Source organism: Anser cygnoides, chromosome 2 (genome assembly GCF_040182565.1).
Source record: "Anser cygnoides isolate HZ-2024a breed goose chromosome 2, Taihu_goose_T2T_genome, whole genome shotgun sequence".
In the NCBI taxonomy this organism is placed as follows: domain Eukaryota; kingdom Metazoa; phylum Chordata; class Aves; order Anseriformes; family Anatidae; genus Anser; species Anser cygnoides.
In genome coordinates, this window is record NC_089874.1 from 12,836,701 (window position 1) to 12,980,879 (window position 144,179).

General features: G+C 36.8%; 2 protein-coding genes and 1 long non-coding RNA gene across 5 annotated transcripts; 1 reads left to right on the forward strand and 2 right to left on the reverse strand.

The window, feature by feature from the left end:
- Positions 1-30,731: 30,731 nt before the first annotated feature.
- Positions 30,732-39,235, reverse strand: LOC106038899 (uncharacterized). Its single transcript, XR_007158088.2, has 4 exons — positions 38,655-39,235; positions 36,805-36,880; positions 35,348-35,412; positions 30,732-32,897 (listed from the first exon to the last, which is right to left on the reverse strand). It is a non-coding gene; the product is annotated as an uncharacterized lncRNA (long non-coding RNA).
- Positions 39,236-40,321: 1,086 nt separating this feature from the next.
- Positions 40,322-85,133, forward strand: PFKP (phosphofructokinase, platelet). 3 transcript variants are annotated; one of them, XM_048047587.2, is made up of 23 exons: positions 40,322-40,734; positions 48,612-48,685; positions 54,558-54,635; positions 55,685-55,874; positions 58,386-58,551; positions 59,253-59,297; positions 59,398-59,506; positions 59,812-59,907; positions 60,492-60,584; positions 60,966-61,091; positions 61,656-61,720; positions 63,244-63,313; positions 66,503-66,649; positions 67,494-67,564; positions 67,996-68,083; positions 68,934-69,086; positions 74,585-74,737; positions 79,277-79,441; positions 80,609-80,670; positions 81,683-81,794; positions 83,205-83,304; positions 83,932-84,037; positions 84,597-85,133. In XM_048047587.2, the coding sequence occupies exons 1-23, from the start codon at positions 40,650-40,652 to the stop codon at positions 84,748-84,750; spliced, it is 2,508 nt and encodes an 835-aa protein (XP_047903544.1). In that variant the 5' UTR covers positions 40,322-40,649; the 3' UTR covers positions 84,751-85,133. The 3 variants fall into 3 exon arrangements, with proteins under 3 accessions (XP_047903544.1, XP_047903543.1, XP_047903542.1); XM_048047586.2 differs by lacking the exon at positions 74,585-74,737 and having other exon boundaries at positions 40,323-40,734; XM_048047585.2 differs by lacking the exon at positions 68,934-69,086 and having other exon boundaries at positions 40,323-40,734.
- A 512-nt stretch (positions 85,134-85,645) lies between these two features.
- PITRM1 (pitrilysin metallopeptidase 1) lies at positions 85,646-114,889 on the reverse strand. The gene is made up of 27 exons (XM_048047582.2): positions 114,733-114,889; positions 114,439-114,541; positions 113,479-113,585; positions 109,828-109,979; positions 109,285-109,399; positions 109,090-109,186; positions 108,534-108,694; positions 107,094-107,220; positions 106,328-106,416; positions 105,599-105,727; positions 103,753-103,866; positions 103,215-103,311; positions 101,234-101,368; positions 99,249-99,387; positions 98,006-98,122; positions 96,360-96,492; positions 95,512-95,632; positions 94,672-94,748; positions 94,059-94,224; positions 93,837-93,937; positions 92,796-92,916; positions 91,939-92,010; positions 90,488-90,600; positions 89,833-89,958; positions 88,457-88,602; positions 86,698-86,800; positions 85,646-86,097 (listed from the first exon to the last, which is right to left on the reverse strand). Exons 1-27 carry the CDS (start codon positions 114,777-114,779, stop codon positions 86,004-86,006), a joined length of 3,102 nt encoding a protein of 1,033 aa, XP_047903539.2. The 5' UTR covers positions 114,780-114,889; the 3' UTR covers positions 85,646-86,003.
- Positions 114,890-144,179: the final 29,290 nt, after the last annotated feature.

Here is a 144,179-nt window from a genome sequence, read left to right on the forward strand (position 1 = left end):
AATAAAGAAGGGTAACATGGTTAAAGCCAATGTGTTTGCAACAAATAATTTATCTGAGCAGAACTGTAGAAGAGATTCTCTGGGAATAGTGCTACACACGGAAGATTGCATATAAATACAAAGATACAGTGCAAGGCCCTGCACCTGGGTCAGGGCAATCCCAAACATTAATACACACTCGGCAATGAGTGGATTGAGAGCAGCCCTGTGGAGGAGGACTTGTAGTTATTGGTGGATGAAAAACTGAACATGAGATGGCAATGTGTGTTTGCAGCCCAGAAAGCCAACTGTATCCTGGGTTGCATCAAAAGAAGTATGACCAGTTGAGAGAGATGATTCTCCCCCTCTGCTCCACCCTTGTGAGATCCCACCTGGAGAGCTATGTTCAGCTCTGGGGCCCCCAGTACAAAAGAGACATGGGCCATGGAGATGATTAGAGGGCTGGAGCATCTGTCCTGTGAACAGGGAGCTGGGGTTGTTCAGATTGGGGAAGAATAGGCTCCAGGGAGACCTTATAGTGGCCTTTCAGTACATAAAGTTGGACTATGGGAACAATGAGGAGGGATTCTTTAACAGGGAGTGTAGTGATAGGAGAAGGAGTAACAGTTTTAAACTAAAAGAGGGTAGATTTAGATTAGATATAGGGACTAAATTCTTTCCTGAGAGTGGAGAGGCACTGGAAGAGGTTGCCCAGAGAAGCTGCGGATGTCCCATCCCTGGAAGTGTTCAAGGCCAGGTTGTATGGGGCTTTGAGCAACCTGGACTGGTGGAAGCTGTCCTTGCCCGTGGCAGAAGGTTGGAACTGGATATCTTTTAGGTCCCTTCCAACCCAAAACATTCTGATTCTATGATTCTACACAACCTGTCCATAATGCTACAAAACAGAGTAAGTCTACTGGGAATAGTATCATGATTGGACACAGGAAGACAAAACACAAAGAACAAAGAGAAATAGTCTAGTAAATAAGTTTATTTATTTCAGAAGAGAGTTTATGGAATTAGCCACAGTATGGAGTTAAGAGGCCTGGAGGTGGAGTTAGTTATCTTGCATTTTCTGTAACCGTCAGGAATACACTAGTAAAAAATCCAGAAGAGCTGGATCTACCAACTGCTACAGCATATGCTATCCAAAGCCTAAGAGTAACGCTGAGCACAGTGCTGAGTGACTCCCTGCAAGGGTCCATTGCTAGCACTGACAATTAACTGAAAGAACACATTTAACATAAAAATTGAAAAGTATGTATTTGAAGTAAAAAATTAAGATGAATACTTTAAACTGTTCTATGTATATCTGAGTTCTTCCAGATAGTTCCTGAAAGGCTTCTCCAGAAAAACCTACTGATCTAATGTAGGTCATATTCTCTCAATTAATTTTCACTGTAAAAGGATTGTCAAATTTCATCTGCATGTTTCAAAATACTAGGCTGAGGTTTTCACTTTCTATGTATGGCTCATTCCATATATGCACAGCAGTTTAAGTTTCATTTTCCTCACTTTATCCTGTCATTTCAGGGATAACCTGTTCTCCTTCAAAAACAATTTGTGGTTTTCTACATACTGTAATGAACGTAGGTGTGATGAAATATCTTACAAGTTCTCATTTCCTCTTGGACATTGAATGTTTTATTAATTTCAGTTTGCACATTTTATGAAAGAGAGAAAAAGTGGACAGAAGAGATGAACAAAAAGTTTGCTGGAGGCAAATGAAAAGTCCTCATTTAAGATCTGGATTTAATACCATAATTCAGCAGCACTTTGATATTCTTTCAGGAGTTGTTAACTTCACATCAACTTGTTACCAATATGTGCTTGTTTCTAGGAGTTAGGGTGCATGTGGGGAATAGCTATATTCTGCCACTGATGGCAAAGTTCATGAGCAAATGTAATTTAAGAACAGCCTGTTGTTCCAGAAAGTATTTTACCTCATTCCTATTGGGCACGAAAATGTCTTATTTTCCATTTTTTCTTTTCAGTCTAGGACAGCTAGAGAAAAGATTTATATTTAAGTTAGATACTTTGGGGGGGAAAAAATAGCTTGAAGAAGTATTAGGTCACTAAATATTATATCTAGGATGTACAATACAGGGCTAGTTTAGATAATAAGAAACCTTATTTCCTGGAGAATTTCACAAGAAATGAAAAGGAATATATTGTAGAACAGTCTTGGCTATTTGCTGGGAAGTTCTTATCTGGACTTTTATCAGTGTGCCTGCTGAATTTTACTGAGAGTTGTTTTTCCCCCATACATATAATGCAAGTTTTATAATATTCAGAAAGACTGTCTCATATTACCCTCCGCTCCAACTCATTAGACAAAATATATTCTTTATCAGACCCACTTGGATAGGGGAAGGTAAGTTTTAAGTACCAGTTCAGGGAAAAACATTTCTGATCATTCTTAATAGGTTAGAGATTACATATGTGAATTTACAGCTGTCTAGGGCAGGGTTGACATGTCTCCCTAAGCAGAAAAAGGAAATTTTAAAATCTTGTTCTTCTAGGGTTAAAAATGTCATGTAACAGAAGGAGACATGCTCTGCCACAATAAACCTTCACTCACATGGGGCCTTTTAACGACCCTGCTCCAACAGGGCAAATCAAATGAAGTTTTCAGGCATGCTAGATCCAGAGCTGGCCTTTAAGTTTTGGCTTCTGTGAATGCAATTTCTTCTAATAGAAACACAAGAACAAAAACAGGAAAGGAAATGGAGTTGCCTCATCCCCGTACAGATTCACTTTCTTGTTCCAACATGGTTAGGGCATGCACTAAGAGGTAATAGCAAGTAATTGCTCTGAAATGTCTGAACACATCCTAAGAGATACAAGAACACAAGTTCTGTGGAATATTTGTTAACTTAAAGAATGGAATAGGTCTTGTAAATACTAAATCTTTTGCTAGTAAATTCAGTCCTGAAGTCCTAATTAATCTGAGGACCTCTACTGAAACACATATGACATTATTATGTTTTTAATTAATTAAATATAATAAGAATATCCCCACGTGGTGAGATTCAAGCCCTAATTAATTAGGTCCAAGTATAAAAGAATATGATTTCCTGACTGAAACTACTGTGCACTTGCCTGGAATGCATATTTTACTCTGAACGTATTCAGAGAAGGGAAAAACAGTTGCTATACAAAAGGGTATAACATTCAGAGTAAATATTGGGAGCTGCAAGATAAGACAAGTCTGAAGATGAATCATCAGGAATATTACGCAGTTGTATTCTCATTTATCTAGAGCACTCATGGCAAAAAGCACTATGATATGACAACTTCAGAATATGGCCACTTGCATTCAAAGTTAAACATTTGACCTCTGAGTCCATAGCTCTCTCTGATTACACTCTTGGGCTTGTAGCTGCCCAAGTCTTTGACTAAAAACTGTTTCTACATGCATTCATAACACATTCAACTAATTTTAACATGAAACTATACAGAAAAAAAAAAAAGAAAAAAAAAAAACAGTGATCAATGATAATCATCACATTTTCACTCTACTGTTTACTGTAGCTAGCCAGGCACCAAACTATTTGTGGCTATTGTCTTGGCCCATTACAATTGGAATTTACACAGTTACTAAAGAGTTATGAAATTTAATGTGCTACATCATCTTTAGCTTAAGAGAAAAAATGCTAAGCTCTTACTTGAATCCAAATCCAAATCTTTCTTGAATCCAAATCTTACTTGAATCCAAATTCACGATCAAGGTGATCTTGATCAATATATCATTTCTCTCATGTTTAAAATGCTTATTTTTTTTTCTTTTATTTCTTTTTATCATTTCTTTTTCCCAAAGTATTCTAATAGTCAAATTGGTGAAATACAGTTTGGATATATGGGCTATAAAATGAGTGGGAAACGGGATGGACAGGCTCAAAGGGTTGTGATCAACAGCATAAAGGTCAACTGACAGAAACCTTCCAAAAGTTTTCCTCAGAAGTCAATGCTGGGGGCAGTACTGCTCAACATCTCTTTTAAAGACCCAAACAAAGGAAAGGAATGTAGTCCCCGCAGCTATGTAGAGAGTATTAAATTGGGGATTGGGGTTGGTACACTGGAAGGTGGATCTCCCAGCCAGAAGAATTTCAACAGACTAGAGATATGGAGAGACCTCATGAACTTCAACAGAAGCAAATGCACCAGCAAACAGTTTTGCAAAAGGGACACGTGGTCCTGGTGGGCATGAAAATGAGTCAACATTGTGTCCTTCCAGTGAAGAAGACATACTGGCCTCTATTAGCTCTATTAGAAAGCAGGTCTGGGGAAATGATTATTGTCTTCTATTTGGCAGTTTGGAGAGCTCATCTGGAGCACTGTGTCCACTTTTGAGCTTTCCAACACACACACCTGTCATACTGGAGCAAGTTCAGCAAAAAGGTAAAAGGGAGTAAAAGGAGGGTTATAATGGTGAAAGGTCTGGAGGGGAAGATGTATGGTAAGGTCCCTTGGTTTGTTCAGCCCAGAGCAGAGCAGGCCGAGGGCTCATGGCGGCCTGCAGCTCCTTCACGAGGGGAGCAGAGGGGCAGGTGCTGAGCTCTGCTCTCTGGGGACAGCGACAGGACCTGAGGGAACAGCATGGAGCTGGGAGAGGGAAGGGTCAGGCTGGGTGTTAGGAAAAGGCTCTTCACCGAGAAGGTGGTCGGGCACTGGGACAGGCTCCCCAGGGCTGGGGTCACAGCACCAGAGTTTAAGAAGTGTTTGGACAGTGCTCTCAGACACATGGTTTGGTTTTTGGGTGGTGCTTTGGGGATTCAGGAGTTGGATTCAATGATCCTTATGGGTCCTTTCCAACTCAGGATATTTTATGATTTACTGAAAATGTACTTAATTTTGTCAGGTAGCATTATCATTTTAGCCTCACATGACATAATTTTAAATTACTTTTAGAATCCAGTGGAAAGCACACCTAGCCATGGCTCTAGCTGTTGTAAGAGTTCCTCTGTCAAACTACACAGGTCAGTGAGAAGGCTATGAAAAGTCCCGTGCTATAAAAAAGTAAAACCTAAGTGATTTAATTTTTCAGCTCAATTATATATCAGGAATACAAAGGATAGCCATCAATTGAATTTGCAGTTGAATACCACAAGGCCACCAACTGACAAACACACCAGTCTTTCTTGAAAGATAACCTTTTGAAATTCAGCTTTGAAACCAAATTTTAGATGATGAGTAGAAATTCTAAAAATAACCTTGTAACACCTTGTAAAACTTCTAAATATGTAATTTCTGCTAAATTACTCTGAAGTTATTCTCCAGAGTCTTGGATCTCTCACAGTTAAAATCAGGCAGCTGGCCTAAGAGAACAAAGGCTTCCTTCCAGGATACAAAGCCCAGTCTTTCCTTTTGAACTCAGCATAGCAAGGAAATGCCCTTGGTACTGTGGAAGGAAAGAAAAGAAAAGATGTCAGAGTTTATCTCAATGTGCACTCATGAAGTGTGGGGTAGCTGTGAAATTCCTCAAGTCTCATGACCAAGAAAAGTCATGGTTAGAGAAGTTCCATTTATTGCCAGGAAACCCACTAATGGAATTTAACATAAATAAAATAAAATAAAATAAAATTAAAATAAAATAAAATAAAATAAAATAAAATCTGGAACTGGCAGGAATTGTCTGTTTCATGAAATGGTACTAAGAAACAAAACAAAAAATAAGCTGGACACTAAAGAGCTGCTGTAAGTTATTGTGAAGTAAGGTGTCTAATTTGTAGGAAGGGTGGAGAGTGTCTCCCAGCTACTGGTTAGAGTAAAATGAAACCATTTAGTGCTAGTCTGAGCAAGAAAATGAAAGTTAGGAAAGGAATTGCTGTATGATTTTGCACAATGAAACAGTCTGTTAGCTAACTGGAATAACCAAAAGCATACGATATTAGAAATCATATAATACGTTTTCGCTATAAATATATATACAGGCAGACTGTATACAACTATCTATGTCATAGTAGTGCTGCTGCTTTCAAAGCCTACAGTAAAGCTGGCTGAACATTTATTACACAGAAATGAATTTTTCTACTCAGAATTATGATTTTTAAAAAGGCAGATTTTTAACCATTTTTGTTAGCCTTCTTATCAGCTTCAGACTGTAATTATTAAAGTTATGACAATTTTTAAATATAATTTTCTTCTATAGTGAAAAAATGAATTCACTATAAAAGTTACATTTCAAAAATTATAACAAATGCTATTTCCAAATTTTCTTATGAATTACTTATTTTTATTTATAGTAAATTAGTGGAACTAATATTTGTATATATTTGTACATATAGGTATATGTTTATATAACTATATTTCTATACACACTAATTTAGAATGTCTTGCAGTTATCTATTTACCATTTAAAATATCTTCCTGAATTCTGAGAAATGCAGGAACGAATATAAATAAGCATGTCTCATTTTATCTCCAATTAGGAGCAATGTAAATCTGCTCCTTCATGCTGCTTTGAAAGATTCTGGAATTTGGGGAAAATTGTATTTGTAGTACACTGTGAACACTGCAGAAAATCATATTTAAAAATCATTTAAAATACCTAATAATAAAGTGCTATTTCAGCTACCTTCTCTAGGAAATATAAACAACTTTGTTCTAAAAATTTGAACTCATAGAAGGTACATCTGTTTTATCATGTTATTTATTCAGATTTGAAAGTTTCATACTTCTAAGTTTCTAAGTTTTTGAAAGGTCAGGTACAGATTTCTAAGGTCAGTCTTTATGCAATACCTTTGTAATGATGGTGCATTTTCCCATAAATGCTAAGTATCCTGTGTTAACTAACTAACTAAATAAATAAATTGTGATTGTTATTGCAAGTCAAGACAGATCTTCTTAGCAATGACAATCTACAGTATTAAGTAGACTACATATATCTTCTAAATGTCTGTTTCTGGGAACTGAAAAATTAACTGGCTTTATTCTCACCATATTTGTTACCTCAGTTTCCCATTCATTTTGCAGCTAACAAGCTTTCCCAAAGTACAATGGCTGCACAGAAACAGAAATTGCTGAGTGCTTAATATGTGTCAATTTAAAAATTATCTTCCATAATTTTGCCATCTGCAAATGGTTAATACCATTAATGTTTATGAAAATCACATTAATTTTTGTTCAGTCTTATTATAATCAATGGGTGGAGGTAGTCCAAAACCCCATATTAACAGTTCCCACACTACCTTGGTTCACCTACCACGTTGTGAAAAATTTGTTTTAAATACCATAGTAATATACTTGAATTGGTGTGAATCACTCCCTAATTTAAGCATACCTGCACAAGTGCCATAAACCTAAAATATTTTATTATAAATTTGGTTGCCACTGTTTGGATTATGAGGTTGCACTTTGCTAAGCAGAAGAAAGCATTGTCCTTAGGTCTCTAAATTCAGGTTACAGCTCTATTTGCTGGGCATTACATAAAGATAGGTGAATTAGTACAAATTTTTAAAGAAATGAACCCTCCTAAGTTTTCCTCTGGGGAAGAAAAAAAAAAAATGTTTTTGTTTTCCAGGCAACTCTTCTATATTTCCATACATGCAAAAGAATCAATTCTGGAGATGTGCTTGAGAACTGAGTACATTACATTTTCACTGGAAAAATGTTTTGTTTTATATCATATTGATTTTTTCTTTTTCTGGCTTCCCCTTTTTTAATCTTTGATCATTTCAGCATAATAACTGATAATTAGCTAGAAAATTCTAAAAGGCTGAAAATCTACTGTACATTTCTAGTTTCATCCACTGTTAAAATGTCAGAAGTCTTGTCATAAAATTTACCTGCAGGTAGATGGAATCTTATGAATGTCAGTTTTTTTAAGTTATAGGTTAATGCATATTGACCAGCTATTCCAATGTAAATTATATATATATATGGGGGGAAAAAAAAGAAAGAAAAAAAAAAGTAGTTTTAACAGTAAACAATAATGTCTGCTTCTATAAGTAGGATTAATCGGGAACAATTCCAAAAAGGATTGAATTAATATTGAATTCATGTAATTATACACTGAGGTTCAAAACTTCAGTTCTGGAAGCCCTAGAAATGCATGTATTTAACAGAACTTCAGCTTTTTGACATTCATTTATTCTAGCCATTTAATGTTCCTCTCCTGTTCTCTGCTGAGCCTGTCCAGCATCTCTCTCTTGGTTAAGCATGGCACGGATCCCATGTCTGAAACTCTCCAGGGAGTTGATCTAATAGATGCGCTTTGGGAAAACAAAGTGGATATGAAGTCAATGATGTTTATTTTTAAAGCATATCTGGGGAAGAACAGAGGTGTCTTTTACCCTTTGGATGATAAAAAAGGAAACATTTATTCTCAAACTGGGAGGCTATACATCTCTCACATTACCAGTAACTGCCTTAGTAAGCAGTCAAGACAAGCACAAGGCTTACCCAAATGTACCAGCTAACACAAACTATATTATTGTTATGTTGTTCTCTAGTCCCTATACCCTGCCCTAATCACTAGGTTATAGTTTATTGTAAACTGAGGGACATCTCCCATACTTCTGGCTATTCCTCTGCACATATACATTTGTTTGGAATAGAGATATAATGTTACAGCTTATACTCCTGCTTAGAATTTGGAACAAAGTTCTGTTATAGCACCTCCAACAGCTTATTCAATGCCAAATGGTCTGGAATCTCTACTGTACAACCTTCACAGGTTCTGGGTTGATCTACTATAGTGGAATGTTTAGGAGTACTGAGCCTTTCTAGTATTCAGCAAAGGGAACCCATAACCAATGCTGACGACCCATTCTGCTGAGGACTTTACCTTAAGATTCCAAAATCCACCAACTCACATCCCATATGTAATGACTTAACACACCACACAACTTGCCAAAACCCATTGCCCTGTGCCCTGCACATGGTATGCTTCTGCATGGCCTTCACTGCATAGGTACACACATTATTTACAATAATGCAACCACAATGAGTGAGAGGTACCAATGTGAGCATGTCAGCCAGCAGACAACACAGAGCAAATAATTCTTCACTCTGTGAATGTAGCATTCCTGTGAGATATCTGAGATCAGCATCAGCATGCACCAACAAAATACACATGTATTGAAAATGAGTGAAAAGAGAAGATGATGCATGTCCATGTAGGTCCCTCTATGTTTGTAACCTATTAGGTAAAGAAAAATAATTGTTCTTTCCCAAAAATTTGTTCTTGTATTAAATCACTGAATTACAGAAACACGGAAAGGTTGATGTTGGAAGGGACCTCTGGAGGTCATCTTGTACAATACCCTGCTCAGGCAGAGATACTCAGAGCAGGTTGCCCAGGACCTCGTCTAGATGGTCCTTGAAGATATCCAAGGAGGGAGACTCCACAACCTCTCTGGGCAACCTGTGTCAGTACTCAGTCACCCGCACAATAAAAAAGTGCTTCCTGATGTTCAGAAGAAACCTCCTTCGTTTCCAATTTGTGCTCGTTGCCTCTTGTCCTGTCACTGGATAACACTGAAAAGAGCCTGGCTCCATCTTCTTTGCACCCTCTCTTCAGGTATTTATAGACATTGATATTATCTCCCCTGAAACTTCCCTTCTCCAGGCTGAACAGTCCCAGCTCTCTCAGCCTCTCCCCATAGGAGAGTATTTTTATTTTTAAATTGCATTTACCTTTCAGTATGTGAGAAAACCTATCGAAGCTGATGAAAACTAAACAGTTAATTGAACTGGATCTTAATTTAAATTTTGAATTATGAACAGTGTCACAATCTACTGAGCAGCTGAACTATGACGCTTATCAACAGATTTTCCAAAAACATTTTTGTATTATTTCCAGACAGAATTGACTTAATTAGCAAAAATTAAGTGTTAGCAGGACTTACATTCATACATGTTTTCATACAAACAGGGTGAGTACTAGCTAAATTTTAAGAAAAGGGGTAAGGTTAGATATGGCCATCATTTTCAAAGTCACTGAAAATTTGTATTATTTTAATTATGAAAAGCACAATTTTCAGGGACTGGGTGATCAGCACTTGCAGGAAGCTAGGTCTGTTGAAAGTGTCTTAGTCTGGATGCCAAAGTAATCATGACCAGAACGCTTCATATTTCAATACTGTTAAATAGATTATATAAACCACAAAGTTCTTCCAAACATTAACTCAGGAATGTCTGTGACATAGAGTTGGGTTGTTGCATGAAAACCTGTACACAGAAATGAGTGAGAATTCTAAAGCAAATACATAAACTTCAGGAATAGAAAGCAATGAGCATTAAAAGATATAGAAGGAAATGATACCAAAAGTGGTAAGGATTAATTATTCTCAGATGAAGTTCAGGCTTAACTCAGAATATTTAACTATTACAATAGTTCGTACAGTTGTTTTATTTGGAGTAGATATGGTTGTGAGAACATCTGAAAAAGAGGCAGCTTTTATTTTACTACTGTTTTCTGTATCTCAGATCACAATTCAATCTGGCTTAGCTAAGATATTCTGAGGATGTTTACTCTAACCCACATTTTACAAAAAAAAAAAAATTAAAAAAAACTTCTAAATTCACCAAATCTAGCCTCAAGCTCTGATATACACTGCTTGACATTATCCTTTTCATCAACTTCTCAAGCTTGTATGTTAATACAAATTATTCTATATCACTGCTGTGAACTTTCAAAATGATAATTAAATATCTTTTTGTGTCAAATTGTTCCTCTATAGTTTCTCTTAAAAGAACTGTACTAAGTACCCTGAAAAATCTAGCCCTAGTGACATCAGGAAGCCATTGATCTTCTCCCCTATTTCTAAATTTGCATTGTATTGCTAAATACATGGAAGTCCATTCAGCTTAATACAAAGACACCTGAGTTGAGAAAATACCCTTACTTGATAAGATCTGATGAGTTGCATCTTCAGGCCATGTCCATAATTGCCATTATTAAATTACCATCAATATTCAGTATTAACCCTCTGTATTGTTATATATCTAATGTCCCGATAGTCACAAAAATATTACAGCCTGTTACAAAACTTCATTTAAATTAAATTGAAATAATTTAATAATTACTTTTAAACAACCTATGATAAATTTGCAGGGATTCTGGTGGAAACAAAATAGTACTGCATATACTTTAAACCTGTGTATTTTAATTTATTTTAATTTATTTTATTATATTTTTAACATCCTGCTGCAGCAGCTTCCACTAAGAATGGCACAAGTGGTTAAATTTTGATAGGAAGGATTCTTTCCATTCCACATTTCTGAATCTTCTGAGTGCTGTGCTTATCAATACAGGTTCTAAGTTATGTTTTTCTGCTTTACTTTGTAACAACTTTCAGCAGATAGCAAACCTTCTGTTAAATTCCTCCAAGTCAATACAATCCTAGCTTTCCCTATGGCTAGTCTTTTAGAGATGAGAGTTAAAGAACTGAAGGAAAGTCATCGCACAAAGGTCACCAAAAAAAAAAAAAAAAGCCTGGATATTCAGATTTTCCAAGATCTTCCAAGTTTCACTCTAGTGCCCTAAAGATGATTTAAAACCTACATTTATGCCAGAACAAACATTTAAAGTGGATAGTAATGTCAAGAGTTAGTAATTTCCTCAATATGCAGCTTCTCAAACAAGTGAAAGTAAAATTTTCAAGAGCTATGACAATATCATTTCATTTACAGGACCCTAGTTTGAAATTCTAAGAAACGTGGTGAGCTGTTTAACTTCCAGATTTTTCAGAATACTTTCCCTGAGCAGCAGGTGTGGCTTTCACTTTCTGCGGACATGCTTGATACAGTAAGGTAAGCTTCCCCTCTCCCTCCCCCCCCCAAAAAATATACAGTTCACACCCACACTTAAAAAAAAAGGGGGGGGGGAGGGGGGAGAGAGGTGGGAGGGGCAGGAAACACCTATCCCATGCACATCGGTCCCAGAGAGAATGTAATCTTCTAGCATAATTTTTTTATTCTTACATAGTGATATTGGCCATATTTAAATACCTGACTTTGAGAAAAATAGCTGCTTTCTCCCCTGGGAAAAAAAAAAAAAAAGGGCCAAAACACAACAAAGATTGTGGCTGTTATGCTTATGCTTATTAAAGATTCTGTGAATTTTTTCCCTTTATTTTTTTTTCAAATATTTTGATTAGAAACATAACAGAACAAAAGTTTTACGACTTTTTTTTTTTTTTATGAAAACCATAGTAGAGGGAGAAAAAAAAACATTAAAAGAAGCTAAAGCATTTCAGATGTCTTGCTGTCATCACTCAAGTAGTTCTAATGCACAAAATGAAATTATAAAATTATCCTGAAGTATGAAACCTAATGTTGAAAGCCAAGCAGAATGGAAAAAATGAAGTGCTGAATTTTCAGAGACATCTGTCAGTCATCTTTCAGACCATTCATAAGAAAAGTCTGTCATTTGCACAGCAACAAGTAGTGTTTATGTTTACCTGACTAAGATTGCTTGATTTAATTTTCTGGAGAAAAATATCAGAAAAACACTTGGTTTTGAAAGATTTTAAAAGCTGACCCATTTTAGCTCCATTATGACTGTACTCCTTCCTTGAATATTCTCACTTCTCCAATATGGTCCAACTGAATTTTATTGTAGGTACAATAAAGTTAAAGGAAGAAGAATTATGACTTAGTCACAAGATATTACATAGCTATCATTGTGCATCTTCTCTTCCATAGTCTTAATCTCTCAAGAAGTTGTAAATAGTAAAAGAAGAAAGGGGAGGAGAAAGACAAAGAGCACAGGAAATTTTCATGAAACCATCCAACTCCCCCAAGGCACATCTCTAAACTTCTCCTATTGAAGGAAGTCCACTGAAGATGTCCTATACAATGTATATTTTCCAGTCTGTACTAATGTTGAATCAAAAGTTCATCTGAAACAAATATCAACTGTAAAATTTATGGTGACACTGTTTAATGGTATTTGTATTAACATAAACCTGGTGCAAAATGCTGTCTATCTGCAAGTAACAGTGCTTAACAAACTCTATCACAGAGAAACTTGAGGCAATTGGATGAAGGGGCTCAGACGGGTATGAAATTACAAGGACAATACGTTTAGATGCTACAGTGCTTTGAGTTTCGAAAGGATTTAAAAGCCTAAGGGAGAAAATGTAATGAAAATATTATTATTAGGACATTTTCTAATTCGGTAAGGATTAGCTCTCTGAGACATCAATTATCTTTAGTACCTTTGAATACTCCAACCTACAGTCAATGAAAAACTTCTGTAGATTACTTCATAGTTCTTGGTGTAATGTGGGGAAGTAATGTATATATACATGCACAGGCACATAGGCATGTACATGTGTGACATGTACGTACATGTGTGTGCACGTGTTTGTACTTTGTATTTAAAAGTTCTTACAGAACTATAACATTGGATGTTCACACAGATTTTTTTATTGTTAAGCTTAATATTACTTACATAAGCATAAATTAAAACCAGAAGTTATATAAATTTACACATTCATAATATAAATACAGAAAATAATAGTTCATCATGTAGAACTGTAATTGTTATATTTTATTAACTGTATGTGAATACTTACGAACTGTTAATTATTGATGTAGAATCTTGTAAAATAAAGATTTTGTTCTACAGACTCTATCTAGTTTTTATCTGTTTAATTGAAAATGTTAAAATGTAGCCTCTATGCCACCCACATATAAATTCCCTATTGCCTGGAAATCAATGTACCTGAAGAAAAGGAATACTGAAAGAAGGAAGTTTCACTCTGTATCACCTACTAAAAGGAGGCGGTCAGAGATTTCTAGAAGTGGAAGAAGAGCATTTAAAAGGGACTGAGATAGCTGACAGAATGGTACCCCAGGAGCCCTCCAGCAGTGCACAATCAGGAGCAGAATATTATCCACAAGGTAGGTTTCTTTGATCTTACTGCTGATTTTTGTTTTACTCATTTCCTTTTTCCTTTACTAATGCAGTGTCAAACGAGTTTCATGTCTTACTAAAAATTATCTTATTTAGAAGCAATTGCTTTAAATTATGCTACAAGTGACAGGTATTACTATACAGCAAACGGATGGAAAAAAAATCTATTTTTTAATTCACTACTTTGTAGAATTGGCAGTTTACATTTAGTCAAATTTATTATAGAAAGAAATTTTCTATATATTGTATGTGCTTATCTATATAGAAATAGTGGTAAAACAAAAGTTTTAGAAAATCAGAATATGAATTAAAAAAAAAACATTCTAATGTTTACACATTTTATGAATTATATATCAACATGTCAAGTCATGTTTTCTAATATGTTTTATTTTTCTGCTTATACATTGTATAATATAACTTTCAAATGGTATGCCATAAAAATTTAACTCATTAGGCTTACCACAGAACATCCGTAATCGGTGCTATCTTCCCATTGACTTCTACCCTAGGAAACATTATGGTTGCCCTGGAGTGCTGGGCCAAATTCCTATTAGTTTAAAGTGGATACAATTGCACTGATTAAAGCTAAGTCCATGTACAGGTATAGTTATAGCCTTCATATTTATTAGAAATATTACAGTGTAAAAGTGAACATGCAGGGGTAAATGATATCAGCTGTGCTTGTATGACTTTACAGAATTGTAAAACCATCTTAATTCGGTTAGCTTCCTGTCCACTTCTTCATTGTTCCAGAACTAGACAATGTATTGCCCTGGGAGCTTCCTGATCCTCTTGTCTGTCTGCCTTATTGCTACATCCCTTGGTAATCACCAAAGTAACAGCCACCAATGCTTTGAAAGCGTGCAGTGGAGTGAGCTTTTAAAGGAGATTGAGAAACTGGTAAGTAAATGTTTAAGATATCACCATAATCAATAAACAATAATGTTGTTTGCAAATTTTCCTTTCTTCAGTGTAGATGTAAGGAGTTGTTAAATGCATAATAATTTCCCAATAGACTTTTTTTCTTTTTTTACATTATAAAAATATGTTATGAAACAGATGCCCCTTTTTCTACAAAGCCAAAAATCTTATTTTTTATTTTTTCATTCAAACTCATCTGGCTGAATATATGACATTTGTGTGTCTTATGAAGAGCTCCACGTCCTCCACAGAGGATTGACAGAAGTCGTATATTTTAGAGTACACAGTCACCAGGGATTTCTCCAAATTAGCATCAGCTGAAACCATAACACCATAATTTACCAGGATGTAATCCCACCCAAAGAAAAGTGCTTCCACAGTTATGACATAATTGGCACAAATACTCCATGAAGTTTTTTTTGGTTTTTTTTGAAATCATCTGTATGGAAAGCATGTTTCCTTTCCCAATTTAGTTTTTTTTTTTTTTTTTTTCTCCTCATGGCCTGCCTTTTCCTCACTAACATACAGATGAAGATACCTGGAACATTTGAGAAAATGTAATAGGCAAAGAGTCCTACTATAAAAGCATAGAAGTATCTATTTCTTCCATAGCTTGGAAGTTTCCCAGGCTTGGGAACATATAACCCAAATGAATGTTTTTCACACAACCTCATGAGATACGTAATGTCCTCTGTGGATGCAGTTGTTCATACATTTCATTGTTAAGAGACCAAATGATTATTTAGTTAACTATTCTATGAATTGTTTCTATAATAAACCTAGTTTTGTACATATTTAAAATAACTACACTGATATTTTCTTTAAGAACAAAAGAGGCTTTTCTTTGGAATGTGAGGAAGTGAGCAGCGAAGATTTGTGTTTCCCTGAGAAGATGCTAAAAGCAGTAAGTAGGAAAAGATATGATACTTGATATTATAGATACTATAAATACTTGATAGTATTTCGCTGTAACAGCTCTGCTTCACACAGATTATGCACCTTGTCATGAGACTTTCACATTGGAATTATGACATAATACTTTGCAGGTTTAAATGACAAATCTGACTTTTGGCTTTTCACTCCGGACTCTTTTCACCGAGAGTTTACTGGCTAGGTAAAAACATACCTAGTCATATACACTGGAATCCACAGTAACCACGGCTACCTGCTAGTTGGCATCAGCCAAACCCAAAAAACCAAAACCACAGTTTACTTTGCAAGAACATAATCCTACTGGAAGGAAAGTACTTCCACAGTCACAAAGTATTTTTTTTGGCACAAATAATCTCAGAATGTATTTTTGGAAGTTAGCTATATGAAAAGCACATTTCCTTGCCCAATTTTTCTCCTTTTGTGGTTTGCCCTTTGCTCAAGTCTGCAGAGATCATACAGACTAAGCTAAGTAACAACTTAGCCAGTAACTGGTCAAATTCATCCTTTTGAATTTCAAACTCTGCAGTCCTATCAGTATTGTTGCAATGACTTCTCAAATGTTTTCATAAACCATTCCTGAAAATGTAGGGGATATTTGGAAGTATGAGGTGAACAAAAATGAAGAGCAAGAAGTTCTTGGTGGTTTTTGCTTTTGTTTGTTTGTTTTTCCTATTATTTATGTTACTACATTTACCAGAAAAGGGTTAGATGCTTTTTTGTTAGTCCTGCCTGCTGTTTAAACCAGAAAGTTAGTTAGAATTAGTCTGGTGTTCTGAAATCTACCAAAATGGCATGACAGCTTTGGCTTCAGCCAGAAGCAGATCCTATAAAAGAAGCACAGAAGTAATTTTACATATTACTCAACACATGCATGTACTTTATATGCACAGTCCACATTCAGTCCACAAAATAAGAAGGTGCTTGTCTGAGGGTGTGCCACTGCATGAAAGCAATTCTTCCAGCCCATTTCCAGCTCATCCTTAATGGAGTTTCTAAAACAACCAGGGAACAAAAAGGAGAGAAAGCATTATCAGCCACTTTTGTATTTCCATCTTCTCCAAGAAAGAGAGAGCTCCCCTTAATCAGGCATGTGCTTGTGAGGAAAGAGCTGCACATTACTAGTGTATTGCCTTGGGTCTGAATCCAAGAGAAGCAATATATAAAATAGATATGAAAATGCAATATATATTTACATTACAAAATAGGGGTCCAGCTTATGAAGCAAAATTTGCAACTAGAAATTGCATATACAATTCCTGGCTTCCAAATAAATACTATCTTTGCAATACACATTACTTTATATATATTTTTTTGCACTTAAACTTTTAAAAGAGCACAAGAAACTGCTGAAAACTGTGCGAGAACTTACAAGTCAACTCAGACACTTGGAGTAACTGAAACTTAACTGCAAACTACAGAAACCAAGGTAGTCTACATTTCTTTCTTCTTTTTTTTTAATTTTATTTTCTCTTTTTCCTTGCAGGTTAAATATGATAGTGCCGCCATTGTTCATATAGTGCATGAAATTGCTGAGTTTTTCAAGAGAGCAGACACACCTTTTCAAAATAAGAACAATTTTCTAAGAGGAATATATGAAGCTCATGCTCAGCTCAAGACTTGTGTAAGTGTATATATAGATATATATAGATATATATACTCCCCCCCTCCCCGCCCCACCCCCCAGCATGATATTGAAGTCAAATTTGCTAAGAAACTTGCAGGAGAACAAACCCAGGCATACAAACATGCAGCTAACACACCCTTTTGTTCCCAAAGAGGGAACCCCCAGTTCACTTTTCTGCATGAGAGAGAGGGTTCCATGAATGAGCAGTAGCATATAAACACGGAGCTCCAAAATCACATTGCTGCTTCTAATCAGGTCAGATTCTTGGACAACTTGTGTATAACAACAGGTAATAATCAGTCTTTAATTAAACACATTATGTTTTTTTTTTTAATGAATAAACATAAACAGCTACATCCATGACATAGTATATCAAATGACCACCAGTTATTCTGAAGCTAATTTTCTTTAAAATATATATATATAAACACAGTACTGTCACAAAAGAAGGAAAATCCACAGGCCCTTACCTTGTTTTGAGCACTGATGAATTCATTTTCTGATCTCTTCATAGACGTAGCAAATGTGTGCAACATGCTACCTTTAGCATTAACCCCTTCAGTGGGCTTGCATATGACAGAAGCACTACAGTGCTTTCAGCCGTAACAATTTCTATCAGTTTTACTGAGTCATGCTGAACTTCTATTTACTTCTCACTGTTCAGATTAATAGGTTCTTTTCTTTTCCATTAAAAATAACAGCTGAAGTCTGGACTTAACATTATCCATGAATCCATAGTGAAGGACTGCTTCAAAAAAATGGATAAGTTGGTGGCCAAGGTAAGCAGCTGTTTCTCAACTTATATTTTATTTTCCATAGTAATGGATGTTACCTTTTACAAAACAACTAATAAGCTTTTTAATAATATTTTCTTCACAGAAAAATGATCACTGTACTTGGCAAGAGATCCACGCACAATCCAGAGAGTTACTTCAAAGAATTGAAAACTACTCTTTCAAGAGAAGATCAACACAATAAGAATGTCAGTTTCAATCAAATAATTTGAGGATCACATTAAGATAAATTATCCTATGTTTCTAAAAATTAAAGGAAGTAGTATATACATAGTTCCTATTTAAGGTTTTATATTGCTTAACTTATTTTTGTCAAGATATTTTTGTCAAAGTATTTTTCTAAACTACTTATAATAACATTAGTCTTAATAAAAAAGATGGAAATGAACATGTAAATATGTCAATATTTATTGGTTTTAGTAAACATATATATATATATTTTTTTTTCTCCATAAAATAGATGTCATAGATATGGCCCTCAAAACCTTGTATTCAGGCTAAACAGTGAGCATATCAGTTACACTGCTTGATTTGATAGTTCATCCATTAAATGATGGAAATATGAACTTACGTCAGCCTAATGTTTTCCCAATACTACAGATTTACACTGTTGCACTTTTAATCACTGCAATTACAAGGATACGTAATTGTTCACACGTGGAAAGATATGCATGTTTCCACAGTGTCATGCCTCCAGGTTTCCAGAACTGTTCGTGGAGAATTCTTACATTTCATTTTGATCATCCACATGTGAATTTTGTATCTTAAAAAATATATATATATATATATATATTACGTAGACAAGGTCTTAAATAGCAGAAACCTTTAAATGTATCATATCAGTATCTGATATGTGTTGGCAGCACTGTATATACATTTGTCCAAAAAGCTCACTGATCATGTGAAAGCTTGTAGAAGTGAATGAACAATGAATGAATGAACAGTTCAGACAATGTTCTTACCATCTTCTGACAGTGAGGTAAGCCTTGGTAAGCCAGGGAGGTAAGATTTCTGAGTACTGGATTAGAATTTACATTTCTCTAAAGAAATGTAGATGGTAAAGCAGATCAGGATGGTAAGGCAGATCAGAAGAACACTTTGCAAAACTTTGTAATATTTATACCTAGTCTAGACTGCAGAAAGGACAAAAAGGCTGAAAATATTTGTAATACCATATCTGTCCTATTTCCTCATGACTCTTTAATATTTTTGTTTTATTTATTTTTTTAACCTGGTTCAAGTCTACATGGGCAGCCTAGTACCTCACTTAAAAATTACTTTCCTAAACTACAAAGATTCCATCAATTCTTGATTTCAAAAATAGTTTGGAAAAGCAATAACAGCAATAACTTATCTTTTACAAATGAAAATGAGAGATCTCACATGATTAACATTTTCGAGATTATCTAAGGATCTACTATTTTGTCATCAGGTTCATCTTTTGGTCACCTTTTATAGCATATTCATATGCCACTTAATTTGGAAATTATTCCCTCAGCTGAGACCTCCGTCACAGATCAGCGTGCAAAGAGCGTGCACAGTATTCCAGCAGAAAATTAATACCTTGAAGTCACACAGTTATCAATACAAAAATCCAACTTTTTAAATGAATTAATTAAATTGAGACAAATAACAAATTACAATAATGAAAAATAGAAAAAAAATCACACATTTTTGAACTGAAGAAGTGCTTTTGTCTCTAGCAACATTCTAAGTAAAATATTAATATATGTTACAGTAGTTTGAATATGGATCCAAACTTTCTATGATGGAAGGTGCATTGCCAGTGTAACCACATTATATATACTGATGGCATTAAATAGTTAAATAAATAAATAAAATAACAAAAAAGTCTTTTCATTACCTTCTGAATGAGTTTCTTGAAAAAAATATATATAAATATATATAGTTTTATTACTTAAGATTATCAATTTGTAAACTGAGGTCAGGTAGGAGGGTAGGATTATTATGCTAATACATCTGTCTGAGTATTTATTTTAATAACAGCCACAATCTATTTTAATCAGATTAGAAAGGACAACATTTACTTAAAATATGCGATGCAGAAAATGTAAGTACAGAAAAACAACTTCGCAAAAATAAAGGAGTTAATAGATGCACTGTACTTTATAGCTTCGGCTAATGAATCATTTGATGAATGCAACATTTTACAATATCTACCCAAATATCCTAGCACAGAGGAAGACTTACTGTGATTAGGAAATCTTTAGGAATCCGGCAGCTCTAGTATGAGTTCCAAGCAGCAGCCAAAGACACTTTAACTCCTGACAGAAAAATTGGCAAATTCTAAACTTCTTAGCTGTTAGAATGAATAGAACAACTTGTATTCTTTCCCCAGGAACATAATTTTCTGTGTATTCACAGATATGCTATCAAATTAAAGCAACATATGAAATGAAGACATCTATCTTCTATTTACAGGAAAACAATCACAAGTCATAGCTGCAATACACTGTCTGTGACAGATGGCGACTGGTGACAAAAAGTTTGGACTAGAAGATATAAGGGCTTGAATAAGGACAATTTCAAAGATATCTCTATGCAGCACAAGGTAGTACAGAACTACCTGAGCTAGCTTTTAAACTTTTGGTAATAATATGATAAAAACTCGGGGTAGAGGTAACGCTACTAGTTCTTCACTTAGGCAGTGAAGAGCTGATCAACAACAATCCCAATTTTATATAGCACAAATACAAAACAAGTCAAAAAAAAAAATACATATCAATGTATAACTCACTATCATGAGGATTTTTTTTGTTATTTTTTTTTCCCCTGGAAAACAGCATTAGAAATGCTAAAGCCTTTTATGTCTTGGCAAAAGAGAAAAATTACTCAGCATCTTCTAACACATTGTGTATTAACATAAAAACAGGGAGAGGTAGGAGAAAGATTTTTGAAGGGAAGTTTATATATAAAGGTATGAAAGAATGACCATGTTAAACAGTCTACACTTCGTCTCATGAAGTTAAAGGATTAAATGTATGCTGTTTTATTTAGTGCATTTTTTCAAAATATTTCAATATGAATGCATTTATGAGGTAAATATAGAAAGCAGAATGTATACAGTATGGAAAAAGAATCAGATAGCCAGACATTACAATTCTAGCAGTCCCCTCTTCATAGCCTGAACTAATTAATTTAATGAAGCACTTTACATCACTGGGTTTGTCAGTCAGATTCAGTGTGCATACTTCAGTGTATCCAGTACGTTAACAGTTTGTAGTTGTCCTTGACCCAGCTATTACACAATAGAAAGGAACCTGGTGGTATATGGTAACGGCAAGAATAGCAGGCACAAGTGAAAATCAAGGCACTTATGTCATCATCAAAATATGACAAACAAAATATACACTAGTTATTTAAAGTTTGAAGTTTTCAAACATTTGCTTTGCTCAGAGGCATTTTAAGAGTGGCATGGAAGAACAGCATGAGACAAAGTCATGTAGAGGGTACTTTTTGCCTGCTGGTGACTTTATCAAGCCACAGTAATCAAGGTGTTCAGGCAACATTAGGAAAACATTAGTAGTTTTATATCATGAACTTACAGCTGAAAACAAGGAGAAATGAGCACTACACACCAGTTTCTATAATTTAATGAGAATGCACGGCTTTTAGTTCAAAGACCCGAGTGCTGTGAGCATTCTGAGCTAACCACAGCATAAGCAAAAAAAAGGAGGCTTGCACTGTCATTTTAAATAAGCTTCACTCTAAGGCATACAAGAGAAAAAATATGGTATAGCAAGGACTACCACATACGAGGGAAGCTATCTGTAGTTAGTCGGGAAAAAAAAAAAAAAAAAAAGTAGTTGCTCCAAATCACACTCTGGAGAAACTTCTTTCTTTCTCTCCAATGATCATGATGGAGAATTTGCCATTTAGCCTAAGGAGCTTAAGCATGAACTAGATTCTACATTATATATCAAAACTCTAATATTCTATGGTGCTTTGATGAAGAGCTAATTTTGTATTGGTTTATTGGAATTTAACAATATACACAAGTGACAACATTATTACCATGACCATCCTAAATCAAAGTGTTTGGTTTAGAAAATTCTAAGACAGAGAAAAAGATCTTTAGGATTTTATGACAAATACATTGCTCTTTCCAATTTAGTTCTACTACTTCACTCACAACAATACTGCAACTTTTCTACATTTCTACTTCTTGAGAAAACATACAAGCTACAGTTAATAGCCTTGCTGTCACTGGTTTGGAATATCACACTTTTTCCTTCTAACGGAAACTGTTTTTAGGTAATGATGTTTCTGACAAACTGAAAAGTAATCCTGCAACATTAAGGCTTCACTTCATGGTAAAAGCTCTTTCCTGTCTGGTTATGTCTGCCAATGACACCAAGCTGAGTGGTGGAGTCAACACACCGGAGGGAAGGGATGCCATTCAGAGGGGCCTGGACAGGCTTGAGATGGGCCTGTGTGAACCTCAGGAGGTTCGATAAGGTCAATTGCAAGGTTGTGTATCTGGGCCAAAGCAATCCCAAGCACAAATACAGACTGGGTGGAGAATGGACTGAGAGCAGCCCTGAGGAGAGGGACCTGGGGGTGTTGGTGGATGAGAAGTTGAACATGAGCCGGCAATGTGCACTTGCAGCACAGAAAGCCAACCGTACCCTGGGCTGCATCAAAAGCAGTGTGGCCAGCAGGGCAAGGGAGGTGGTTCTCCCCCTCTGCTCTGATCTTATGAGACCCCACTTGGAGTGCTGCATTCAGCTCTGGGGCCACCAGCACAAGAATGATATGGACATGTTAGAACAAGTCCACAGGAGGGCCACGAAGATGATCAGAGGGCTGGAGCACCTCTCCCATGAAGACAGGCTGAGGGAGTTGGGGTTTGGCCTGGGGAAGAGAAGGCACTGGGGAGACCTTATGGAGGAGACCTTCCAGTACTAAAGGGGGCATACAGGGCAGCTGGGGAGGGATTCTGTCAGGGAATGTAGTGATAGGACAAGGGCGAATGGCTTTAAACTAAAAGAGGGGAGATTTAGATAAGGAAGAAATTATTTCCTGTGAGGGTGGTGAGGCACTGGAACAGGTGCCCAGAGACGTTGTGGATGCCCTATCCCTGGAAGTGTTTAAGGCCAGGTTGGATGGGGGCTTTGAGCAACCTGATCTAGTTGGAGTTGTCTTTACCCATGGCAGGGAGTTGGAATTAGATGATCTTTAAGGTCCCTTCCATCCCAAACCATTCTATAACTCTATGATTTTCACACCATCTTTCTTCCTGCTTCACATGCATTTTCCCCATATGTACAACTGCATATCAAGGAAAAAAACAAAACGAAACAAAACAAAACTAGAAAAGTCAGGATTACATAGTCTGTTTATTGCAGCTCTGAGTCTTGAAAAAGTTTCTGTCGTCAGCAATCTGAGTTCATAAGACAGCCTCACGGGAAATGTCAAGCTTACCTGGAACTCCACCTTTCTCCCCTAGACTGGAGAGTCTAATGCAAAAGAGTACTTTTAACTTTTGTCTGGCAGAGCAGATTATCAGATTCTTTCTAGACTCAGATGTGAAGCTGGCATGGCTCTCAGTATCTATACAAAAATATGAGACTTTCCTCTTTTGTCATGGAATTGTTAATGTTGTTAGCTAGAATGAAAATATTACTTCAGCCAGTCCTCCTCATATTTAACCATTGTTCAAGTTTTTCTTTTGTGGATCACAACTTACCTTTAAGAAACTATACAGACAACACTGGTCAAATTGCTAGAGAATATTACACAAGAGATAGATAATGGAAACACTAATTATTTATACTCTCAATCTAAGCAACAGCCTGCTCTAGATTTATAGTAGTTTAAAAAAACCCTGTGAATGGGAACAGTTTTCATTTATGCCAAGAAAAGGTTTAATTGTTTGATTTTTATTTTTTTTTAATCAGTGAGCTTAGCCCTCAAATGTGAATTATTGATAAAAACACAACACTATATTAATTTAATTTTTACTTGACCATTATGTGGTATTTTCTCACATCTGAATTCTTGTTTTCTGGTAGAAGAAAGTTTATTCCTAGACTCCCAAGTCCTTGAAAAAAAACCATATGTCACTTTTATATTTTTAAGAATGATATCTACATGAAAACCATACTTATTTTACGTTCATTTGGAAACTATTTCAAGCAAGTCCATTGAAACATAAAGCTGTGGTATACAGAAATTTTTGAACATGTATGTACATGCCATAGATTATTACTGGAAAGGACATTCACAATCAGAACACAGGAGGCAAAGCAAATAAAGCTTGACAATATGATACTATCATCTTATTTCCATGTTTACATTTATATCTTATAAAGGAAGTGGTGCAATTCTTGTCACATTTTATATATAATCAGTGCTACAAATGAACAAGGTGACCTGAAGATGAACCTACCTTGGAGTGATTCCAGAGGGTCAAGAACATGGATGGTGGTCCAGGTCATTGACACCAAAATTAGTAAAAAGCAGTGGCCAAGTGTACTAGAAATACTGCTTAAAACATTTAAGTAGTCTTCAGTGAAAGGAATAAGGACTGAATACAGCAGAATCTTTTAGATTTAGATCAGAACATAATGTATTTTATAGAGTTAGATACAAGAAGAAATAAAACAGTTATCAATAACATAGGGCCTAAATTTATGTATTTATGTCACTGACAAAAACAGCCTTTCTTACAAAAAAAAAAAGCAAAGGAGAAAAAAAAAAAAAGGTATCCTTAACTTATCATTAGTAATAAATCTGTTGCTATTCACACACAAAAGGAACAATGTCAAATGAAAACAGAAGAGACGGGGTTCTTAGAAAAAAACATTTTCAATCAGATGCAATACTCACCATAATTAATGCTACTTGGTAGTGTTAAACTCCTCTGAAGATTAACGTTTTCCTCTGATAATTAACATGCTTTTAAGCTGAAACCAACTTCATACAATTCTTATCATTCTCTGGTCCATAACTAAGGCAGTTCCCTTGTACCTATCAGAGGAACTTTACAAACTATTTAATTCTATGACATTTCCATATAAATAGAGGTATATAAAGGCTATACATATGAAAGTTACACAGATTAATATATTTCATAGACTTTTAACCCTTCTTCATCCTCTCGAATACAAATTTAATCTTTTCAGTAATCAGGAAAACAATCAATAGTTCCTTACTGAGGTAAAGCTCATTCTGATTTCATGCAAGTGCTGTCTTATAGCTGGACTTCATCTAAGAACAAGAGAGCCCACACTCAATTCAAGGGCAATGAAGCTGGTGTAGGGTCTAGAGAACAAGTCTTATGAGGAGCAGTTGAGAGAGCTGGGGTTGTTGAGCTTGTAGAAAAGAAGGCTCAGGGGAGACCTTATTGTACTTTACAATCACCTTAAAGGAGGTTGTAGCGAAGTGGGGATCGGGCTGTTCTCCCGAGCACCAAGTGATAAGATGAAGGGAAATGGCCTCAAGTTGTGTCAGGGGAGGTTTTAGGTTGGATATTAAGAGAAATTTCTTTACTGATGCGGTGATTTTACTCAGCTGGGCAGCAGAGCTCCACCATAACTGCTCTCACACTCTCCTTCCTCAAAAGGAAAGTGGGAGAAAATGCAATGGAAAGTGCTCAAAGCTTGAAATAAAGACAGGGAGATCACTCAGCAATTATCATCATGGGCAAAAGACTCAACACAAGCAGATTAATAAAATTTATTACCTATTACTAACAAGCTAAAGCACTGAGAAACAAAGAAAACAAACTAAAACCACCTTCCTCCCATCCACACTCTTCCACCTCCTCCCCCTGAGTGGCACAGGGCAACAGGGAACAGGGGCTGCAGTCAGTTCCTGATGCTTTTTCTCCGCAGCTCCTTCCTGGTCCCTCTCTGCCCCTGCTCCACACGGGGTCCCTCCCACGGGATGCCGTCCTTCCCGAACTGAGCCTGATGGGGCTGCCCACAGGCAGCAGCTCTTCAAGACCTGCTCCCACACAGCTCCGTACCACGGGGTCCATCGCCCAGGAGCAAACTGCTCCAGCACGGGTCCCCCACGGGCGGCAGCTCCCCCCAGACCCCCTGCTCCTGCGGGGGCTCCTCTCCACGGGCTGCAGCTCCGGCCCGGGGCCTGCTCCTGCGGGGGCTCTCCATGGGCCGCAGCCTCCTCCAGGCCACATCCACCTGCTCCACCGGGGGCTCCTCCACGGGCTGCAGCGTGGAGATCTGCTCCGTGTGGGACCCGTGGGCTGCAGGGGGACAGCCTGCTCCACCAGGGGCCTCTCCACAGGCCGCAGGGGAACTTGTGCTGCGTGCCTGGAGCACCTCCTGCCCTCCTGCTGCACTCACCTTGGGGGCTGCAGGGCTGGGTCTCACTCCTCACTCTCCCAGCTGCTGTTGTGTAGCAGTTTTTATTTTATTTCCCGTTTCTTAAATCTGCTCTCACAGAGGCACAAACAGCACTGCTTATTGGCTTGTCTCTGGCCAGCAGCAGGTCCCTTTGGAGCCAGCTGGAGCTGGCCCTTGTATAACATGGGGCAGCTGCTGGATTCTTCTCACAGAGGCCACTCCTGCAGCCCCCTGCTACCAAAATCTTGCCACATAAACCCAACTCAACTGAAAGTATTGTGCAGCATTGGAATAGGAAAGTGGTTGAGTCACCATCCCTGGAGGTCTTCAAGAAACATGTAGATTTAGAACTTAGCATGGTTTAGTGGTGGATGTTGATTTAGAATTTAGTAGCATGGTTTAGTGGTAGACTTTAGTACTGGGTAAAATGATGATCTTAGAGGTCTTTTACAACCTGAAAAATTCTATGATTCAAATATAAAGAAAGGGAAATAAGACCATGGCAGCTACTAGATCTGATCAAGATGTATTCATAATTTACATATTGCTGTTCATAATACAGCAATAGAAACAAAAAGTGTCACCCAACACAATATCCCAAGTAAGTGCATCACAGTGCCCTCATTCTATCTCAATACATTAGCACTTTGCAATACTACCCGCTTCTCTCAAGCAATTAATACATTAGGGTATTTTTCAAGTGATGTGTAAGGATTTCCCATCCTTATGAAAGTTGGCTGGTACATAGTCTTTGGATATAAAAGTCTCTGTGCTTTCAATAATATATAACACCATCTTTGTGATATATAGCTTGATTGGTATTGGCTAAAAAACAGTCCTAAATGTATTTCTGAAATGCATCTTGATTTATGTTGGTGAATTATTCAGATGTAACTGAAGGGAAAAAAAAACCTTATCTGATAAATCCAAGTTTAATTTAATTGATAACTTGCAAATAAATAAAGAATTAAGATGTTCTACATATTTCTGTCTTTACAAATAAGATAGCAAAATGATGCATATAGTGTATATGGTAGAGAAGTTAGCAGCTTTATACACTAAAGTATGTTACACTAATTTGAAAAGCTCTTTCAAAATTGCCTTTCCTATCCTTGCATTTCATTAAATCACAATTAATACTTTTTCATGCCTTTGTACTCTTAGATTTCGTTTTAAGCCATAAGTCCAGAAGCTTTTTATTTCACAATTTATGAATATTTCATATAAAATGGCTTAAAATGCAAAATATAATACGATTTGTTTCTCTTATTCACTGGCTTCGTTACATATCTGACCATACACTGCTTAATTCTTTATGCTTGAGAGATTTTTTTTTTTTCAGGAGCTGCTAATGCTGTTAAAAATATGGTGAACCAAATCACTGAATTTTTTGAACTCTAAGGGTCTAGCAAAATCACTTACCATTCAATGCAAAAAAGATACGAAGCACATCAGCACTAACCAATAAACAGTATTTTGGCTGAATAACAACTCAAAGTAATAGTAAACATGGGGATGAAAGATATCAGTCAGTTTTAACAGTTGTGCTGGCTAATGAAATAGCAAGTTACTAGAAAATAAAGTTTGCAAAATAATTTGGTATTGTGTTATCAGATAGGTGGCTTATCCAACTATTTCTGTCTCCAACTACTATGATCGTATTGAATTGCACTTGTATTGCAGATGCCAAAGGGAAAAAGGAACAGTAAAAAATATTTTATAGCTTTCAGGTAAGTGCCTGTTATCATATGCAAATGACGTTTCACTTGAAGTCCTAACCCGCATCAGAGCACTCCCTATACTGCAGACATTACAATGCTATCTCATTACAAGGGTGGAATGGTTGTAAAAGTGAATTAGCTCCATCATAAATTAACAGAGGACAAATCTCTCCCATATGCCCTCTTACTGCTATCCTTGTGCTGGACACGTGCTCAGCTGTCTCTGACTCCAACAGATCATGTCTTTCCTGTTAAGCTTTGTCCACATATTTGCTGACTCACTGGTGCCATGCAATGCATCGCTGCTCCAGACTTGGCTGCAGCGCTGTCAGACCTACCCTTCAAGTTATCCTCGGTTTCATTTTCACTGCTGCCCTGACTGTAGCAAGATGATATTGCTTGTTCATCCACAGCAGCACAGACAGTGGCCTCTTGCATGGAAAGGAATAGTGTCAACTACAGGATGAGAGCCTCTGAAGGAGTTAACACACAACCCCTGCAGAAAGGGATCTGGGATTCTGGTCAATGGCAAGCTGAATATGTGAACTCTGACAGCCATGAGAGCTAACCATACCCTGGCACTGCGTGGCTAGCCGGTCAAGGGAAGCAATGGTCCTGCTCTGCTCTGTGCTGGTGCTGCCTCACCTCAAGTGCTGAAGGTAGCTGTACCATTCTGCTTATGAAAGTAATATTGTGAGACCTGCGCCATCAGGTATTCCTCATCCAAATGAATGAATAAAGAAACAGAGCTTCACTACCCTTAATTTGTGACGTTGGTAGAGGTACAACCTCCCTCTGTTTGTTCTAGAGAAGGTTTCTCCATACTTCAGGGATTGTGGCACAGGATATTACTGTTAAGGAAAGCTACTAGAACTAGGTTTCCAAGTTCTGCAGACAAAGCAGTACTTAATTATCTTGTGTATAGGACTGGGGGCTGTATTTGTTTCTGATGATAAGTTTATGTTTAAATTTTGCTGTGAAATCACTGGTGTCAGTCGCAGCTAAAGACTGAAGTGCAATGAAATAATAAAAGAAATCTATTCTCAGAAGGAAATTATAAATCACAAGAAGCATAAAGAACAAGACTCTGAGCAATAGTTTTTTGGTTGTCTAGGAAATAGTTTTCTGCACCACTGTTTTTTGTTTGTTTGTTTGTTTGTTTTCCAGAGTTATTTCTTCAGAAACCATGAATTTTGGAAACAAGAAGAAAACAATACTTTCTGAATGCTTTTAGTAACTAAAGCTTGTATCTTTTCCAAAACAGAACTGTTCAGAAATTTGTCTTCAATCATTTGCTTATTTGTAAATGCACTTAAAGATAAAGGAATGTTTACCTTGTTATCCAGACATTACATAGATTGATCCTCTTAGTACTTTACAAAATTGAGTAAAATTTGGAATTATGGACTCATAGAATAATTTGGGTTGGAAGGGCCCTCACAAGATCTAAATTCAACCTCTTCCTCTAAGCAGGGTTAACACCGAATTCCAGACTTTGTACAAACAGGTCTTGAAAACATCCAACATATAAGTGAACGTTCCTCTTAGCAGCTCTCATTCTATCGTGATTCTTGATTAATTATTTTTATTGATGTCAATATGATAGTCAAGAAGACATTAAAACATTTTTGCTAATGGATATTATATTTGCTCTCTCCCTTCCTGTCTTATTTACCCTTATGTAATTAATTTTGTCCTCTGTTCTCCTTATTTAACTTTCAGTAACCCATCCTAGTCTGGCCCTAGGTACTGTAAGGCATCAGGGCTTCATAAGGCAGACACCTGCTTGATTTATTTAGTAAATGTGTGATCCACAAGCACTTGTGGATCCCAAGATAAGGACAATGACATTGCAGCAGAAGTATTTCAGGGGTAGAATGGAAATTTTTATCCCTCTCGGTCACCCAGCAAAATGGAATCACTTTGCCAGAGGTGTCTGATTAATGTTTGGTGAACATCACCATGTGCTACTGAAATGGAATGATGCTTCACTGGAGCAGATCCTGAACTCAAATTACGCTGGCTACAGGCAATGTTTCTTAGAAATACCTAAAATACTACTAAGTTTGTAGGGCACATCCTTCCCTGGGAGTCAGTTGATCGCCTTCTAGACTACCACTCATTAATTCCCAAATTCCCACTGATCTCTCTTACTCCTGTTTACTCCTTTAGAAGCTATTCCAGCGTGTCACAAAACTGAGATAGCTGCTGCTGTGAGCTAACCTAATATTTTGTTCTTCATGATTTGATAGTGAAATTTAATTTGATTAAGTTCTAAATTCATGAAAGCAGTAATGAAAACCAAATACCATGAGATGTAATATCTTATATGGTGTTGATTAACAAGAGTTAATTTTGCATCTGTGTAGAAAATTCATTTTTCTTCTTGATAAGAAGGATATTCATTTGAAAAGAAAAATCTCTCCAGCAGGCTGTTATGGCACCTGTTTTTCAGCAGTATACTTTTTTTTAAAAAAAAAAAAAAAAAGAAGCTATTTGATACACACCATTCATATTTTAAAGACAAGAGATTGTGGGAGGCATTCAATCTCAGCAGCAAATAGTGGCATTTGAAATCAAGGAAATTGTGCTTTTCTGGAAGAGAATATATGATCCTAGGATAATTCACAGTAAACATTAAATATGCTCCACGTCTCATCACAACAGTCACCATTCAATTTATTAAAAACATGCCGATTATTTTGACGTAATGTTCCTAATGGTATTACTCAAACATATCATAAAAGGACTTTGGTCACTTGCATAAACAGCCAAAGAGCACTTTATCGCATTGCTAAGACATTCCAAAGAATTATAACCAATTACAGGAAAAATAAAAATATGTAAAAAGACAGATATTAAAATGTGCGTAACATGAGCACATCTAACACATACTTTTAAATACTACATACCATGTAAGTTTACAACATTATAATAAAAGCAAATACATTTTTTTTTAACCTGTCCCTCCACCGCCCCAACTCTGCTCCACAACTTAAACATGTTACTTAATTTCTCAAAGATGCCAAAATATTTCTATCTGTAGGTTCTGGCATATGACACTGTGTTTATGGAGTTGTTTTGCTTGATTGTTTGTTTGTTTATTTTGTTCTGTGGTGCAGAATGTGGGATAAAACTCCCAGTATTGCTTTGAGCAAAGGATGCATATAAATGCATTTTTACAAGGAATTACTATTAAATACATGTCATCTAACTATTTAAATTTTGCAGAAAAGGAGAAAGGAGATGTTACTAATTCCTTTCATAAGAAGAAAAGAGACCACATTGCATAAGGCATCCAGATTGGCATCTGATAAATGAAATTACTCTGCTAGTCATTAAAGGCTAATTCGTTCTTCCACAAATTGAAACATTACATAGTTTTCATCATCAATTATGATCTCCAATCAGTGTCATAAAAAATATTTAACATATTAATAGCATATTAGAAATATGCTATTTGTACCAGTTAACTTCTACACTAATACTATCCAAAGACTGAAAAAGCTGAGTTTCTTCCCATCTTCAGAGTAAGGAAGAAAAGAAACAAAGAAGATAACAAGAAAAGTAAAAAGAAAAAAGAAAAATAGATGGTAGGGAAAAAGAAAAAAAAAAAAGTAAGCTGGAGCAAGGAGGAAAAGGAGTAAGAAAAAAAGTGCACAGTTGAGAACAAGAAATATTGACCGATCAAGAAACAGCATAAGTATGAACTATGATGCTCTCTCGAAGAAACAATCTTTGCTGTTATACATTATTCATGACACCATAGCAAAACAACAACAAAAAATCAAAGGTAAAGTCTGCTTCTTGAAGTGTAAATTATTTGGAGCAAATAGCTAACTTTATTGATTTTTTTAAGTACTTCCAATCTCTCTCTCAGAAATTGCTGGCTGCTAATACACAAACTGTAATGCAGATCCCCACTGTCTGCTTTACTGCCAAAATTCCTTTTCTAGTCTCCTCAGTCCTGCAGAAAGACAACTTTGTGGTGCTCTGCTCCACAGAGAGTTTGTGGAGGAGACAAAGATGGCCTGTAAACTCTGGAACGCATTCCATTGTGACCATTTATGCTCTCTCCCCGCCTCTCAAACCCCAGAATTAATGTTTCCATTAAGTTCAGACATTTTGAGCTTAGAATTCTCTTTCAATCCAGCAGTAAGAAACCACAATGAATAAGAAGAGCCTTTGAAGGATGAAGGTTACTGCAGCTATGATAAAAAGTGCAGTCATATCACTTTATTTGAACAATCTATCACTAATGGCTGTCTGAAGTCAAGGCAAGGATGTCAAAACCTTACTTTGTCTGCTCAAGGAAGTCTTGGGCCAACAAAACCTAGTCCTCGTGGGTGACTTCAAATGGACATTTGTTGGGAAAACAACAAGGTACTGCACAAATTGTCCATCAGTTTTCTGGAATGCACTGAGGACTACTTCCTGCTGCAGACACTGAACCTGCTGAGTAGGAACAGCATATTGCCAGATTTACTGCTCACAAACTGAGAGGATATACTCGACAGCATGACTACCAATGGTAGTCTTGGAAACAGCAATCATATCATTGTGAAGTTTATAGTTCTGCTGAGCACACCAAAGGCCAGTACGTAGAAGAGCCAGCTTCAACATGCTCAGAGTCCAGTGGTGAGGGATTCTGTGGGGAGCATCCATAGAGGGCAAAGGAGCTTACAGGTGCTAGGAGTTATGGAAGAACAGCCTCCTGGAAGTAGGCTGAGGGAAAGGAAGAAAGCAGAACTAGAGACCATCTTGGTTTAACAATGAGTTTTTGGGTGTGCTTAAAAGCAATATATATATATATATATGAATGCTAAGGCTCATAGAATTATAGAATAGTTTGGGTTGGAAGGGACCTTAAAGATCATCTAACTCCAATCCCCCTGCCATAGACAGGGTTACCACCCTTTAGATCAGGTTGGCTAAGGCTCCATCCAGCCTGGTATTGAACACCTCCAGGGATGGGGCATCCACAACTTCTCTGGGCAACCTGTTCCTGTGCCTCACTATACTTTCAGTGAAGAATTTCCTCCTAATATCTGATCTAAATCTATCCTCTTTTAGTTTAAGACCGTTCCCCCTTGTCCTAGCATTCTCTACCCAAGTAAAGAGTCCTTCTCTATCTTTTTTATAAGAGTCCTTTAAGTACTGAAAGGCCACAGTAAGGTTTCCCCAGAGCTCTCTCCCCAACTCCCTCAGCTTTTCTTCATAGGAGGGGGGCTCCAGCCCTCTGATCAGCCTCATCTAGAAGAACTGGCTAAAGATGTCAAAAACAACAAAAAAGGTTCTTCAAATATGTGAGCAGTAAGCAGAAGCAAATGGAAGACGTAGGCCTACTGCTAAATAGGGCAGGGAAATTAGTTACAGCTGGTGCTGTCAAGGCAGAGGTTCTCAATACCTGCTTTACCTCTGTCATTACTGGCATAGCTGGACCCCAGGCAGCAGGTGAAGCAGCTATGGCAACTCATGTGCCAATCCACCAGTAGTGGAGGAAGGGCTGGTCTGCGGCCTCTTACAAGGGCTCATCCCAAATAAATCTATGGGCCCAAGTGAAATCCACCCAAGGATGTTAAGAGAATTGGCTGACATTGTTGCAAAGCCACTGTCTAAAATCTCAGAAAAGTAATGGAGATCGGGTGATATTCCTGATGACTGAAAGAGGGCAAACGTCACATTCATCTACAACAAGTCCCCAAAAAGGACTCAGGAAACTACAGGAACATTTGTCTTGCTTCAGTCCCTGGGAAAGTAATGGAGTGAGTCCTAGAAATTAGGAATCTGCCCAGGGATATGGTGGAGTCCCCAACACTGGAAGTGTTCAAGATGCACCTGGACAGAGCACTAGATAATCTCATCTAAGTCCCCTTTTCCACAAAAGGTTGGACCAGATGATCTTGTCAGGTACCTTCCAACCTGCATTATTCTATAAATCACAGTTTCAAATAGTTTAATTTTAGATAAACTGAAATTATCTAGTAACATGGAAACTGCTGCATGTAGCCTGCAAATATTTGGGAGAACTACATTTTTTAATTCATCTGATTGGTAATTGTATAATCAAATTTATATTACACTAATTACATTGTCTTGTTAATTTAGGAGAATAAAATATAAAATTCAAGTCTTTGAGGAAGGTAACAACAATTTTGATGTTTGTAGGACATCAGATATTATATTAAGGAAGAAACGAAGATACACTTATCAAATGAATTGAATTAAATCAGATCATTACTTACTGTAGTCTATTTCTTGAAGTATAAAAACGGTACATAATTTTAAAGGAGCATAACATATCTATTTTTGTTTTTAATGATCCCCAGTGTTATAAAATGGGGAAGTGGTTACTCTTTCCTTAAGCAACCCTGATTTATACCTACTTTTCCAGATTTTTTTTCCCCTTGCAGTTATTTCCATGAGGTCTGCTGAGGGAAAAAAATCAGAAAGAGCTTCAGGCTAAATTAGCCATTTGGCTCCAATCCACATAAGCAGTTAGCTGATGTCTCCTGTATTCATGCCTTGTTGAAAACAAAAGCTAAAGCATTATTCCAGCCAAACTTGTCTGAGGAATATGATAGAACAAATTTTCAGAAAACTCTTAAATATCATCTACTCTGCATCAGAAGTGACCTCCACATAAAATTCCACAGTACTCACCTCTCATATAATATAGCCTAACAATTACAGCACATGACCAGAAACTGACACTCCTAAGATCAACTTCCTCTTTTACCCAAGTACATTGAAGCCTTTCTCCACAGTCTGAACTGTCAGTCAGGAGGACATTTTTTTTTTTCTTTTTTGGATGAGGACATTAACTCTCCTTCTGAAGCTGTTACAAAGATTCACTAATCCAGAAATACTGTACAAAGGATAATACCATATAATAACCAAGTAATTAGGACACTCACTTATAAGAAGTCCTGTGTACCAGACAATATTTTAAGGATTGTTTATATTTTTATATTGAGCAATAAAATACATAAGCATGTCATTCACATCACATAAACCGTAAGATTTCTCCTCAATATCTTGAGATAATCCATGCTGCTTGAAAGAAAACTGTAGCCACACCATATTCTGAGAATAGCATAATTAGTCTACGTACTTTTCACGTGAACTATGAACATGTATACATGACCCTAGTCATTTCCCAACCAGACACGTACCTTTTGTGGCTCATAGCTTACAAATTATCCTGTGGCACCAAATGATGTCTCAATGTGGAAGTTCTCTAGGTGAGAAAGACAAACTTACGTATTCTTCTTCCCCAAAAGACGAGAAATAATTTAGTCAATTTTATGATTCATCAACCATTTAATTAGCACAGTGTTTTCTTTTAAAGAAGCTACTTAGGCAGTTTTTTCTGTTTCTGAGGTTTTGTTTTTTTTTTAAACTGAGCAATTATGATACATATATGACTAGCATGGCTCAATCATTCCAAGCCTTGTATATCTGACACAACACATCTTTCATAACACAAATCCTCTTTGATCTGCAATATTGTGGGTGGTGCTTAGCATAGTCTTGAATTTTCCTCCCCAATAAAACAATAAAAACATAGTTTTAGTTTAAGAAGTGGACTCCACAGTTACATGGATCATGTTAAAATGCTGGAAAATATATGTCTAGGGTCTTAAAACATGTCTTTCAAGGATCAAAGTTTGAAGGTCAGATAACCTAGAAATATATATCATGTTAATAGTATTTGTTTGATGGTGGCACTGAACAGTGAGTTTAGCAGCTGAAGCAGGAGGAAAAAAAAAAAAAACAATGAAAAACAGTACCACATAATGAACCAACTGAGCATGGATTACAAACTCTAGTATGTGTTATTTAAGAAAACATGATTTTACAATGGAAGAAATAACTCTCTGGTGTAAAGACCAAACTGACGCATTTTCCATATAGCCATTTGTACAATATCTTCTATAAAAAACTACCACTTGAAAGCTAATAAGAGTTGAACAATACCTCCTGGTTTTGAAGTGATATAGCAACATTCCTATTAAAGATATTTCTTCTAGGAATTAACTTGCTATTGCTTTATCAGATTATTAGCTTTTTAAAATAAGCTATTTTTTAATTAAGAACATTTATATTTAAGCAAATTTAGGGATTAGATTTGTGTTTTTCTTTATACAGGGATTGATTCAAGTACCATCAAAATGTCTTGTTGCTTGATTTTACTGGGACTTTCATTAATGCTTTAGATTAGTATCAGAACTCTGAAGTGAATAGTCAGGTACAAGAAATTCAAAGCAACAGCCATTTGACATTAAAAAAAAAAAAGTTGTAGCTGACATTCAGTGATTTTCCTTCATGATGAGTACAGTGACTATATTATTATCCCTCACTGCAAATAAGATAACATCCTTTTATAGTTGACACTTGTTCCCACTCCCACTTCCTCAGCGGACTTGGTCAGTTTAAATAAATTACACTTAGTATGTTATAAGGGTTTTATTTGTCCTTGCGTAAAATGGCCATATTCACAGACCAGCGATACCACTCTTTATCTCTGCTAAAAGCTGATATTACAGTGACTCAGGACATTATCTATCTTCAGAATGAAAATTATTTTGCTGCATTTTCCTGGGAAGTAACAGATTAATATTTTGATTACCTTTTCTATAATGTCTATATACGTCATAGTTTTAAGTACATTCCCCTCCATGGCTCTGTCAATTGCTACTCTCCACCTAGCAAAATCAGTACCAGCAAGAGATGAAAAACACACAAAAAAATACATTACAAAATCTTATGAATATTTACTATAAGACTTAACTATTCCGGATACAATCACATCCCCTTCTCAAATCTGTGTTAGTTTCCATTGCCCTCATCTCGCTTTCATCCTCACCTATTCCTAACAGCAAGACCCTTCTTCAAATCTCTTGAAGATTTTCTTATACCTCTTGGCCCGTGCTAGTTTCAGATTTTTTTTTTCATTTACACCTTTTATTTCTAGCATAAAGGAAGATTTATGGACATCAGCATCACTAGTACTGTCATTATAAAAGAGAAAAATAAAAAAACAAACAAAAAAATACCAGAATACAGCTGCTGTACTACAACATTTACACTATTAGAATGATGCAAAGGAAGGGTGAAAACAAATAGGAAAAAGGCAGACTAAGAAGCACAAGAGTTCATATGCAAGATGTAGGGCCAGGGAATATCGCAGTATTAAAAAAATAATTTGTTCTCTAACAGAAATCCCTGTCTCCCTCTTCCCAGAAATGACAAACCTTTCCTTCTTTTTTCACATCAGTCTGTGCATTCTGTGACTATCCTGATTCATTTTTAAGTGCCGTAATTTCTATAAATCTTTCCATCCCATTCTCTGTTTTCTGCCTGTTTTTAATAATATTATTATTTTATAAAAAATATTTTAATAACAATCAATAATTGACTTTATGATCCAAAAGTCTCATGGTAGCTGGGCAGAAGAGACAGCTTCTATAAGCTCAGTAGAAAAACTTGAAGTGTGGGCTCAAATACTACTAGATGGCAGAGAATCCACCTATGAAAGAAAGATCTAGCAGTAGAAAATGATTTCAATTGGATCTTCAGTTTTCATGTACTAAAAGCTGAAAATTTATTAAAAATGAATTATACTCTGCTAGACTACTTATGCAGTAATCTTTGTGGACGCGCTTTTTCTTCTTAATTTATCTTAATTTCCATGGAAGTTAAATGAAGTGCTGGATGCATCTATGATACTACACCCACAATATGAATGGCTTTGTAATTCAAAGGCACGATATTGTTTAATAATATTTGCACAGTAAGTTGAGGCAGGCAGAAACTGAAAGTATTTTTAAAGGATCCATCAGGATTTCTTAGGTAGTGACGGGATTTAAAGAAGCTTTAATCTAGATGGCCTGGGGAACATACAGTCTAACTGCATTCTTCTCCTCTTGCCTACCCGCAACAGTCGGTATCAGGGAATAGTCAAAACCCACCTGTGCTGTCCCTATCCTGTGTAAACTGATTGTATTAAGTGTTACAGTAAGAGGACAATTAGAGCACCTAATGTAGTGTGCAGCATAACTGCTGAGATTTTACTCAGATATGCAGTTTCTTCATTATCAGTTTGCATATCTCACAAAAGCCTATTCTCTCCATGTCAGTAAGATTTATGTGCCTGTACCTAACTGCATTGCAACTATACCCCACAAGGTTAAACCAGATTGTTTTCCCTAACAATCTTCAATATTCAAGCCAAGAATTCAGTCCTTTTAAGATTATTGGCAACTGTAGTACCGGAATATATTTAAGTACATCAAGACAGCCTCGAGAACAAACAGTTCCACATCCTTTCCTCTCCTCCCACCTCTGTTATTAGACTTTACACAGACAAAATACAACTCTCTCCTGAGAGCTCTCCTAAAGAACAATGAGTAGCTATAATAAATGATGAAGTGAAATCACAGGCCCCTCCACAAGGGAGGGGAGAATTACATCACTTACAAGGATTGAATTCTTTATGTACCATAAGGCAATTGGAGAAAAAAGTGTTTTCAGAAAATCATAACTCCGCAGCATCAAGGATATGTCTGGAAGCAAAGGGGACAAGTCTCCTTCAAGACAAAGTGTGAGTGCTTTAATTATAAAGAATAAAGCAAAATAAACCAATTCCAAAGATAGGCTAAGTAGCTGCACCAAAGCAAACAGAATCAATGCAAAACTTCCTCAGACTATTGCTCAGATGACAAATTATCACTGGTTCATTATCTTGAAGTTGTTGCAATACTTTATATTAGCCTAAGACCTTCCTATTGATTTTACAGGCTTTGTATTAAGCCCTGAATTTTAAAATGTTAACTTAGCTTTTGCAGAGCTACTCTTCAAGAAACTGATGCAACTCCAGTTCAAAACAGAAATGATCAAAGCAGGACTTTATGGGGCTTATATATTTCTATAATAAAAGTTTATCTTTGTTACAATGTATGACTCAGAACTCTCCTCAGATATAATACAGTAAATTCCCTATTGAATAATTGTTGCAGCTACTTGCACAGAAAAGATGTTCGTGGTATGCAAACTACTTGGAAATGTGTCTTTTCCATTGTCAAATTATGCACTCATTTTAGCCTCTGAGAAGATTTGCAAATACGTGTTGTGCATATAGTACGTGCAGATATCTCTTTGCAGGTACAATTTCTTGAAACATTTACCTATGAGTAATATTGACTGAAGTACTCAAATGACTGTGCTTCTGCCTGTGACTGTGTGAAAGTTGACAGGATGAGAACGTGTATTTTTAGACTGAGAATTAAGTCTAAGATGTGATGTAGATGTTGAATAAAAACAATAATTATTACAGCTATTAAGGTATAAAACTTGAGTCAGCATTTTGTTTCTGTTCCTGACTCTCTCCCTGACTTCCTTTATAATTTTGGGCGAGTAACTTGGTCCCTGATTCTGCAAATAGTTTTACTCATGCTAAGTTCCAGAAAGAACTGTTTATGGGATAACACATTAATATCTCCTTAAATTAACAAAATCAGGGGCTTAAGCTGTTTCTGCTGCAATCATGGGCATGTTACAGCGATGAACATAATCATACTGGTTTGGTCCAATGAGATATTATAATAAAGTGAGTTTAAGAGAGCGCTTTATCAGTGTGGAACAAATGGCAGGGCAGAAAGATAAGGGCTTCCCATCTAACTTCTGCCATCTGCTTGGCCTCCGCTGCTCCCTCTGACTCAAAACTTGTCTGCGAGCTGTGCACACTCACAGGCAACAACTCCACTTCCCTACATGTGCCCGAATGCCTGCAGTGCAGCAATAAATACCTGAGGAGGGATGGGGAGGGCAAAAAGAGGGACAAAGACCTGTCAAAGCAGACACCGAGCAGGCCCTGGGACACACGAGCCCTGCCACAGGTGCTGCCACAGGGAAGAAAGGGAAGGGAAGGGAAGGGAAGGGAAGGGAAGGGAAGGGAAGGGAAGGGAAGGGAAGGGAAGGCGCCTCCCCCCCCCACCTGCAGCCCCTCCCCCGCCTCAGCCTCCACCCCAGCCCCCCTCACGCCCCCACCCCTCCCGGCCCCTGCTGGCTGCGCCACCTCGGCCTCCCATTGGCTCCCCGGCCCGCCCGTCACCCGCCCCTGGCGGCGGGGCGTTGGGGGCGTTGCCGAGCCGCGCCGGGCCGCGCTGTCAGCCGGAGCCGGGGGAGGCAGCGCGGGGAGGCTGCGGTGTGCGCTGCGCCTCCTCTGGTCTCGTTCGCGCTCTCTTCGCCTCTTTTTCTCTCTCCCTGCCCTCTGGCACCCAACTACCCCTTATTTTTTATACACCCATCTGTGAATCCACACCAGCACCGCTTTATATTTTTCTCCTCTTTTATTTTTGTTTTCCGCGGAGGCCGAGCGCGTGGCGGAGTCGAGGCGCCGGGCAGCAGGGCAGAGCCCCGAGGCCAAGGGGCTCCCTCAGCGACCTCGCCCGGTCCCCCCCCCCGGCCGGCGCCATGGATCACCAGCCCAAGTTCTTCGAGAACCTCTCGGGCACCGGGAAAGCCATCGGCGTGCTCACCAGCGGCGGCGATGCCCAGGGTGAGCCCGGACGGAGGATGAGGAGGGTGGGAGGAAGGCTGTGGGGGCGAGGAGGGGGGAATTCCCCCCCCCGGGGGGCGGATGGAGGCACGGGGTGGCTGGGGGAGGCCGCTCCGGCTGGGGCATGGCGGGGGAGAGGCTCCGCAGGCGGCCTCGAGGGAGCCTGGAGGGGGTGTGGGGGTCCTGCGCCTCCTGTTGCTGTCTCTTACTGAGATCATTTAAAAGATAAACCCTTTTTTTTTTTCTTTTTTTTTTTTTTTTTTTTTCCGCGGCCTGGCCGCAAACGGCCTCTCAAACCTCCTTGCCTCCCTTCCTTTTCTCACCCTCGCTTCCTAACGCGTGGCCTCCCCTCAGCCTGCCCCGGGCGGGGAAGAGGAGGGAAAGAAACGCTGCGGTGTTGTTAACTCCTGCCGCCGAGACGGCTTCGCCCCCGGGGAGATGGGGGGGGGAAGGAGGTCGTGCCGCCTCACGGCGGGGGGAGGCTGCCCCGGCGACACGCTCGTGTGCCCGGCCGTGCTGTAGGAAGCTCAGGCGGTGGCTCGCTCTCGGGAGGAGCGTGCTGGCAGCGTGTTCCACCTCCCTGAATGCCTGAAGTGCGGAGGGAGCCCGAGCCGCACGAGCAGGGGGAACAAAAGACCCACGGACATCGGGGGGAAAGAGAAAGGCTCGATCTCAACGTGCTTAGTCGTGAACTAGTTTTTTTTCCTGCACTTTCGTTTCCCCTTTTCTGCTAGAAAACCTCACGTATGCTAGCAGTTTGAAGTTGCAGTTAATTAAGATTTCAGACCTCCAGCTTTTCATGCTGCTTCACAGGACTCTCCACGCTTGCCGGGAGAGTTTCGTGATGATTGCTTTTAGCTCCTTTGCTTAATTTACTTTTTTTTTTTTCCTTCCCCGGAGAGTGCCTCGGAAGTACTTTAACTTCGAGAAGAAACGTTACTCGCGTTTGTGGATTGAAGAGAGAGGAGGAAGAGAAAAGCCTCCCTCTCTTTCCCTTATGCTCGGCAGCTCAGTGACCACTGCTCGCTGCTTTGCACATGGAAACGTGCGGGGACCGCTCTGCATCCATGGTGGAGCCTCTCCTGGCTCTCCCAATGGGCAAGCGGGTGTGGGCAGAGCCGTGCCTGCTGCTCGCCCTCCTGGCAGCCCATCGCGTGGACCAGCGTCTGCCCGCTCCCCCCCTCTGGTGTGTACGTGATCCGCTGCGAGTCGCTGCAGATTCCGCCTCCCTGCGTCATCTGGGCTGGGAGAAGCATCCTCCCGCCCTCACTCCGCAGGAATAACGGGGAGTCCCCGGTCTTACCTGGGATTCTCGGGAATCTTTCTGGTCAGGGTGGAACTGGTGCCAGCCGGGGAGCAAAACAGTTCCAGAGAAAAAGCAAGCTGATGACCTTAAATGGCTTCTCTTTTCCTCCCCAGTCAGGTTACATTTGTTCAAGTTTTATCCACTGTTTGCTCTCATTACTTCCACTGACAAGTGATTCTAGAAGGGACTGTGAATCGAGGCTTTTCTGCTGTAGTGGTCAGGTCACCAAATCGCCATTTTAACTTTAAGTGTGACAGGGCATTGCCTCAAGCAGCAGTAGCGTGTTCAGCAAGAGGCTGAACCCTGCTGCTCGCTTCCGCGTGTCTGGAGATTATATAATGCAGCGGCAGATGCATCTCCTTTTATAAAATATTAATCCTGACTTGCCACTATGTGAATTAAGGCATTCTGCAAATCGCAGAATGTGTGGATAGCATCTAGGCATTATCTGGCAGATTGCAACTGCAGCATATTTCCACAGAAAGGTGAAGATGAACAGCCTGTGAAAGTTGCTGTCTGAGGAGAGAGGTTGTCACAAAGACTAAACAAAGCAAACTGGATGTCTTCCAAGACATTTTGTAGGCAGCTTTGTTGACCTAACTTAGAACAAGAAAAAAGCAGTTTTAGGACCTGATCATTTGGACCGAATGACACGAGGCAGTTGAGGTTCATAAGCCTTACTATCTTGAATGTCAGAGATGTGTAAGATACACAACCTGTAGTCTGTTTGCATGCTGGGTTAGGCGTAGAACAAGGGACAGAATGAGTCATGCCCTGTCAAGGTCATTTGCTCTGTGTAGGGCAAATGTTCTAGAGAAACTGTGAAGGATACGCAGAAGGAAATATGCTGCCATTGCTGCAGAACTTGTTGCAAATAAATGTTAAGGCAAAATGGTAGGGCAGGTAAAACTACAAACTCTGATGTAGACAAAAAAGTGAAAATATAAAAAAAGTTCCAGTCTGTGGTTTTCTTTAAAATGTCTTAGGTAGACATAGAAAAGGTCAGATTATCTGTAATGCAAACCAGCCTGAGCAGGAAATGCAGTGCAAAGAGCACCCGTTAGTGTTGCAATAAACACGTATCTTCATCCCAATAGATGCTTTGATTTAGACAGGTGGGCTGTAAATCTTATCCTAGAACAAAATATGCTTGATACTGTTTTGGAATACAAGTCACTGCCTTTGCTGCTGTTGTACTTGTGAATAATTTAGAAGTAGCATTATGTAAAACAAACAAGCCTTTCTATTTATAGGATGTGTTAAGGTGTAAGTTACTTTCCCACCTTTGTGGTACTTCCTTGCAAGGTTTTTTGTTTATCTTTTTTTGCCAACTGTGGAATATTAAGCACTATATAATGTGTACATGCCATGCTGGGATTATTATGATTTAGTCACCACACTTTAAACACTGAAGTATTGTTTTTGGTGGGGTTAAAGGATGTATTGCTGGTTTATTTTATGTCAAAAAGGTGTAGCTTGTACACTAATGTGTGCAAGCATTAAACTTGGCAGTCCATCACTTTAGCTAGCCAGCTATATAGTAAACTAGAGTAAGTACTTTCTACCTTAATCACAGTTGCTTTGAGAGGCAAAATTTCTGACAATTCTCATAATTTAGGAGTTAGTTCAGTTCTTGGACTATTTACAAATGGTAGTGGTGCAGCTCAGAAAAATGGACTAAAAATGGGTTTTATTCCTGCTTCCATCATTACTCAGTGGGACTCACTGTGGTCTGCTTCAGGTACGTGGTTGTATTTTATGGTGGTTGGCAATGGCTACCACAGACGATTTGGGCAGCTGTAGGTCACTTTCATGTTTGTATAACCTCCAGTCAGGGTGCTTATTCTAGAACCACGAAAGGTGTGTCTCAGCAGCGGGAGCAATATCATCTGAAAGCATCTGACAGAAGGCAATTGCGTGCTGTTGAAAAAGGATGAGCCTGTGGTTCCTTCGAGCTGTTCCCATTTACTTGCTCAGGATTATTGTCCTTAAAAGGTGATCACGTTATTTCTGAGATTAACTCAAAGATTTAGTGTTGTGGAAGATAGCAAGTGAGGGAGCTAGAAATATGGATTGCCTGGTAATATTCTAGAATATCCTAGACCAAGGCTGCTGAAGTAAAGATTTATATTTCTCTGGTTGAAGCATTACAGGCTTGCCAATGACATTTCAAGGCATATTTAATATAGTAGTGTAGATGTACTGTTCTTGTCCTGGTCACTTCTTTTGGAAAAATGAATTTTGGCCACGGAACAAATAATAAAATATGCGCTTTTTTATGACATCCAAAATGTGGAGTTTGTTTATTAACACTTACGTAATTTGAAGATAATCACATGGAATAAAGGCATCTTTTCCAGCAAATATGATTCTGTGTGTGTAGAGACATGTGCAAAATACATGTGTCCGCTTTTTAATATATATTAAAAAAAATAAGGCATGTAGTTACTAATGGATGAGTGTAACTGTTTCAAGACATTTAATATTTTGGAGGAAGCTCATCTATAATTAGCAGAATCTGTGATTGAAAGTAGTCTCTTCAGATGCCTTTTAAATGGTGAAGGAGATATTTTTGTAGTCTAGATGTTATGTAAATATTTGTGTAGTACAGGGCTCTGATCTGATACAGTTTTTCTAAGCACTTACACTGTATAGTATTTCTCCTCAGGTAATTAGAATCATTAATGTGCAATAAAATGTTATGTAATTAACAAAACAATTTGAATTTTCTCAGTTTACCTTTAATGATTTGTTCAGTGTTTTGTATTTGACTACTGCTTCTTATCTTTCCATTTGGCGATTATAGCCTCCTACTTTATTACAGGCATATCCATTTATGTCCTTGAATAAATTCTTTCTGTTTGACACTGTTAAGACATTTCCGTAGTGCATGCGTTAAGGCATTAAGCATGCATTTAAGCCAATACCTGTAATTAAAATAGTTGGTACTTAAGGATTTCTTGATATGTGAGCAAGATGCATAGTTTTGCATTTTCTTTTACTTGGTTAGTATTATAGTTACTTATTTAAAGGCCTGTTTGAGCTGACTAACATGAAGAAAATATCTAAACACAAAACAGTGTTTTAATTTTACTCAAACTCCATTGTTGTAATTGTGCGTATGCACGTGAAACAGGGTGTAGGCACAAGAGAGGAATATTCTTCTGGGGGAAGGGAGTGTCTATGAAATAATTTAAAGAGTTTTGCAGTACTGTTTCTAACTCTGCTATGAAAAATCAGTTTCTTCAAAGACAACTGAATAGAGAATATCAAGAAGGACAGTAAATCATCCACTCTGAAATTAGTTTTACACATTACGTAAAGCTATCGAAGTAGTTGCAGGTAGCGTAATCTGTGCTGAGTCCAAAAGAACAAAATGAATCTTTTCCTCCTTCAAAGGCTTCTATGCAAAAGTGTTTGCATTAAACCAAAAAAATATTGGTTTTATCTGTGGCTTACTTTTAAAGCTGCTATTCTAATCCTACGTTTATCGGCACAGTATTTATTATTCAGGATTAAATCCATAGCTAACTGGATAAATCTGTTTTTCAGTAATAAGTGTGTAATTACATTTCATAGATATTATGGTAATTCACAAATGCTATTGTAAGTCTCCACAGATAATGAAATAGAACAGTGCTTTGTTAGACAAGTTATGCAGAGACTTTGTGAAATCCTCTGTATTTACATACTTGAATCACTGCAAGCAATGCAATCTATTCAGATTTAGAAAGCCAACATAAAATCTAAAGCTTCAGTGTTTTACCTGTATTTTGCAGATACCAAATTATAATATGCTTCAGCCCTTCTGAAATGCCAGCCACTTCTTTAGGAGTTTGCCAGTAGATGCCCAAATTCTCTTCCTATATAAAGAAATAAAGTATACATCGCCAAGCAATAATAATGCCTGTTACATGAACTTACAAAGTTTTAGTGGTGGTGCAGAGAAAATGCTTTTTGTCTGTAGTTCCTGCTTTTTCTTGAGCTTTTACCATCTTTTTGGACAGGTGAATTATGAGTCTCACCAGTTTTTCATGTCAGACAGGGAAACTGGGAAGTATTCACAAAAAAAATATTCAACTGTTATGAATATATTCATGGGGAAAGAGTTAATGGATTTGCCATTTTAAGAAATAAATGCTTAAATTTTCTGTTTTAGAAGTGTGAAAGGTAAGCCTAATCAACATTTGTAGGCTAATTTTTAGGTTTTAAAAAAAAGTTCTGGCAGATCTGGAGAATTTGGAATAGGAACAGAGGAACCCTTCTTTAAAGTACACAGAGTAAGAGATTTATGCTAAAGATATAAAGATATGGTACGGGACCAATAAAGCAAAAACATAAGAAAAAGATAAAAGACAAGTTCATGTCTTTAGACATGGATGTTTATATTTAATGTCTTCTTATTTTATTAAATACTCTTTTTTTTTTTGCTGACAAAACAATTCTGCCTCAGCTGGCTGGAATCACAGACACCTTTTTTATTTTATTTTACTTAGATTCATGGAGTACAGAGACAGCTAATGAGTGAGACACCAGAGTCTTTGAAGCTGAACATTTGTTAGATACCAGAGATGTCTTACTGTGTCCCCTCAGGTGCCAGACAGGAGAGGTGACAGAGTTGAACCTCAAGAACAGAAGGATCTTAAAAGGGCAGTTCTGAGTCTCTGAGTGATGATGAACGTCTTCCCTTCAGAAAATGAGCTTGCCGGCTCTCTTCTAGAACTGTGCAGTGATAGGGATAGTACAAAAAGTTGTCCTCATCTCTTAAACAAACTGTTGTGCACAGAATGAGCTGAAGTATGCGGTGGACTTTGATGAAAGGAGTAGCTTGTGCCTGTGTCGTCTTGGTTTGCAGAAAATGGCAGTGCTGTGAAGAATGGTTGATTTTATACAGTTAAAGGTCTTTGCTTTCCAGGGTACTTTGGAAGGGGGGATGTTATTCTTTTATTTGTCTTTTCTTTTTGAACTGTTTAATTGAGGAGATACCTTCACTCTGTGTAATAGATTAGTTTTAATCTGAAATTTAGCATGCTAACTTTCTTTTCAGTACAGCGTGTCAAAAGAAGTTCTCAGTTTTTCCTTGGCATTAGCCAGCTTTTGTTCCAGAGCTGTGCTTTTAGCTCTCTTGGCACCTGAACTTTTCCATGCTCTGCCATAAGACAGAGGGGCAACGAGAGAATTCTTGCTTTTATTTCCTAATGCAGAATTTGGGGGAAAGCATGGGGTTACTTAAGATTTTAGTCTTAAGGTGAAGTGACACTATGCAAATTATATTATTATTTGTTAATTATACACAAACAAAGCTGTCTCCATGATTTTGGCAGACTTTTTTTTGACTTTTTTTAATGTTAGCCAACTTCAGGAACGTTCTGGTATGGTCCTCATTAGTCAATCTTTGAGAACACCTCAGCCTCATTCTTTATTTAGACAGGTAAGCATTTATAGCTTTTTTTTTTTTTCTCCAATAGTGGTAGGCATTGTAGATATAGGTCTTTATGGCTTACTGTGTTGTGAGTTTACATACTCTAGCCATCATGTTCTCAAATCTCCAGAGTGGTGAGCATGTAACACCTACGTTAACAGCAGAGATGACCTTTGGCTTTGCTATTTCGATATTACTGAATGCAGCAGATTTGGAGAATTTGTTATGTTTCTGGCATCCCTTTTCATCTGATGTGCAGAGGCTAATCTTTCCGTGTAGCCTAACTGCTGCTTCTGTCCTCAGGCTTTGGATAATCTCATGTGCCTTTTTAAGTGGTATAGAAGCAATTAGCATATTACCTTTGTGAACTTCCTAATTAGTGAGGAAGGTAACACGATATCTGAAGTGATGGATTATGATAGGAATTCATTTAACAAATGTAGGGGGACCAGTGGAACTTCCACTGTTGCTGAGGAGATCAAGCGTTTGATCATTACACTTGCATGTAATACTTTATATTAATATAGTTTGTTAGATGTGTGAGCAGAGAATTCCAGTGTGAATTTGCATTTCAGGGAAGCAAAGTGGTATATAGGCATTTTTCTTTTATGTGAAATGGGTCTAAAAAACATTTCTTGTGTTAATTTCTTGCTATTTCTTTCTTTCCTTTTAAGTGGCACCTGTCAGTGTCAGGAGCTTTGGCTGTGCTCCTGACAGAATACTCTGTATATACTCATGTTGTTTGGAGAGCTCAGGAAAAAGAGCTGTTGTAGCATAATTTCCCCTTTGAAGAACGTAAATTGGTTGAATGTTCATTGTGAAATGAATTTCCTTTCTCTTTCTGGTTTAGTAGCTGTTACTTTAACAATGCTGTTTTACAATAGGCAGCAATTTAATCACGGACCGAGGTGCATACTGGCATATTATTATATTAAAGTAAATACTACTGCACCCTTCATATTCATGGACTGATTGCACTATCATTAAGCAGATTCCTGGTTTAATAGATGATGATCATTGTCTTTTCTCAGAAATGAACTAATTGTTGTTCTTATTTTTATTTATTTTTAAAGACACTGAAAGTTTGTAGTATACACACACAAAAAAGGTAACCTATAACAATGTGATTTTGCTTTTTTTTCTTACCAGGTATGAATGCTGCTGTGCGTGCAGTAGTACGCATGGGAATCTATGTAAAAGCCAAAGTCTATTTTGTTTATGAGGTTAGTGTTTTTTTATTCATTCATTCTCTATTTATCTTTTGATTGTGTTTGAGCAATTTTCTGACTGTTTGTGGAAACTTCATAGAGTGAGTAATATAAAATAGAAAAAAATGCTGTAGATATCATTCCCTTTAATCATATCAACTTTTTTTTTTTGTGGAAAGTACTTTTGACATGGTATGTGATAAAGCTATTTCATTTAAAAGTCATTTTTAAGTATATGGAATTCTTTATATACCAACACAAGCCTGAAAGTATTACGAATACAAAGGTGGTTGACACTCAACAGTGAGATACGTATTTGTGTACTTGTTAGATGTTTGTCCCCAATTATTATTATTGGATTTGGTCCCAATTACTGTAATTTATAAATACCTCCATAAACCTAGTTAAACTACTAATTCTTATTTCCCCCAGGGTATGATAAGAATGTGCCATTGTCACCATTTCACAAATAACACTTTTTTTTTTTTTTTTTTTAGCAAGAGTTAGTGTTTATCAAGTGTTAGGCTGGTGCCATCTTTCCTGGTTTAAAGATTGGATTTTATTTTTTTTTAAACAAACAAAAAAAGTAGCATATCCAGACATTAGAATTTTGTGGTTGAAGATTATAACTGCATGCGCATGAAGACTATTATTAACTTATATAACAATCATAACAATCCTTTGACATGAAAAATGCAAAAGACAAGTTTAAAATAAATGACAAAATAAATACTACTATCTGAGCATGTCTTATTGGAAGACTTAAATTCAGGTTAGACTTCAGCTTGAAAGACACCGTCAGTTATAAAATGTGCAGATTGCTCAATACAGTAAATGTTTTTTTCAGCAAAAAGTCATTCTGTTTACACTTGAATTCCTTTACAACTACTTAGAAGTACGGGTGTGATTACAAATCATAGAAAACATTTGCTGTGGGGCAAAACTCAGTAGTCAATGCTCCTATCAAAATTGTTTTTTGGTTTTTAATGTTATTTAACAAAAGGAGTACTCGAATTCATAGAGGTGTTATGAAAGTATTTTGTTTTCTGTTTTGTGCATGTAAAATACACAATTCAGTTTTAAAAGGCAGCTATTTATCCATCTTCTTTCTTGGTCTGCTTATTCCTACAGCTCATTTACTAAAGAGAGGTGAAGTGCATTGAAATGCAAATAAGTGGAGCACTGTGCTCCGGAATTCTTTTGTGCTACACTGCTACAGCAAGGAGCTCTGAATACTTTGTGTGTGCTAATTACATGACCAATCTCTAGAATTCTTTCAATGTTCAGCTGTTCTGAGAGATTGCTGAAATGGGTCAAATATTTTTGTGAAAGTAAGGAGGTCTTTTGGCTGTTTTTAAAGACCAGAACTTTTTTTTTATTATATATAAATTGAAAATTATAATCTTTTAACTTATCTTAGAGTATGTTTACTTTTGTTGCTTTTTAAAGGCTGTTTTCTATCATGCAGTGTATCCAATGATAAATTTCCATAGAATTGCTGTTGTTTTTCTGAATTTGCCAAAATCCCATTGAAAGTTATCATGCTTCTCTATCAATTGCTAAAATTTGATAAGGTGAAGTCACAGAATTTTTGGAATGAAAGTCAGTTGTAGAAACCAAGTTATTGTTGGAGTTTTGCTTCTTGAAAACGTACAGGCTTGGGGCTGTAACCACTTCTCCAGTGCTTGACCACCCTCTCAGTGAAGGACTTTCTCCTGATATTCAGTCTGGACTTGCCCTGACACAACCTTAAGTCATTCCCTTTCATCCTATCACCAGAGAGAAGTGATCAACACCCCCCTTCCTACTCCCCCCCATGGAAGTTGTAGACAGCAGCAAAATCACCCTTCAGATCCTCTTAAGTTGAACAAACCATGTATCCTCAACTGTTCCTCATAAGTCATGCCCTCTAGTCTTTTCAACATCTTTGTTACCCTACTTTGGCAATGTTTTCTTATTTGGAGCCAAAAATGGAGTTAAAGGTCTCAGCCTTCTGAAGCCTACTTTGCTGCAGTTGTACACTCTTTTTTTCCCATGTAACTATTGCCTTCCCTCATCAGAACTTTTGCATTGTAAAATCACTGTCTTCTACAACTGTGTCCAAAGCTAGGTCAATATTCTACATAAAACAACATAAAACATAATTCTACATAAAACAACAGCTCAATTTTTCTGTCCTTCTTTTAGAGGTAAAAGAGACTAACAAGATAAATAAGAAAAAAATGGCAGCGAAGTAAGACTTAGCTAATTTTATAGAGTTTAAGTTGATCAAAGTCCAAAGAAAGAAAACATTAGATACTGGAATTCTTATGCTATTTGGACATACCTTAATTCCCAAAAGGAGGAAGAAAACAAACAAACAAGAAAATTAAAATTTATTGTAAAATAAAAATGTAAAAAAAAACCCAACCAAACAACAACAACAAAAAACCAAAAGCCTGACACATGTATCTCATTTCATTGAAATGAGCACATTTGAGAATTCTGCTGTTCTTTTGTGGAAATAACGCTTACTCTACACAGTTGCCCTAGTTTCACATTTTATTAGTGTTAGCATCTTTTAGCACTTAATATTAGGATTTAAACAGTTTGTAGCTACCCTCACAGAAAACCATCACATTATTTCCCAAAGTCTACCCCAATCTGAATTAAAATTTTAACACTCGTGGACTTACTTCACTCATGCTGTGAAAATGTGGTAAGTGTAGGAAGTATGTGTAAAAGTACCAGGCTGCTCTAGGAAGCTACTATATTTTTATTTATTTTTACTAATCAGAAGTGATTTTTTTCATATAGAAGTTGTGTCAGCTGTCATATATGGCTATCAATTTTAGAAACTGAAATCCTAAATATTTATATAAATAACTTTCCTTTTTTCCTCAATTGAAACAGGCCACATAGTTCCCAGTGGCTGTGTGCTCTTACCACTAAGCTGTGGAACCTTTAGGTTCTTCGCCTTGCTTAAGAGACCTTTTCTCAAGAGGCCAGCATTGGAAATGCAGTGGTACAGCAGTCATGGATTTCTGTGAGGAAATCTTCATGTCTTTTATGCGGTGGCTTGTGCACGCGGTGATATTTGTATTTTATGTTATTGAGCAATAACCAGAAAAACTCAGTAATTAAACTTAAATAACTGTTGAAGCCTAGAATGCCTAACATGAATCATATCAGAAGGTAGCTTGTTCTTTTGCCAAAGCTTTTGTTTGTAGACATAAGATCAGAAGCAAGGTTTGCTGTCCCTGCTGCTCTCTCCTGGAGTTATGCTATATGCATATCTGCCCTGTGAACATGTGACCCACAGATTTCCTCTAGTTTGTCTTTAAATTCTCAGATCTTAGAAGAAGGAAGCATGAAAAGGGGTTGACCTTTGAATATGTATTGTTGTATTTTTTACAGTTTGCTTTTTTCCATGCTTGCCTTATAGTTCTAGTGTGTTGGTACTAAAGCTGCTATTTTATAAACTGTGTAAAAATTTTTGGGGGTAAATTGGCAAGTTCCTCTTTTTATTAAGGTCTATATGCATGCCAGGCAGTAATTTTCAGTAATCAGACAATTATGACAGTGTTAAATTTAACAGGTTTAGTTTGAAATATTTGATTAAATATTTAATGTTGAATTCCACTTTTAAAATTAATTGCCCAATCCCCAAGGTTAACACCAGCATTTAAATAGGTAAAGTGATAAATGGAAATCATTTTTATTATTAATACTTGAATTCTACTTGATCCTTTTTTTTCCTCTGTAGCTTTTCTAGGAGATTTTTTTTTTAAGTTCTATGTTTTTTATACCTGTTAATGGCAGGGAAGAACAGAGTTGAAATTATAGTTACGTTGTTCCAAGCTAGCTTGCATACACCACTTGGCAAGCAGAACTGAGTTAGTAAAAGCTAATGTAAACAAAGCTAATATGGATCTGGCCTGTTCCAAAAGCTACCTTTCAGTGTGAGGAATTATTAATTGTTATTGCTTGTCAACACAGAGAAGCTCACAGTCACGCGGAATTGCAGAATGGTTGGTTGAGGCTGGACCTGGCTCTGCGTGGCCCTGTTTGAGCAGGAGGTTGGACCAAATGACCTCCAGAGGCCCCTTCCAAACTCAACCATCCTGTGAGTCAGTCAGAGCTCATTTTAGCCTTGCTGTAAAGTGTTTCAAATCACAGAGCCAACTTCGAGTAGTAGTTTATTCCTTTGCTCTTTTTATGCTTTAGATCTGTTAATAAAATATGAATTGGCAATTTTCATCCATTGAGTCTCATGATATGCATTTAATGTAATACCTACAATACTTTCTTGGATCCAGTTTGGATCCAGTTTTTTATTTTTCCTTTCAAGTAAAAACAGGAGGTGAATGATTGGAGCAAATATGTGGACTCTATGCATTTTTTTGTCAGCTTGTCGTGCAGCTTGCTCTGGTCTATGTTACAAGTGGAGTTAGGGTACAGCATCATGCTATTTGTTCAGCATGTATTGGCTATGTATTTCAGTGTTGTTGTAGCCAATAGGAATGTGGATAGGAGAAGCTTTCTGTCCAGTACTTATTGGTATGAGGAACACTCCGGTTTCTTTTTTTTTTTTTGTTTTTCTTTTAATAGTTGTATGATAATTGAACTTAGTAATTTGTTCCTCAAGCTCAGTTGGATATAGTGGAATGTTTCTGTCTGGGGCTCTGCACTTTCTCAGAAAGAAAGACATAGATAAATTAAGTAGGTTAAGGATTTTTTGTTTCCCGGCTTGATCTTCAATTTTGAAAGAGTTATGCAAATAACATCTGATCTTTAAGATGTCTTATTTTGGATGTGTGTATGTTACCTATTAAAAGTATCTAGAGAGTATACAAAATAATGAAAAGATTTGTTAAAGACAGAAATTAGAGACAGATTATCTTCTACCTGTTTCTTTACTATTGATTATCTTACATGTAACTCGTACTTTTGCTGAGTCCAGGTTTTCTTTATATTCACATTCTATCAAGTTAGTGAGTGACTCAAGTTTTATAGAATATTCCTATCATATCCTATTCCAACGTTACCTTTTTAAGCCAGTGCAAGCTTGCAACATGGAAATGCACGTTCTTACTGGCCAAAACCTTTGTTTCCTCTGGATCATCCCAAATTAAGTGTTTCCAGTTTTGCTGTCTTATAAGCTTTCTATTGTAGCTTCCAATTGACTTATTACAGAGAACCCTAAAAATAAATATGTACTGCCTTGCAGTAACTGGATATGGAAGAATGGTTAATTAGTTCCTCGTATACACGTTTCTTTTAAATTTGGTGCATTGTTTCCCTTAGGATTTAGAGAAATGTCAAAAAATTTGAATACTAACTCCAGTTTTATTCTTCTCTATGTATATATCAATTCGTTTTTTCCAGGTTCAAAATTTGCTGTATTTTCTTTTTCTTATCAGTATTCACAATGTCACCTAATGGAAAACAGTCTGTAATTATCATCTTTCTGCTAATATTTATGCAGGGAATTAATAAAACCAAGCATAACAATTTTCTGTAGCTGCTAACTACATAATTTTCTTTCTTTCAGCTCAGTGTAGTTCTTTCTGTATTAGAGTATGCACTGGTTTTTGAAGACAAATTGAGTTAAGGCATTAAGATTGAATAACCTGATTTTTTCTTCCTTTATGAAAACTTTTTGCTTGTTGCTGTTTATTTTGTTTTGCTTATCCATACCTTGGGGGAAAAGCATACAAAGTGTTACAGAGGTAGATTTTTCTACTTGAACATTATTTCATTTGAATTAAGTATCTTTTAATTCAATGTTTTTCATTACTTAGAGTTGCATTTAATGTATACATGGTGGAAATTACTACTGTATTACTACAGTGGAAATGCTACAGCTTTTCAAATCAGCCTTCTTGAAATATTTTTCTTTTTTTAGGGTTACCAAGGAATGGTTGATGGAGGTGATAATATTGTTGAAGTTTCATGGGAAAGCGTTTCAAGTATCCTGCAAGTAGTAAGTGTTAGGGGATAGGGGTGGGACCCAAAGCATCCCTCTTTGGACAACAAACCAAAATCTTAGATCCAGGCTAACAACTGCAATTATGAAATTTTATTTCTGTGATGACTGAAGTGATCACATACCGCTTCTAACAGAGCCTAATTTCTGTGATATGGTTGCTTGACATTTTCTAAAGAAGATCTCTGTGGGATCTCATTTTTGGTGCACAAAAATAATCTTGAAAACCTTTGTTCTAGATTTTCAATATCACATGTCATTAGCTTCCTGAAGTTGTATTGGCAAAGACGTTATAGGGCCTAAATATGGAATAACTGTATTTCGTAAGGCAAGTGCTTTCTTACAAAACCCTGTTGGCTTCCTGTCTAAGTGAATTTAGAATTATAGTAATGGGTGTAATTACAGTACAGTTCTCCAGAGCTCAGATAATACCAGTGATTTTGTGCATTTGTATTACAATGTCCTGCAAGGTGGCCATTTGGATCTCCTTATGCTTTTCCTTGGCATGGTAACACTGTTACTTCTTCCAGAGCAGATGCTATGTTTGGCAAAGAGGCCTTGCTGCTTGCTAGGCTTTCTGAAAACTCCCTCCAGGTGAACTGACTGTTTCTTTGAAATTATCTGTAATATAAATATAATAAACATAAATCAGTTAGCATAGGAAAACATAGATTTTTTTTAAACAAAAGAACAACAACAAAAACCTGAAATGAGATATCTTATCCATGTACATTTATTTTATCCACTTGTCTTTGTTTTATCCATTGTCTATCTTGTAGCATCTATAACCAAGAGAAAATTGAGGTGTTATGGCCAAGGACAGAGAAGAAGTCAAATTTTTTAGTGTTACCCTTTTTTCTGTTGTATGTATTGGCTCCTGAGAACATAATTTCCCACAAATTCAATAACTGCTTTCATGACTTTTTACTCACTATGGAATTAAAGGTGGAGGTTATACTACAAAATATCATTCATCATTAATCCGTCTTAAAAATACAGTAATATACTACATTACAAATTAAAACCATTGTATTCTCTTTTTCTAGGGAGGTACAGTTATTGGTAGTGCACGGTGCAAATCCTTTCGTACTCGGGAGGGCCGCCTGCAGGCAGCCTACAACTTGGTTCAGAGAGGAATCACTAATCTGTGTGTGATTGGTGGAGATGGTAGTTTAACCGGTGCCAATCTGTTCCGTGAAGAATGGAGTGGACTTCTAGAAGAACTAGCACAGAAAGGTAAGCTTGGATTTAGACCCTCTAGACTTTTAGTCCAATCTCCAGAGTGGCTGTAACTATAAGTTTACAAACTATACTTGGAGGGTATTTATTAACTTTAAAAATCAAATACATGCATTCTGGGAAATTATGCATCTCTTCATAAAGTATTAGTTCATGATTTCTGTACATCCTTTCCTATATATCATAAATGTTCAAAAAGACCTCAAAAAATTACTGGGCAACTGTTTGTGTGGCTTTTTTCCTATTACGAACAGATTTCAGTGTCTGAACTTTGAGCCTTCTGCTTGAAAAGCGTGTTCACTCAAATGCAAACTGAGATGGCAATTACTTTCCTACAATAAGCTAAATATTTGGTTGTTAATAATTTATTGTTACTTTCCTGCCTCCTTGTTTAAGATCAGAACATTATAAAAATGCATCCAGCCCAGTATTCATTTGATAGCATCTAAGAGAATGTTTAAGAAAGAGTAAAAGAACAGAGCAAACCTACACAATGCTATGTTGATCCTCTGTTATTCAGAATATATAAGTATTCACATAGGTTCCATCCATTTCTGTCTTCAAGACTTCCTGAACCAGATGCTGTTAGCAGTCCTTAATGAATTTCTCTTGTATGAATGTATACAGTTTCCTTGAACACATACAAATTTTTGCTGAAAACACTGTAGCAAGCAGTCCTACAGCTTCAACGAATTATGAATATTGTGAAGAATCTTTTCCTCCTGATTATTTTGATCCTATTAGTTTCTAGTTTCATTTGTTGTCCTCCGATTTTTCTGTTAGAACAAACAGTGAATGATCAATCCTGATTTCTTTCTGTGTGCCACTTATGATTTTACAGCTGTCGTATTTTTCCTTCATCTCTCCTCTAGATGGAGGAGTCCTAGTTTGCTTAGTTGTTCCTTATACGTATAAGTTCTGTACCTATGATTATCTTTGTTGCCCTTCTCTGAACCTTTTCCAGTTCTACCATATCCTTTTTGAGGTGGGGAGGACCCGAACTGCACGCAGTATTCAAGATGAGGGCAAACCATGGATCTGCACAGTAGTATAATGATCTTTGTTTTGTTCTCTGATATTTTCCTAATATTTTCTAATATTTTTATTTTATTTTTGACTGCTACTGGGCACTGAAGCTGATTCATTAATGAAAACAGCAATATTATATAATTATGTAGAAAATAATATTTTATTTTTGATGTTAGGATATATTTTCATGTGGATTAGTTTATATTTCTCTACAGTGAATTCCATCTGATACTTCACTGGTGCTCATCATGTCTTGCTAGTCTTCTTTTTCTTCACAGACATTCCACACATCTAGAACCCAAGTAATTCAATATGAACAATGAACTTTGGCACCTTAGTGTTCATTTCCTGTTCTAGGTTATTGCTGAATATGTTGAACAGTCCAGATCCCTTTTAAACTACTTTGGTTACCTTCCTGAAATATAAAAATTTGCATTTACTACAGCCCTGTTCTGTATTTTTCACTCTGTTTTGTGTCATTTATTCCATGCGAAAGCCTTCTCTCTTACGCTGTGGATGCTTAATTTCCTCAAAATCCTTTGGGGATTGACAATCTTTGTCAATTTTTGGAAATCTAAGTAGAACATATCAACCAGATATCCCTTATTTGCATGATTATTATGTCACTTTAGGAACACTAGAAACGGTTTGTAAAGCATTACACACATATATATATATATGTATATATATATTCGTAGAAAACACTTTGACTCTTCTTCAGAATGCTGTAATTATCTGTATGAACATTAGTTATATTTTTCATTATGGTTTATAATATTTTCTTTAATATAGTCATTAAACAAACAGATATGTAGTTCTTGAATCTTGCATGAAAAATTTGGTATTATATTTGCTCCAGTCCCCTCCACAGCTACTAAAGTAGTTTTAAGCACTTAAGCAGCTGATATATTTCATCCTTGAGATCCTTTAAAACTGTTGGGTGACTCAGCATTTTCACTGATGTCTTTGGAGACATGAAAACTTAGAGTAGGAGCTTTTCTATTTTCTTTTTACTTATTAATCATGAAATCAGAGCCTTTCAGTGATGCAGAAGAGAAGTCTTCAGAAGTTTAAATGTGGGGTTTGATTACTTGCACATGCCCCCTTACATCCAGTTTGCATCCTTTTGCTTGTACATTGTGTGTCATACACTCAGCCTACAATTTGGATGCTATTATGTCCCAACCATCAATTTTAAGGTTGGTTTAAAAAACATGGTAATCTCTTGACGCTTTGAAATGGACTGAAAAGCTCTTGTTTCCTTCCTTAGTGTAAGGAGTTCTGTGCAGGATTCTTTTGTTTGGTTGTTTGATTGGCCTTTCTTTGTACTTCTGACTAACCCTGTTACCTAAAATACCTAAACATTATTTAACGTTTGGATATGTTTAGTTTACAAAAGTAGAGCACGCAAGCAATATTTCTAATATGCATTTTTTGAAGTTTAAACTTACAGATCTTTCTCTGGATATTTCTTTACAGGAAAGATTGATGAAGAGGCTGTTAAGAAATATGCTTATCTTAACATTGTGGGAATGGTTGGATCCATAGACAATGACTTCTGTGGCACTGATATGACCATAGGTACTGACTCAGCCTTGCACAGAATCATTGAAGTCGTGGATGCCATCATGACCACTGCTCAAAGGTAATTGTGCATGTTATAGAAGACTGTAACAAACATATAGTTGTTTCAAATCTTAATTCCTATTGTCATGCAGTAATGGAGGATATATGCTCATCTTAAATAGAACTTAGGTAACTGACACACGTAGTATTTCTGGAGTGTGAATATAAGCTATTTTTAACCACATCTTTCATGTGTCTTGGTTGCTTTTCTTTCATTCCTGTCATGGCAGCGTTTCAAACATTTGATTGTAGAGTTTTAGGGGCAGAGCTTTTATCAGCTTTATGGCAGGCTTCTTTTTTTTAATACGTTTTTAGTCTTTCCTAGACATGCTGTTTTAGAGAAGATTCAGACATGCATTGAATAGTATAAAATAGCATCTGTATGTAAGCTTTCCCCAGGTAAAGTTGTAGTAATTAAATGATAGCTTTATGAATTTCAACAACTACAAAACCTACAGCTGTATCATTACAATTCTTAACTATGAGTCTGCATCATTTACATTGCTAGTGAGTGTTCATCTCTTCTCTTGTAAGTGCTTTTATGAATCTTAGAATCAAATAAGTTTTGGAAGGTATGCAGTTTAATATGGCCTTTTATTTTACTAACGAATACTGTGTTTGGTAACATGAACACAGGCTATTTCCTGATATCAGCTGCTGATTTCAAGAATTTGGATGGGATTTTTGAGCTGCAGTTAATTTGTTTTCTCATTTTTACAGCCATCAGAGAACATTTGTTCTGGAGGTTATGGGGAGACACTGTGGGTATGTATTGTCTTCAGTAGTTTGTGTTTCATACAAATATAATTATGAAATACCAAGAAATCTGAACCATAAGTAACTAATTATTTGTTATATTTATTAGATATCTAGCTCTTGTCAGTGCCTTAGCTTGTGGTGCGGATTGGGTATTTATTCCTGAATACCCACCAGAAGAAGGATGGGAGGATTCAATGTGTGTTAAGCTTTCAGAGGTAATAAATTACTCTGTTTTGGATTTCCTGACCTTTTGCAGATGCTTGTTTGAAAACAGTGATTTAGCAATACAATCAGACTTTTTAGCACCTTTCCTCATTAATTTGATAAGATGTTTTGGTATAAGATGTTTTGGTTCATCAATGAAAAGACCTGTATGAAAATAAAATGTACGAGAACTCTGAAGTGATCAAGTATAAACCGCAAGGAGAGAAAATATTTTTTTAATGCACAACGATTGCTTTTGAAATTGTGCGGTGATTTTCTACATAACTGTATGAATATGCTTTTATTTTTACTATAGAATCGTGCACGAAAGAAAAGGCTGAATATTATTATTGTGGCTGAAGGAGCTATTGATTGCCACAACAAACCTATAACATCAGAGAAGGTTAAGGATGTAAGTGTCGATACCCTTCTGTTGCCGTTTCTATTTTGTCCATACCAGAGAGCTTTTTACTAACGCTAACATTTCTGTTAAGTAAATCTGTTCAAAAGTAGATTCTAACGCACTTTGCTGGTTTTATTTTATATTTGTGCTTTATTTATCCAGAGTGCACTTAAAGAGAAATTGTTTCAGTAGCTGTTAATTAGGACCTTCTCTATTCACAAAGTAAGACAACAGTCTGAAACACTTACTTCATTGGTACCTTCATTGATACAAAGTCTAAAATCTGCTTAAATCAGTAATTACAGGTATATTATACTTTGTTTCTTGTAAAACTTAAATCCTGATCTGTCCCACTTACAGTGAAATAATAATGTTTACTTTGGACAAAGTCTTCTTTTTTTAAAATGGATCTTTGTCAAAAATTTTCACTGTTGCCTAAGATTAAAAAAAAAAAAAAAAAAACCTTTTGAGCTGAAATCGCTCTGATTATTTGTAAAGTGTCCCTTTGGAAAAGAATTTCAAAAACACTCATTGGCAGAGATATATAAACTAATGATGCTAATAAAACCAGTACATTTTGAAATTCTTTGCAGCTTGTGGTTCAGCGTCTTGGGTTTGACACTCGGGTGACTATCTTGGGTCATGTGCAAAGAGGTGGAACCCCTTCAGCCTTTGACAGAATTCTGGTGAGTTACTTAGAATAACTTTTCAGGGCATCACTTGGTACAAATGCACAGTTTGCTTTTACTTCCTTCACAATTTATCATTTGTGGTGGTTTCACACTGATGACTAGCTGAACTCCACCTTGCATAGAGATATCTGATTATTTACTGGAGAGAGGGAGATCTCAACTGTCTGTCAAATTCAGAATAGTGAAGCACTTTTATGTAAAATAATCTGTAGTAGGGTTAAAAAGCAGAGCCGCAAGAATAATTTGTTACAATTTCACCTGAAAAACAAGAATTCATTTCAGCTTGACTTTCAGAGAAATCTCGACCATTTCTGTGATTGCAGGCTTTTAGGTTTTAAATGCTTGCTTGAACACTTGAATGTTTTCTGTTTTCAGGCAAGCCGTATGGGTGTAGAAGCTGTGCTTGCCCTTTTAGAAGGCACTCCAGATACTCCTGCCTGTGTTGTGTCGCTGTCTGGAAACCAGGCTGTCCGTCTGCCTTTGATGGAGTGTGTGCAGATGGTGAGTTTCTGGCAAAAAGCCAGTTCATCGTTATTCATTAACTACAACGGACCACTGTGTACTATAATCAGTGGTCTGTCCTTAAAATGCTGATGGGAATGTGTACAACACTTAACCCGCATCTGGGAAAAATGAGCTTTGTGTGTGTTCTCCGGTACTAAGTAATATCTGCGAACCACCAATAAATAATATATAAATAAATATATATTCATCCATGCAATGGAAGCATCTGAAGAATGCTTGCATCCATTTGCACATTGTATACAACACTCTGGTTTCTCCACCAAAACTGTTCAGTGCTACTTCAGCTTAAAATAAAAAGGGAAATGCAAAATAGATACGCTGATTTTCCAGGGAGACTTGAGGTGTCAGTTTCTACTTTGTTCTTCTCCTGTCTACTATAAATTATGCTGTGATAAAATGTAGGTCATAAAATGAAAAATCGGTATTTCATTTTTCACTTTGGAAAGCTATTTCATAGTGCCTGTTTAGAGAAATATATTGATAATCAACTTCCTGGGTTGTTTTTTTAAACTTACTGACTAATCAACTTGTTCTTTCAAGACTCAAGAAGTACAGAAAGCCATGGATGAAGGAAGATTTGTTGAGGCTGTGAGGCTTCGTGGAAGGTATGACAAATAACACATTAATTTATTTGCTCTAGAAGAAGGGCTGAATTGCTTTGCTGTTCTGCTGGCACTTTACATTTAATTCAGTTTATGTATGTTTTTGTGTATGTAGAAAATAGTAGAGAAGATGGAAGAAAAGTTGCTTAAAAAGAATAATTGAAACATTTATCTGTGTAAAACAAACAAACAAAAAAAAACACCACACAAACCAAAGAAAACTAGTTTGGTACCGTGTCAGACTCTAGTGACTGATGTTAGGGTAACTAGCCACAGAGAGAAGAGCTGCTGTCATGTATGAACTGGCTGGTAGCAACCACATGTTTGTTTATTCAAGATTTTGAAACCAATCCTGTGTAAGATGAATTTATTTGTAAGCAGCCATTAGTTTTCCAACAGTAATGTTGGGGAAAGACCTTCTGCACTCTTATGTGTCAAAAGGGCATGTTCTGTTTCAAGTCGCTTAACAGTAAAGTGCTTTATCACCCATCTAATAAAACTCTCTTGCCTAATATATAGTTATTTTATGTTTTCTTGTTATTTTACAGGACTGAGTGTTTTTCTGTGTTCCCTCATTTTCAATTATTACCATGTTTTGTGTTTGTAATAACTTTAGTCCTAACATTGGATAGCTGTTTTTAAGTTACTTTGATTTGCCAGAGTGGGGATTGGTTGTTCATACTTATGATTAAAGCAGTATTTTTTAATTAAGTATTTTGAAAGTACAGAAAGTGTTCATTCTTAAAAAACTGTTTTACTCAGTAATACTGTATTACTTACACAGAGTAATGTGATTGCTACTAGCTGCACAAAAAAACACTTTTCAAATCTAGTACTGTAGCTGAAGTTGCTGCATTTGCTATTGCTTACTGTCAAATTCAGTGCTTTGTATTTAAGGCCATGTTTCCTCTAAAATCTTCTATTTATTTTTTCATTATCTATATACAGTTATTTCAAATAAGTACCATGTCTTGAGATTAGCAGTGAAGTTTCAAATTCTTATCCTGATACAGGATAAGGATCCTGATGCGTGCTTTATTTTTGTTTGAGATAGACAACCCTTGCATATTCATATTAGGAACTGGCAGGTATGCTCTTGAAAATGGGGTCATATTTTATTCTTTTTTTTTTTTTTTGCTGTAGTGTTGCTTTGCATTCAACCAAGGTCAAGGCTAAACAAAATGTGGAAAAAAAAAAAAGGAAACCTTCTTCCAAAAGATTTTTTTTTTATATTAGAAGACCTATGATCCTCCCAATATGCTCTGTGATAACAAAGTTTAATGGAAACTATGTTGTCTCCCTTTCTAAAGGCTTTTTGTGAAGCCAGAACACTGATTTTAAAGCTTTCTTACTTGGGAGTTGGCTTAGTTTTAACATTTGTAAGATTTCACATATTATCTTTAAAAACATGTTCTGTAAACTTCTCATGCTTTCTATCAGTTTATGAAAAAGTTCACTCTTTTTAAAGTAACTCTGTTCAAAAAATTAGTGTGTTATTGTGTTTGTTTATTGTATTTATTCTTTAGGAGCTTTGAAAACAACCTTAACACCTACAAATTATTGTCACAAAAAAAACCAGATGCTGAGCTTCCGAAGGTGAGAGTTCTTTTATGAGTGTGCAATGTGTGTCTGTCCCTAGGGCATATTAACAAATCAACTTTTTCTTCCTCACCCCTTGAATATTGTCTTCAATTCTATATCGTATGTTATTTTATAAAATTATTCAAATATTATAATGGCAGAAAGATGATTGTAACACACAATCTGATTATTATAATAGCTAACATTTTTTAAAATGGTACAAGTCTAACAAAAAATTTTTCTCCTAGACAATTTCTACTATGAATATGTCTTGGATATATCTCTTTTCCCAATTGCTACAGTATCTGGTCCTAATGGTTACTGTCATCCTTTCTGTTAGGTGACATGGAGAGAAGGAAAGGTGATGTAATCACAATTAAGAGACTAAAAGTCTTGGTAGAAAGAAGGGTATAGTATGAAAGAATTCTAGCCTTTCCTTTCAAAGGGGCAAAACTACTCAGGAACAGAGGCAAGTCCAGGAATTCATGGAACAGAATAGATAAGACACATGTAATGGTTATCTGATCTAGTAAGTCACTGTGCACAAGGCAGTAGTGGCTATTTACCTCTTATTTCCTCTATACAACTTACAAACTGAGAAAAGCTGGATTTATTAGGAAGTTGTCAATAAATGGTGTCTGAAATAAATTTCAGACAGTTTTCTTTTTTTCTCTATTAATGGTTTATTGATTAATTCTGTTTTTTACCAGTTTGCAACTATGTCACCTCACGGGTTAATTCCTTTTTAATTGTGGTTTGTGACTATTTGTTGCCTTATTTATATGATTATGTTACTATTATGTTTTGAGGATTTTTTTTCCAATGAAATGTTTAAGTAATGATTAATAGTACCTTCTCCACATTATTAAGCAGAAATTTGCATTGAAAATAGGAAAAGTTCATTTGAATAGCTGACATCTGTTCAGAAATTCTATGGATAGCTAATAGCATCGTCACAATAGCCATTTTGGTTGACAAAAATTAATGTGTAATCTGTCAGGGAAATCTCTGCATAATAAAGAAAACTTGATTACAAATTAAAAGTTATAGTAGAAGCTTCTAGAGAGGATAAAATAAAATAATTCTAGTTTAAATTAAATTATATTTTTTACTTTATCTAAATATAAGTAAAAGTAAACATATCGATTGAAGTTATTTCAAATATACCTGCCAAAACAGTAAAGTAATTTAAAAATGTGTTTGTATTGTGTGTGTATGTATATACACACACAGACTGAATTAGTGATTTTCAAGAGACCAAAGAGTTCAGGATTATTTTTGGTGGATATTCACCATTTGCTTTGCTGGATCAGGCTACTTGTTTACATTGCAGTGCAATTTTAGGATTGTTAGCACTGGTCTTTCCTATTTTGTTTTACGGTAGTTCTACTATGTCTTTTTGTGATGGATGACATTAGAAGGAGTTGTAGGTCACTTGCAATAATTAACACAAGTACTTGCCTATGACCACGCTAGCCAAATCTGTGCTTCAATAAAAGGGGCTAGAGGGGAATTAAAAAGCAGATAAAATAAGCCTGTCACAAGAATTGAGGAAGAGGCTAAGCTGATCAGATCACTAGAGCCTACTCAGTGCTTTGCTTCAGAAGTGTTGCTGCATGCAGATATTTTTGCTCTTACGTTTCCTTTGTCTTTTTTACAACTCTTTGATTGCACTGAAGTTTAAAAATAAATAAATGTAAAATAGTTCTGTATTTTTTTTATTTGAAAAGATTCGACGATTGTTGCCTAACAACTGCTCTGTATTTTTTGTTTATTTGTTTTGGTTTTCTTTTTGTTTGTTTTGTATTCCCATTTTCCAAGGTAAAGCAATTTTCTCCAGTACTAAGTTACAATTTTGTCATGTTAATGATTGTAAACAATTTAAGATCATTCAGCTGAACTAAAGTGTGATGAATTTCAGTGTATAAGCTCAGGCTGTTAAATTTTGTTGCATTTTTCTTACGTAGTTTGCTATCGTTTAAAGCCTGTTCTGATAAATGCATACATGTATGATTTGCATTTCATGCTTTGCAGTTCAATTGAAAGATGCTTGCTAGCATTTACTCATAGTAGTACTGTTGCTTTTTTTACCCATACATGTTTTTGGTTTTTTATTATTTTAATGCAAGTACCGAAGCTTTAACTCTGAAAAAGAATCTGTGGTCTGAAAGGTTTTGGATTTATCAGTGTGAAGATGTAGCTCCATTGAGAATAGTGTTCTTGATATGAAAATTTTGTCTTTAGAATTGGGACTGCTGTAGCGAGACAGAAGCTTCACATCCTATTTTATATCTAGGTTGTGTGAATGTGCTCCCTTTCATTGTTCAGTCAGTAATGTTTATATCCATTTACAGAATTGTTTTATTTAGACACAGTAACTAACAAATATAAATGGGGACTAAATGAATTTTCATGGAATATACATTATGTAGCAAAATATTATTTCATGTCTTGTTTTAAGTAGAACCTTTTCTCTTACATTGCCTGTGTTTTAGTTTACAAATGTATATTTGATATCTCAGACTTTTCCCTTTTGAATAGAGGAGACGTTTACCTGAAACACGTATTAGACTTACGGGAGGAGGTAGCACTATATATAAACAGTTACTCTGAGTCACTAAAATGTTCTAAATCTGCCATAATCTGAAAATTTATGATAATGTGAAAGACACTGAATGATCCTGTTTACTGCTGCCAGCTGCTCTATAAAAGTCTGGCAGATACTTTTAAATTAAAGTTGTAATCTGTTCCACTTTGTGTGTCTACTGATGACACAGTCTAACTGCTACAGTGATGGAATGAAATACATCAGCTCCTACTCTTTTCTAGGATATTCTGAGTATATTTTGCAAAATCCAACTGTTTGGATAATATGAAAATGGTTGAATAACTTAGTCTATTTTGTTTTCTTTTTTCTTGAACCTAGCTGAGTTAGATTATAAAAAATTGCATAACAAACTGCAAAGCAAATTGAAAGTCTTATTTAAAAATTTCTAAAAATAAAATTGTTTTCATGTTTCTGTGTGGCATTCTGAAAACAGGAAAAACAGATTTATGTATGTTCTAGTTAGTTTTGAATGGTTTTCAGGGCTTTGCAAGTTCCCTTCCTACATTACAATATCTATCATCTGTGCATGATGGAAAAATTAAGCGTGATATAAAATAGAAAGTGCTTTATTAAAGATTGTTAATTTTCTCTTGCAGACTAATTTTAATGTGGCAGTCTTAAATGTTGGTGCTCCTGCAGCTGGAATGAATGCTGCAGTGAGGGCTGCAGTGAGAGTTGGCATAACTGAAGGCCATAAAATGTTTGCCGTCATTGATGGATTTGAAGGTTTTTCTAGAGGGAAGGTCAGTATTTTGTGTGGATAGTATAGTAGTATGTACCACATCCCACTCTACTGCCTTTGTTATACTCTTAGAAGGTGTGTTCTGTGATACTAGCATGGAAAGTAATTCAGTAAATTATTTCATGAAGACACATGAAACCCAAATTGTAACTATTTCTCAACTATACAAACCTATAGATTCATTTATGCTTAAATATTACTGATCACGTGCTTCAAAGCTACAGAATTAGTAGAGGTGAATCCCGCTTTCATGTTCTGGTCAATGTTTAGCATATGGTAGATTTTCCACAGAATAACAGAAGAATTGCTGTTGCATTTGTGTTCTTTTGCAATAAGAAACTTTGCAGTGATGCCTTTTAAGGAAGGAAGCTTTTGTTTTTTTCAAGGTGAGTTAGATTCTTCTGTTCCTCTATTTTAAATATTATGCATCAGTTAATGGCCTAAGGAGAAAATGGATATAAGATTAGCAATTTCTACCTATTAGCTGGAGCCGTAGGTCCCAAAACTAACCTCAAAGACCTACTTTTAGACTTCTATGTTTCATGTTTGGTAAGAGAAGACATGAAAACAGGACCATGGTATGAATCAAGGAGGCAAAATTTATTATGATCTGGAGAAAGAAAGAACAAATAGATCGGGAAGGGACTGGTAAGAATTAAAGAGAACTTAAGTTAGTTAACCTCTTGGTACTGATATTTTTGCCAATTTCATTTTTAGTGCTGCCAAAGTGCCCAACAACTCGGTCCAACAGCTTTATGTTAAGTAGTACCTGGTGTTTGTTGCGTGTCAAGAGAAGTAGTTGGATAGTCGTGTAACAAAATCTACTTCTTTACTTTAATTCAAAGATAAAGGAAATCAGCTGGGGAGATGTTGGAGGCTGGACTGGTCAAGGAGGATCGATTCTTGGTACCAAACGGTAACATAAATATTTTTCCAATTGCTATGGTGAATTCTAGTATGTTATATAACCTGTGTATAATTCAGTTCTCTTTTCCTTTCACCAAATGTTTTAAACCTTTATTATTTTTTTTAAAACGTTATGTTCCAATCAGTGTTTCTTGATGGTACTGTATCAGCCCTGAGGAGATAATGAGAATGGGAATTGGGACTTCAACTGAAAAATTTCATAGGGTACTTAACACTTAAAAGTATTGCAAGCCTGTATTTTTCTCATAGCTGATGTGATTCCTTAGTGGCAGCCAGAAAGAAATATTTTTATGAATAGATATTTAAAATGAGAAAAATTTTATTGCCTGCTGGGTTTACTGTTATAGCTTAGTAATTAGTTCTTATTGCTGCAGAGTCTTTAAATTGTTTTTATCTTTCTTTTGGTTTAATAATTTTCAGTACTCTTCCTGCTAAGTATTTGGAGAAGATCGCTGACCAGATGCGCACTAACAACATTAACGCTCTTATGGTTATTGGTGGATTTGAGGTACAACAAAGTTTCAACTTACGTCTAAGTAGAATAGAATTCCTAACAAAAGAAATAGACCATTTTAATTTCCACCCAATCTTCATGTAAAGTGCATTTCATTTGCTGTTCTTTATACACAACATAGCATTTAGGATCAGTTTTTACTAATCACTGATTTCTGTGGAAAGTTGGCATTCAAGGCAATGACTAATAACTGAAAAACAAGGTAAGCTAAATGGATAAATAAGATGAGGTGGTGCGATGCTGTTTCTGTATTTAAAAAAAAAAAAAAAAAAAAAACAACTTCAGCAGTACAAGCAAGTTCCAGTCTACATACCATATCAATACTCAGAACACATATCAAAAAGTTCTTAAGCTTTAGTCGTAATTGTACTGTGGTCCCTTATTTAAGCCACTCTTCTCACACAATGCATTTAAAAATCTGTAATAAATCAAGATAAGCGTTCTTTTTTGTCTCCTATCCATATTTCAAGTTCATTTTATTTTACCAAAGTGATTTTTTAGGGATGTCTCGATTCAGGAATACTATGATTTGAAACAACAGGTAATAGTACCTGAAGATTGGGGAATTATTTTGTAGTATATTTGTGAAGCAACTTTGTCTAAATTACGTATTTTCTTGAAATGAATGAGTGTTCTATTTATTGTTTCTTTTCAAATGCATACATGTTTTTAATCCTTTCTGTTTTTTTGTGTATCTGTCATTTTAGTGGATTCTTAATGCTATGACTTGCTGAAGTGTGTCGTGGTAGAAATGGCTCCCCCTGTGGCCCATTCCATTTTATCATTCCAACCTTGTCTTTATTTCATTTGTCCTAATTTTTCACCCAATGCCTGTGCCCAACAGGCATACCTCGGACTTTTGGAATTGTCAGCTGCCCGAGAGAAATATGACGAATTCTGTGTTCCAATGGTTATGGTTCCTGCAACAGTATCCAACAATGTACCGGGTTCAGATTTCAGCATTGGTGCAGATACTGCTCTGAACACTATAACTGATGTAAGTCTATTCTGGTGTGTGCGCTTACTAATAAAGCAGTTCTGGTTAAAACTGACTGAATTGGCTAGAACTGGATATTTTTATAGACCAGAACTTTGGAAATATAATCTGGAAAATAATACAGTTACTCAATATAGACACATTCATGATACTTGTTTAAAAGAAAGAAGTTTTGTGATCTCAAAGGTAGATCCAAAACTACAAGGACCTTTGAATCTGTAAACTACAAAATAGGATTGCATATATTTAATGTATAGGAAAGAAAGAAACCTAAAGTTAGGACTTGATTATCATTTGCACTGTAGAAGAAGAAAAAAAATCCCTGTTATATGTGAAGTGTCAGTATACCCAGCTGTGACAAATCCCAAGTGAATATTGTTCTGTTCAGAAATTAATCCTTATTTATGTAACCATTTCTGTAATAAGAAGAATTGTATACACTACTAATAAAAGAAATAGATTTAACGTAAAGAGCTGAGACATATTATGATATATTAAAAAAAACAAACAGTAACACAATGTAAATTAAGAATGGATCAATTAAAAGTAAATTCAGTTGGATAGAATGAGAATTATCAGGTGCCACACAAACAACACGTCAAGCATGCATGTTTACAGTTCACCTGAATCACTTAGGAAGCATTAATCAATCATACACTTCCTAAGAAAAGCAATACTGTTTCTATATATTTTGAGGTAATTTTATCCAAGCAATAACAATTGGAACATTATGCTTCCTTCAGTTTTATTTTTCTTTTCAGTATAATTTGTGGATTCATATCCAGTAGTGTTGGAGCCAAAATATTTTCACTGATTATACATATTGATCTACATTTGAAAACAAACAAAAAACTAAAAACAATAACCATGATGCTTGTGTAAAGTAGGAAAAGAATCTCAGATTGCTTTTGAAATGTAATGTCAATTCTTCTGTCATGTAGATTTGTTTGAAGATTTTAATCATGATAATATTTTGAAAAATTTCAAGGATTCCTCAAAAGCTATCAACCTCAAGAGCGTGAACATAATTTTCACCTATTTATTTCTGTTTACCATACCAACATCAGGGTTTATTTTTCTCAATATAATTCTCATTTGAGTTAAGAAATTTCAGTTTTCCAAACTATTGCCTTGAACAAGACTGTAGGTTTATAAAGGTTGACTTTTTCCAGTTCTGGTAAATAAAAATATCTCTCCCAAATGATTGATCACAAATTGAGGTGAGTAAAATGACTGTGCATGACACCTACTTTTCTTTTCTCCTTTTTTTCATAACCTGTGTATGTTTACCTAACTGCCTTCTTTTTATAGGTTATTTCATGTAGAGTAGGGTCTCCCTCTCTTTCCCTTTCCTTATGCTGTCGTTGTGTTTTGCTTTATACTTAGGTTTCTAGATACTGTTAGACTTCATTAGGTAACAAATTGTCAGTATCTCCATATTTTCAATGTAGTAGTTGAAAACTTTTTTTGTTGTATTCTACTGGTAGTCTTTGTTTTGTTCTTGCATCTTATTTTGTCTAGATTTTTCTCTGAAATATATGTGAAAAGTAATGGCTTTGCAGGATTTAGTTTCAAGCCAATAGAAGGTTAAGGTTTGTTCTTTTTTTTTTCCTTGGGAAGGAGCAGACTTTTGTGTTGAGGAAAGATTCCTGCTTAGTATTTTTTCAGTTTTCTGCTCTGATTGTTTGAATATGATCCACTAAGACTGATAATGAAAAATGTTTCCTTTCATTCCTGTGTCACATGTTCAGATCAGGTTCGATAGCGATGCTGTCCCCTGTTAAGTGTGACTGATAGGCTCAATACAAGTCATATAATTTTCATTCCTGTTGACACTGTTACATGAGTAAACATGTCAGTTTTCAGTGCTTTCATATTAGTGTCTCTTAGCTTTCAGATTAACACACCAAAATGTTACCACGCTTAGTTTTTCTGTGGTACTACTTACAGTTCTATGTTCTCAGCAACTTTCAGTAAGGTAAGTAAATTCTTCCCTTCTGGGTAATGAGGCCTTTTTGGTTTTTGGCATTACTAGATGTTTGTCAGTGTTAGGTTGTTTGAGAGTTGTCAAGGCATGTAAACGGTACCTTGAGACATTTGCAAATGTGGTGATGTTGCATTTAAAAAAGAAAATAAACGAACAAAAATCAGACTACTCTGTTTTATACTTACCTAAGCTTGGCATTAAAGATGGTATATGATCTGTAAATACTTGCACAGTTACAAATCTTCTGGATGAGTTATTAGGCAAGAGCATGCTGTGTCCTAAGTCACGATAGTGGATGGTATGTTTCTCAATAACTAGAATTTGGATTCTGTAACAGATTCTTTGACCCTCTCGATTTTTTTTCCCAATTGTATTTTACAATGTTAGACTCTTAATCAGTAGAATAGTAGAATGTGGGTTGTCTTTTGAGTAGCATTGTAAATTTTCCTATATACTCCATTTTCACTTCAGTATAAAATATCAGCGAGAACAATTGTCAGAGAAATTGTTAGTATTCCACAGTATTGGAATACCTGGGGAAAGGTGGAAGTTTCAATATGTGAATAGGGTATACTTTAGGCTTTTTGTATCTAGGTAGACATAATAAATTATTTAGGATTACAGGATGAGAACATTAACTTGAATTTTTCTCTGAAAAGAAACAGCAGTAAGTTAACTACTGTAATAAAAATACCTATGTTCTCAACTTCATGTTGCTAACTCAGTGAAATAAGTAGAGTACTATTTTGGATATCAGATTTCTGAAATATGACAAGAAAGAAGTGTTAGCCTTCATATTTACGTAGAAATAACTTATACATTTCTGGTTTATTTAATAAACATCAAAAGAGAGGTTATCAATACATTTTATGGGTGAAACTAAAAAACTTGAAATCTACTCTGTAAGTAGAAGAATGAATAAAAAGTTAGACTTTCAGCTACAGAACATGAAAAAGCATGGAAAAAATGAAAAATTAATTTGAAAACAAAGCCTACAGATACGCTAGAGGACAGCGATGGGAAGACTAATAATCCAGAACAATGTATGGAAGAATATGCATTTTGATTTAGGACATGTAGAACTAAATGGGGAAATGAAAAGTAAAGGTAGCAGCTAGAGATGGAGGATGAAGGAACTTGAAAAACGAGGCTAAAATTCTCTGATATGCTCAGAGAATTGACAGTCTGCATTTTCCTTCCATCCTTCAAAGGGAAGGGTGTGCAAGCTGATCAACTGGTGGTGAGAAAAAGAATAGCAAACAGCCACAAGAAGACATTTTCTCACTGAGGAGTGAAGAAAGTTTGTTAGATTGTCCGTGCAGTTTCCTTGAAAAAAACGGACCACTCTCCTGTATGATCCCTATGCTGGTATTAGCATACGTGATTATACATTAATCCGAATCGGGCAGCTGAACAGGCTGAATATTAACTTGGCTAAACTAATTATCCAATTCAGTTTTCATCCAGTTTGGTCTTCGCAATGTGGATGTGGAGCTGGGGCAGTAAGTCTATCCCTTTTAATGGACAAAAGTCAACAGAACACAGTCCACTTGACTGCTTGTATTTTTATGAAACACACTTGATTCTGCCAATACACTTCTAAATAATAATATAATAAATGGATATGAAATGATTAAAACATGTTATTGATGTGGTACAGTAGTCCCTCTATGATCTTACTGTTGTCCTCATTAAAAAAAATAAAATGTAAAGCAATTATTACAACCACTCATCATTTACCTTCCAAAATTGTTAAACTACCCTTTATTGAAAGTGTTTTTGTGTTTTCTGCAGTGATGCTAAGATGCTGCATATAATTATCTGATGCTTATGCTTGGTGGAGGTACAATCTTTGGATATGTTTGCTAAAATCACTTGCATCAAATGAAATGGCAATATTTAATGCAAGTAAAACATATCTTAACATACCATAACTAACCAGTTGTGTTAGTTACTGCTCTAAATTTCCCTTCAACATGGTTTCCCAAAAGTCTCATTGTAAAACTTTTCAGAGAAATTCATCAGCGTTTCTTTGTAGATCTCTAAGAAGCCTTATGGTTTTGACGTCACTTTCTTTCCTTAGAAACAAAAATTCCAACTGACTGACTTGAGCTGGGCTAAGCAATTACCACTTAATGAAATTCTCAGTGAAAATTCTCATCCACTCAAAAAAAAAATCATAGAATGTTTTGAATAAATAAATACTGTCTCTGTTTTGGTTATACTACTGAGAGCTGCAGATCTGAAACAGCAGCTTTTTAGACTGAGATATTAAATTGGAAGTGCATCCTAGCACTGAGCTTAGTTTAAAGTTGCACTTCCAAAATTTATCTGAAGTCAATATAGACTTTAGAAACTTAATTTGCACTACATTCACCTGATGACATAAGACCTGTCATCTCACTGAATGGGATCTGCTTCATTTGGGGAAAAGAGCCTTTAAGCAGAGTACTCATGGATGAATTTTTTCCCATCACTTTCTCCCAAGTCATTGCTTAAATAAGTAGCTGTGGAGATAGGTATCTAATAATTTGATTTGCCATAGTTTGCTTCTCTGAACCGATTTGAGAAATCGAAAAAAGATGAGACTTTTGCGAACGTCATTCTTTTCTGGGGAAAAGATTAACAAAACGGGAACATACTATGTAATTAGGCTTTCTCGTGGAGAGTCATTACATAGATAGTTGGAAAAATTGTCACACATCATGAGAGATGCTGAATGAGTTTGTATTAGGTAGAATTGGAATAATGTAAGTAAAAAAAAAAAATGTTTACTGACTTAAAACAGCTTGAATTTCAAGCATTATTTTGACATCTACTAGGAACACCTAATCCTTTTCACATGCAGATTTATTTTGTAGTTTGGAATCATACCAAAAACCTGCAGCTGCTTCACAAAGCAATTTTGAAATGTACTTGCAAATTTTAACTCATCCTTGTGCACATGTTCTTGGATTTTTCTGGACCTCTGTGTGATCTGCGTGAATAGAAGCAGATGTGTGTGGTGTTGATAGAACCTTGGAAGGCAAAGGCAATTTTTTTTTTTCCTCTGTGGAAATAGATGTGTCTTGACTTTGTAGGATAACATAGTGTTAAAAAACAAGATTTCTTTAAGCATTTCCTTCATGTTGCAGGTGTTTTCCTAGTTAACTTTCTGAACTTCTTAACACGTATCAAACTTTGTTCTTTAAGTGGCTTCTTGTTGAATGATTTCCAATCTATCTTTGTGCTGTCTTCTTTCTGCTAAACTGCTTCAGACCTCTAATGCTGTGCACACTTCATATTCACTCTATATTAACCTGCACTAATCATCTGCATTTCTTCAAAGAGCATTGTGCCAATGCAACCTCAGTGCACTGTTGTGGTCTGTACAGGATGCACCCCCAATAATCTCACCAATTGTACTCACTTGGGCCAATGGACAGCCAAATTTACCATCACATGCAAGAGTCATTAGCAGAGCAATCCAAAGACAAGGAATGTATCACTCATACTTGTACCACTGCTTCAGGCCTATGAGAGTTGTCTGCAGCTACATGAGGCACGTTCCCGCTTTGAGGAGTTTTGCGTACCTATCTGTGTGTTGCCTGCTACTATTAGCAACAATGTGCCAGGCACAGACTTTAGCATTGGTGCTGACACTGCCTTGAATGCTATTGTGGAGGTAAGACCATGTATCTTTTAAAAGTTAAGATGATAACATGCATAACATCAGGATACCTAAAGACCTTGAAATGTCTAGTGTTCTAAAATCAGTCACTGTAATTTTTATGTTTTACAGTTAAGAACTTTTCCAAGACTGATTAAATATTAACGTAATTAAAGTTGATTGTAGTCGGTGTTTAGCTTTTGGGGATTCTATTTTTTATCCAAGACTACTGCATTAGTTCCTAGGGAATTTGCTTTTACTGAAAATAAAAGATTTTGCTAATTTTTTTTTTTTAATCTTAAGTAGCTTCTCAGCATTACTTAGCTGAAAGAAGAAAGCACATGTTTTATAAACAAATACCATGTTTATTGCATGGGCCAGTGACTGAACTTAGTGTAACAGAACATTTGTGTACATTGTTAACATGTGAATAATCCTATGGACTACAATAGGTTTAATGTTAAATGCATATAAATACAAGCATAGTATAAACAGTTAAGTCTGTCACTGATGCTGATTTGAGGTCAGATCTTGCTGTAGCTGAAGCTTTCCATTCAACAATCAGTTTTCTAGTTCTAGTTTGCTGTAGCTTTTTTCCTCAGGTACAATTGCTATATGAACTCCTTAATTCTTTACCATTTCATCAAGTAACAAAAAAAAAAAGGGAACTGAGTTGAGGACTAATGCAAACAAATGAGTGAACCTCTGAATGGCTTTGGGTTTTATTAAACCTCCTATTATGAGTCTATAGAAATAACGATGAAGCAATTGGCCAAAGTCTGCATGGAGATCCTGGGGTTCGAGAAATGATCTTGAAAAAAATCTGTCCTCCTGCTCCTGTACAGAATTACTTATTTATTAGAGTAAAAAAGCTCTTGTAGCTAAATGAAAGAGGTGCGTCAAAATATAGTATGACCTGGTCAGTAGGAGATGCAATACTACATCCCTGGAATGAAGACGACCTATGATGCAGAATGGGTAAATAGTACCAATACATTCACAGGTAAGACACAAGTCCTCCCATCACTCCATTAGCTGCTTCTGCCTTACCAACTTTTATAAACGTCAGCCTCTAAGTATGGCTGATGCACATGTAAAAGTAAAAACACGACACAATGGAAAAGAAAATGTACATACTACTGCTTCCTCTTAGTTCACTGCTTTAAGTACTTTTAATTGCAATTTGCACAGCATTCAGTGATGCTCTCAGTTAAAAAAAAAAAAAATCTATTGAATTTCAGAAAGTTTTGTTTATTTTAAAAGATGGAAGACTGTTGATTTGGAGGTTTGAATATCAGACTTTTCATGAAGCTAGCTTAGTCCATATGACAACACAACTAGCAGTGGAATCCTAAGAACTGCTCCAGAAAGAATCACCATACCTCCGTGTTTAAAACTTCTGAAACCTGCATCAGATTCTTGAGCATTGGGCTTTCTTGCCTATGGAGTAGGATATAAATTAAAAATACAGGACCAGGACTTAAGTCCAAGGCAGAACTTGGTAAATACAATTTCTAAGAATGTTATTTTTCAAATTTTGTATATGGTTCATCTACTTTTTCCAAGACCATCAAGAAAAATGACTAGAACGTTTTTTTTATCCTGGAGTTAGAAGGAGGGGAAGCTTATTAAAGAGACAGGGTAATGGGGGGAGGGAATAAAAGGTGACTTAAAATCCTGATCAGTTACTTGACCAAGCTCACTGTAAGGTTTCACAAAAGGTGGTGTCAAGGCAGTGGAATATGGACAAGTTAAAAAGCGCTGCTACTGCAGCAGTAGTCTTTGCTATTATAGCCTCAATTTCTTTGAAGCTGTTCCCATAACCATGCATTAAGAATTCCTGGGTTTATACCAGCTACAAATCTCTCTCACTGAAAATAGCAAATAAAAATCTGTGTTAGTGTCTTATGTCAAAATCCATTGTTGTGTAGACAAGTACACACAAAGTTCTTACTGGCAGTTCTCCTAGAGCAGGAAATGTAACGTCAATGTAAAAAGCTTTGTTTTTTTCTTTTTTTTCTCATCACAGTCAATGAAAGTAAGGATTTGAAATTCTACCATGAAAAAGCTAAGATAAAAGGAGCTAGCAATGTGACTAGATAAAGTAATAGTATGATAATCCTTATATAATCACAGTAAAAAAACATGAGACATTCATAAACAGGAATTGCCTTCTGGTTTTAGTACCTAACATCACCACTTGCTGTTATGGTGATTGGTATTGTATCGCTTAGAAAACAATACAGCAACAGTTTTTAATGATGGTCTGTCTGTCTAGAGCAGGCATATAGATGGACCCAAACGTACGACTGCTAGATTGCAGAAGACTACTGCTAACCATATTAAATAAATACATCTGAACATACAGAGAGACCCATGTATCTTAAGGCTAGAAAAGACCACATTTCATCTAGTCTGATTTCATGCATATTGGGTCCTAGAACTTAATCCTCTTAAGTCTTGAGTCGGGCTGCTAACTGAATAAGAAACCTTATATTGTATCTGCTATAAAGCTGCCTGAATTTCTTTAAAGCCCTTCAGTGCCATTTGAGTATTTCTGTTACAGTCATTCTGAGAAAGCAAGAATAGCAGAAAGTTTCTACTGCATGTCTCTTGTAATAGAAATCCTTCTAAATATATCTAAAATGGGTAATCCCCAAAGCAGAAAATTTCATTCTTTACCAGCAGCAGGAAAACTTTTTTGGAAAGCTTGGAGTTTACAAATGTTTTAGGTCTTCTCAAACAGAAGGAAATCAATGTGGTGTCAATCCAGTTCTAGTCAGGTGTGTGTGTGGGGAGGTTGTTTTTTTTTTTTTTTTGAATTACAATCAATGTGCTTGCCACTGTTACAAGTAATAGGGATTTTTATAAATTTGTTGTTTACCATATACCAAGTGCCAGCATTCTGCAACAATTACAAAACCATGTCTGGAACAGGAAAGAAAAGCGCTTGAGGACACTGTAAAATCCAAGATGGGTAAAAGAAATTGTCACCTGGAAAAAACAATGGAAGTTCAATTTAAACTTATTTAGGGTATCCTAAACAGAAGTGTTCAGAAACATTCTTCATAACAGAGTGTTAATCAGTATTCTAAATACATCTATGTGAATTCTGCATTTGTGTGTGTGTATGGGATTGGGGGTGGAAGTATGCAGATAGATTTACATATATGTGAATATATATAAATAAAAGATAAGTAGATTATGTTACATGCATCTTTTGGTAGCTGGACCTGAATAAATGCATACTAGTTTTAGTTTTTGAATGCATTAAACATTATAATGTTAAAAGTTTTAGTTTTTAAAGTTTCCTCAGTTACCAATTCAGTATTTATTGTGGTCTGTTTGGTATATTTTTTTTAAGTCACTATAGCTCACAATTTCTTCTTGAAGTCCTGTTGTTATCTGAATGAAGGCTCTGGTAAAAATCTGTGAAACAGAAATACCTCAAATATTACAGGATCTGTAGTTGGTCATTCAGAAAATGAGTAAGGCATGGGGAGTTTTTAAAGCTATAATTCAAGTTTCAAGATTATGCGGTTGCTAGGTACTTTCATTTCGTAGTTTTACCAGACGGAACTGATGTATGGACTATACATCAATTTTGCAAAATTATTCTTGTTATCAAGTCTAGCATAACTTTTATTTATTTTGAAGGAAAAGGAGGAAGTAATATGTTTCTTTTCTTAATCTCTTTCTGAAAGGAAGTACTTTTGTCCAATGACTTAAAAATAACTTTGAACAGTTGCTGTAGAAATATTTTCATTCCAGGAAGTGAGAGTTTATCGACTAGCTTCTTGTGTTGTTATAGCCTAGAGATGCATAGTAATGTCAGTTTCCTAGGTCCTATGACCCTGGAGATTTTTTCTGCTACTCTTTCCTAAGTCTCTTAAGCAACTGTAGTAAATATTGGTAGTATTGGTGCTATGTGGGCATCAGATCTCTTAGTAGAGAATGTTTCTTAGGCTGTTCAGAGCATGGTGCAAATGAATAAAAACAAAAAAGGAACAATAGATCCAGTAGTGCTTGAGAGAATGGTATTTCTATGGATATCTTTGTTGGAAAGTAATCCACAGAGCAGAACATACCCAAGAGTATTGTTAGTTTTTTTTTTTTTAAACTTGAGCATAGTCAGGAGTGCAGTGAATTTTAAAATCAATAGTAAGATGATATAAACTTGTCAGTAATGAATGGAGTCAAAGTAAAGAAGAGAAACTTACTTATACCCAAACTGATTTAAAAGCTCTGTTATATGTATTAGTATCTCTGTTAGAAAACTATCACAATTTTTATGTTCATGCAGAAGACAAATTTATTTCTTGTGTTAGTATTTGCATGAAACAAGTGTTGATTGTCAAAATAAAATGTTTTGCTAGTGTGGTGTTCAATGTATGACTTAAGAAAATGACTTATTGTAGTTAAATGGGTTATGTTATGTTGGAGCCTTTTAAAATACATTTCTTAATTTTTTTAAAATCAATATGTGACACAAAAATGTGTGACATAAAATAAAAATTCAGAATTTAAAATCTCTAATATCTTGTCTTTGAGTAGACGTGTGATCGCATCAAACAGTCAGCCAGTGGTACCAAACGTCGTGTATTCATCATTGAGACCATGGGCGGTTATTGTGGGTACCTGGCCAATATGGGGGCCCTTGCGGCAGGAGCTGACGCTGCTTATATTTTTGAAGAACAGTTTGATATTCGAGAGCTCCAGGTATGCAACATGAGAAATGTTTTCCTCATTTTTAAGTAGATCCTAAAATTGTTGTACATACATGTATATATTTGAAGTAGATAGCTAACATGTTTTTTGTTGTAGTTTATTTATTATTATTATTATACTATAGCTAAAAGCTGTGCTTGTCAGTAGCACTGTCAAATAGTTCTAGTTCTTATGCCATATTACCTAAAGGAACATACACCCAGTTGTTCTTGGCATTAGGGTCAGTTAACTGATGATTTTTCTGTATTAACCACTAAACGTTATTAGGGAAATAATTTCATTTTTATTCTTCTGACTGAAATTCAAGCTACATGTAAATGAAAAAAGTTCAGCAGTTTGAAAAGACAAATATAGGATAAAAAGAAATACCTTTTCCATTATGATTGTGCCTCAGCTTATTGCGTCAGAAGGCTGCTTAGGTCAGGGATTGAACAGGATGTAAAGTGGATTAGATATTGACTTTGATAATCAAACTATTAAGAGCATTTTTTGAGGTGTTATTGAAATAAAGATTTTAGGATTTAAGGGCTACAGATTAGGATATGACTTTGCAGGGGGTAAGCTCATGTGAAACTTGTCTACTATGAGACTTTTACACTTCTGAGGTAGTTGGTGCTAGCTGCTGTCATGGACATACAAATATAACTGCTGAGAAAATATAAATACAAAGCTGAGCAGTACAGTGAATTGTAGTTCCTCCCCATTCAGTTCTCTGTGGCATGCACTCTTCATGTCATGCATGGGAGTACTGGCATGGTAATATATTGCTTTATCCATAACAGGACTGTTGCAAGGATTGGGAGTAAGGGCAGGATCAGATCTTTTATGACAATGTTTCTGTATTTTTATGTATATCAAGGTAATCCAACTTGGTGCTTTATCAGTATAGCATTATTTAAATAAAAAAAAAAAACTCCACAACTTTGTGTGGCTACTAAAATCAGTTATTTGTGATGTGGAGGAAGAAGTTCATTTTAACCCAAGATGAATAGCCATACTCACTATGTTTTGCTGGATCTCTAAAATTGAGTGTTTGAATTTGCACATACTACTTGATGTGGAATCTTTACATAAGCTCTCAGGATGAGGTTGTAGGCTCATTCAAGTTGTTTTAAAGTGTTCTGCTTGTCTCTTTAAAAATACCTTTGTTGTTCCTAGGCTAATGTGGAACACTTAACTGAAAAGATGAAAACCAGTATCCAGCGTGGTCTAGTCCTGAGGTAAGCAAAAGTAGTTGTAGTAAGTGAAATCTGTGATGCTGAGCACTTGCAGCCAAGGCTGTTTGGCCACTTGTGAAGACACTCCAAGTCTACGTTCCTTGATTATTCCTTTAGCATGAGATTATTAGCAAAGCTCTTGCTCCAGAAGGCAAGTCTGGGAGCTGTCTGGAAGCTGAAGCCCAAAACTTCCTTCTTTCTATGTAAATCTAATTGTTCTATAATCTAATACTTGATTCTGTTTTCAGCCTATTTTCTCAACAATTTTTAACTGTAGATTGTTAATAAAGACAGTGTGAAAACTAGCATACACATATAACCTTTACTATAAAAAAATCTACTTAGATTTTACAAGATAACACAGGATAAACCATTCTTCAGAGACCAAAACCTTTAAAATATGTTATTTAACATGTTTTAAAATTATCCATTCTTAGGCATCCTGAATCAGTCTGCAGCTTCTCTCTCTCTTTCATTAGCATTTACTTTCAGTGTGCTGAGTAGCAAAGGGCTGAAAAATGATTACTATAATGAGTTGTATGAGGAAACTATTACACTTGTTTACATTGTTCTGCTTATGGTGAGTAGGGTGAAAAAATACTTGACATTTAAAGTACTGATAAGGAGCAGACTAGGTGTTATTCATCATCCATGCTTTTATAAATGGCAAGATACTGGCATTAGATGTGTATAACTTCTGTTTGTGCAGTTTTTCCACTGCACAGTTAATTTGTCAGACATAAATTTTATTTTCCGCTACCTTATTCAATAATGGTTTCCAGCTGACCTGCAAGTAATGTTGGTATAGTAGAAGTAATGCAGACTTTAAAATCATGAATATGTTACATGAAATGCGTTCATGAAATGTGAAAGTGAACCTGCGTGATTAGATGAAATTATCCAAGCAGTGACTGCTATCAAGAAACTGGGAAAACGTTTGTCATTCAGTAGCTATAAAGACATTGACTACTTAACAGTTGAGTTGCTAATGAGTATTTGGCCTGAATTGTTACAGAAATGAGAACTGCAATGAGAACTACACAACTGACTTCATTTATCAGCTGTATTCCGAAGAAGGAAAAGGAGTGTTTGACTGTCGAAAAAATGTATTGGGCCACATGCAGCAGGTAAAAATGACCTTAGAATTTACAGACAAGCTTAACTATATGCACAAAGGGCATACACTATTCAAGCATTTCAAGTAAGTCTGACTCAGAATTAAAGAGAAAGTGTGTGGATTTTTGCTCATAGGTAGCTCTGAAGTGTTTGTTAGCATTAAAATTTATTGCAACTCCTTCCGTAAAATGTAGGAAAAAAAAAACATTAGCTTCTTAATGATTATTTTTTCTCCTCCTGTCTATATTAACAAAAAAAAAATCATAGACATTACAGCTATCGTTATTACTGTAATACATATTTAGAACATACCTCTCTACCCTTCCATACTGTATCTGGCTTTGGAACTCTGGAAGAGAAGAAATTTGGTTAAGGAATTTTATGTGCAGGTGGATCATTCTGGTAGAAGAGACAGCATTCAGCTACTCCTTTTGGTCTCTGTAGCTTGCCTCTCTTTATCTCACTATGCTGATTGTTTTTGGGCAGATAATAAGTTTCTAATTTGGCTACATTAATTATCAAGACTGAGGTAGAGTCAAAAACACATGTAGAGCTAAATTTCTCGAGTGCTAGTAGTGAAATGACTGTTGTTCACATTGTCATTTAAAGTTTTATAGTCATTTTACCATTACTTATTTTTAGATTTTTCAACACTGAGATTGGCACTTTCTGCATAAAATTTAACCAAATTTAATTTGAAGGTCAAGACCAGCATTGATGAAATGATCTACTGTTTGTGAAGTAGTTCTAAATAGTTCCACATGATTTCAGTTCCATCTGCTGCATTGGAAACAAACACAAAAATCAGACTTCATAATATAAACAGCTTAAAAAAATAACTTTGTTTCCAGAGCCATATAAAGGCTGTTTTAATACTTTGAATGAAAGCAGCCATAAAAAATAATATTAATAAAAAAATTACTAGTTGAAACAGTCCCAGCCCAGTTGTTTCATCCTAGTATTACGTACACAGCATTCTAGCCTTCCTTGTTCTAGCTGCAATAAAGAGCTGTGCTTCCCCGACTTCCTAGATTAAAGAGTCAGCAGTTACATTTCTTAAACTCATTCTGACACCTTCTCCTTCAATGGTTTCCTGTTTTATATTATGCTGAAACCGGGTTGTCTAGTGCAGTGTGAGAGCTAGGCGGTGCTTTACGATCAGCACTGAGGGAAAATGGAGGGCAGGGAAATCAGTGCCCTTTGTTTATCTTAAGTGAAAAGTAGTATTGATTCAGTGAGAATTCTACACTGGCTTAACACAAATTTTAAGTGTTTTAGCTTGGTTTGTGCGGTAAGTTTGTTTGCTTGTTTAAAGTGGGGGAGATAGAAATGAGAGTGAGCAGGCCATTAAACTAGTAAAATAAAAAGACATAAATACTGACTTGATAACTGAATTAACCCACAGTTAAATTTCCACACAGGGTGGTGCACCTTCGCCATTTGATAGAAACTTCGGGACAAAAATTTCTGCAAAAGCTATGCAGTGGATCTCCAAAAAGCTGAAAGAAACCTACCGGAAAGGTGCAGAAACACTTGGTCCTATCTCTCGTTTTACTGCCCTCAGTTAGCCATCAGTATATGCCTACTGCCATACAAAGACATGAATGCATGATAGGTTGTTAGTCAACGTACTTCTTTCCATCTTATTCAGTAATGTCTTGCTGTGCTTCCTGCTGTATTACCCCTCAAGCGAGGTCAGTATTTTAGATAGCTGTTTTCTTACCTGCCTTTAAAAAAATGCTAGTGTGATTGCAGTATATTATGCATGAAGGAATTGATGACTACCTAAGTTACATCTGTTCTTCCTTTTTGTTTCATGATGGCTACATGGGAGACAGAAGAAGGTAATATGTCTTCTTTGGGAATTTTTATAAAACACTGTTTACTAAAATCTAATTTAAAACTGGATGTTAAAATTCAGTCTCATTGTTGATTAATTACACTGTTTTCATGGCTAATCACCAAAGCTAAATGTAAAAAGTGAAGATCTCCTAACCCTATTAAAGTACTAATTGATGTTTTAATGTTATGTTAAATGTTCAGTAACTGAACTTAAGCTCCCTGTTCACTTTAATTACAGAACAAGGATATTTGGCCATAGAACTGTGAATAAAAAAATCTTGAATTATTTCATTCTTTTCCTATTAGGAAAAGTATTTGCCAATACTGATGACTCAGTCTGTTTGCTGGGAATGCGTAGACGCAACCTTGTTTTCCAACCAGTGGCTGAGCTGAAGAATGAAACAGACTTTGTGTATGTATACGCTGCTTACATTTTAAACATCCCCACACAGGCTTTCTTTCACCACATCAAATGAACATCTTCTTCATGGTGCTGACACACAGCATTTGCCAACTGTTTTATTGTGCTTCTGTCTCTGGCCTACATTCAGCCAGTGATTCACTTCAATTGTTCACTTGTCTTTTTGAACAACTCCCTTTATGCTTTCTATTCATCCTCCTTATACATTATGAAGTTCTTTTGTTATGAATTCTGGGAGCCCACTGTCTTTTTTTTCATCTTTGCTTTAATGTCTGGAATGGGTTGACTTCTGATAAAATTTAGTAGAGTAGTAGAGCACCATTTTTGTGCCTTAGATGGCATTTTACCTATGAAAAACTATCCAGTAAAATCTTTTTTCCTTCAGTGCTCTGTTATTTCTACCCTTCTTGGGTTGGTGCTTATATGCCACCATAAATAGCAATACTTGATCCTATTTGTAAGAATATTACTGTTAGTGTTCTCAGATGAGCTACAAATTGTTTGCCATGGCTACTAAGTAAATCTTTTTTTTTCCTCCACCACACCACAGACATAGGATTCCAATGGAGCAATGGTGGCTGAAGCTGCGACCACTGATGAAAATCCTGGCCAAATACAAGACCAGCTATGATGTTTCAGATTCAGGCCAGCTGGAGCATGTTGCTATGCACAGCCCAAAGGAAGCAGAAACCGGAGCCATCTAAAGAGATCATTTTTAGATTGTTGTTATAGATGCACATTGTGAGTAACAATGCTTTAGAATCGTTACAGCTTTGTTTTGTAACATTTAAGTTATTGTACCAGCACTTTATGTGAAACAAGACAGTCACGTCACACAGATTTTGTCCTATATTTGTGTTACGTTTGAAACAAATCCCAGCATCTAAGGAATAAGCACCATTTTACTCATACTACCCTTTAACAAAAAAGTGCAACACTGTTCTATGCACTCTGTAAGTTACTCACCTACTGCACTTTGTTTCAGAGTACTTACACCCAAAAATAAGTGTAGATGGCTAGTTTTATGTTGAGTTACAGGATGTGCTTAATGTATCCGAAGTGAAATAAAGTACTGTTGCAAACATAAGTGTGATGTGTCAAAATGTATTTGCCTGCTTCTAACCACAAACAGCAAAAATCCTTCATAAAGGATTCTCTACAGACTAATGAAGGAAAAAAAGCACCTGCCTTAATCCCCTACCTGGTGAAGGGGGAAAAAAAACTGTCCTACTTTTCCTTGTTTCATGTTTCTTTTCTCTTAGCTTTGTTAAGGCTATAGAAACTCTTCCTAATGAGGGCAAAGGGTAAAAATAATTTTAAAATTAGGTTAACAAATATATAAAACTCTTTTCTTATGCTGATTTGTTAACTAGATGATGACCCACGAAAAGTACTAGACTATTTCATACCAAAATTGACTGAATGTTGCCCAAATAAACAAGATAAAATCTGCATTGTACACAGATTCATTAGTGATTTGCCCACTATGCTGCCATTCACTACAAACTTGCTGTGAGGTGGAAGGCACTGTCACAAAGCTCTTATCTGTAGGTAGTTTATGCAAAGTAAGCTGGAATTAACATACCAAAGAATAGAAGCTGTAGTATAAGAGACATAGTTTTTTATATATCCAACAGCAGACATGATTTCAAACAAATACCATTTAAATCTCTGGAGTTCTACATATACAAAAATATTTAATTTATATAGTATCCATATGAGTCTTGAGTAAAATATTATGGTCTTTGTCCTAATAGAGCAAATAATTCTTGCTCTCAAATACTGTGTGGTTAGAATATTTGACAACAGGGTTTTAACTGGTTTGTTGCACGTTGTTAGAAGCAGCAACAAACATTTAAGTTGGACCATGGGCCAGTTAAAAGTTAATATAAAAAAATAATTAATGTAGTCACAAAGATGGGCTTGCTTTATGTGAGCCTGGATGTTCAGCAGCAATTCATCGTTTGACCCATGAGGGATCTTTGGTAATATCTGCATTTTCTGGGCCAAGTACTGCCAGACCACGTGTGCTCTTCCCAACTGCAAGATACCTGCAAAAAGAAACAAATGAGAAGTTAATGTATTTGGTTATCTGTAACTACGTTATACAGTTAAAAAGACTCTAATTTCAGGAAACAGTGCTGTCTGATATGCACCCCGTGTTTGCTTTTATAACATCTTTTGGATTTACATTTTTTCCCCCCGTTGATGATGATACAACAGTCAATACCACCTGGTCATAACTAGCCTAATCTGCTTAAACAGATGTTCTTCTATGTGAAATTCTTAACTAAAGCGCAAGTCAGAAGTCCAAAGAAGTAAAAAATATTAGGAGTCCAGAAGAACCGGCTCATTCAGCCAGGAGCTGGAAGTCTGAGTGTACTCTTTCTTCAGACGCTTTCCGGACTTTTCAAAAGTAAAACAATCGCCTCCAACTTCAGAACATAGGAGGGAATTACATCTGCTAAAATTCAATAAGCAGAATATAATTAACATCTCTCTAAGGTTACAAAAACAAATAGTGGAAGTAGTACAAAAGACCAGAGAAAGAAATTCAAGAACTTAATTATGGTAACTTTAACAAACTTCTCTGATTTGTCCAGTTTTTCAAGCAAACATCTTTTTTTTTCTGAAGTTGAGCACAGACTTACTTGTTTGATACATCAACCAGGTTATCACTGTTGACAGCAAAAAGCTGCTCTCTGTGTGACTGCTTCATTTCATCTGAAATCCCGTATAAGAAATGATCCATACCTAAAACAAAACAAAGACACATACTGCAGCGATGTACTGGAAGGGAAGAATAGAGCCTACACTTCAACCATTGTTCTGAGACAAATTAATTGTCAATCAAATGTCAAAAGTTAGAATTGAGTAAATAAGTTTAATTTTCTGAGGTAGTAAGAGTTTGCTATTTAGAATTTGTATTACAGTCTGGCAAGTGATTTAGTTTGCCAAAAATCTAAATGTAATTGGGATCCAGAAAACCTAAAGAAATAAACCAATGAAAAGCAAAACACACTAGCATGATTCATTCTAAAAAGCCTCAATACTTCCTAAAATGTTTTAGCCAAACTGGGTTTCATGCAGCTTGTATGAACAACCTCTTAAAATTTTCAATCAGCTGTAATATACATGCCAAGACCATGTTTTAATCACCTTCTTTTGATCAAGCTACATACAGAAGTCTGCATACAAATACTTTATTGCTTTTGTTGGAATACTTACCTACAGTATTTTAGCATCAATATTATAGCTCTGTGAATAACCAGAGAACTCCAAAATAACCACAGGAAAGCTTTTTAACATGAAAACAATTACAGAAAAAAATAGTAGGTGGGGAAGACATCTGGAGACAATTAACTCATCCAAACTTCTGCCAAAGGCTGGATAAAGTGAGATAAGGTTGTTGAAGACCCTATGCAGGACCTAATAAATAATGGTAGTATTAAGGGATAGATATTTGTCTCTGCAACAGATCCTAGGTCTATGGAACAATGTTCTTCACTAAATTTGTCACAGCTGCTACAGCGCATGTTCAAATTAAATCACTGCTCTCACAAATTACAACATTCAATATGCATTCACTTCATTCATATCTGCACCTAAAATTGATTACTTTCTTTTTCTTTAAAATCAAATCATCCAGGCCAAAACCAAATTCAGTTCAAAGAACATGAAATCAGCTTCATTTTCAAGTCCTATTTAACAAACTAGCGTTAATACAAATACATATTAAAATAACATTAATTTTATTCTTATAACTCCTTTACTTAAAGGAAAGGAATCTATTTTAAATTAGCAAGTTTTGGATTGAATTTAAGCTCAGACTTGGAGAGGGAAGGGGAAAGCAAGGAAAGCAAAGCAACATGTAGGCAAACTAAAAAGATGTGAAGATACTACCAGCTGTGATATGCATGCGGATATGTAAAGAAGGTAACACCCTCCACTGTAGCAGTATTATGCTCTAATTTCTTAAAAAAAAAAAAAATGCACAAAAGTTACACATTTGTAGTCAAAATGTACACTTGTGTCAGGAAAGTAATTCTGCAATTTTATTTCTTTTTAATCAAAAGACAAAATATTTAATTTTTTGCTTGCTAGCATCTGACTCCCTTTCCAAGCCTAAATTTGTTTCTGTAATCTACCTCCATCTTCTAACTGTATTCCCCTGACATCAAGGAGCAGCATGAATATGAATACCTCAGTGGAGAGACTGAATGTGTGCTATTTCTGAAAAGGGACTAACAGGAACTGACTGTTTTGTTGAAACCGCAGTTGTCTTACGTCTGCCAAGTACAAATTTTAACATATGATTCAGTTTAGCAAATTAACTGTTTTCTCTCCTTTAAAACTTAAATAAAAATAAATATATTAGCTCCCAGTGCTGGGAGACTGGTGAGAATGTACCTTTATCTGAAGGAGCTATTGGTGCATCTACAGCAGCAAATACTGCTAACTTAGCTTCATCGATATCTTGTTGTGTGAATTCTCCAGATTTGGCCCATTCAACTGCTTTTTCAAATGTTTTCAAGGTGGCTAATGAATTTGGGTCTCTTAAAGAAAAAAAAGAAAAAAGTAAAATTAAGGGCTTCAGTCTTACAAAATGATATACTGTAATTAATTTGTTCTTAATTCAGAGTTTACTATTCATTACACAAACATAGATACATGTGGATTGCATCAAATGAGAAACCTACTTTTTGTTTACAAGATATTTTTTTAAGAAGAAGCTAGTATTACAATAAACCAGGCATATTTTGAATTTTCAAATACACAAGTGCAGCAAGTTCAGTTGCCTGTAAGTAGTTTCAAGGCAGCGTGCAGAGAAGTGGTATTCAAAAGATGGTAAACCAACAGTGTTTATAATGTAATATCAATTCACTGCTGCAGCTTAATAAGCATTAGCTTCCATTAATATCAACAACAGTAATATTTATGGTATACCACCTTATCTCCTCTAAGCTGCTTTTCCTGCTACACCTCTTTTTGCTCTCTGTAAAACAAGTGCAACAGGTCGACAGCTACTGAAATACTAAACAGGACAAGTCCTACCACGCTGAAACTTTGCAGAGAGGCAACACTGCTCAGATTTTAGGCAGGAATACTGTCCAAGTACTGTGATGGACTACCTTTGGTCTAGGAAAATTATTTAAGCCAGGACTCTAGACACGTGACATTTCTAGTGGGGATTATAACTTCCAATTCAAATTTCATCTGAAAGTGGTTTGGCAAGTCCAAAGCAGGTTAACTGTTCCGGACTTGACAAAAAAAAAAAAAAGGCAAAGAAAAAAAGACTTTCTCCATTCTAGCTCATCACCGGCAATGCTTTCTGCTGAATCTCTGCTGTTTCCAGACAGTCTGCCAAGGAAGCTGTGTATTTTCAAAACCAGGGCATTAGGAAACGGCATCATTTCTACTCCATGGTCTCAAACATAATTAAATCTCCTTGTATTTGCTTATTTATTTATTAAAAAAAAAGTGGAGGACCCATGAGAAAATAAATGATAACCAGTCTTACATAAACCTGGTACACAGACACAACAATGGTTGCTACCAGCAGAGATAAGTTAAACTTTCCCAGGGACAGAAACCAGAGGAGGGGTTTATTAACAAAACTGATATACATTAAGCAATTAATCTCATCATCATCAGTGCTGAATCACTTTCTTGTGATTCAACATAGCTGTATCTCTCTTTCAAGATTAAGTGAAATAAAAATAAAGTCAAACAAACAAGTGCAGCCAGTGGTTCCCTCAGACATGAACATGAACAAATGCTGTTACCTGTAGGAGTAGAAAGTAAATATGCCGTTGTGACTAATTTTAGCACCTCCACCGTAAGCGCCTCCTTTCTCTCTAATTTCTCTATGTAGGAATTTAGATGTCATCAACCGTGCAAGAATTCGAAGGCTGTAATGAGAGAAATATTAACAGCAAACTGTTAAATAAACTGGATAACAGTAATATTCTCAACTGCCTCTAAAGTTCAAAAAGATCCCCATTTACAATGCTTTGCTTCTTCCAATCTACAACAGTAACAACACTCAATATTTAATAACAGCTGAGCAATGTCACATCATTGTAAGAGCTGTTGCTACTTTAGAACACTGCTTGATTATTCCACTTATGTCACTGTAATCAAATACAAAAGCAGCCTCCTACCTGTAACTTTGTTAGTGCAATAGGATTGTCACCTCAGACACATCCAGGTAAGTAGGGCTGTTATTTGGAAGCTAGGGGTTAGTAGCCCCTAGTTACTTAATCTCAGCACTTCGTAAAGCAGCACATTTATGGACCTAGCAATGTGAAGACTGGTCTGTAAAGAATTTGTCACAAACACACCACAAAACATTTTTATTGACACTCCATTTTCAGTGGTCCTGTTTTGTTTCGTGTTATGCAACACACATACAAGCTCCCTGCTGATTTTGTTTCCTACCTTGCATAGTCCGCAGCTGTGTAGGGAACTGTTCGAATGCATTCCCCAATATAGTTCACCAGGAAGGGAAGTACAAAATGGGTCTTCATCTGGCATGGTTTGAAAGTAGGATCCTAAGAGAAAAACACATTACTGGTACAGTTAGCAGATATGAGACAATTTAGCCAGCTGAGGACTATGAAGTGCTGCCAAACATACAGACACACAGACGGTAAAGCTGCCACTTGACCTGCACTGCAATCAGTGGCATTCAGCTTGCCCCCATGTTAGCAATCCAGTAACAAAACTGCCTTAGGAAACTAAAGTATATGGATATTGTACATTGGCTACCCGTCGTTGCTCACCAGCGTCTCAGTTGCCCATGCCATGTGTTGTCACCAAAGAGCTTTGATACGTATACCACGTCTTTACTTGGACTGAACCAAGTGTTCATAACTTCCCACTTCTATGTCCATCATATTTGACTCCATCTACTCAATTTTAGATATTGCAACTGGATCCAGAAAAAGACCCCCCTCCTCACTGTTCATTTATGAACAGCAGCAGCTATATGAGTTTCCGCTCACACATACCCTGCAATAAACTTGACTTTTACTTAGAATCATACAATCATTTAAATTGGTAAAGACCTTCAAGATTATCAAGTCCAACCATCAACCTGACATACCAAGTCCTAAGCCATGTTCCTTAGTGCCATGTCCACATATCTCTTAAATACCCCCAGGGATGGGGACTCCCCCACTTCAAAACTTCCAGTCCTTCTCATGTCTCCAGGCCCCTGCAACACTCGCTTCTTTGTCTCTTTCACACATACACCTGCTTGTGTCCTTATTTACGCATAAGCAGAGCCTTAAGCACCTCCAGAATCTTTTAAAATTTAATTTCAATGCTTGCAAATGTTCCTTAACTCCACAGACCTGCTCCCCAGCCCCTCACGCATCTCTAGCTGGTTGGGCCCAGCACAGTACCACATGCCAGACTTGTCAGCAAGAAGAACCTTCGGCTGAGCAATCCCTGCCTTTTTCCTCAATGCTCAGGATACACCAAGTTGTGTTTCTCCCATATAGTCAAATAAAAATTTTCATTTTTACTTAATTGTCACAGATACTCTTTTGTCATGTGTCATTCACATTCAAAATAATTTAGGGAGTAGAGGAAGGAAGAGAAAGGGCTAACTGGGAGTGACACCACATGGATCTGATTCTGAAAGAAACCAGGGTAAAAATAAAATCTTGTAAACATCGCTTGCAAGGAACAGCATAAGCGGGAATTTCCTGCATGCACAGACAGGAAGTTAGCTAAATGATCTGCAAACCAGAACCAAAGGGAAGACAACAAATAGGATGACATAGAAACATGAAGAAGTTTGATGAACGGTTTAGAGAAACAATAGAGTAAGAGTGTGGAAGTGAAGGGCACGTAGCACTATCCTCAACCAATAATGTACTTACATTAATTAGTTTCCTTGTGATCTGCAAACAATTAAGCATTTTGCTTCCCACAGGTTTGACTTCTGAAGATTTCTACAAGAGACACAGCCCTCATATTAAAAGGTGATTTAACAATTTAGACTAAGATTACAATAAATGCAATCCCTACTCCCTTGAACTTCCTGTGTAAGCTTTTGAAACCACCATCAGCCCATGTGTCTTCACACACATAAGCAACCTACTCAATCAATTGTATTTCAAAGCAAATGCTAAATAAATTTCCTTTCAAGAGTAATTTGGTACTGAAAGACACCAAGAGGGACATTAAAGAGTCCCCCAAAATTTCAGACAATCATTTCCTTCATGGGTAGGGAACTGGGAGCCTATTCAAGTCTCAGAAATTAATACAGATGTACATTCACAGAGCAGATCCTTTGTCAACTGTATTGAGCCAAGTACCCTCTGTGCGAAATGTCCATCCAGATAATGAAACAGATTCCTAAACAATTAAGGAACTGCGCAATTCCCTATTTTCCTTTGGCTAACATGCCAAGTAAAGCTAAAAAAGAAATTACAGTTTTATTTGACAGAGAACAGAAGAATTTATTTTCCTTCATCCCACGCAAAGGTAACCACCTCAGAGTAACATTTGACAGCTGATCTACAGGATTACTGTTGTCTATTTTACAGGGTGAAGACAGGTACCGTGGGGAAACACATAGCAGTTTATCACAGAGCTGACTTGCAGATTTCTTGAGACATCTATGTATGGATATAGTATTTGAGTTCGAATGATCTTCTGATTGCACAATTGTCTTTACACAACATCAAATCCAACTGTACTTGATGCACTAGTCACAAATGAAGTAATTTCCTACCTCAATCACATGGGGTCGAACAGGTTTTCTCTCTTTTTTACTTCTAGTTATGCCCTTTATAAATTTCTCTACTTCTTTAGATGCCTCTGATATCTGTTGAGGTGCTGCATTCACTGAACACCTGTTAAAAGAGCATATTGAGTTTTTTAATGTTTTTGTGGTTTTGTGTAGTCCAATATAATTTGCACCTCTATGTCTTCCTAAGTACTTTAAATCATCAGAATGTGAGATCTGTGATCACTGATAATCATTATCACAGAAAAAAAAAATACTCATAATGTAGCATTTGGCATGCAAAAAAACAAAATTCAAATTACTTTGTTCTTTTGCTTGCCCCAAACCAACTTCACTATTGATGACAGCAGTAGCTGTGACCTCCTTCTCTGTACAGGTCAAGACTACGCAGATTTTACAGAATAGAAACATCTCATAAGGAAACTAATGACTTCCTTTGTCCCATGGTTTTGAACAGCACAGGTATTTCAATAACTTTACACATCATTTTATTCTTTGCAAACAATACGTTGCAATTTAATGTCACCTCAAATTGGAGTATTTTTGAAACTAACGCATCTGATACTAAGCACTTAAACATGCCCTCTTACTTTTACCGATATATACATAAAACAGATTTCAAAATGTCACTGTTTTCTGTAAGGAAGAAAAAAAAAAACTATATTCAACTGATATAATACACTATAACAGTATTTCTATCTTGGGCACTTTTCAAGAAAAAAAGCAGAATGTTGATGGAATATTTCTGTAAAACCCAACAAGCCGTTTAAGCACTCTTGATACAAAAGTTACATCTGAAATCTGCCTTAAGTTTCATAAACATGTTATAAATCAAACAAAATAAACCATAACTACCATCAAGTTCTTAAGGTAGGAGAACGTGGACTAAAAACATTTTTAGTAATTCCTCAGGTTTTCTGTTTCACAAAACCCCAACATCCCAGAAAGCACATTAAGAAAAGCCCATTCACAGGCCATGGCCTCTCTCTAACTAAATGGTCCCTTTCTGTTTTAGCCGGAACTCACCTGATGTTGTCACTATTTAATAGATACTTCTTAATGCGTGGTAGTTTGCGTAGTACTGGTTTAATATCGGGCATTTCTGCTATTCTCTTCATCAACTTCACCTGCACAGGAAGGCAGAAAGACTACAGATGAAGCCATTTAGAAAGAACTAGCAAAAATTTAGTGCTCTAATTCCAAAGTGGAGGATTTAGGCCTCACTAAAAGACGACATTAACTTTTCACCTGATCCATCCCATTAAACATTTCTTGCAGTTCTCCAGAAGGCGTAAGGTTTTTGCTGGCTCTAATAGAGGCATACAAATGCCCACAATCTGGAATCCCATTTGACAGTTCCTGGGCAGTCTTCTTAACCAGCACTCTGAAGTGTTCCTCCTCCTCAAACCGCGGGCTGAAAAAGAGTAGAAGCAGTTCTCTACATCTCAGGCAAAATCACGCCAATGGGCTTTTACAATACTGACTCATTCGTTCATTATCCCAAGTTCAACAAAGAGCTTTTAGACCATCAATTTTCCATTTAATCCACTACTTAGTCATGCAAAGGATGAAATGCTTAGATTTGATGTCTGGATGTGGTCCTGAGCAACCTCCTCTAGGTGGCCCTGCTTAATCGGGGGGTTAGAACAGATGGTCTCTAGAGGTCCCTTCCAACATAAACTATTCTGTGAATCTGTAATTTAGAAAGTAGGAGCCACTCAAAGATACAGTTATGAAAGCAAATCTCAGAGTAGAATCTCTGAGAAGCTGGGAATGGTTAGGGGAAGAGGGGGAAAAATAAAGAAAACCCCAAAACACGAGGGGAAAAAAAAAAAAAAGAAGGAAACCCAATGTACAGTACTTGTTAAATATTTCACTCCATAAATTCATCATGTCTGGCAGATTTCTGTCCAAGCATAGAGATGAAAAGAGTACACCCTGAAGGAAAAAAAAGAAACACATACAGAAAAAAACTCCTTCGGCAATGGAACAAGAAACGCACAAGAACTTTTTAATGGAAGTGATGCAGTGGTACCAACCTAATGCTTCACAACACAAAACCACTTTAATATACGCTGTGCTACTAAAATCATGAAATATGATTGATCTTCACACAAAACAAACTTGTCAATTACTCTTTCTCAACAGTAAGCATCAGTTCAGAAACAGACTTTCTTATTTTTCCACAAAGTACAGGTAAAACTGTTCTGGGGATGAATCTTTCTGCAAAGGATTCCCCCTAACTCAACTTCACAATCCATGGGGAGCAAGCTACAGGAAACAGACCCCAGCAAGTCTGAAAAATCTTAAGAGACATTGCTAAAACTGTTATGCCCAATACTAAGATCTAACGATCCTGAAAACATTCAGGATTGTGAGATATACACAATGACAGCAATCTCTATGTGCAGCACTATGCCTTTCTCTCCTCTGCCCTTTGTTTCCGAAGTTTTTTGCAGCATTCAGAAACATGTTGACAGAAGCTAGTGAAACACTATCTTGAAAGAGATAACTGCAAACACTTCCCTTAACACAAAATATTGATACTGTAATTGTCAAGTATTTTACACAAAAAGGCACAAGCCCTTTCATAGGCTGCTTTCAATGCACATTAGCTGACCCTCTACTGGAAGCCGTGACTGACCCTTAACTACAGAGCTGTTACTGTAATTTAACATCATGATGTTTATGATTAATTTACCTGTTCATACACATCCAGGTGTGAATCATCTGGAATGATATGCGGGCTGACAGACATCCCACCTGTTTTTAGCTCTATTTTCTGGGCCTGTTCCCTGTAATCAAGGACTCCACAACCCATCCTGTGAAAAACAATCAGAGATTTACTTCTATTTTCATTGTATGGCAAAACCATGATTCATATACCAAATGCAAAGAATACTGTTTAGGCCAATACTAATTTAGCAAGTAAGTAATTCGGGGCATTATCAAACAAACATAATACTTCATAATTTATATTAAAAAACAAGTAGTAATACAACAAGCTTTTCAACTAAAACCCACTGCTGTTTCAAAATAGTGTATTAAGTGTGCTTTATGTACAGACTTCAGAACACCCCAACATTGTTCGCCCCATATCCACGTTCAACCAGAGTAGCAATATCACGTAAGCTGGTATCACCACCAAAAAGAACAGATTCCTTCTGGTCCATGTCACTTCATCTACCCTGTGTCACTCTTGCCCCTGTGATCAGTGTTTCTGTGACCACATTGTGAAATTACACCCCAAAAAAATAAAGTGAAAACTTCAATTTCTGCTGGGCTATTTTTCATTAGATCAAGTTTCCAATCTATTTGGGGAATGCTTATGTTGACACTGGGGAACAAGGCAATGCAGAGACTGAAGAAAAAGGGCAAAGGAGTTGGTAACTCAGTGGAGAGAGGGAAGAACCATTATTTCAGCAGCACACCAGCTTACCAGCACCTCCTTCCTAAAAGGACAGCTACTGAAATTAGTAAAAGAAGTATTATTTCAGTAAGTTGTTTTACATCTTACTGCTTTAGCTTCTAGCAAAGTAAACCTCTCACTTTGTAATGACATTGCAGAACAGCGGCACATATGGTTTGAGCTCTTCAGGAAGAGTGTTCAAGCTGGAAACAGCTCTGAAATATACCACGCCGTTGGTTGGCTGAGCACAGTACTGGACAGGAACTTCATCAGCTAGGGATCAAAAAAACAAGAAAAAAACAACCAACGGTTTACTTCTGAAATGCAAAAGCATTCTTGTAAGATCTTATTCAGAGTTACTTTCTGTAATTACTTCAGAGTCACTTCTTATTGAAACTTCATATATCGTACTGAATGCTGGACTGAAGGTTGTTGGTTTTGTTTGTTTGTTTCTGTCCATGGTAAAGTAAAGGATATCTGGACAATTTGATGAGAATTCTGCTGACAGAGCACGGATTTTAGAGGTAACATTAAAACAATGGAGTGGTAATTTGTTTCTGAACAACTCAATAAGTTTTTTCTCCCTTATTTTCACCTTCATCACCTCAAAAGTCGAGGAAAAACAGTTCCTGCACTGCACATTCTATTCTAACATTGGGTACTGGGAATATACACATTAGGATTTCCACAAAACAGGTCATTTCAGCATCAAAATTATACAGCATATGACACTTGCTGATAATTTTAGCAGAGAAGTGTCTGTTAAAAATATAATATAGAGCAGTATTACCTGCATGATTTTGACAGAACTGTAACAAAATTGAGATCTACAATTTCTTGTTTCCTATCAACTCATAGGACAGCCTTGGCAAAGCAGGAACAGACTGTCAGTGATGTTATGATGGATGACTTTTTTTTTTCTTCATGGTTCCTGCACACCATATTCTGTAAAAATAGGGAGGGAGGAAAGGCAGACACCACCAAAGGTTTGATGCACACATTGCCAGGAGTGCTGCACCCTGTAAAAAGCTGAAGTCTTCGGAAAGCAAGGGGATTGCTCAAGAGTAATTGAGCATACCACGTAGTGACTTTTCTAACTGCAGGGCAGGGCAGGCAGTGAGAAAGCAGGAGGCAGGGAGCTTGCATCAGGAGTGCTACTGCCAGACTCCTACTGAAGAGCAGGCAGCTGAACTGCAACTGGAAACAGCCCCACATCACCCCTCAGAGGCGATGGCAAGAATTTTCTGCAGATCACTGCAAACTGTGTACTGCACAGGTGGTGGACTAGATGAAAAGGAGATGGACTAGATGAAAAACTATGGACAGTAAAGTGAGATTCACGTTCAGATTTTATTTTTTATTTTTATTAATCTCACCCAAAGGATTCTAGGTACTCTGTGTTTAAAACTTTACTCCAGTCTACAGCCTAATAAAAAAGACAGCGTTAGAGTCTGGAAGCTTGGCTTTGGCAAGCTGACACTGAGAACAAAGCCAGAAGCTAGGTGGTCAGGGCTTTTACTTGACTCACAATGCTACCACAGTTTGTTTTGGATATCATATTTAGCTTGCCAGAACACCCTCAACTTTGACAAACTGGCAAAAACAAACAATTCAGGCCAAAATGACTGTTTTTTCCTTCTCCACAAACTACTCCTGTTTAGCGTTTATTTACAGCTTAGCAGGTACACACACTTTTTAAAGAGCAAAGAAGAGGAACAGCTTGGCAAGTAGCTAGATAACAATCCAAGTGCCATTCTTTTCAGGACAAAATACTGGTTATACCAACCTGTGAGTGTTGTCTCCAGCACAGTGAATGGGATTTTGGGCTCAATGTCAGACACTTTTAGAGCTGGGAGACAAGAGGTATCCTGAGGTTTACTTTGAAGATCAATTAATTCCAAACCTAATAAAGAAAACAGAATACTAATGTTTGTAATTTTTACCTTCCAGTGAAAATGCTGTCAAAACCTTCTGAGATGATGCAGATCAGAAAAACATGAAAAGTCTGAAGTTTAGCATTTTCTATAAACTTTTCTCTCAAACACTGTATTGAAAAATTCTGAGTGTTATCATACCATATCAGCGAACAGAACAGGGTACCTTTGTAAATCCTCTTTCCAGCCCTTCCCTCTCCTTTTGCATCCTGTTTACATGTAATTAAAACCCTAAAGACGTGATATCTGCCAGCCTGCCCTGTTGTCCAGCTCTGTAGACACCATCCAGGCAACAGAGACCTTGCAGTAAAAATCTAACCAATAAGAGATCTTTCTCAAGTGCTCAGTCGGCACACCAATGCAGCTAAGTTGTTTTCACAACTTTCATCCTCTTTCAGATTCCAGCTGGCTGCCTCTAAGTACTCTCAAACTTATCTTTCTAAGAAGAAAGCCTCTTCTGAAAGACATGTTCCCTTATTCCCCCTCCCAGTAACATTGCTTCTGAACATTGACTCCACCTTTCTTCTACACAATCTCTGTGACTAGATCACTGTTTTTACAAAATGACATAACTGCTCCGTGTTTCCAAGTTTAAGTTATTCTGAGGAATAAGTCAAAAAATATTGTTATAGTTAGCTCTTTAAGTAGAAAAGAGAAGTACAATTACAAAATGTAAATTTTATAGGAGCATGGAACAAATATCATACACTCAAAAATAAAGCGCTTTAAGATAAATGGTGGCATTCACCTTGAATTTAGTGCAGTTAACATAGGAAAGAACCAGGTTACTATTTTAAAATAATTCCCTTTCTTCTGCCCTACTGGAGACTTTGATCGTTCTATTTTTTGAGTGTTAAAACTAACAGATTATACCAATCATACAATTTAGTATGAACAGTAAACTGTATTGCCCCATACCACACACACTCAAGCTTCCAACCAACAACAAAAAAAACACATCCCTTTCAGAAGAAATGCTGGATCATGCCTGATATATCTAAGAATTTAAGACTTTTTACAGAACAACAGAAAAAAAAAAAAAGGGCTGTGTTCTTAAACAGTTACCCAAACCAAAATACGAAAAAGCATGTTAACCTTTTTCAAAGATTTGTTTTTTTTCTTCTTCAGAAAGAGCGTTGACCTTCTTTTTCAGTTTTTCTGCTTCCAGTTTTGCTTGTTTATCATAGTAGTCTTCTTCTGGACTCATTGACAGAGTCAATCTATGTGGATTATCCTGCAGAAATGTATCCCAAAACAAAGCATTATTAATTCTGAGGGCTACTTTCACCTGTTTTGCCTCAGATTATTGCTTCATCAAATGTAGAAAAGGTCATGCATCATTTGGTTTACGTATTATCAAAGGTATCACAAATAGGCAATTTAAACTCTTCAATTAATGAAGAGCAGTCTGCTGCTAGGGTGGGGAAGGGAGACAGTTTACCACATGAACAAGCATGAACAACCTTCTGTGAAATTTCAGTATGGAGTCAGATTCCCTTAACAAAACACAGTACTTATTAGTTTAATTAAATCAAGGTTAAACAACTACATATAAGGCTACAGAGCAGTATGCCAGAAGTTATATCTGGAGAATGTTCTAAGATTGGGAATCTAGTTAAATACAGGAGGGTTTCATTAAACACCTCATTCAACCTGTCCAAGCTTGAGTGCACAGAAATCCCATATGATGTAAAAGGGGCATGCCTTATCCTGCTCAGAAATGGTTTACATCAGTCTTGCTGCCAGAGAACTCCATGCATTATGCAAGTGTCAGAACTGCTGGTGAATTTCTCTGTGTTTATGCTGTATTGTGGAATTTTAATCACAAAATTACTCAATCACCTTCCATTTTAGATAATAATGGGAGGCTAGTCAAAAGACAGTGACCTCAAAAATGCCCATTTCAAAGTAGGAGTCAAACACCAACATCTGTCACTGAGATTCACTGCCAATAATTTGGGACAATGTAATCGGATTCTCTATTTTATGAGCTTATCTTTCCTGTGCTTATATGGAAAGACTAAGGAAACATGACTGACTACAGAGTTAGAGAGTGAAATACAAAATCAACCAAGCACAGCTGAATGGATAGGATGAACAGCATCTCTTTTGCTCACAGCCTTCCTGCTTTATTAATCTCCAGGCACAGTGTGTAATACAAGATACATAGTCTTTGGATATCAGATCATCTAACTTTTCTCATTACTTCCTGTTGAGGGGTGCTTTTGTCTTAGGCCTCTCACCAGAACTGCATAGTAAAGGACATTCTTAAAAATACCGTGCCCGTATTTCTTAATACAAAAGCCAAAAGCTTAACAACTTCCTACTACTTCTAGACACTAATTATGCCTTTAGGAAATCAGATTTCAACTGATGCCACCGTGTCCTGTTGCCTTTGAGTATATGCAAACCAGCATTCACCCACGAGTAAATCAGGTTGGCAGTCACATATAATAGACGTGCCCTTCAAAACAACCTGAAGGATTTAAGCAAAACAACAAAACAAAGCCACCAACAAAAACAACAGAAGACGCTTTTGCACTGCTACCACTGGATTTTTTTTTGTTCTGCCATTAGCTAATGCAGGGATTCAGAACTATTCAATGTCATAATGCCTTTATTGTTCTTAAATCTGAAAGCACTCTAGTAGAATATATAGAGATGAAAACAAGAAAAAGAGCAAAAAGCAGTTAGTGCTGACAGCAACATTCAGACAGCAGTTCAATGAACATTACTAGGTCCATGTTGCTGTCCACGTCTTAACTTCTCATTAGGAAAGACTCACGTGCCTTTCTATAGCATCAGGCATCACAGTATTTTAAACATTAAATCATTAGTATTTTCTCAATGTTCTAATATGTGTGTTTCCAAGTGTCCAATGACCAATTTTTCCAGTTTTAAAAAGTTTTCACTTCAACCATTTAAAATGAACATGCTTTATTCAAAAGTGCTGCTGTTCATCAATGTCTAAAGATAGACAGTATGGATATGAACAACTCAGTTCCCTTCAATTTAATTTTAAATACAAAATAGTGATTCAAAAATCAATACTGCAGATATTTTCCTGCAAGTTTTCCTACCTTAAAATACTTTTTAACCTTTTCCTGAAGAAATGTGGGATCTTCCTTGAGGCACTGCCTGAACCGAGAGACTTTATCTGCAATTTTCAGAAGCTCCACTGGATCCCCATCCTGATTCCAGCAGGAAGCTATATACTGAAGGGCAAGAGTAACTGAGTAAGCAGGACAATTCATATATATTTCTGTAACTGGCAGCATCTGTGTTCCAAAACCACCTTATCTACTATTCATATACAGATGATAAGTAATAGCTATTGCATACTTCTAATAGATTGAGGAGGGGGATGCTGCTGAAGTGTTTGTTCAAACTAAAGGACTATGTCATCATCACCTGTCCCTTTCTTCCCTCCACTCCCTCCTCCAATCTTACCATACCAAACTACTTTTTTTTTTTTTCCCTCCTTTCCTCTTTTTGCATAGGTGTGTATGTCTGAATTCTGGAAATCTGTTGGAATACTCTTTCCTCTCTCACATTCAAAGTAAATTCACTTTCAGCCAGGGAAAGAAGGAAAAGGGGAACAGGAGGTGTATGCAAAACAGTATATAAATATAACAGTCTCCTCATTTACCTTATCAGTCAGATGAAACGATCTGTTCACTAGCACTGTTCCCCGGGGCTCAATTCTAGGGCTGATTCTGTGTAATTTTTTTTATTAATGATTTGGATACAGGAGTTGAGTGCATCCTTAGCAGGTTTGCAAGTTGAGGCTAAACTGGAAGATGCTGTTAACTTTCTGGAGGGCTGAGGGCCTCACAGAAGAATCTAGACAGACTGGAGCATTGGGCAATCAGCAACGACATGAAATTCAACAAGGGCAAATGCCAGGTGCTGCATCTGTGACGGAGAAATGCTGGACAAAGTACAGATGGGGAAAGGAGTGGCTGGAGAACAGCTCAGCAGAAAGGGACCTGTGGGTGCTGGATGACAGCAGGCTCACCTTGAGCCAGCAATGTGCCCTGGCAGCCAAGAGGGCATATCACATTTGGGGTACACCAAACCCTGCATAGCTAACTGCTCAAAAGAGGGCATTCTTCTGCTATATTTAGCTTTGGTGCAGCCTCACTTCAAATACTGTGGACAGTTCTGGTCTCCGCAATATAAAAACGGTATTAAGATATTTGAATGCATCCAGAGGAGGGCAACAAAGCTGGTAAAAGGGCTGGAACACATTCTGTTTCGAGAGGCTGAGGATACTTGGTTTGTCTAGCTTGGAGAAAAGGAGGCTAAGAGGAGAATTCATTGCTCTTTACAACTTTCCGAGGAAGGAAAATGAGAGAGGTGCTGATCTCTTCTACCTGGTAACCTGTGTCTCCATAAGCTTTTCTTGTGGAACCTATCTTAAAGGACAAAAGGGTATCAGGAGACTGATTGTTTTTAACAGTTGCACAGATAAAAAGTAAGCAAGCCAGAACAGGCCACCATCCAAGAACACAATTTCTACTGTTTTGATCACTTTAGAAACAAATGGAAACCTCCAAGCTTACTGAATTCTCCTATTGATGTTTTAAATAAATAAATCACAGAGAAGAAGGTCCTTCTAATGGTAGGGCTAGCAATTATATTAAATTATAGTGGCACAACCCTAAATTCCCAAGAAAAATACAGTCCTTTGATTTGATTTCTACAAATGCATAGGCAACTGGCCAAAACATACCAAGAGCCAGCATGACATTCCTCTCTTACAGAAGTAATCAGTCCTACTGCAATCACAGCTACTATTCAGGCAAAGACAACAGGCTAACTGCCTGATTAAGTCCTACAGAGTAGAGTCTAGCAATGGTTTGAAGACTACTGAAAAGAACGCAGAGGTGTACAAGAGATGACAAGAAAAAAAGCCATAAAATGAAAAGTTTTAGGTATCAAGAGCCTACAAAATTACCCCATATTTTGTTAATGCGTAGAATGCAGATTCCATGCCTATGTCTGAAACAAACTAAAAGAAACCACGCACAACATACACAAGCACGCATACAGACTTACTGATGTCAGGGCAAGTCCAAAACTTGTAGACTGATGTTTCAGCTGGATTTCAATTTTGTGAAGTAGAGCTTCAATCCTGTCTTCCTCAAATCCTTTCCTTTGGGAAGGGGTAAAGAGAAAAGGAAATCACATCCATTAGCACTAATCACTCTAAGTGAAATTATGAAAATGAATTATAACATCAATAAAGGAAGCATTACAACATGATGACTTCCACACTGAATTAAAATCGATATGAAATAATCTTATCACGCTGTGTCATTTAGTAAAACAGCACTAATATCATTAAACTCCTGAAGGTTATGCTGATGAATATGCTACAACAGAGGAAGTAGCAGATAAAAGTTTTAAGAGTATTGAGCAATATAACTTTCTTCAGTGCATTTTTTAAAAAGGTAACTAAAATTTTAAGGCATATCAATATGCATGCCTGTATTATTATATATACATTAATATATTTTATATTACTATAAATATCTAATTGTAAAAGACTGCATGAGAGAACTAACAGTATTCTTATAAATTTAATATTACTCACGCAATAACTTCATCAACTGTTTTAGCAATAATCTGTTTCACAGTATCGATGTCTGTCTCAGCAATACCCTGTAGACCCACACTGAAATAGGCTTCTCTTGTTGAGCTATTAAACCTGGAACAAAATATTCAACTCAGTTACAAGTGCTAGAACTTCAGCATTAAACTTCATAGCAAAGGCAGAAGGGGAAATACACTCATTCATCATTTTCGCATAAAAAGAGGACTTTAAAAGCCAGACAGAAAGAAAAATAATTATCAAAGAGACAAGAAATTGAACTTAAAAGTGCTTTTTGTTCAATTTAAGTAGTAGCAGCTCACTGTTAGGAAAACATATGGCATATGATTATTAGAGAAAGAAAAACAGTTACAGAAGAAAAGCTATTATTTTCTGTTCATCTTGCAGTTCATCAGTACGTACTTTCAGGTAATAAAGTCTCTTTTGTTAAGCGAAAATTGTAGCTACCTGTAAAGCCAAACACATACATTCTACTTAAGCAGGCGAGTGAAACAGAACTTTTAAATTCATACATTTAAAGCATTATTTGCAGAGCAAGTGGTGAAGGTGAAGTGTTCTGTGTTTGCTGCAATTATTTTCAATACTACCAAACAACAACAACAAAAAATGTTGTAAACCTGTCAGCCATAGTTAACTATAAGAACTCCACTTTAGGGAGACAGACTGATACTGGCAGAAATATGCAGCATGTAGCTGTTCAGACCAAGTACAACAAACAAAAAGCAATAGGTGTTCAACTCTAAGCATTCACTATTCCACAACTATAAACTACAGAAGGGGTTCGATGACAGACTCAGATGTCAAATTGAGGATCTGTGGACTCAAAATCTGTCTTTATATTAATAACTGCAGATGAATCAATATGTATTAGACAATTCACTGCATAGATCAACACCAAATTAATATAGTTAGCCCAAAAAAGGCTTAACTGAAGAACTATAAAACAACTGAATCACTACTTCAGTGGTTGAAGACAGATATAATGCCCTGTGGTATTAAGATGTCTACATAGCACTGGAATTTATGACAGAGGTCTTGCAACGCTCCCAAAAGAGCCGATTTTAAGCCGTGTAGAGTACTGCAAGGCATTACAGTCATACTAGATTAGTATGTTTAGGTTTCCCACTCAAACATCTGAGACAGCGGAGACAAAGCATGATTTTTGTCATCCTCAATTTTGAAATTAGTCAGATGAATCATGCTCTGAAAAGTGATTCTTTCTTTCTGCCGACACTGAAGTCCAACTATGATGAGCAACCGAGCCTGTAGTTAGGTTAAGAGAATCCACCCGTCTAGTTTGCAGTGCAGAGCTAGCTCAGAAGACTGTTTGCAAAAGCTACAGTTTGAACAAATAAATACTGGCAGACATATCCTTTCACATTCTGGCAATGGCAAATTAATAGCACCTAATTGCACAAAAGCACATTTGTGCCAAACCTACCTACTACTAAATCACAGGAGTAAAGCAAAAAAGCAAATGCAACAGTATGCAGTTAAGAGCAAAAACTAATTTTATTAGTTTTCTGAGTAATACTAAATGCACAAGATCAAAACACTCCAAGCAACTAGCACATTGAAAGCATAGCGTGTTCTTATCTATGCATTTTTCTTGTTGATAAACATTAAACAAAGCTGTACTACTGTTTTCAGTAACACAGCTTCTACTGAATTAATTTGACAAGCCAAAAATTACATCGGGAGAAACCTTTAAGATTCTTCTGGTGTGGCCTACGTTGCCTGCATGAGAGATGACTTTTCCCAACTTGATATTCATTTGTAACTCTCCTAATAGTGCTTATAGGGACAAAATGCAACTTGTAACGCTTACCCAACATCAGGAGAAAAATCTGTACCAACACCAGACTCGATTAAGGCTTTGTAAAAAGGAGAATTTGGTCCATCAACCAACAGTGAAGACAGCAGGCTCAGCGTGAAAGTTTCAAAGGTGTCTGTAATGCTGATGAAAAATTATTAGTTTTTAAAAGCCATCAAAAGCTCCAAATATGTCACATCAAACACCACTGACTTAATTTCAGAATAATTACTTCTAATAAACAATGTAGGGGAGACAAGGGAGAAATAACTGCCTCTTATGAACACCACACCAAAATTTAGGAAACCAAGAGAGTTCTGGGTTTGAGTTACTTGTTCATAAACTTGAATTACTCATCATAACAAGCACTAAAGCTCTCCAAGTTCAATTAGGCTGTGAGGCTGGATGAAGTTAGCATTTGGGTCATACAGAAAAGCTTGCACATCGAAGGCAGTTCAAAGACAAGAAGCCAGTGTTCCCAAAGCCTAATCCACTGAACAGTTTTGTAAGATAATGGCTGATTCTCCTTACCTCTACCTGCTAAAGAAAACGACAAGACAAATTTTACTTAGTACGTAAACTTTCATTTACTAAAGGACGATTTGTCTAGTACTACCCCACAGCATTATTTAACTTAAAGGTGACATTTGCAAAGAGAGATGGGGGCACAAGTAAGTACACCTGCATCTTCCTTAAAGTTCTAAAACAAGTTTTTGATTGAGAATTTCATTTTGATAGACTTACTCTGTCAACAAGTAGCTGACACTGACAGTCGTCTGTTTGGAAGGATCAGCAGCAAATGAGTCTAAGCCACACGTTACACGGTGTTCTCGCTGTAAAGTACAGTAAGTACATATGATGCAGACTAACCTCATATCAGACTTACAAATGAAAAAAATGACTGCATCTTCTTTCCATAGATTTAACATAATTTCACAGATTCTCCTAAGTAAATACATAAACACGGGATATTTACCCAGTATATCTTGAAAAACTAAGAGTGGTACTTCCACTTTTTACAAGTGCAGAAATAGAGAAGAGGATCAAGAAATTAACACTCTAAGCTTTTCTTTGAAATCAAGCTTAAGCTCCTGCACAAGCCAGGGAGGAAAATAATATAAATAAATAAATGAAATGGAAAAGTTATTTTAACAGCAATGTTTGGAATCTTAGGTAAAATTTGCTGGGTACATTTGTTGACAATTTAAGTATCAATATTTTTTAATACCTAGCTCCAGATGCTTTAAATTCATAAATGCTTGTTCTCCAAATGCTGAGGACATTTGAATACTGAAAATAAACAACTGTATGCAGTTATTACTGAAATTGAAAAGTATACAATGATGCAGTGTGTTTTTTGTTATTTTATTTTTTTTTAAACACACAAACACACTTTTAAACAAACAAAATAACCCCAGCAGGTTGGGCTCAGTTATACTCAGGTTCTGCAACTCCAAGATTGGATGTGCACTTCTTTAAAAATTATTCTTTATTTGTTTTAAATACGTACAGGCTTTTCCCAGAGTTTCTGTTTTGGGATGTTGGTCTTTGATTCAATTCTTTCAAATTTTACCAATGCTTCCTCATGAATTTGTTTTAAATGTTGCTCCAGTGGAAAATTACCATAAGTGAAGAATCTGCATTTGAAATGGAAATTTGAAATTACACATCGGATTTTACAGGAAATCTGTAGGAACAGCTTTTATATGTATTTGTTTATTTATGGTGTTCTTTTTTCTTCTGAATTTCATGTAACTTCCAGTGATTCTGTTATATCTAGAAGAGAACATGCGTTGTAAGGTCTGTAGTTTTAAGACCCACCATATTTTGCCACATACTTAAAACCCACAGATCTGCTGGTAAAATTTCACAACGCTTTTCAGCTCCTGTTTTATTCTTTGGAGTCCACAAAACTAGAATTCAGTTAGTTGCAGCAATATATGAACTTATAAGAAAAAAACACTAGTAACTGAAACCAGAATCCCAATGCTCTAATGTTTCAGAAGACAAGATTCTTATGGTCCTCACACAATGCATAAAATACTATGATACATTTCTCAACTTATCTGTAAAATAGAGCTGAGTTCTGCAGGTCACTCTACTAAAGTACGCTCTAGTACCTACAAGAATCATTGCTAACTTCCCTTGGGTTAAAGATGAGCATGGGGTATGTCTCAGGTAAATGTTATTATTTAATTAAAATCTAAGCTCAGATACAAATGAATACTTGGGATGATGAGAAAATAAAGAATGGTAAATTCATGATCATGTCACAAGCTGATGTTCCATAAACAAATTAAATCAGACTAACAGATTGACCACAAAATTAGTACAGAAGAAAGAATGCTATAGATTTCCCTCCACATCACCCTCATATTTTCAAGTATGTTGACTTTTAGCTTAATGACCTTATCAGTACCAACAGAATTAGTGTCTGACTCAAATGGATATCCGTTATTTAGAGCCCAATACAGTAATATGATTCAGGAGCAAATAAACAGCAATGCATTTGTAACTTCTTTTAACTTTTAATCTGGGTTGGTTTGAAGGGGTTTAGGAACCCCTAGACTCATCTGTGCTATTTGTATGGTAACTCTCTACCATCACTTCCAAATACTTACTATTTTGTATTTGTTCCGTTTCCCCCCAGTCCATATACGTTCATGGTAAATTAACCATAAATAAAAACTTTCAGACAAATCCTCATAACCCAGCAGGCACACATAGTCTAGAAAATGCCCATCAGCCACCTCTCTTCAGCAGCCCCTACTTCCAATTCACCCTTTGCCCCTTCCTAAAGCAAATTCATTGCTTTGAAACTATGATAGCTGCTGGAGGGTATAGGTTATATCGCTGACGATGAGTACAGAAATGCTGTTCCCTCACAAAGATATAAATACAATGCTAACTCACTATATAACCTATCAAATTAGTCACAAATTTCAGATACCTGGAATTGCTTGGATGATAATGTGTGGCATGGAACTCTTTGAGCTGCTCCCATGTAAGATCAGGAATACTTAACGGATCTCCACCAGATACTACACCGTAAGTGTGATCAGGAAGGAGTTTATTTTGCAGGTGCTGTGCAAATATCCTCTCATTATCTGTCTTAAGAGGAAAACACCGCATTTTAGTAAAAGTCATCAAAACATTTTAAAAATAAAAGGTGCTCAATAATAAGACCTATTCTAACTTACGCAAGAACTCCCCACATAAGCATTTTGTTATGCCGTATTTTGATACCCATGTACTTTCACAAAATTCGCTAAGTTATGTCAACTTAAAAGAAAAATTCTACAATAATATTCATTAACAAGGTTCTCTTCTATATGCAAACAATCTTTAAATGGGCTAACTTCAAGAATAAACACATAACAGTTTTGTCTTTACTAAGGACTTAAATTTCATAAAAGAAGAACAGAAATCTCTGGTGCAATAATGGCATTGATAACCTGCAACTGAAACCATGTAGAAGATCTAAAGCAAAAATCCACAGAACTTACAAATGCCCCTTTCATTTCATTAAAAACAACTCCTTTGAAGACTAGAGGTGTCTGAGGATCAGCTGGGTTCTCGTGTTCTAACCTCCAGCCTTCTTGCCTGAAAAACATTAATAACAGGAAGTGTAGCTTGGGAGTTTGAGGTTTTTGTTTTTTTTTTTTAAGGTTTGCATACATCTCAAACTGTCCACATCTTACCAGAAATCTAGTTGTCGCAAACACGGGAAAAAAGCTGCATCCAAGTACACTGACAGGAGATTCTGGAAATCCTTGGGATTTTGTGTTGAGAATGGATAGAGTGTGTAATCACTAGCTGTGTACAAATAAAGGTACAAGAACAGAACTTCAGAACTTCAACAACTGAGATGCATTTTGCTCTCATTTATATTTAATCCCTCATCAATATAAATAACTGGAAGAGAAGAAACTTACTAATTGACATATACTAATGCTGTAATTATTTGTAAAGAAAACTTCATGCTGGCCAAACATACAAAAATTTAAATGTCTTGTAGTATACTATAAAAATCCAGCTCTACTGGGCCTTTGTAACTCATAGACAAAAAAGATTTATTTTGTTGCCTTGCCTTGTTAGTTTTTTTAATTCCTCACTCACAATTTTGAGTCTCTCATTCACACTTAATAATGGCCCTCCAAAGGGAAAATAAAGAGAACCAACAGAAAGTTCTGCTGCAGTAAAACCTTGCTGATTTCAAGCAGTATTATTTACTTTGGGCTCACCTGTGAATGCATTCATGAAAGTTGACAATGATCTGTTTAACATTTTAAAGAATGGATCTCTGCAAGGATACTTTTGAGAACCACACAACACGGTGTGCTCAAGGATATGCGGGACTCCAGTGCTGTCCATTGGAGTGGTTCGGAACTGTACACTGTAAGACAGACAGCACAGAGAGGAACACATTAAATGCGATGAGAAGTGCACTCACCTCCCATCTGCAGCCTAGATTTATGGAAATATTATCACTGTCTAGTAATTAACATGATTTACAGTGGGATGCAGAGTTACTGAGCTTTTATGAAGGACTGACTTGAGTGCTCAGCAATCTCTGCTAGAAGGGGTAACACTTCTGCAATTCTATTTCTGAAAGTTGCACAAAATATTTCAGCACGTCACTAAACACTAGAACCAGGGGTGGCTCAGCAGACAACCTATGTAACTAAAGTAATTCATAAACCTACAAAAGTAGCCAATATCAACAGTTAAATTTACATCCTACTGAGAAATACAATCTTTTCCCTCTACTATTCAGTTTAGTAGCTGAAAAATTTTTTTTTCTTTGTATTGGGTTTATGTGGAAAGGGTTTGGTAGCAGGGGATCAGCAGGGGTGGTCTCTGGGAGAAGAATCCAGAAGCTGCCCCATGTCAGATCAGAGCCTGCTCCAGATAGCTCCAAAAGGGAGCTGCTGCTGGCCAGAGCCAAGCCATGGGTGATGTTGGTTGGGTCTCTGTGAGAGTAGATTGAAGGGAAAAAAGAACTGCTGTGTTACAGCAGCTGGGAGAATCAGGAGTGAGAACCAGCCCTGAAAACCTCAAGGTGAGTGCAGCAGGAGGGCAGGAGGTGCTCCAGGCACGCAGCACAAGTTCCCCTGCGGCCTGTGGAGAGGCCCCTGGTGGAGCAGGCTGTCCCCCTGCAGCCCATGGGTCCCACACGGAGCAGATCTCCACGCTGCAGCCCGTGGAGGAGCCCCCGCTGGAGCAGGTGGATGTGGCCTGGAGGAGGCTGCGGCCCATGGAGAGCCCCCGCAGGAGCAGGCCCCGGGCCGGAGCTGCAGCCCGTGGAGAGGAGCCCCCGCAGGAGCAGGGGGTCTGGGGGGAGCTGCCGCCCGTGGGGGACCCGTGCTGGAGCAGTTTGCTCCTGGGGGACGGACCCCGTGGTACAGAGCCGTGTGGGAGCAGGTCTTGAAAAGCTGCTGCCTGTGGGCAGCCCCCCAGACTCAGTTCGGGAAGGACGGCATCCCGTGGGAGGGATCCCAGGTGGAGCAGGGGCAGAGAGGGACCGTGAGGGAGCGGCAGGGACAAAGCATCAGGGACTGACTGCAGACCCCATTCCCCAGCGCGGCTTGGGGGGAGGACATAGAACAGGGCGGATGGGTGTAAAAAGGTGTTTTTAGTTTGCTTTTAGTTTGTCAGTGTCCTAGTTTGCTAGTGATAGGCAGTAAGTTACATTAATCTTCCTATGCTGAGTCTGTTTTGCCCATGACAATAATTGTTGAGTGATCTCCCTGTACTTATCTCAACCCTTGAGCTCTTTCCATCGTCCCTTATCTTTGAGGAGGAGGATTCATAGAGTGGTTGTGATAGAGTTCATTGCACAGCTGGAAAACTATGATCTAATCACTACTGCTAAAACTTGGTGGGACAAACCACAACTAGAGCACTACAATCAATGGCTATAAACTATTCAAAAGTGTCACGCAGGGAAGGAGAGATGTGGGGGTTGCCCTTTATGCAAAAAAGAATAAATAAAAAAAATTGAATGCATGGAGCTGTCTTTGAAAAACAGCAATGAAAAACAGGTTGTCAGCTTATGGGTGAAAATCAGAGGCCAAACCAACAAAGGAACCTCATGGCTGGTGTTTACTACAGGCCATCTGATCAAGGAGAAGATGCTGATGAAGCATTCTTACTTCAAGTACAGGAAGCGTCCTGCTCTTAGGATCCTGCTGAGGGACTTCAATCAGCCTGATATCTAGAAAAGCAGCACAGCGAGCTGTAAGCAGCTCAGGAAATTCTTGGAGTGCACTGAGGATAATTTCTTAATCCCGGTGACAGACAGCACAACCACAGGGGCAGCATTATTGGACCCGCTGCTTACCAACACAGATGAACTAATTGGAGAGGTCAAGAACAGTGACAGCCTGGGCTACAGTGATTACATCTGGTGGAATTTACGATCTTGAGGGATATGGGCCAGGCCAGTAAAAACAAGGTCCTTAATTTTAGGAGAGCAAATTTTCAATTGTTTAAGGAATTAATGGCTGGGACTACCTGGGAAAACTTCCTCAGGGATAAAAAGATCAGAAAAAACAATGGCAGCTCCTAAAGGAGATCTTTCTTGAAGTGCAAGAGCTCTCAGTTTCCATGTGTTGGAAATCAGGAAAGTAAGGCAGGAGACTGGCATGGCTGAGGAAACACCTCCTGATCAAACTGAAGATAGAAATGCACAGGCAGTGGAAGCAGGGACACATACCCTGGGAATAATATAGTGATGGTGCTTGGGAATGTAGGGGTGGAATAAAGAAAGCTAAGGCACAGCTGCAGCTGAATTCAGCAAGGAACATGAAGAATACAAGCGCATTGATCAGAACAAGGAGACTAAAGAAAATGCACCCCACCGATAAGTAAGACAGGAGAACTAGTGACAACTGATATAGAGAAGGCTGAGGTACTCATTTTTTTTTGCCTCAGTTTTCAAGGGCAAGCACTCTTCCCACACCTCTCATATTCCCGCACCTCAAGGCAGGGAATCGTAAGAGAAGATCAAGTTCAGAGGAACCTGAACAACCATGACTCCAAGTGACATGATGAGCCGCATCCCAGTGTCCTGAGGGAAACTGGCAGACAACCGTTAAGTCACTCTTCATCATATTTGAAAAGTCAGAGCAGACAGGCAAAATCCATTAGGATTCAAGAAAGTGAAGTATCACACCCATTTTTAAAAAGAGAAATAAGGAAAAATATTACTCTTTGAAAAGAGTAATAAAGAACTATCCAGCAGCTACCAGTCAATCTCACCTCGGTGCTTGCTAAGATCATGAACGAGATCCAAGTTACGTGAAATTGTACAGAAGAGAAGGTGATTAGAGCCAGCCAACCAAGGTTGTCTCTAATCACGGCTTCACCAAGGGCCAGTTGTGCCCAACTAATCTGGTAGATTGACTGTACCAGCAGACATGAGAATCTTGTCTAATTGCTGCCTTCTAATACCTATAAGGAGGTTATGATGGAGACAGGTTCTTTGCATAGGTACACACGATGGAAGGCCAAGTGATGACGTTCATAAATTAAAACAAAGAAGGTTCCAACTTGGTACTGAAGAAAAAAAATAACCTACGTATGGTCAGTCAAACACTGGTAAGAAGTTACACAGAGAGGTTGTAGAATCTCTGCCTTTGGAAGTTTTCAAGGCCTACCTGAATAAATTTCAGAAGAACTTCATTTGAGTTAAATGTTGACCCTGTTTTGAGCAGCATATTTAACAACAGCTCTCGTAACATCTGTTCCGACCTGAATAATTCTAAGGAAGTTCCACAAAGTACTACTATCTTTGTTATCACTGAAAAATCCAGTTACAAAGCTGAATTACAGTTTATAAACCACAAGTTGATGCTGAGATGGAACATGCTATACATATATTAACATTTTACCTGAACAGATTATTGGAGTCCTCTCGAGCAACATGTAAATATTTGGCTCCTGTACTGTCATGACTAAGCTTGACTGCAGTCAGGAACAACTCAGGAACAGCTGTCACCTGTATTAGAAGAAAACACCTACATTAGAATGTCTCCCAGGAGATCAAGTAAATTAAGAATAATATAGCAGTGATCAGTTTGCTGATCCTGTACATAATGACATCATATACAGTATTACATAAGTTCTTTGTTTCTATGTTTTATGAAAAAAAAACCACACTTTATGTAAATAAAAAAAATAAACTACACTAAAATCAGAGAACTATACTTTTCCAGTATAGATATTAAGACCAAAACAACCTGATAACAAATTAAAAGAGAAGGCATATATTCAAATATCAGTGGTTAGGGCAGCAAAAGAAAAGCCAAGGAATCAAGGAACTCAATTCTACTACTAATTCTGTTACTACCAATAACTGTTTGCAGATTACCTTCATTCTCTGCTTCTGCTTTTTTTCTTTAAAAGAAGTAAAAAGAAATTCCACATATTATTGCTATTGCATGTTGTTAACAAAGCAATCAAAAGCAACTCTGGGGATAAATTTTACTTTAATGTCTTCTATAAAACAACACACGGTGAAGCATCAATTATCTGCCCATACTTTTAGAAGACCACACTGAATGCTCAGTATTTGTAATAGACACACATACTCCCATGGCACATCATTTACCCTGGAATAGCAAAGTCCCTACAGGATCATGTGTTTATGATATCCAGAGAACTTAGTTGCCGGCGGATAAATATAAGAAACTACTCAGTTTCTATATAAGAAACTACTCAGAAACTATCAGTTTTAAAAGACCAACCAAAGCATCTGCGTAAATATTTGCACTGTGTGTGGACACCTCCCCACCAAGAGAAAATGAATCTGCACAAACACACAAGTAATGTCAAGAAAAGGCAATGCCTACCTGACGTACGGTGAAGCCGTGGATTTGCTCTCCTACCCTGTACTGCAGCGCTCTTTCGTTGGCAGAAACGCTCTTCCACCTCCACGACGTCTGATTCAGAGACCTGAAACAACACTTTTCTTTCAAGCAAACGCGGTCTGATGGCAGCGCCGCACCAGGGAGCGAGGCCTCTTCCCTCCTGCCCGTGCTGGGTGAGGACAGCGGAGGGCAAGCCGCTGAAAACACGACCGCAGCCGCAGCCTCCCTCCCTCCCTGCCTCCCTCCCGCTCCCCCCAGCTCCTTGCCCACCCTCACCGGCCGCGGCTCAGCAGCCCCCCGGCTGCCCGGTAGCGGCTCCACATGGCTCGGCAGGACGGGAACCGAGAGGAGAGCGGAGGACAGGCCGGGGACGGGCCTCGCAGCCGGAGCGGCGCAGGCGTCGCGGCCCCGCGGCCTGCATTGGCGGCGGGAGGCTCCGCCCGCAGCCCCGGCCCGCCCCGGGGGGAGCCCCGTGAGGAGCCCCGTGAGGCGGCCGGGGGGGCCCCTTGGCGGTGGTGGGGGTGGCGTCTGGTGGCCCCGAGCTGTAGTGGTGGTGTTTGGGGGTACACGGCCCGAAAACGTTTGATTTTGGGGAGAGGCAGGAGAGACTTTGGGATGGGGGGGAGGAGGGGGGGTGGAAAGGACACGACAAGAAATAAAAAGATAAAACCGACTCTGTGTAATGTCTTTGCACGTTCGGGGAGTTCTCAGGAAAATCAAAAGCTGTGTTGGTTGTAAAGGGAATATTTGAGAAAAGCCTATTTGCTATTTAAAAAAAAAAAAAAAAGTTATATGTCTTTCAAGGACCGTCTGCAGCTGTCCCTGCCCATGAATATCAAATATGAATTTCATATTCCACCAATATGAAATGATTTTGATAGGGAAAAAAAAACAACAAAACAAAATCAACAAGGGGGAAACTAAACCAGGGCCGAATCCTGCAATTGTATCTGCATGTGCAGAGTCATTATCTCCTGCACAAGGCCTTTCATACAGGAATGGTACACCTTAGATAAAGAGGCTAGCAGAAATATACTCCAGTCAATGTCGTAACAGGGGCCTCAGTGAAGATTCAGCAGACACCATTGTACCCACCAGTAAAGTGCTGGTACATTGGATGTCCGTGCATAGGTTTCTATTCCTTCCATTTTGCACATCAGTGTGGTTTGTAGGTCATAACTCATAATGTATTCCATATCTCACTTTCATGAGGTTTCAAAGGAGGACAAGATCTGTGAAGTTTGGCCACCAAATTACCAAGCCCTCCTTCCTAAACATGAGTCTCGTTAGCTATTTAGACATCAGAAGCCTGATCCTGAAAGCAGAAAGTACGTGGGATTTTAAATAAATTCAGTGTGAGCAACGGATGCTTGGCGCATTCCAAGCTGCTTGTCTTCACATCTTTGCTTCAATATTGACTGAAAAAAAAATATATAGGAATTTAAGGCATGCAGGGAATTTTTGTCTCTATCATCTCTGACCTTTTCCTCCCCTTTGCTGTCTGCCGCCCGCTGCTGCCTCTGCTCAGTCTCGCTGCGGGTTTCAGCATCATTGCACGATTCTCACTGCCCTTCACTCGCCCTGCCCCTGCTGCTGGTTGTGCTGCCCTAATGCACACCGTCCATCTCCCTTCTAGCTATGTGGCTCCTGGTCTTTCATTTCCTGTTTTTCTCTTTTGTGTTTTCCATATAATTTTCCCATTTCATTATTTTTTAAATTAAATAACACAGCCAATAACTTGCTCTATTTAAAATTTGTATGCTGTGCATTAACTTATATAACCTATCATCTGTCTTAATTATTTTATTTTTTTTTTTTTTCTCATTCATTTTTAAGCCTAGTGGAAAGATTCAGTAACACTCTTGTAAAGCTTAGGAACTGTGTACTAGTGAGTGTAATTTGTTCGCTGCCTATTTTCTTTATACCTGATTTCCTCTCATTTAACCTATTGTGTTTCTATTTTTTCTTTCCTATGTTCCTTTTTTCCTCTGTATTTTGTTTCAGAGTAGACTGAAGTCAAACCACTTTGATGGGAGCTGCTTTCAGTATATACGTTTCTAGTGATTAACACCATGAAGAACAAGTACTGATGAGAACTTATACATTTTTTCAACCTAAGGAAACATGTTGTCAAAAGAATAAATGAAAAGAAGTACTTCCAGGATTCACACAGAGTGAATTCACAGAGTGAGTTTACTGCAATTTTCAAATATTTCTAAATATTTTGATATATTTATAGTTTATTTTCTTATAGTCAGAAAAAAAAAAGTTACCTTGCATCAATTTTTATTATAAAGGACATTTCTTTTTGTTATTTATTTATTTATTTATTTATTTATTTATTTATTTATTTATTTTCCTGTTGACTATTCAGTTCCCTAGTTTTACTAACACTTTCCTAATTTGGCCATAAGCGACTGTCTCTTTTTACAGATTTCTTGTCATCATTATTGAGTTTGCTTCATAGTTTGTAAGATTCATCTTAATGGAGCATCAAGCTGACATTCTGCTGCAGACATTTATTTATTTTTAGTTGATGTTTATATTGGAAGGATGATTTACTGGCTGTCTGTTTTCGTATCACTGACATAGCATTTGACAAGCAACCTTTCACAAACTTAACCAGTCTGATTGGGCAGAGTTTCAAAATCTATCAAACGTCACTCCTAAACTTAAATTTAATCACAAAATGGAGGACTTTTATTGTACTCCTTAGACAACTTTAAAATATTTTTCTTTCTTCTGCTATTGTCTATGATGTATTTTGCACATCAAAGCATTTCTTCTGGGAAATGGAATAGAAACTGTTTTTTTTTTTTTTTTCTATTATTACTATTTTGTCTTTTTTTTTTCCCATTTTATTACTGTCTAGGATTATTGTTGCACTAGTAACATAAGAGTGGAACATTATATTATTTGTGAATGTACAGGCACACACATACATATGTATATATTAATTTCATAAACATGACTTTTGCATCTTAAGAATTCTTAATTAAGAAAAATCTCACTGCTGTGTAAAAGTATAACAGATATAAAATGATCTTAGTTTGTTCATCTTGACAAATCACTTAAAACTGTCGGAATTACCATGATCAAATTTTGCTTTCAGTTATTTAGAGTCAGATCTAACTAACTGCAATTACATCATCTTTTAATTGGTAAAAATAAGGTGACAATTTCATCCTCGGTGTTTGACTAGTGGGATACCTTTACTTGGTGTTATTTTCTCTTGAAAGATTTTGTTTTCAATCAGTTACAAATTTACCTATATAGTTGAGTTAAAGATTCCTGTGCCTGTACTAGCTGTTTATTTCAAAAGATTCAACTAAAACTATTCAAGATTTAAAATACTAGTTTGGGTTTAACTAAGAAATCTCATTCTATATTTTCTGGAGCAGAGTTTGGTCCCTTCCACTTGAGAGTGTTTTTTCTTAGCTTTTTAGCCAGTAAGGCCAAATTTTACCAAGTTAAAATCTCTGAAAAACGCCTAGTAGATGCTTGTTGCAACTGGATAGCTGTATTTTTTTATGGTGTCCTGTACCATGCATGCTTGGATCTCAAAATTTCTGCCTGCACAGAGCACGAACTGCATCTGCACGTTTCTTCTAGAGTTTTCCCAGGGCTAAAGTTAATAAAAATTATTTCCCTTGTGACTGCTTGTTGTGGTTTAACCCAGCAGGCAGCTGAGCACCACACAGCTGCTTGCTCACTCCCCCATAATGGGATGAGGGAGATATCAAAAAAGGTGAAAGTGTGAGGGCTCACAGGTTGAGAGGAAGACACTTTAATAAGAAAGGAAAAAAAAAAAAGAGGCACACACAGAAAAGAATAAAAACAGCAGCCACGTCCTGGCCAATTCCCCTGTTTTTACTGCTGAGCATGATGTCCGATGGTACGGATAGCCCTTTGGCCAGTCTGGGCCAGCTGTCCTGGCTGTGTCCCCTCCCAGCTCCTGGCACACCCCCAGCCTCCTTGCTGGCAGGGCACTGTGAGAAGCTGAAAAGTCCTTGACTGAGTTGTTTAGCAACATCGGTGTGTTATCCACATTATTTTCATCCTAAATCCAGAACACAGTACAATACCAGCTTTCATCGAGGGAATTAACTCTATCCCAACCTAACCCAGGACACTGCTTCACACTCCCAGGGAAGAGACAAGATTTTCTGTATAGCCCTCTACTACGTGTATAAGCAACATAAAACTCCTTATAAAGGTCAGAAAAAGTTAAAGTAAAAAAAAGCTATGCTCAAGGTCTTCTGAAAGATAGAAATTTAAAGGAGATACAGTTGGCATGTCAGAAGTTTTGCTTTGCCAGTGGAAAGAATAATGAGGAGACTACTGTCTGTCAACCCTTTTCTGAAGGCCATGAATAAAGACTCTATGAAGGGAATTCATGACAATTGTGGGGCATCCAGTGATCTGAAAAGGATAAACTTCAGCATCCCAAATGCCCTTGTTTCCTTCACACACCACCCATCACGTTTCTGAGAAAGGATCTGGTGAGTATAGTTCTTTGAGAGGATGTTAGCATGACTGCACCTTCAACTTTGTCTTGAACATCACTGTACCCTTTGCTCGTGTATCAATTTCATTTCTAAAATTATTCATATTCATATTTTTGAAAGTATTCTCTTCAATAAAAAATAAAAATAATAAAAAAAATTAGCTAGCCAAGGTTTCTGCACTACAGGTCTCATCCAATATTCATCTCACTAAAATCAGTATTTTACAAAGCTGGTTTGCCAGGCCTCAGCATGCCTCCTAATTTGCTCTGCCTGTGTTTCCTTCTAGACAAAATTGTAAGTAAAAGACAGAGAAGGAGGCAGAAACTGATGTTTGTGCTGCTGCTCCTGTTTTTCTTCTTCTTTCCTACCTTCAGAAATGCCTGTTTAGCCTGTAGCTAAGGCTTGGGGGTAACCAAGGAATGCCTGCCTGTTAGCAGGAAGCCTGTCAGAGTCAGGTGGAAGGTTATTAAATGTGTACATGGTAGTGTGAAGAGACTGTGTTCACCACAAAGACTTTACAGTAGGAAAGGGAATAAAAACCACAGGTAATGTTCAGTGTGATGTTTTTTTGACAGTTTCTCTTAAAGACTTCCTACAATGTGGAAATATACCCTGCAATGGGCTATGGGACCCTGTGCAGGATTGATGCTGGAGCTTGCAGACCCTTCTTTGTATCACACAATTAGATCTGAGGATACCTCCCATTGCTGCAGTGCTAGGAGCAGGTTTTGTCTCCAACCAGTGGTATGAGAGAAGAAAAAGAGGAAAATCTTGTGTCTTCCTAAAATCCTGGGGTAATGTAGCATAACACAAGTGCTTCTTGTGTTTTAGGATTACCTTAACCAAACCAGAATACCTGGTGACAGTCAAGATGAACACCTTACTTAACAGTTTACAATTCGATTGATTTCACCATCCTCCTTCACATCTTCTTCTTCATCTTTATTAGAAGATTTAAATATTAGAATTGCTTGCCCTGCTAACCAATACTGTGACGCTAAAGAATTCGGGTAGAGGAAGGAGAGAAAAAGGTAGAGGAAAGGTAGAGGGTTAGGTCAAGGTTGACAAAAAAAATCTTGGTCCTGTAACAAAAATGTCTTGGTTCTTATGCATGCACATAAGTGAGGGAAGCTAGAGTCACATCAATATTATTTGTAGGAAAAAGGATATTGCAAAGGATTATCATTTAGTGAAAGACGTTGTTATAGAAAATCACAAATACAGGAATGGAAAGCCGGTATACACTTCAGTGTCTCTGGGGGTAAGGAGAACTTCATACACATCTTGTTGTGTGCTGCCTCCAAATTGCAATTTAATGCTATATCCGAATTATGTATGAGGAAGTTGTTAACGACAGCTGAAGGAGAATCAATCTCAGGGTTAACAAAGAAAAACAATGAATTATCAAGTGGCAGTGTTTTATTCCACTGAATATGGCTTAAAAATTTATAACTTACAGAACGTCTTTGTAAGGGCAATTCTGTTTGGAAGCATCTTCCTTTACTGGTTGCTTATAATACCCAGAAATATTCAGCAATTTCACTTACATAGTTTTATCAGTCTTTTCATTCATCCTTTTACAAACATTTTAGAATAAATTCACTTTAACCATTAGTAAAGCCATTTCCTGTTGGAAGATAACAGTAACATAGGTAATAATGAATCATCAGAGTCCATCTTTGCCAACCTAAGAAAAGCAAAACCCTCCCTACTAATAAATTCTGCTGTCCTCTTAGACCCATTTAAAAACTATAATCCACAAAACCAAGAAGAGGATAAACAAGTAGAAAACTGTCACCTGCTCCATTCTTGACACTTACTGTGGAGTGTCCCCACTTTATGAATTTTCTTTTAGCCCTAGTTGGGTTTTATTTCATTTAACTTCTTTGTTGCACCAGAGTCAGACAAGCCAGAACAGAGATTAATGCTGTGCAGATATGGTCTCTCACATAGCTCTAATAAGGTACCTCAGTCCTGCTCCTGTCACACTGCTGACAAAGAGCCTTTATTAAGACCTTAAGAATGCAGGTACACATATAGCACATATACAGGCCAAAGTGTATTCTCCTACAAAAGGATTTATGGAGTTTATGCAGAGTTAAAAATTTAATTTAAGACAGCTATCTGCCTGTACCTACAAAACCACATTTTAGATCCTGTGGAGCCACAGTAATGGAAAAGAATGAAATTTATGTCTTTCTTCAGTAAAGTAAAATATTCTGGGGAGAGGTGGGACCTAGTCCATGTCTGATACTGTTCAGAGTAGTTTGAAAACCACTCTGAATCTCTTTGCATTTCAGCTGTCACATGCTGGAAAGAATTGCTTCTTGTTATCTCTTACCTTTCATTTTGGGAGGAGGAGGGAAGAAAGGTAAAAAATATTTAACCCTCAAATTTCTTGCATTTTTTTACATAATTAAGTGTCAGGGTAGCAGGGCACCCCAATGATAAAAAGCATCTTCTAAATATAAAGCCAGAGAAGGTTCATAAAAATTAAGGTCCACACTTGGCCCTTGGTCTCTTCAGATCCCTATAAGGCCCTAAGACATAGTTAGGGTGAGAGGAATCTTAGTTTCAATTACCTAAAGTAGCAAGAGAGCTGTATTACAGCTTACTGGGGCAGTGATTTTATAATATGAAATTAAATTGTGCTGCATACCCCTGAGCGTGGGAGAAGGACCTTGAAGAAATCTGAGGGTGCAACACCTCATGAGTAAGCTGTAGAGTTGTGGAAGTTGATGGCAGGCTAACCTTCTTAAGTCTTGTTCCAGTTGCCTTTTGGAAGAGGTCTTTGAGCAAACCATATCCATAATCTCACCCAGCTTTTGTTTCAAGACAAATTTGTACACTCCAAAAGAGATTCTGAGAGTGAATTAATATTTATGTGATGTGAACGATAAATGTGGTATAGCCAGCTCTGAATTCCAAATGCCAGAGAATCAATTATTTGTTAATCTTCAGCTTTTCTTATTTGAATGCTTATTTGAACACTTAGTGTACTCAGCTGGATGTATTCTGACAAGCTTAGAGTAAAAATGCCATATTTGCATCTCTGGCTGTTTCAGCTATCATAAGTTTGTTGTGGGAAGAGGTAGAAATGTAGACAAGTTGTTCCATGAGCAGCAGAACAACCAAATATCGTTTCTTGTTGGCCACATCTTGTACACTGAAGTGAACCAGTTCCTGTTATCTGTCCCCATATTGTGATGGTCTCAGGAGCCTCTCATCCTGACTATGGTTTTCCATTGCCCATACCAGCAGTGTAAAATCACAGAATGGATGAGGTTGGAAGGGAAAAATCATATACTGTACTTGATCTGGAGTGATGATGCATGGACAGCTTGCTCAAAAAACTGAGTATAAAATGGATGAGCTCTTCCTGCTTTTCCATCATCTTAACATTTAAGTTGTTCTGCTGCTCATCCGTCTCTTTTAACAAAATATGTCATTTAATATCCGAGACCTCTGCTTTCACCATGTTCCATTGCAAGTAGTCAGTTGGTGGATGAGAAGGGAACTCAATGAGAGACAAGAAAAGCATGAGCTGCAAAACCTAACTGTCCCAGAAAACCAAGATAAAAACAAGTGTATAAGTGACATAAAGTAATCAAAACATTCTCCACTTCACTGGCTGTTTCTGAGAAAAGCAAAGCAATGTTATAATTTAAATCATACTTGGTTTTAGATTTCATACTGGCTCTTACGCAGCTGTTTAGCATGCAGCACAAAATGCAACTTCACTTACACTTCATTATTATAAACAAGTGCTAAACAGAAACCATCTGTATCTTCCACTGTTAATGTCTACATCATGCTGCAGTTGGCCAACTCTTATAATCACATTCTAGACATGAGACACAATTGTAAGACTTATTAAATATCTGTATTTTGTGCTATCATCTTGTGCTATTGAAGTAAAACTTTAAAATGTGTAATTTTTATGAAGATTCAGAGTCAAAACACTTCAGAAATGTTGAAGATGGTGCATTTTTTTTACCGATTTGCTCAATAAGCTTGTTTTCAGTTAATCTTTTAAGTCTCATGGGCGAAAAATATCTTCTAACTTACATATGGTGTAGTCAGTCATACTGAAGTAAATAGTATTTTTTGAAGCACACATCACTGAAGAATTGCCCTATAGATTTTGTTTTTTTATGGTGCTTTCAACTTATCCATAGCTGTACAAATAGCCATCTGGAAAGGGAGGTGCACAAGTACTGTTACCACCACTGTACTCACAGAAAGGCAGAAAAGCATACTTACCTAAGGACAGCTGCAGCTTGTGCAATCCTTGCATTTTGGCAAGGGTACGAGTCACTTTCATTCCTGTAGCAGTGGCTTTCTGCTAAGTGTTACTGGCAGATTTACCTAAGTAAGGTTGCAGAACTGAGCCAGGGTTTTTATCATGCACGTTTTACTTTTACTTACAGTTTTCAGGACATGTAAGACTCCCTCCTTTGAATAATCCATAAAAGCTTCAAATAGGCAATGTGACCTAATCTGCTAAATGATTCTGTGCTTTGTCAGATGTAAAATATTATCCAAAGTGAATGAAGTGAGGTGGTTTGAAGTTTTGAAAAGATGTCTCTGGAATGTATGAACATATTTGTTTCATCTTCCACATGTAACCCAAATAAAGAGCCCATTATGATGTACTCCATATAGTATACAGTTCATTATGTTCAGCGACATGTCTTTCCCATCTTGTAGTAAAGCAAAGTATTCTCTTTCATCTCTGTTCCTGATAAAGACCTGCCACCTCTTACTGCTTAATAATTGAAGCCAACCTACTACAGAAGTGTTGGATGGCAGCCTGCACCAAAAATATGAGAAAGAACCAAGTTATTATTTTTGATGGCTTTAATAGTTACTAAAACTGAAGACTCTATACCACAACTCCAGGAATCTTTTAACTGTGCCACTGACTTACAAAAGAAACTCTGGCCTTGCTAAGATTAAGGGTGACTTGTAGATCACTATAATCTCTACTTCAGTCACCAGGTCTCACTTTTGCACTTGGACAAAGAGTTAAAATTGCTATTAATATTTTACAGATAAGTTAATGGAATTCCATTAATTAGTCAATGGGACTCAGGAAAAAGATTCATTTCTTGTCATAATCACATAGCACCTATGTAATGAATCCCTCCCTGACATACATGAGTGAAACTTCCTCTGAAGTTCCTGCAGGATTGGGACTCTTTTTACAGATACACAAATCTATTTGTATGTATTTGAAATTCAAATATGTCTTTATCTTAACCCTACATGATGAATTTCAAAACAAGACAATTTCACAAGTATCTATTTTGCATAAATGGATTTTCCAAACAAATAAGTATAGTTTGAACAAAGACTTCTCAGTCACCTGTGTGGTTTTGTGTATTTTGACAGATTTTTTAAAGTCACTTTTCTTGGGAGCATGAAAGCTAACTCAGGAGTGAATCTTTCACTGGACCAGCAAATTCTCTGAAGACTGTGTTTGCTTATTTTGACCAAAATCATAGCAACCTATGTAAGAAGAACTCATGAAATTAACATGTTATTTTCAATCTCCCACATTTTTGAAAACAAACAAAAAATTCTACTTCACTCTGGCTTGTGTCCATATGTATGTGGAATGTATATGTCACAGCTTTTTATCTGTTTGGATAACAGAATGACAGATAGAATGGTTAGGGTTGAAAGGGACCTTAAAGATCGTCTAATTTCACCCCCTCCCCCCCATCCCCCCCATGGGCAGGGACATCTCCCACTAAAAATCTTGCATACCGTTTAGCAGAAACCCCTCCTAGAGCTTCATCAGGAGTTCAGGTTGTCCCCTATACTGAGGATAAACTGTCACTTCATATCTTTCACAAACAAGCAGAAAATGAAGGGGATGTGAAAACTGCTGATCAAATCAAGGACCACTGCAAATAGGATCAGCACAGCAAGGTTTTGCATGCTGTTTTTTCCTGTCATTTTATCAGGAGAAATGGTATCCAGAACTGGACTGCACTGTAACTTCAAGGTATGTAGTCATAATAAAATAAAATAAAAAATAGAAAAAAATCCTGCATGCAGTTGTGAGGCTTTGACAAAAGAGAATTAAAAATGAAATAGAAGACTTTAATTGAAAATGTGTAGCTATGAACATTGAATCCTTGAACCCTCGGGTGAGCTCCAATATTTAGTGTCAGTAAAATATGTATAATATTTTTCATTTTACCCATACTATATATTTCACCTTCCTGTACTTAACATGTCTGAAACCTTACAAAATGAATACCTAATAAAAAAACTGCAGCTGGGCAGCACATAAGTGGCAGAAGACTATATCCTACAGCAACAGCTGAGCATAAAAGTGAACATGATAATAACTTTGACTTATTCAACTCTTAAATACGTCTTAGGGTACAATTGGACTCAGATGAGGCAATGTCTAACCCTGGCATACAGAATTGCTCCTCTAGGCTTGATATAATCACAAGAAGGGCTGTATCTATTTGCAGAACTGGACAGTCATATTTTCTAACACTGCATAATACATCATTCAGTATAGAAGAGGTTAACTCCAGCTAGGAAATCAAATATATTTTCATTTTCAAAAATATCAATTTTACACAAACTGGCTTTGGAGTATATCTCATGGGTAAGCTTGTTTTGAGAGAAGATTAATAAGAGAATTACATAATGTTGTTAGTAAGCAATTAAAATTCAACTCAGCCTTAAAATTTAGGCCTTTGGGAACCTTAGTTGAATTTGCACATATTTCAAAAATAAAAATAGTAACTAGTTCCAAAGTGCCATTACATGCCGTACATTTTTAAGTGTTTTCTCTTAAATGATCAGTTTAGCCTCGCTTCTGGATCTTGGGAATACTGTTTCGGATTATTGATTTTGGAACTATCCAAAAAAAAAAAAAAAAAAGCTTTGTCCTGCCTGACCAGACTTAAGTTTTATGATACACAGTGCATGCTGGGATAAAATTGGTATGAGTGGCTCAGTCTTTAGGGAACTGATATTGGCAGTGGAGAATTTTAGGTCTGCACGATGGAAGATGTTGAATTAGTGAAAGGGTCATAAACTCCCTTATCTTCCAGGCCTTCTGAGACTGAGGAGGAGGTAGAAGGAATATTGTAGAATGCAACAGGAAGCAGATGGAGGCTTGTGCCACCTGTGGGAAGGATGCTGAGGATGCATTTCTGGCAGCAAAGCAGCCCTTCTGTGGAACCACATGAGGAAAAACGAAGGTACCACACGAGGAAAAACTTCTCCACCCAGAACCTGCTGTGCCCATTGGAGGAGAACCTTCCCTGGGCCATGGGCAGCAGTGACCAGTGGTGCTTACACTTATGCTAAGGATGTTAACTCTGGCCAGGGAAGGGACAAGAGAGCAAGAGGTAAGTTGAGGCAATGCCAGGCGAAAGGGTGATAACATCATCTTTAAATGGAACTGAGGAGACTGGCAGAATTGTTATTCAAGCAACTGTGTTAAAAAGTGACATCTGCTCTGCTTTGTTCCAGGAAAGTCACAATTTGCAAGTTTATAGCTCCAGAAATGTCTGAATCATTTTCCAGATAGCTTCAGCGGTTAGACCTATAGTAGTTTTTTTTTTTTTTCTGTGACAGCTTCTGGGAAGCACCTACTACTGAGCCGCCTCCTCTCTGACTTCTCCACAGTCATGGGAGCACAGCAGGACCGAAGCCAGGAGGAGGAAGGGAACGTCAGTAACTTGAACCATTTCGCACCATTCGCAAGCTGCAACAAAGGATTTGTGACTTTGAAAGAGCAATTGCTGGTTGTTGGCCGCTAATCCTCTAGAGGGCGAATGCTCCCTGTTTTATCATAAAGCCTCACAGAAGCAGGATTTTGTCCTGTATTACAGTACTGCATCTACCCTTGTCTCATTTAAAACTGATGTTATCTCCCTGTCTTATGGCAAAGCCTCAGCTTAACCCTTGCTTTCTTGTTGGTCACACTGCTGGTTTGAGCTTCCTTCCTTTTACCGCTCGCATCGCCTTATTGATCGTGCTGCTGGCCAAAAGGAGCTTGCTGTTGACACAGTTGGCAGTGGGAAAAGCCGTGCATTTATATCTCATTAGCTAGGTAGGATTACATTAGAAAGCTAAAATTTGACACTGCTGCAAAATGATAAAATGCCTCCAGCATTATTCACTGTCTTCTCTGAAAACCAAGTGCAGTTATTGCGTGTGCAATTTATAACTTGCCTTTTAAAGGATCTGGGCTGAGACATGGATTTCCACTGAAACCATGCAAAATTCATAATATGTGGTTGAGGCTGGGTTTTTCTTGTTTACCTTTCCACAAAACTAGCCATGGCATAACAGCTTTGAGGTGAGATCATTTTAACTTGAAATTTAAAGCAAAATCTGGTGGGTTTGCAAACGGAGCCAAAGGGAACTGTGCTTTAAAATGCCATAAAAATGCTGACAATCCTGAAAAATCAGGCTGCATGCATTTCAAGATAGGAGCAAAAATGGATAGTCTTTTGTCATAAATACAAAGAGCAATACCTACCTTTTCCCAGCATAGTGAAGATTAGGCCATGGTTGTATGGTACAAGACTACACCACGTTCCAAATAGGAATCGCTAGCTTCAGGTAATTTGGTACAGCTAAACAGCAAGGTACATTACCATTCAGAGACACTTGTCTGAGTTACAGAAAGTGTGATTCTCATACCATAACAAAAGCCTCTCTGTAGGAATAGATGCAACATGACACTGATGCATTTATAACAGTCCTGGTTTTGTGACTAGCTTGTCCAACACTCCACTGCTTGGTGCAGGTACTCCTAGAATTAAGGAATATTTGTGAAAAACTGAGCAACGGCTATGAAGAATAACACACAAAAGCCCATGAAGAGATGGGAATCCTGTACACCCTCAAGGCTTTAAATGGCATGCAATAAATAAAATCACAGCACTGAGTGACCTGAGGTTCACTAGGAATACGAGTTCCCTGAGTACTGTCCATTCTCAGCACTGAAGAATGCTGGAAAAATAATAGCGATCAAAGACAGTACTCATTAATTAGCAATTATCTAATAGACAGTTGTTAACAATCTCATATTTTCTGTGTGCTTTGTTTTGTATACCACTCAACAACCTCTAAACATAGTTTTGTGACATTTAATGCAATATAGGTATCTAGTCGGTATTTCTCTAAAGCAGAGAGGACCCACGAGAAATGGCCTGTTCTGCAGTCTGGGAAAGAGGCAATTCAGAGGGAAAATGACAGAGCTTTGAACAAACAACCTGAAGAGTCAGAGGCAAAGCTGCAGAGACTCTGCAAAGCTGCCTGCTTTGGCCATTGCAGATCTGAAGTGAAGGACAAACTAGAAGTGATCACAGAGCTCTCAGCTTCAGATGCAAGCAAACAAAGTATAGGCACTCAATGGCCAGTGAATATTGCTGAGTGCAAAAATCATACTTTAATTAAAAGTATTCCTATCTGCCAATGGAGAAGGCACCATGGGGTTCAGCTGGTGGCTGATTTTGACAGAGAGATTATAGGCTTCTCTATCTACAATATTTTCTTGAAGAAGTGGAACATTGTGATTGAAAGGAATATATGTTTCTGCCCTTTGCACCCTTCAGCTTTTCAACAGAGAGAAACACTGACTGTCCTATAAGACAGCAGTCAGGTAGGTTTTCCCATGTCCATTCAAGCTCTTGCACATCTGTAATGAATTAAAAGTTATAATTTACAGTAAAATTTTTATATATATGTAAATTATGTGTTTATTAGTTGTAGTTGTGTTTAAAGGCCATGATTAAAGATCAGAATCTTTTTGCCTGAAGGACTTCACATGAAAATGAAAGGACAGTCTTTGTCCCCAGACTGGCCCAGTGAAATCCAATTAAAATATTTCCCCATCATGAACTATAAGTATGATTAAGCAATGCCTTGTAATAAACATAATGAAAACATTATCCATCATTTTCAATTGTGGTTTTCCTATTAAATCAGGGCACAACCTATTTGACAATTATCATGCGACAATGTCTGTCCCTAGCGGTAAATAAATATCAGTTTGACTTTGGTACAATGAAAGCTTTTTATTTATTTGTTTGTTTATTTATTTAACTATTAATGCACACGTGTGTTTTGCACCAAACTGATGTCAAATACTTCCATCTGGAATATAAATCCCGCTGACTGAATGGAAATTTAGTGTGGGATGTTTGCTGTGGGAGAAGTTCAATACCAAAGAAAGGGAAAAGGAGATGATACTGTAAGTGATTTTGAGCTGCATGGAAAATGCTCCATTAGCAACTGCAATCACAAGGCAGGCAGGATGCTGCGTGACACAGGGTGGCAGCACAGATCAGCAATGCCCATTGGAAGCATAATAAAAACCCTGTGAAGAAATTTGTGCTTTTTATTGGGGTTGTTTTATTCAGGTCTTATTGTCACCATGTGATCGTTCCCCTTAAAGGTCATTCACCTTAAACTGGATTGAAGTCAAGCTAATCTCCTATGGCTTGATCTGGCTCTAAATAAAATCATTAATGGGAGCGGAAACAGTTCTCATCTAGAGAATGCTCATTCTGGAGTGGGGAACGTTAGGTGGCCCAGATGCAATCCTGGCATTGTTGAAATCAAATGGGTGGCTTGTAGATGACTTCAGTGGGACCAAGATTTCAGCACTAGGCTGGGATTTTTGATAAGTCAAAGGAAAAACAATAAAAATTGGGCATTTAAATCATTTAGTCACTTAGCTTTGAAGAGAGCGTGGCAGAGGAATGGCCTAACTCCTTCAGGTTTGTTTGAAAATCCTAATCCCAAACCCACATTTAGTCACTTAACTAACTGACCTGGTTCACAGGGATACTGTATGTTTGCACTCCCTGTTGATTCAATGCAAATACCTTGAGGGAGTGTGTTACATTACCTTTAGGCAGCATTATTTCTATGCGGCATAGAATTTCTATGATTTAAAGGGTTTGCATTAGCCAATTTAACATATTACTTTAATCTCCTTGTATTCCTGTTGTGTGATGATATCCATAAAGGGAGATTAAGCTGCCATTTCCAGTAGAAGTAAACTTAATATTTATTTCTGCATGGCTAATATACGGAAATTCAGATTAATTTCCGTGTTCATATTAGCTGCCATGTGTCTGGGTTTCCATCCCACAAAAGTTTATGCAGCTACTTAAGTTTGAGCATGTCAGTTTTTCTATTATGGTTACATGGAATGACTTCCGTGTTTAAAGTGCATGTTAGCAGGATCAAGGACCTTAGGTAATATGCTGTGAGATTGTACACGTTTCCATAACATCTATGACTCAGTAGGGTATAATAAATGAATAATGACCTTGTATTTTCATGTCACAATGTCAGCATTGCTTTAATTTAATCCATTGCATTTATTTTTGCAGGAACAAAGATATCATTTAATACTGATCTTGAAAAAAGAAAAAAAAAGTCATTTTTTTCTTTCATTCGTTTAGTCATTTGTTCTTCTTTTATGTGCATTCATCTCTTGTCCATCCTGAAAGACTCTATGGTAACTGGAGATACAATGAAATTATGACATCTCAAGAGAAAAGAGGCTGAATTCTGAACAAATGAGAGAAGAGATTTTTAGTCACTGTTCACAACTCTTTTCACTTCTTTTGACTGACATCTACTGAGCAGCAGTGCCTACTAAACATTGTATGAGAAAATAGGTTTTACTTTCTTGATACAGTTAGCACTGAAAATAAGTGCTTTTTTACACATTTTATTTCTTGTCTTTTGAATACAATAAAATAAAAACCACAAAACAAAACAAAACACTTCACCTATCCTTTAAATGCTGCAGTGAAGATAAAGGTCAAATGCTTTATATTCATATAAAGGTTATTGCAATAATCTTGCACATTCCCTTCAGAAAGCTGACTTTTCTGTGCCCTCTATATCTTTCTTGCAGTTCTCCTTTGCTTCTGGACATCCTTGTTTCATTCCCTGACACCATTTACTAGGAATGCGTATAAGCACACTGCTTTGGTCCAAATGACTGCACATTTTACCTGCTATCATTAGATTCAGTGAAGATAAATGAAAATGAAGTTAGCTATAAGCAGGAAACATTCTGCAATGGGTTGAGACAATCGGTGTCAATGTCAAAAGGAGGAAGGACATTTGCACAGCATACATTATGCAGTTCTAAACACTTTCTTGAATATACATTCTCAGCACATAGTCCTTATGATAGAGGTCATAAGGGGATTTTTAACTTTTATTTCTCATGGCTCCAACCTGTAACATGGTGCTGAAAGATCTCAACTTCCGAAATTTTGAAAGCAGGGGCAAAATATTAGCTGGTTTAAATTATCATAGATCTACTGAAGTCTTCCTTCTTACTTCAGTAAGAGCTTACACCTAAAAAAAAAAAATAATAATAAAAAATCTAGTCCTTAAAAGAAAGAACTTGACAGTTACAGAAGTTGTTCAGCCCTTTACAGGATCTGATTGGTAGACATCTAAACCACTGTGAAACCTGTTCCCAAAGGACTGCTGGGAATACAGCTGGATGCATCCTGAGTATATATGTATGAGCACTGAGTATTCTGGTGCTAAGAAAGCAAGCTTCGTAATTAGAAGAGAAAAACCTTTGATAGTAATAGTAAAGAAGCATCTGATATTTGAATGTCTGATCATGCCATATTCTATTGTTCTCAGATTAGATGGTAAAAGAATTTTTAAAATAGCCGAAATTATTAAGGATAATTATGACCAAATTTTCCTCAGCATTTTTATTTAAGAATGGTTGATTCCGTAATCCTTAAAATATCACCCAAAATAGGTCTAACTATATCATCTCACCTCCAAGCAAAAGTACTTAAGATGATTTCAACAACACATCTGAGCACTGAGAATTTTTATGGAGATGTGAGGTATAATGGATAATCTGACAAATGTAACTATTATGGTTTGAGTACACCACCAAAATAGCTCACTGACTTCTGGAAAGTAGCAGTACATTTTAGAATAGCCCAGACTCAATTCATATTGATCCACATAAAGAATAATGACCAACCACACTGTTTCAGGAGAATTAATCCAATCTTTTTCCCTACTTCCCTTGTTGAACCCTCAAGAGAGAATTATAGATTTCTTATACTGTTATGCTCATTCACTTACTATGTGGCAACAACCTACTTTCTGTTTAACACAATGAACATGGGAATCTGAATGTAAGAACCTACAGCAATCGGCTTATGCATACAGTGTTCTGATTGTCAGAGATAAAATCTGACATCTAATAAATCTTTGATCTTGAAAGGAAATTGGTGCTTATTTGCATCTAAGTACTTGCAAGCAATTGCAGGTAATCCAAATGGAGAATCAAAGCCAGAGAAGCTTTCTGTGGGTAATTCACATTTAAAAATCCTAGGCAAAAGCAGTTTGGGTTTGATTTGCTCAGAAAAGCATGGGCACTCAATTTGCACAAGTATAGAAAAATGGCTTCATTCAAACTCCCTGTGACCTTGCCTGTGGTCATTGCAAAATAAATGCTAGTTTAAGTAGTATTTATTTGTTCCTTGCAAGTCTTACTTGGGAAGGATGCAACTTGGAGGGGGATGTTGATATTGGTTATTATAAAAAGCAAATAACATGTCACTTTGATCGCTAAAATCTTGCACATGTACTGAACAGAATGGAAAGCCAGGTAATGAATAACAGAAAGGTTTGGCTCAAAGGCCTATGAACTGCAATGTAAACATCATATCTCAGAATTACGGGCACATAAGCAATATGGTTGACACATATGCTGGGCTTTATGTCACGAATATTTTGTTACAGGGCAAAGCTGTGATGAATCCTGCATGTTCTTATGCAATGAAGAGAATTGATTTGCTTGTAATGTGGAAAATTAGGTGATCACAATCTCAGTGAGTGATCTCCTTCATGTGAAGGCAGGGAGGATCCAAAATCTAAATAGAATTTGAAAATTTTTTTTGAATAGAAAAAAAAAAACCTCAACTGCAAAAAATCTTGAATCGGAATTTTGGCTGGATCAAATATACATATATATATATATTAATGATAGTCTGGATTTTTATAAGAGGGTCATTTTAAAATAAAAATCAGGATTTTGCCCTGAAGCACAGGACAATGTCTTTTGACACAGATAGGACTTTCAGTTTTCTTTAAATTTAGATTCCTCAAAAAGAAAGCAGACTGGTACATACGGATTTTGATTGAATTCATATTGCAAGAGACATTTTTATATTTTTGGTTTTGGTCAGCATTCCTCCAGAGTCTTGATAAGATTTCTGGTGAAGCTGGGTGTTGCTCACTAAGGAAAAAGTATCAGTCTGGCTCTTGAAAAGTAATTAGGGTTTATCTACGTGAGAACTTTTAGCCAAATATGGAGTTACATAGCTACTTTTCCTAGTGTGGATGTCCTCATTTTCTACTATGGTAAGGTTGTGAGTCATGGCTGCTCAACTGTGGATACATGTTAAAAACGTGCAAGTCAGAAGTTCCTTTGTTTTCTGCTGTAGCCGTTTGAGAAATTTAATTTACTTTCAACTACACAGAAAGAAAAGGAACTATGCATATGGAAAAAAATAAAAAAGTTATTTTTAATATGTTTTTGATAAGCTGAAAGTATTCATAGAAAGCTTTACAACTTCTGGTGTTTTTTAAAAATTAGTGGTATTTTTTTTCCTTTAAATTACTCCCTTTCTCATATTTAATAAAAATCTTTTTTTTTTAATTGAAAACCAAAAATAATTCATAGTAAATGAAAGACCATACTGTCAACATTAATTTTTATTGACAGATCCTTAGATTTACTTTTAAAGTGAATATATGACAACACATTTTTTAAAAAGTTCAGAGCTATGATTCTGTAACTGCTACTCACCCTACATTATTTGACAAACAGGTCTGTTACAGTGCATCAAAGAACATGACCACTAATCATTACTGACATGCCAAGTTTCAGATACAGGTTTATCTGGGGAAAAGTGCCCATATGACTATTTTTCACAGCTCAGATGAAATAATGTTTTTCACCTTCTCCTAATTCAAAATACATAACCAACTTTGCTCATGCCTGTAAAAGTTAATTAGCAGCTATTATGACATTCCTTTTACTTTCTGACAAGCTGTATGTATATAATTATAGTTTTACATTCTTTAATTCAGCACATTGCATCATCTGAACCTGTATGGTAAATGAGAATTATTGTCTCTGTGTTTTCTAGTGATATTAATGTTCAAAGTCACAGCAAAATGTCCTTCATATAAAGAAGTTTAATCCTACAGTAATTAGGTTCTTCTTTCATCTTCACTCACAAAAAGGAAAAGGAAATAAAAAACACCAAAAACATGCAGTTGTTGAATAAGTCTTTCCATGATGACTGCAAGCAAACAGACCACAAACTTTTTGAAAGAGTCAAAAGAAATCTTTTCATGTGGTCTGGGTCTCAGAAACCATGTTTGAAAATATGTCATGTATGAAATGAATAATGCTGGAAGTAAGACTGCTACACTTGGGCTGTTTTGTTCATAGTGCTTTCTAGGTTGATTGAAAACAATCAGCTGGAAAGACCTGTGTGTACGGGGAAATGACACAAGTGGCCCTTAGTAAGATATGTAATTTTCCTCTTATTATGCTAATTAAAGAAAATTGCCTTCAATAATACAAAATAATATATCTATATTGGTTCAATTTAACTAATGTTCCATAGCTGCACAGGCAATCCACGAAAACAAACATAAAAGATATTCAGCTACGATTTATGGAGGGTGTTCAAGCAACTCTTCAAAAGGAGGGCTGAGGTTTACAGTTTCCTCACTGTAGGTCCTGTATAATGTTATTCAACAGATTTTCTGCACTCTTTTCTAATTCTAAAATATAACAATTCCTGACTGTCCTGATAAATGTGGTCCAATGGAGACAATACTGCAAAGTGACAATGATAAGAACAATAATAAATAAAATAAAATCTCTTTTAGGTCTGTCTCAAGCCACTGAAGTCAATAGGAATTGTTTAAGTTAACATTAACAAGATTTCAATATAAGCTGCCTTAACCCTGATTTTATGTGAGTAATTTAAGTTATGCAGCAACAACATTATGCAATGTGGAAAATATAATGCTGTGGTCAGAACCGTAGTTTTATGTTTCCTGATTCATTTCCAAGCTCTTATTATATATTTCTTATATATTTTCATGTCATTTCCATTAGTTTTAGAAGACTTGAAAACAGAGAAATGTAGCATTACTGAAGTGCTCTCATTTGTTTTGAGCAGACTTATTCTTTAAATCAAATTTAACTTTATTGATTGCAATAATCACAGTTCGTGTTCCAGTGTTAACTCCGAGAAATCTACATTTTCCAAGTACTGCTGCAGAATATTAAGAATATTACTTTTTTTTTTTTTTCTTTTTTTTCTTTACAAGTGGGGAAACACTGACATATAAAAAAGAGTGCAGTTCTGTAAGTTTGCTATATGGTGACCTGGTAACTACTGAAGCATAATCAAGCTATCTATATATGTTTGGCAACCATAAAACTTATACCATTTGAGGGAGGGTCCCTGTCTTTACTACGTTAGCAGTTTCCTAGCACTATGTGAAGGAGTCTTAAACACACTTACAGCCAGGTAACGGACTGCAGCAATAAAGAAATGACATTACTTTTGTGAGCATTCCCAGACCAACTGCTGCGAGAAGCTGAAGTTCAGCTTTTACTTGTGAACCCAAGCTCGTGTGGGAAGTGGAAGGACTCCCAGTGACTCCAGCCTGGGAGCCGAGCCCGTCATCTGAGCAGCGGTGGGACCTTCTGCGCTCTTCGACACTTGGAAAAGATTCAGTTTCCAAACCTCTTAAATCTTAACTTGTTCTGCTTAGATTGCCAGCATGTCTGCCAGTAAGTGCCAGTTACAAAGTGGTTTCCTGTTCGAGGAATGAGGTGCAGGGTGTCAATGAATGTCATAACCAGCCTGTAAGAGGTTACGGTTTGATCGGGTTTGAAACAGTAATCCAGGTAGAAAGATTCTGCTCAGTTACTAGTTTCCTATATCATTAAAGCTTCCGCCTCTGGGCTAAACTTATCATCATCAGCTTGTATTTTAAGTGAAATGAATATTTGGAAACTTAATTTAAAGCAAAGTGGCAGCATGAGGAATGAATTAATTTATTTTGTAGCCTTGGCAGAAAAATGGAAACTGGACAAAGTAAAATATTTCAACTTTGCTGGCAGGAGTTTTGTAAAGGAAGGCTGTGTTTTTAAGTAGTCTGGCTTTTAAATAATACATGCAAATTGTACATTGGGTTCCAGTTCATTCGTCTGGTTTTTCAAGTGACAAGTTTTTTGCAAAGTGGTATTCATCTCACAATAGTCAGAATTTACACTTTTTTCTTTCTTTCTTTCTTTCTTTCTTTCTTTCTTTCTTTCTTTCTTTCTTTCTTTCTTTCTTTCTTTCTTTCTTTCTTTCTTTCTTTCTTTCTTTCTTTCTTTCTTTCTTTCTTTTCTTTCCTTCCTTCCTTCCTTCCTTTCTTTCTCTTTCTTTCTCTTTCTTTCTTTCTTTCTTTCTTTCTTTCTTTCTTTCTTTCTTTCTTTCTTTCTTTCTTTCTTTCTTTCTTTCTTTCTTTCTTTCTTTCTTTCTTTCTTTCTTTCTTTCTTTCTTTCTTTCTTTCTTTCTTTCTTTCTTTCTTTCTTTCTTTCTTTCTTTCTCTCTTTCTCTCTTTCTCTTTCTTTCTTTCTCTCTCTCTCTCTTTCTCTCTCTCTCTCTTTCTCTCTTTCTTTCTCTCTCTCTCTCTCTCTCTCTTTTTCTTTTTCTTTTTTGGAGGGGGGAAGGGGTCAGAAAATGGACACCATAAATCTTACAAGGTTGAATTTTACACTTACAACAATCCTATTAAGAAATATTTTCTGAATTTTGCAAATATACTATTGGAATGCAGATCAAAAATCTCCAAGGTTGCCCATATTGTGAAATCAAAAAATTTGAAAGAGATTATATCATTGCCACTCACTGCTTGTTTCATATGTCATTCCAATATCATATCAACTGATTGTAATTCTTTTTTTCTTTCTCACGCACAACATTAAAATCCTTTTAGAAATTAGTGATGGACCAACAACTTCTCTTTCCTGATGTTTTTACTTATAACCAGAAGAGAGAAGAAGAGCCAAGAAGAGTGCTGGCAGATTTTGTAAACCCAGATCAGTGGAAGATCAAGGTAGGTTTCAGATACACATTATAAAGGGAAGGACTAGAAGGCAGAAAAAGGGAAACCAAACTCATGTCCAGATGTTTGGCAGAGCTTCCAAGGTCAGCCTGAACAGCAGTGTGGTTTTGGTATACAGGATAAGAATGGCTGAAGGGTTATACCTGGGATCCCAAGAGTGGGCCTACACTTACTATGAACATACATCCCATGCAGTCAACTATACTTCCTGGTAATAGATGCTGTTCTCTTTTGGAAAGAAATCACTGTACTATGGAGACAAAACAAAACAAAACAAAACAAAACAAAACAAAACAAAAAGAGAGAGAGAGAGAGACAATAAATTCTGCAACGTGTTTAGCCCCATCTCTTCCTTCCCCATCACTCAGACTGCCTAGAGGACACGTTTTGCACCATGAGTATTTGCACTCTCTCCTTTCACAGTACACTGGGCATCCAGTTAATCTCATGCATTGGTATGCAGTGAACAGGTAAATCTGGATCTGATGCTGAATGACTGTACACTTGTCTGACTATGAACAGTTCTGCAAAAGCCACAAAAGGAAATGGACTTACACTTGTGTTTGTCTGGGGCAAATCTTGGTCTTTGCATGTGGTCGCACCTGAAAGGCACAAACAGACCTAAGGACTGATCTGACCAGGACCATGAACATGAGGTATTCCCCCACCACAAATCTGTGAAATTCCTGCCATCAGGAGATATATAGTAATACCATTTATCTGCAATCTGTGAAGTTGACTCTTCTCTCTGTATTGTAAATTATGCCAAAAATAAACTGATTATCTTTAAGAAAAAAAAATTAAAAACAAGACAGCAAATATTTGTTAGAGTTCATTTTCTGCTAAGTAAATGATCTTAATGTGATTTTTAAGACAAATTTTGCAAGTTTACCAATGTTTCCCTCAGAAGAGATTCACCTAAGCTCTTCGAAAATCTATTTTAAATGTTTCTTAGATGTTTCTTTAATTTCATTTTGTGTAAAAACTAGTTCTGATAGATACCATGAAGACAAAGAGATATCAAGAGAGAAAAACCTGTGCTCTTTAGCAAGATGATAGAAATTCATTATTCACAGCTGCATACACACATGATTTTGAGTTCTAACAGCCAGCAATTAGTTTAAACAGTAATACCACCAAGGGAAGCATAACTTAGTTAAAATTTACATTTAAATGAGATCATTTGGAGAAATCGAATGCAGAACAATCTGTTATTTTTATATAACATTTCATAGTAGATTTTCTTAGTAAGGTATTTCTCACAATATAGTTTTATTACTTGCTGGTCTGAAATTATCATGATACATTTGTACTTGTAGCAAGGAAAAAATGTATCACTTACCATTTGCTCATTAACAACCTGATGCAGAAAATTATCTGTGTTCAGGAAAGCATATTAACCAAATTTAACTTAAAGCTCATGCTTTGTCCTGCTGAAAGCTAAGCACTTACTTAAATGTTTTTTTTTTTTTCCTGAACATCAATTGAAATTCTAAATACATTTACTTGCTTTCTTTAATCATGTTCTCAACCTGCAGTGATATAAAATGTTTTTGTTATGAAGCTGTTTGAATTAGTCAGTTATTTTTAATTCTTATAGCCAGTAAAAAACCATCAACATATGATCCTGTAGTAAGACACTGGGGAGACTTTTATACCAGATAGAAATCTCTTGAGATTTAATTGTAAGCGTTGAGATTAGAACAAAATTAAAATTAGATTTTCTTTCTTTTGGGAAGCTCCTGCATATCAGCCCTTTTTAAAAAAATATTATTATTATTTTTTTAATCCAAAAATTTAACTATCATTATTTTTTATTATTATTATTTTTCCACATACTATTTCTATATAGTCTAATATATAAATCTTGACATTCACAAGTGAAAATGAGTCCTTTCGGTTTTGTTTTGATGTTAAACATCAAACTACATGTGCCAATGAAGGGGTAATATTTTATAAGGTTTCTGGGATCCTTTTTTCCCATTTTCTTCCATAGCTGGGCTTCCTTTCTGGGTTTTATAACACAGCATAGACATTTTTTAAGGACTCTGGAAAAAAAAAAGGATCTGTTCTGTGACAAGACAAAATTTCCATATAAAATAGGGTCCAGACTAGGACTGTGGGAAAGCATTAGGAACACATCACTGTAAAAATACCTTTGAAAAAGATTGACAGAATAGGACCCTAAACTCTGAACTGACTGGTGAGCATTGCCATCCAGCCTGGGGACATGAACAGGTATCTTTGTTGGATACTGTTTATTGGAGTGTCTGCATAATTATTTGCCTAGGTAGATAGCATGTGCAGGCTATAGGCAGCATACAGAGGCACCAACAGGAATGTGGCTTGTGCACTTCATTGTCAAAAATACAGGCAGTCAGGAAGGGCTGCAAGAATCTGGCATCTATGTCCACAAGCCATTTTTCTGCTAAATAAACTGAGTAACTCTACGACAGAGTGGACCAGAAACCGTAATAGATGACTTCATTATCTGTTCAGCACCTAGAATGGGCAAGTATTTTGTATAGGACATGGAGTAAGATAGGTCTGTGACAGAAAAGATTTCTATAAAGACATGACAGAACAGCTAATAGTGAAAAAATGTTGTATATGTAGAATAAATACGTCTAGAACACAGAGGTATTTGAACTGGATTTAGATTAGTAGTGAGTCCTCTATTCTATTAATTGAGGAAGAATCTCCTCTTTGATTTCTTATTTTTATCACCCTTATTTCTTATTTTCCTCCGTTTTTGTTCCAAGGACTTACTATGGTTGTTTTTAATACATCAGCGGCATGGCATTCTCTGACTAAAAACTACATTGGGCTCTTTGAGCTTTCCTCTCTCACTACTAGACAATGCTAATAAAACCTCTCTTGAAAAGTATGAGGTAAACACATTTTGAGATGGGTAGTTGGATGGGGACCAATCAGAACTGTGCCAGCAAAAAAAACCTTAAAAAACATAACAGTGAATGGTCAAGGCCAAAAATGATGTAAATTAATGAAAACTTGGCCATCCTCAAACGCGAAACCCAGACTCATCACTCATTCCAGATCACTGCTGCAAGCTCCAGTGTAATAAAAGAGTTTTAAACAGTCTAGTTTTGACATGTTTATGCATTAGTGATGCACCCTTGTCTCTATCTGAAAACGACCCTCTGGCAATGTCAGCAGACAGAGAGACCAAGAGCGGGATAGGCATGGAGGCTCTCATCTCTAATGGTCATCTGTCTGCCCTGGTCAAGAGAGAGCAGGGCTTGAGAGGGGCCAGCTCTGATACAGCTTGTGCTGGTCTTGTACTTTGGTATCCTGTGTAGCCAGCCTTGCCACTTACTAAAAGCACTAAAATTCCCTATTAAAAATGTCCCTCTGAGGAATTTTAACAGCTGACACCGAAGCTCGAAGTTATATCATTTGTTGAATTGAGAAAGTTCTTTTAATTACCAAGTCAGTCTTTGTTGCAACCTCTTAAATGTGTGGTTTCAGTGTTTGTTGTCATTGTTTTAAACAGGTCCTTGTCCCCAGGTTTTCTCTCTTCATTGTCAAGAGTGACGTCTTGTCAGGTTCTGTAATAACAGTTGCCAAATGTTTTAGCTAATAGTTACCAGAAACCTGAATTCAAATAACTTCTCAGGCTTTAGTGTTTTTGTTATACAGCACAGACATATTGTTGAACCAGGCATCAAGGCTGGGTAGAGCAATGTGTGATAAATATTTGGCTACTTGTCTTGATCAGTTAATATCAATTGAGCAAACGTGTAAGTGTGAAAATGCTGCAGGGTGGATGATTCACTCTCATTTAGGGGCCCAAAGGACTGATGGTTTAATGGGCTTTGGATCAGATTCTGAACTTCCAGCAGACCTTCAGATAATCCTTCTGCTGAGCATCTGTGGACGGGAGTGGGTGAGTCAAACTAGAATTAGCTTCTTGCTATGAGTTAATTTTGCTGCAGATCCTCCGTGTGAAAAATTGCTCTGAAATGGCTACACAAGTACTGGCTTTTTAGATTCAAGCTTTCTTCATTATATCATATATGAACAATAATGGTCTTTCTGCCATGCTGTTGCAGCTGGCAAGCTCCTTTCTAGCGGAGCTGAACATAACTTGAATGTGCAGTCCACAAATCTGCAAGCAAGGATGTATCAATCTTCAACTCCTCCGATACTAAAGTGTATTGACTTCATGTGAAAACTGATCTTAGAAGGATATGCATACACTGTTTTCTTACACACAGACAAACACCTGCTTTCCTTGCACAAATAGAAATATTTGGCCATATAAGAACATTGAATAAGGTGAATATAAATATAGGCTAGACCTGTAGGTTCTAGAATTCATACCCATCAAAGTTGAAACATTGAATTGGATTTCCATAATTCATCCATTTGCTCTTTAAGGGATAAATCAACATTATCATCTCCACAGCTGAACTTGAAATTTTCAACTTTTTTTTTTTAACTAAAATTGAAATTGCTAAAGGAATCATTTTTAGTGTATTTTCCATTTGAAGAAATATGAACTTTCAAAAATGTAATTATATCATGTTGTTACATTTTAAAAGCAAAATTAAACTATCTTCAGTTTTTTAAATGGAGAATTTTTATGGAGAATTTTATGGAGAATTTTAAATGGAGAATTTTTTTAAAATGGAGAATTAAATTTGTGCATCTGTTTGACTCCTAAAAATTACCAGTTTTTTTACTTTCTCTTCTGTAATGGAAAGGAAAATCTCCAGGTGTCAATAGGAAATCTTCAGAATTCATACAGCACTAACATTTTTTTCCATTTAGCACTATTATTTTTTAGATCTTGTATAATCCTGGACAGGGGCTCAGTATACGTTACACCACATTTTGGAAAACGAGCTTTATCTGTCTAAGAAATGTTGTTGCAATGCAGAACATTACCAATTTTGCATCATTCTTCACTAGCAGCTTTAAGAAATTGGCCTTATCTTCATTGTCATTGGGCTTGAAAAGATCACATCTTTTTCCAGTTAAAGCTGTTGTATAGCATTATTGCCTGGACAGACAGTGGACAGATGCTGCTGACTAACCAAACCATGCTGATTCTGGTGCTAGTGAACAGAGAAACAGTTGGGGTTTAACCTGGCAGGCAGCTAAGTACCACACAGCTGTTCACTGGGGGAGAGAATCAGGAAAAAACAAAAAGAGCAAAACCTCATGGGTTGAGATAAATACAGTTTAATAGGATGGAAAAGGAAGGGAAAATAATAACAACAATAGCAATAATAATAATAACAACAGTAATAATAATGGTGATAAAAGAATATACAAAACAAGTGATGCACAATGCAATTGCTCACCACCCACTGACTGATGCCCAGCCTCTTCCTGAGCTGTGGCTGCTCCCCCTACACCCTGGCCAACTCCCCCAGTTTTATTGTTCAGCATGACCCCACATGGTATGGGACATCCCTTTGGCCAGTCTGGGCCAGCAGTCCTGGCTGTGTCCCCTCACAGCTCCTGGTGCACCCCCAGCACCTTCGCTGGCAGGGCAGCACAAGAAGCTGAAAAGACCTTGGCTTGTGTGAACACTGCTCTGCAACAACTAAAACATCAGCGTGCCATCAGCATTATTCTTATCCTAAATCCAAAACACAGTGCCATACCAGCTACTGGGAAGAAAATTAGCTCCATCCCAGCCAAAAGCAGGAGAATGGGAGATAAAAGATTTTTTCCTTCTCTGGAAAAGGATGTCCTGACTTCAGCAGAGTACAAGAATATTCATGCCCTGGTCAAGAGGACAACGCCCAAACGACTCAGAAGTGAGCAGAATCCATTGACCTGTCCTTTGGTTTAGACAAGACGGTAAATAAATGAAAACATAGTCTTCCCTTTTCTTCTTTACAGGAGCTTTGTTCCTCCTGAGCTCTCCCAGGGCTGCGTGGAGAGGTCATGATCAGTGCCAGCCTGGGCACTCACTGCAGTTCCCCAGCTCCTTTCTGCTTCAGCAATTAAGAACTTGGTGCAAAGCAGCGGATGCTCTGACACCAAGTGTTTTGCTGAGTGGTAATTGAAGCTGAGATTAAACCACGTGAGATTATGTCATTCACTGCTGGTTTTGCTTTTATCTATTTTTTTATTTTTTTTTTGAAGTGGGCATGTTCACAAAAAGTTTTGGCAAATACTTGTTATGTCTTTGCTTTCTTTCTTTTTATTTATGATTTATTCATTTATGTGTTGGTCAAATACAGACGAAATATAGACAGGTTGGAAGACACTGGTGAATTAAGGCATTAATGCTGCCAAGGATTGTGCTATCACTGTAAACTATGTATTAATCCACGGCTGTACAGAAACTGGGATTTTGGACTGAATTACAGTTTTACTGTTCAAATACAGTGCATTCACTAGCATTTATAATATAAAAGAACAACTCCAGAGTAGGAAAATAGATAAATATATTGCATTACTTGTAGAAAACTAGAATATTTATCTACTTCAGCTCAGAAAAGTGTCTCAGGCTGTGATTTAGGGGGGAAATGATTGTAATAAATCAAATGAAGCAGGGACCCCGACTAAAGATGAGGAAACTAACAAGGCCAAAATATATGCGTTTGAGTGAAGTTACTTATTTGTGTATATTTGCAAGGCTGGTTTTCAGCAGCTGGTGTAAGACCCATCTTTAATTTCCTTGGTAACAGAACAGGCTTATAGGCACCATGTTGTTTGTTCTGTAATACCACAAACATTTTATTTTAAATAGAATTCTATCATATTAATGTCCATTCTACTTAAATAATATAGCAAATCAATTTCACTTGCCGGAACACTTTGAGATATATCATGAACTGGCAAATATTTGTAGTCACAATTCTGACTTAACTATTTCGTTGACCTAGGACTCATAATTCCCCCATCTAAGTCAAATGTATTGTATGTGATTATATACCTTTAAATATTTAGGGCTGTGTATGTAAGAGGTTTTGTACATTTATATTTATATGTATATGTGTAATAAAAATAATATTAATGTTT

Excerpts from the sequence above, each read along its gene's own strand:
- PFKP (XM_048047587.2), top strand. The coding sequence starts at position 40,650 with ATGGATCACCAGCCCAAGTTCTTCGAGAACCTCTCGGGCACCGGGAAA. Across the intron at positions 60,585-60,965 it reads CAGCCTTTGACAGAATTCTG|GCAAGCCGTATGGGTGTAGA; the intron begins GTGAGTTACTTA and ends TTCTGTTTTCAG. Across the intron at positions 74,738-79,276 it reads CCTTGAATGCTATTGTGGAG|ACGTGTGATCGCATCAAACA; the intron begins GTAAGACCATGT and ends GTCTTTGAGTAG.
- PITRM1 (XM_048047582.2), bottom strand. The coding sequence starts at position 114,779 with ATGTGGAGCCGCTACCGGGCAGCCGGGGGGCTGCTGAGCCGCGGCCG. Across the intron at positions 93,938-94,058 it reads TGTTTAATGGGATGGATCAG|GTGAAGTTGATGAAGAGAAT; the intron begins GTGAAAAGTTAA and ends CTTCCTGTGCAG. Across the intron at positions 92,917-93,836 it reads TTAAATAGTGACAACATCAG|GTGTTCAGTGAATGCAGCAC; the intron begins GTGAGTTCCGGC and ends CTCTTTTAACAG.